Consider the following 144179-nt stretch of genomic DNA (forward strand, 5'->3'; position numbering starts at 1 on the left):
CATTGCTTAAAACGCCTCTCACTCTGGGCAAGGGTCCCTGTCTCCTCTCAAGCACCGTGTTGTGGCCCCACCTCTTTTAACAGTGGGTGGGACGTGTTAGCCCCTCCTTCCCTCAAGCAGGGAATGGGTCCCCACTCCTCACGCAGGACACGGCAGCCCCACCAAAGCTCATCTGTTGGCTGTCCAATGTTCTCTAAATCCCAGAGGTGAGAACTGGCCTACAGAACAGGGCTCATCTGTGGGCTGTGTCAGGTTCTCTAAGTCCCTGGAAGGGACCAGCTGAAGACCAGGGCTCATCTCTGGGCTATATCAGGTTCCGTAAATCCCTTGGGGTCTGGTGTACAGACCAGGGCTAAACTGTTGGGATGTCCCAGATTCCCTAAATCCCTGGGGGGACAGGCCTCCAGGCCAGGACTCATCTGTGGGATGTCCCAGGTTCCCTAAATCCCAGGGGGGCCTGGCCAATAGAACAGGGCTCATCTGTACACTGTTCCCTAAATCTTGAGGGGACTGGCCTACAGACCAGGGCTCATTCTTGGGATATCCTAGGTTCCCTAAATCCCTGGGGGGACTGGCCTACAGACCAGGACTCATCTGTTGGCTGTCCCACGTTTTGTAAATGCCAGGAGGGGGGACTGGCCTACAAAACAGGGCTCATCTCAGCAGTCTCAGGTTCCCTAAATCCCTGGGGGCCTGGCTTACCACCAGGGATCCTCTGTGGGCTGTCCCAGGTTCCCTAAATTACTGGGGGGACAGGGATATACAACAGGGTCATTTGTGGGCCATCCCAGGTTGCCTAAATTCAAGGGGGGACAGGTCTACAGGCCAGGGCTCCGGTGTGGCCTGTCCCAGCTTGCGCAAAACCCTTGAGGACTGATTTACACACCAAGGTTCATCTGTGGGCTCTCCCAGTTCCCTAAATCCCTGGGGCAGACTGGCCTAAAGACCAAGGCTCATATGTAGGATGTCCCAGGTTCCCTGAATCACTGGGGGGTGTGGTCCACAGACCAGAGCTGTCCCAGGTTCCCTAAATACGTGGGGGGACTGGCCAGAAGACAAGGTCTCATCTACAGGATATCCCATGTTCCCTAAATTCCTCAGGGTCTGGCCTACACAGCAGGGCTCATCTGTGGGATGTCCCATGTTCCCTAAATCCAAAGGCGCAACTGGCCTACATACCAGGGCTCATCTGTCGGATGTCCCAGGTCTTTAAATACCTGGGGGGACTGATCTACAGACCAGGGCTCATCTGTCGGCGGTCCCAGGGTCCCTACATCCCTGTTGGGGAGTGGCCTACAGCCCAGGGCTGCTCTGTGGGAGGTCCAAGATTCCCTAAATATCTGGATAGGACAGGCCTATAAACCAGGGCTCATTTGTGGGATGTCCCAGGTTCTGTAAATCACAGATGGGGAGGAGTGGCGTACACACAAAGGCTCAACTGTGGGATGTCCCAGGTTGCCCAAATCCCTTGGGGACTGATTTACAGATCAGGGCTCATCTGTGGGCTGTCCCAGTGCCCTAAAACCCTGGGGGCTTACCCACCAGGGCTCATCTGTGTGATTTCCCAGGTTCCCTAAATCCCTGGGGTGGATTGACTTGGAGAGCAGGGCTCTTCTGTGGGCTGTCCCAGGTTCCCTAAATCCCAGGGAGGGACTGCCCTACAGACAAGGGCTTATCTGTGGGCTGTCCTAGGTTCCCTAAATCTCTGGGGGGACTAGCCTACAAGACAGAACTGTCCCAGGTTGCTAAATTCCTGGCAGGACTTGGCTACAGAGCACAGCTCCTCTGTGGGTGGTCCCAGGTTCCCTGAATCCCTGGAGGAGACTGGCCTAAAGACCAGGGCATAATTCTTGGATGTCCCAGGTTCCCTAAATCCCTGGAGGTCTGGCCTACAGACCACTGCTCATCTGTGGGATATCCCATTACCCTAAATCCCTGGGGGGAACTGGCCTACAGAGTAGGGCTCATCTGTGGGCTCTACCAGGTTCCCTAAATCCAAGGGGGGTACTGGCCTGCAGCCCAGGGCTCATCTGTGGTATGTCCCAGGTTCCCTAAATCCCTTGCAGGACTGGCCTACAGACCAGGGCACATCTGTGGGTTGTCCCAGCTTCCCAAAATCCTGGAGGGACTGGCCTATAGACCAGGGCTCATCTGTGGGATGTCCCAGATTCCCCATATTCCAAAGGGGACTGGCCTAGAGACCAGGACTCATCTGTGGGATGTCCCATGTTCCCTAAATCCCTGGGTGGGAACTGCCCTACAGATCAGGGCTCATCTGTGGGATATCCCAGGTCCCTAAATCCCTCAGTGTACCAATCTAGAGATGAGGGCTCATCTATGGGCTGTCCCAGGTTCCCTAAATCCCTGTTGGAGAGTGGCTTACAAACTAGGGCTTATCTGAAGGCTGTGCTAGTTTCCTTAAATCACTGAGGGGACTAGCCTACAGCCCAGGGCTCATCTGTGGTATGTCCCAGGTTCCCTAAATCTCTTGCAGGACTGGCCTAGAGACCAGGGCTCATCTGTGGGATGTCCCAGATTCCCCATCTTCCAAAGAGGACTGGCCTAGAGACCAGGACTCATCTGTGGGATGTCCCATGTTCCCTAAATCCCTGGGTGGAAACTGCCCTACAGATCAGGGCTCATCTGTGGGATATCCGAGGTCCTTCAATCCCTCAGTGTACCGATCTAGAGATGAGGGCTCATCTATGGGCTGTCCCAGGTTCCCTAAATCCCTGTTAGAGAGTGGCTTACAAACTAGGGCTTATCTGAGGGCTGTGCTAGTTTCCTTAAATCACTGAGGGGACTAGCCTACAGACCAGGGCTCATCTGTGGGCTGTGCCAGGTTCTGTAAATCCCTGGGGGAAACTGGCCTACAGACCAGGTTCATCTGTTGGCTGTTCTAGGTTCCCTAAATCCCAAGGAGGGACTGGTCTATTAGCCAGGGCTCATCTGTGGGCTGTCCCAGGATCCCTAAATCCCTGGGGAGACTGTCTGCAGACCAGGGCTCATCTGTGTGATGTCCCAGGTTCCCTAAATACTTGGAGAGAATGGCCTTATGACCAGGGCTCATCTGTCGGCTGTTCCAGTTTCTGTAAATCCTTGGCAGTGAACAGACCTACACACCAGAGCTAATCTGTGGGCTGTCCCAGGTTCCTTAAATCCCTGGGGGGACTGTATAGACCAGGGCTCATTTGTGGCATGTCCCAGGTTCCTTATGTCACTGGGGGGACTGCCCTACAGACCAGGGCTCATCTGTTGGCTGTGCCAGGTTCCCTGAATCCCAGGGGGGAACTGGCATGCACAACAAGGCTCAACTGTGGTATGTCCCAGGTTGCCCAAATCCCTTGAGGACTCATTTACAGACCAGGGCACATCCGTAGGCTGTTCCAGTGCCAGAAATCCCTGGGACAGACTGGGCTACAGACCACGGCTCATCTCAGTGATGTAAAAAATCTCTAAATCTCTGGGGGTACTAGCCTACAGACCAGAACTGTCCCAGGTTCCTCAATTCCTGGCAAGACTGGGTTACAGAGCACAGCTCCCCTATGGGTGGCCCCAGGTTCCCTAAATCCCTGGGGGTGGGACTGGGCTACAGACCAGGGCTCATCTGTGGGCCATCCCAGGTTCCCGGAATCCCTCCCATACTGGTCTAAAGACTAGGGCATAATTCTTGGATGTCCCATGTTCCCTAAATCCCTGTGGGTCTGTCTTACACACCACGTCTCATCTTCAGGATGTCCCATGACCCTAAATCCCTCGGGGGAACTTGCCTACAGACCAGGGCTCATGTGTGGGTCTACCAGGTTCCCTAAATCCAACAGGGGACTGGCCGGTAGGCCAGTCTGTAGACCAGGGCTCATCTGTGGGATGTCTCATGTTCCCTACATCCCAAGGAGAACTGGCCTACAGACCAAGGCTCATCTATTGGCTGTCCCAGGTACCCTAAATACTTGTGGGGTCTGACTTACACACCAGCACTCATCTGTGGGCTGTCCCAGGTTGCTGAAATCATTGTGGGACTGTCTACAGACCAGGGCTCATCGGTGGGCTTTCCCAGGCTCCCTAAAACCCAGGGGGGTCTGGCCTACGCACCAGGGCCTATCTGTGGAATGTTTGAGGTTCCCTACATTCCAAAGGGGACTGGCCTAGAGACAGGGCTCATCTGTGGTCTGTCCCAGGTTCCCTAAATCCTTGGGGAGGGACAGCCGTACACACCAGAGCTCATCTGTGGACTGTCCCAGGTTTTCTAAATCCCTGGGTGGACTGTCTATAGACCACGGCTGATATGTGTGATATCCCACGTTCCCTAAATCGCAGAGGAGACTGGTCTACAGACCACGGCTCATCTATTGGAATGTCCTAGGTTTCCTGAATCTCTGGGATACCAGCCTACAGACCAGGCCTCAACTATGGGATGTCCCACGTCCCGTAAATCCCTTGGGGGGCTGGCCTACACACAAGGGCTCATCTGTGGGATTTCCCAGGTTCCCTAATAATTCCCTGGGGAGGACTAGCCTAAGAACAGGACTCATCTGTGGGAAGTCTCAGGTCCGTAAATCCCTTGGAGTACTGATCTACAGACCAGGGCTCATCTGTGGGCTGTCCCAGGTTCCCTAAATCCCTGGGGAGACTGTCTGTAGACCAGGACTCATCTGTGGCCTGTCACAAGTTCCCTAAGTCCCTGCGGTGACTGTTCTACAAAACGGGGCTCATCTGTGCAGTGTCCCAGGTTGCCAAAATCGCTGGTGGATTGTGTACAGGCCAAAGATCATCTGTGGGCTCTCCCAAGTTGCCTAAATCCCTGGAGGGAGGACTACAAACCATGGATCATGTGTGGTATGTCCCATGTTCCCTAAATCACATGGGGGCCTGGTCTGCAGACCAGGGCTCATCTGTGGACTGTCCCAGGTTCCCTAAATCCCTGAGGTGACTAGACTACAGACCAGAGTTGTCCCAGGTTTCCTAATGCCCAGGGGGCATGGGCCTACCCACCAGGGCTTATCTTTGGGATGTCCCAGGTTAACTAAATCCCTGGGGTGGACTGACTTGGAGAGCAGGGCTCCTCGGTGGGCTGTCCCAGGTTCCCTAAATCCCATTGAGGGACTGCCCTACAGACCAGGGCTTATTTGTGCGCTGTCCTACGTTCCCTAAATCTGTGAGGGGGTACCAACATACACAACAGAGCTCATTTATCGGCTGTCCCAGGTTCCCTAAATCCCTGGAGGGACTGGCCTTATGACCAGGGCTCATCTATTTGGATATCCCAGGTTCACTGAATCTCTGGGGTACTGGCCTATAAATCAGGCCTTAACTCTGAGATGTTTCATGTTCCCTAAATCCCTGGGAGTACTGGCCTACAGACCAGGGCTCATCTGTGGGATTTCCCATGTTCCCTAAATGCCTCGGGGAACTGGCCTACACACCAGGGCTCATCTTGAGATGTCCCAGGTTCCCTGAATCCCTGGTGTACTGGCCTACAAATCAGGGCTTACCACTGGGATGTTCCAAGTTGCCTAAATCCCTGGGAGGTCTGGCATACAGACTAGGGCTCATCTCTAGGATTTCCTATGTACCCTAAATTCCTTGGGGCAGTGACCTACTCACCAGGGCTCATGTTGTAATGTCCCAGGCTCCCTAAATCCCTGGAGGGACTGGCCTGCACACGAGGACTCATCTGTGAAATGTCCCAGGTCACTAAATTCCTGGTCAGAATGATCCAGAGACCAGGGCACACCTGTGGGATGTCCCAGGTTCCCTAAATCCTTGGGGGTACCTGTATACAGACCAGGGCTCATCTCTGGGCTGCTAAGTTTCCCTAAATCTCTTGGGGGCACTGGCCTAAGGACCAGGGCTCATCTGTGGGCTGGACCAGGTTCCCTAAATCCCTGGGGGTACCTCTATACAGATCAGGGCTCATCTCCAGGCTGTTGAAGTTCCCTAAATCTCCTGGGGGCACTGGCCTAAGGACCAGAGCTCATCTGTGGGCTGTCCCAGGTTCCCTAAATCCCTGGGGGGACTGGTCTACAGACCACGGCTCATCTATGCAAATTATCAGGTTTCCTAAATCACCTTGGTGGAACTGGGACACTGAAGGACAGTCTCAGAAACACTTCCAGAAAAAGAAAACTGGAACCGAAGGGAAAGACACATTTTTCTCCCAGTTGGGGATGGTGGTGAAGTGGGCCTGGTGGATCGGACTGTCAGGGAGAAAGGTGTATTTCCTGATTTGGGGTTAACGGTGATGACCTGGGAGCGTGTGGCTGCTGCAAAACACATGGTAAAACACACGGGAGTACTTACCGTGAAGTAGCAGACCTCACACAGCAATGACGCTGGAGACTCTGAAGGCGGGATACAGAGGACTTTGCGCTGCGAAGGCACGTTGCCTGGAAGGATGAAATTCCTGTAGGGAAACTACGTTTGTGAACAACCACCTGAACACCCTACCAGTAAAACAGAGATGACAACGAACTCCCTCACAGAGGCTGAGCCAGACCCACATCCAGCTCAGAGTATGATACCCTATTAGGGTGGAGAGGCCACCGCGTGGACGTCAGACCCGTGGCCACCACGTCCTGGGCGTGGGGGACCTCAGTGTCGTGACAACTGTGGGTTCCCCATTTCCAAATGTCCACACGGAGCCCCTCCCGGGTCTTTGAGGACTGGCCGCCCCTCAGCAGGCAGCTGCGGACAGGAAGGCGGTGCCCGTGGGGCTCGGACAGGAAGGTTGAACTCACCCTGGGGGCCTCACGTCTGAGTGAGGACAAGGAGGTCGCACTCGCTTCGGGTCTGAGGCCCGGCCAGCAAGCGGCAGATGGCTAGTACTGGGAAAGCTAACATGGCGGCACTGCGTCCTCTCGGGCCACCTGTAATGCCGCATGCAAAGCCGCGGGGCATGACGGGCGCTCCGCCCCCTGCCAGCCGGCACCGGCCCTGCAGCCCTCGGTGCTCATGAGGGGGGGGCGGTGGAGAGCACTCCCTCCTGGCCTTGCTGGAGAACCAGTTAAAATCCAAGTTCAGCATCTTCGGAGCCAGGATCTGGAAATTCAAACTCAGATGGGCTCACTGTCCTGTGTCTTTCAGGAAAATGGGGAGGCCCCTGGGAGGGGCTTGTGCTGAAAGGGCCCCACCTAAAAGGGGTCTCACCTGGGAGGGGGATCACCTTTAACAGTCTCATCAGAAAGGGGCCTTATGTAAAAGAGGCCTCTGCTGAAAGGACCCTCAGCTGGAAGGGCCTCACCTAAAGGGGACTCACCTGACAGAGACCTGCACTGAAAGTGTTCTCGGGTGAGTGGGTCTCACCTGAGAGGAGCCTCACCTGGGGGGGGGGGTCCTCAGCTTAAAGGGCCTCACCTGTAAGGCACTTCTTCTCTTCTCGGAGATCCCTCACCTGAGAGGCCCCTCAGCTGAAAGGGCTTCAGCTGAAAAGGGTCTCGGCTGAGAGCGTCCCTCAGCTGAAAAGGACATCACCTGACAGGGTCCCCAACTGAGAGGGGCCTCACCTGGGAAGGGCCTCAGCATAAAAGGGCCTCAACTGAGAGGTGTCACACCTGAAAGGGGCCCTCAGCTGTGAGTGCCTCAGCTGACGTAGCTACTGAGAGGACCTCACCTGAGCAGGCTTCACTGAGAGGCCTCACCTAAAGGAGCCTCATCGGAGAGGTGACTCACCTGAAAGCGGCCAAAGTTGAAGGGGCCTTACCTGAAAAGGACTGAAAGGGGCCTCACCTGACAGGGCCTCAGCTGGAGGGACCTAGCTAACAGGGCCTCACCTGAAAAGGACTTCACCTGAGGGGGCCCCAGCTGACAGCAGCCTCACCTGAGAGTGGCCTCAGCTGAAAGGGCCTCACCTGAAATGGCCTTTCCTGAGAGGGTCCGAAGGGACCTTGGCATTGCAGACAACCACGTGGCCATGGCAGATTCAGCGGCTGCCGATGCTGATGTCCTTGGTGCCGTAATAATACTGCACTGCAGGCCCCTGAGCGCCAGGGCCCAGGCTCACCCACCCACGTCCCAGGACCTCAGGTCCCGGCTGCCCCCCAGAGCCGGCTCCCCCCCCATCCGCCAGGGGCTGCCCCACATGCTAGACAGGGTGGGCTCACCCAGTGCATGACTGTGGGGTCCCGCAGCGCCTTGCCCATGAGGTGACCCAGCAGTGTGTTGGTGCGCAGGAAACGTAGGCGGACGTTGGTGGCTTTGGTGAAGTTGCGCAGCAGTGGCGAGTAGGAGTAGTTCATGGCCCCTGGGCACTCATTCACCAGGGACACCATGATCTGCAGAAGGTGTGGACGGTGAGGCCAGGTGTGGCCGCCAGGAGCAGACCGGCAGAACCCACCACTACGCTGTCCTCGGACTCACCTCGCCATTCTCCAGGGACACTATGCGTGAGTACTCAGTGGTGCAGATGGCGTCGTCATCCCACGTGACCGCGGCCCAAACCGCTCCAGGCAGCCCCTCTTGGAGGCTGCAGGAAAGGGCTGGAAAAGGAGTGCTGAGGCCACCAGAAAAGCCCGTGGGCCAAGAGGCGGGGCCCCTGGGCTCCCTGACTTCCCTGAGCCTGAGCACCTGGAAGGCTGCCTCTTGGACTGGTCACCTGAGCCTGAGCCCGGCCACCTCATCTTGAGGTGGGAATGCTGTGCCCTCGACAGGTCACCCAGCCAAGGCTCCACCAGCCAGTGGGACTTGGGGAAAAGGTCACTGAACCCTGCTGAAGGAGGAGCTCCTGCCCCGCCGGCCACGCTGGGTGTGCACAGCTGCACCGGCTCACCACCTACACCCCTGCACCCCTCTCCCTGGGACATGTCTAGACAGCAAGTATCTCCCGCTCCCCTTGGAGGACTGTCTTCATGTCCTTCCTTGGGGCAGTCCCCCACTGCCTGTGAGAGAACTGCCCCTCCTCCACTCTCGGGCCAGGGAGTTTTGGGGGACACGTGACCAGGCCGCCAAACTGGAGCATCCCCATCCTGCCAACCTGACCCATCAGGGTGGCAGGTGGCCAAAGGCAGCCGGTGAGTGAGTTCCAGGACCCGGCTCTCCTGACACAGGCAGCTCAGCTGGGAGGAAGCCAGCTGGGAGCCACCAGGGACCTGTGTCACCACCACAGGGAGCTGTCAAACATGAAGGCAGCGCAGAAGGAGCCAGGAGATGGCACCGAGATTCCTGCCACCACCAGCCCCTGGGCCTAGCTGTGCTGAAAGTCGGGGGTGACCTGATGAATTCCCCTTTGCTTCTCGGTCCTCACACAGATGGTCCTGACCCACACAGGGGTTGGGCATGAGGGCCGGGCTGGTGACCGAGACCTCAAGAAACCATGGTCACAGCGGCCCCGCTGCCCAAGTTTGCAAACTTGATGAGCACATAGGCCACGTGGAAAACTTGTGGGGACCGAGGGTATCAAGGTGCCCCTGCCAATCGGGAGGGCCACAGCAGGTGATGCAAGACACAGGTGCCCCACAGGGGCATATGTGGATTTGCCTGCCAGGGGCAGAAGGACCCAGGGGACAGGCCTGCACTGTGGACAGTGATGAAGATAGTTACCATCCCTCTGAGAAATCCCCTCCCGAGCCTGGGGTGTGTTGGCCGGAAGCTCGGGGTCACACTGATCCTTCAGGCTCTGTGGTTGCAGACAGAGCTCACTGGGGGAGGTCCCAGGCAGTGGGCCTGGCCAAGGTGGAGACACAAGCACATTCCAGTGTCCCCACAGCATGATGTCTGGCCAGGACAGGTGGCCAGACAGTGCCCCCACCACCAAGCAAGTCCAGCCCCCAGAACATCTGACAGTCAGTGCCGTCCCAGGACGGGCTCTGTCCTGTCACCCACTGACTGGCCCCCAGCCACTGAGTCCCAGGCCAGGTGGAATGAAGCAAGTTGGGACCCAGTGCTGCCATCAGAGCCCTGGGGGGAGACAGATTGGCAAATGGGCCCTTCTAGTGCTGAGCCAAGCTGGGAGGCCTCACTAGCCCAGGACTGGGGGCTGCAGCTTCCCTGTGGCCCTGGGCTCATGGGATAGCCCTGGCCCAGGGCAAAGGGAAACTGTTCCTCGAGATGCACCTGGAACCCCCAGGCCCTGCCCAAGGGGCCTGGGCCACCTCTCCTGCTTTCTCCCCATGTTGGCCCTGCCTGATCCCAGGGAGGTGCCCGTAGCCTTATTTCTCATTGTTCTAGCTGGAGGACCACATCTTGGGCCATCTCCTATGCCTGTGCCTGGGACTTAGTAGGGTCATTCCTCAGCACAGCCTTCGTAGGGCACTTTGGACACTGCCTCCGGGAAGCCCTCCCTGACTGCAGCCCATCCACCCCACCCTCGGCCCTGGGCATCCTCTCGCTGGTCATCACTGCCCCAAATGGGCATCTGCACACACCCATGATTGTCCCACTGGCCCCATGCCTACATCCAAGGCGCACACGCGCCCATCAGCCCAACAGTGTATGCTGGGCCCAGCTCGTCAGATCACCCAGGCCTGTTGGGACGAGCCCCTGAAGCAGCAGAGGCTCTTGGGGGCTGAGGGTCCTTCTGGGCTGGGGGCTGGGGGTGAGCTCATGCTGCCACAGGTGCCCCCCAAAGCCCCCAGGGACTTAGCACTGGGCAGGTCCACCCCCACCCACCACAGTAGTGGCTCCCTGCGGGTGAAGGCTATAGCCCCCCAGGAGAGGTCTCTGGCCCCTGAAAACCATCAAGGGCGACAGGCTGACCATGGAGTAGGGTAGGGGGGCACAGAGATCCTCCCAGGAGAGGACGAGTGCCTTGGTGGGACCCCACCGTCACAACCCCGGTGTGCATGTCCCATGTAGATGTCCCCACGTCCCATCCACCTGGGGGGCAGCCAGTGTCTAGGCTCAGCCCCCACATGACAATGAGGAGGGGGTGTAGTTTCCAGGGAGGGTGACAAGGCCCTACACACACACACTGCAGTGCAGGAAACAAAGGGGAAAAGGCCCCGGGGGCCTGCCGGGAGGTCCCTCCATCTGCCCCCCATCTGCATAAGAACCCAGCTCCCAACAGGAGTGGGGGGCTCCCGACACAGGGCAGAATCTCAGCTGGCGCGGACCCCTGCTCACAGGTGGGCTCTGAGCTGCCCGCCAGGCCTCTGAGGGTGACTTCAGACCCCAGGGTCCCCCGGCACCTTCTGTTCCAGGGGATTTCTCTGCATAGGTGCTGCCGGGGACCTGGAGGTGCTGTTGGCCTATGGGTCTGCAGGAGAGAGTGGGGGTCCCTCCAGGGCTGCTCAAGGCCCGCAGTCACCCTTCCCAGACTGAGTTGGCTTGCGGCTGCTGTGCTGTCCCCTATGGAAGGACCACAGGCCCCTTATGGCTCCAGCCCTTGAGGGGCACATGCTGCCCAGAGTCCAGGCAGGACAGGGTTCCAGGACCCCAAGACACACTAGGCCTGAGTCCTGCTGGGAAATCTTGGCATTGCAGGGACACCGAGTGGAACCCAGCGTGGCCCCCAGGGGGTGGGGGTGGGGGCACAGCTTATTCACCCGCTGCTAGGCTCTGAGGTCATCCTCCCCTCCCCCATGGGTGGGGACAGAGGGACCAGCACTGTCCGGCCAGGCAGGGCTTCCAGTGTCTTCGGGAACCAACCCTACACCCAGCCTCACACCTTCGGCTCAGCAGACCCCTGTGGGCCCAATGCAAAGGCACTCCAGGAAGCCTGCACGCTGGGGCATTGACACAGCCTGTTCCTGGGGAACTGGCAGCACAGCCCCCCACCAAAGTCTCCCTAGGAGAAGGAAGGACCCCGCGGGCCCTGGGACCTGCCCCTGTCTTTTCCTGAGCACTGGGAAGGCTGCACCCTCCGATGTCCCTCCCCTCGCCTTTCCTGCAGGCTGGTGGCATTTTTCCCAGCTGAGAGCACTTGCACAAAGATTGACTGGCAGACACCGATCAATTGGCAGGGAAGGGCAGCATGGAAACTTTGCCCCCACACTGCTGGGATCCCGGCATGGGAGTACAAATACTTGTTAGAATTCTTGCTTTCACTTCTTTTGGGTATATACTCAGAAGTAGAATTGTTGGATTATATATTAATGCCATGTTAATGTTTTGAGCTACTGCCATATTGTTTTCCACAGCAGTGGTGCTATCTCACATTACCACCAGCAATGCACAAAGCTTCCAGTTTCTCCATAACATTATTATCTTCTCTTTTTTGGGTAATAGCCATCCTAATGCCTAGGAAGTGGTATCTCAGTGTGTGTGTGTGTGTGTGTGTGTGTGTGTGTGTGTGTGTGTGTGTGTGTTTTGAGATGGGGTCTTGGTATGTTATCTACGCTGGTCTTGAATTCCTGAGCTCAAGCAATCCTCCTGAGTAGCTAGGACTACAGGAGCATGCCACAGCGCCTGGCTTCTCATTGTGGTTTTTTTTTTTTTTTTTTTTTTTGAGACAGAGTCTCATTTTATTGCCCAGGCTAGAGTGAGTGCTGTGGCATTAGCCTGGCTCACAGCAACCTCAAACTCCTGGGCTTAAGCGATCCTACTGCCTCAGCCTCCCGAGTAGCTGGGACTAAAGGCATGCGCCACCATGCCCGGCTAATTGTTTTTCTATATATACTTTTAGTTGTCCAGATAATTTATTTCTATTTTTAGTAGAGACGGGGTCTCGCTCAGGCTGGTCTTGAACTCCTGACCTCGAGCGATCCACCCACCTCGGCCTCCCAGAGGGCTAGGATTACAGGTGTGAGCCACCGCGCCCGGTCCTCATTGTGGTTTTGACTGCTTTTCCCTAATAAGTAGTAATATTGAACACCTTTTTGTGTGCTTATTGGCAACTTGTGTATCTTCTTTGGAGAAATATCTACTCAGATCCTTTGCCCATTTTTTATTTCGGTGATTTTCTTGTTGAGTTGTAGTTCTTTACATATTCTGAGTATCAATCCCTTATCAGATATATTTAAGTCATTAAATATGAAATGTCTGACTTTTTAATCAAAAGTATTGTTTATTATATCTTAAACAAGAAGTAGTACAATTAATCAAAGTATATGCCTAAACTACTGACACAGTTTTGCCATCTTAATGGTAGCTTCTTTATGCCAGCAACGAAGAAGCCTGGAGAGCAAATGGCAATGAAATCTCAAAAGGTGTTTTCCATAGCTTGTTGAGAATTGAGTATTTTTCCTCACAAGATGTGGTCCAAACCCTGAAAGTGGTAGTCAGTTGGTACAAGGTCTGGTGAATACGGTGGATGACAGAGTTTCCAAGTCCAGCCTCTGCAGTTATAGCAGTGTTGTTTGTGCAATGTGTGGTTGAGCATTGTCTTGCAAGAGGACTGGCCTGTCTCTATCAACCAATATCACTGCTTAATTTCAAGCATCCTCATCATTTCATCCAATTGGCTGCAGTAGACATCCACTGTAATCCACTGACCAGGCTTCATGAAGCTGTAGTGGATAATACCAGCGCTGGACACCAAACAGGCACCATTAGCTTTTTTTGATGAATATTCAGTTTTGGACTGTGTTTTGGCACTGCATCTTTATCCAACCATTGTGCCAAATGCTTGCAATTGTCAAAAATAATACATTTTCCATCACACATAACAATATGGTGTAAAAATGGCTCATCTTTATGTTGTGACAGCAAAGAAAAGCAAGCTTTGGGGTGATTTCTCTCCTGACACTCATTTAATTCATGCAGAACCCATTTATCCAGCTTCTTTACCTTGCCAATTTGTTTCAAATGATCCAATGCCACTGGAACAGTAACAGCAAACCTTGCTGCTGGCTCATTCACGCATCCATTGAGATGGATTCGTTTCCACTACAACTTTTAGCTCATCATTATCCACCTTGGTCTCAAGTTGCCCACGTGGCTCATTAGCAAGTCCTAAGAAATTTGAGTTGGTCTTTATTATACAAAGAAAGTAGGAGAAAGGGTATTACAAGAAACTTCTTATGGACATATTTTAGAGTAGGACTATACTTGTTTTTCACATATAGGATTTATAAAGTTTTACATACTCAAATTTATCAGTCTTTGTGTGCGTGTGATTTTTTTCCCCATTGCTTTAGGGCTTTGGATATTCTTCTCCATGCTCAATCTTACAAACAGGTGCCTATATTTTCTTATAGCTTTTGAAAAAAATCTTGTGTTTTTACAGTTGTATTACTTAAGTGATTTGGACTTTGTAAAAAGAGTGTAGTGTAATGTAAGGATATATTTAATTTTTACAGAGACAAATTTTCCACTCCAGTTTGTTGACTGATCCATGCTTTCTCTATTTATATAACATTTCTCAATGCAGAATCTGGAGAAGTGGTATACTGGTCAGGTGTTATGAAACACAGAGAGTGTTCGTTGGGGCAAGGAAGAATTTGGAGGGCCATGCCTAGGGGTCCTTCCCTAGGTGGTCCCGGCTCTGAAACTAGTTGATGAAAAACCATACCTCATGCCCCATTACTCTCCCTTTCCCTTCCTTCCCCTCACCACCTTAGTCTCTTGCCCTCTCTTCACAATCTAGTAGATAAATTCATAAATTCAACCTAATCCGAATTAGGTTGCATGGAAATAACTCTTTTGGTCTTCTGGACTTCCCCCCAACCTCCAGCCCCTGGCCACCAGACCCACACACACATTCACTCAGCTGAAGGACAAAAGAGATAAATAGAACCATTGTAAAGGGAAAACAGAGCCAAGGGTTAAATGCTAGGCAAAACCATTTAGAAATTCATAGATAAGTTACCTAATTTACATTACGTTGAATGAGAGATGGTATGTGGGTACAAAAATTGAAATGATGCCCACAAAGTATAAGAGGAGAAAAATGTGCAGTTATGCAGCCACTACTTTCCTACACATATATGATGCTGTCTTACTCGAGTGGTCTCTGTGAAATATTAATATATAGAACCATACAGTCCTCTATTTTATAAATTAAGTACCAGACTTAAAAAAAAAGAAAGGCGATTCACTTAAAGCTTTTCATTGTTGGAAGTCCAATGTTCAAACCAGTTATGGCTTGCTTTTCTTCTCACATTCTTTAACCTCTCTACTAAATTTTAATGGCATATATTTATCCTTAAAATCAAAATAAGTTAAAATTATTTTGTGATGGTCTTTGAGATAGACAAAAACTCTGGGATGTATGAGAACAAGGGCTGTGAATGGTTTGAAAGATCATGTTTGACTGATGTACATCATAGACCTATTCAAGTACCACCTGTTTCTAAGTTCTAACTTAATCTTAGAGACCAGCAATGAAAGCTAATTGATAAATTGGATTAGATTCCCAAAATTTCTAGAACAGTCTCTTTCTGATGATTCTCAGGTATAGTGGTCCCCCCTTAAGCTGTAGGGGTTCCAAGACCCCCTGTGGACGCCTGAAACCAGGATACTATCAAACCTTACTTATACTATGATTTTTTCCTACACATACATGTTTATGATAAAGTTTAATTCATAGATTAGGCACAATAAGAGATTTACAACAATAATAATAAAATGGAAGAGTTATAACAAAATACTATAACAAAAGTTATGTGACTGTGGTCTCTCTCAAAATATCTTACTGTACTGTACTCGCCTATTTTCAGACCTCACTTGACTGCTGGTAACTGGAACTAAGTATAGGTGCACGTGCCCACTGATGACGAGAGCAAGACGTCTTAGCCAAAATGTCTTCCTTCCAAACTCCTGGGAGAAAGGACAAGAGGGAAAATATGCGAGCATTATAAAAGTATGCCTATCGCTGATACTTTCTTAAACCACAGGTGTGCGGGGTCTCCTCCCGTTAGATGTCAGATGCAGACTGACTGACTGATAGACAACCTACTTGGAACGCAAATTTGCGGTGCTCTTGCCAAATTGGCAAGGGCTGGTCCTGTTCTTGTTGAGGTGCTGCTTGCCTGTGCACGGAACGGGAGTGCAGCACCTGTCTGCAATTCCTCCTGACGACGGATTAAAAAGATGCTAGAACCAGGTGGCCGGTTTTGTGGCTGCAGAACCAGCGGCGCTGGGACCGCGGAGCCGGCTGCCCCTCAGCGCGCGTGCGGACGGAGGGCGCGTGCGGCTGCGCGGGAACGCGCTGAAGCGGCTGCGGGCAGCGCGCCGGAGCCGGGACGGAGCGGAGGTAGGAGCGGCGCGCGGGGCTCTGGCGGGCACAGCCCGGCCGGGCGGCAGGGACGGGCGGCCCGCGGGGACGCCAACCTTTCCGGCGACGGCGCCGAACTTCCTGCCTGGCCGTGGCCACCGCTCGGAGGACACACAGACAGTGCGGACGCGCTGCCAACATGGCGCCCCCCGCGCCCGCCTGGCGCCGGCTCAGGCCCCAGAGGCGCCGGGCGGCGGGAACCGGCGGCTCCGGAGGGAGGGCCGGGCGTGGCGGCGGCGGAGCCGGAGTATAATGGTGGGGAAAGCTCGGCGGCGCGGGGCGGAGGCCCGGGAGGACGGCGCGGGGCCTGGTCGGGCCGGGAAGCTGCATAGTCGCGTGATCACGTCCGCCGGGCCCCAAGCCGCCCGCCCGGCCAGGCCTCCGGCCGTGCGCGGTGGGGCCGGCGGCAGCGCGGGCCCGGCGTGTGGACGGCGGAGAGGAGAGGACGCTTCGCAGTCTCCGGGCGCCGTGGGCGGTGGGAGCCGCGGCGCAGGGTTGGGCCGAGGCCAGGCGGGGGTCCGTGCCTGTCCCGGGGGCTGCGGGCGATCCCGGGGGTGAGGCCGCCGCTGCCTCAACGGGTCCTCGCAGGCCTCCGGGACTGTCCCGTGGGGTCCGCCGCCCTCCTCCCGCCGGAGCTCTGGGGAGAAGCTGCCGGGCCGCGCTGGGACGAGGGGGCTCCTTGGGGACGGCCGGGCCGCGAACTGTCCTTTGCTCTGTCCTCCCTCGCGGTTTTCTTCAGAGCCAGGCTGTGGAGGCGCTTTGCGGTGTGTGCACAGCACCTGGTGTTTTACACGGCGTCCTGTGCGGGGTTGTATGTGGTGTGTACTCAGAGTCATGCTGTGTGTGCACGGCATCCTTGTCCTTAAGCTGTGTATGCAGTACCGAGTGTCATATAGAGTATTACACAGTACCCAATGCCATGTACAGTGTGTTCATAGTACCTAGTGTTCTGTACTGTGTGTACACACTGTCCTTGTCACGCTGTGTATGCAAGCGCTACCGGTTGTCTCATACAGTGTATACGAAGTACTTGGTGTCATATACAACAGTGTATACATAGTTCCGCATGTCATACATGGTGTGTAGGGAGTATTCTCGTCACTTATGCTGTGCATACGGTACTCAGTGTCATAAATAGAGTATATACATAGTACTTGGTATCATGGGGTATGTACATAGTACCAAGTGTCATATAACGTGTAGATGGTATCCCTGTCATGCTGAGTACGCAGTATACAATGTATCGTATATAGCATATACATAGGACTGCTGTGTATGCAGTATCTTTGTCATGCTGGGTACACAGTACTCGGTGTCATATACATTATATACATAGCATCTGGCATCACATACAATGTGTACATAGTACTTGGTGTTATATACAGTGTGTACACAGTATCCTTGTCACTTTTGCTGTGTACCCAGTTCCCATTGTCATATACGGTGTGTATGCAGGACCCACTATCCTATACATTGTATATGTAATAAGTGTTGTCATATATGGTGTGTACAGTATCCTTGTCACTTCTGCTGTGTACCCTGTGTACATAACCAGTGTTATATACAGTGTATGTGCAGCATCTGGTGTTCTATGCTGTACACATACAGTACCAGTGTGCATGCAGTACCCAGTGTCATATACAGTGTGTATGCGGTACCTGATGCTCTATGCAGTGTGTACAAGGTACCCTGCTGTCATGTACAGTATGTATGCAATACTCAGTGTCATACAGTGTGTACCTAGTACAGTACCTGGTGTCACATATAGTGTGTCTGTAGTACCTGATGTCATATTTGGTGTGTATGTAGTATCCTTGTCACATAAGCTGTGTACCCAGCACCCACTGTCAGATGCAGTGTGTACACAGTCCCCAGTGTCCTATCCTGAGTATGTAGTACCCTATGTCATACAAAGTGTAAACATTGTCCCTGGTAATAAGGATGTTTGTGAGGTTGGAAGTGATGCCCAGGTGGCCCCCTCAAGGAGCGGGCATCCTACAGGCAGGCTGGGTTTTTAGGAAGGTCCTGGGTCCTTGCTCTGCCTCACTGTGGCATTCTGCACCCCACAGTCGCTGTGTCTCATGAGGCAAGACAATTCTTAAAAATAATCTAATTTGTTTGTCCACAGGCAGAAAATTAATGTTTACTTGTTTACTTTTAAACTGAGAAGCACGGTAGTATCAGCTTACTAATAATGGAACGTTTAAACTTTTCAGATTTTGGGGTCATTGGTTCTAATTAATGGTCTGAAGTTATCAGAGAGAGAATGTTGGTTGTACTTTAAAAGTTTAAAGGTTTGAGTGCTTTCTGGTAGGCAAGGTCATATTTGTAATTCTTCTGAATGTCTGATTTGTACATGCAGGAGATAAAATATGATTTTCTGTACAGGCATATTATTTTACTTGTCTTTGACTAATTGATGCAGATTACATTACAGTCATTATTTTTGGTTGACTCATCTTTATAAGATGAACAGGATACAGAATCAGATCAGAAGATATAGTTTGTAATTATGACAGAATCAAAATATTTTTCTTATTTAAGTATGAGATTAAGAGGATTTCTGTATTTTACAATGTCTTTGTTTTCTGTAGAAATTGCTGATGTGAAAACTGAATCTCCCTTTTACATTCTCTAAATTGGGCACCTTATTTTTGCAATTACCATTTGTGAGGTATTTAAATAAGCATACATGTCCTTCCAGCTTTACAAAGAAAAATCAATTAAAATGTTAAAATTTAGCTCTTTAGTTCATACTACACATTCCTAGGATGTGGTTATGTTGGTGCTTTGAATAGATATCATCTTGCATGCTTCAGTAAATGACATATGTTTGTTTGAACTCTTACTGTTTTGTAACCCCCCCTTTTTTCTTTTTAGGGTTGCTCAGATAATGTATAATATGGGCATTCATACCCTTTGGCATACCTTAATTGAGACACTAATTGGAGCGAACTAAGAATTTTAACATTTGTAATAGAAGTATGAAATGCTGCTCTAACTTGCTTACTTAAAGCCCTAATGCTCTGATGTCAGATTGTCTTTGTCTTCCTTGTCCTTCAATTGAATTCTACACAGAGACCATCATTACATTTAAGCAAAGAGGCTGTGTCTTAAAAAAAAAAAAATGGAGAAAATAGTCTTATCCTTGATAGTTAAAAACTTTTCACTGTTTGCAAACCTTAACTTGGATTTACTATTTAATTTTTTTTACAGGGTGATAGGGGTTTTTTTGTTCGTTTGGCTTTTTTTTTTTTTTTCCTTTGTCATTAGAGGTAGCATGGCAAAATGATGAAGAGCACAGACTTTGAGACACAACAGCTCAGGTTTGAATCTCTCCTCTGTCCTTTACTAGCACAGTGACCTTGGGCAAATCACTTTAACTTGCCATGCCTTGTCTCAGTTTCCTTATAGGAAAAACAAGGGGGATAGTAATTGCAGCAAACTCATAGGGTTATTGTGAAGATTAGATGAGGTACCATTTTTAAAGCACCTGAAACAGTGCCTGGCTCATAATGAGCACAGCAAAGATAGGTAAACACAAGTTGAGCTCCTTCTTACAATACATTAATTTCAAGTTGATTTAGGAAACACAGATCCTCAACCTGTAGTCTCAATAAAGGTATTTCCGTACTGTGTTCTGATATAGGCTGTCTTGTGTTCCCAGTGACAGTCTAACCTTAAGAATTCTTTCTAAATTTATTTGTTTTTTCTTCATTCTACTAGGAGAAGGAATATGTGTAATGCATGCCCGTCACTATTTTTTAAAAGCTGCCAGTATAAAAGTTGCCTATTAGAAATGGTAGTTTTAGTATTTGGAGCTCAAGTACCATGTACCTTAGGTTTTGAAACCTCATGTGCCCAAAGCATGGATTTAAATGAAATTCATAAATAACCTAAAACCTCATTCATCATTGATTTTGACTGTTATTTCCTATGATAGAAGTTAGACAGTTTCTGTGTTTAGTTTGCTTTGTTTCTGCTTTGCTTTTCCTAGTGTGCTCTTATTATTTTTTTATAAGTCATATTAAGAATAGAAGGAAGAAGAAAATGGACTGTCACATACATAGAAGGTACTCAAGGTGGTTTATGAGTCAAATCTAATTCAGGAAAATAGTAATTAAACTAGTGTGGAAAGGGATGAGATCTGAAATTATGGTATGATATATTCACATACGATATGCCTTGTCTTATTAATTTGTATTTAACTCTCATGACATACATCTGAATCTCTGCTTTTGCACAGTAGTTATCTCAGAATGTTGGAAAATAAGCATTCCTTACACTCCTGAGGGCTTGTTTACCTGAAGCAATTTTAATGTTTTTTATCATGACTCAATCTTTGACGAATAATACAAATATCTGAAATACGCATTGTGAGAGTTCTTATTTTAACCATTAGTTTTAAATTAATATTTCCCCCCACATCTGTCACCCTGTCTGTAATTGTTTCAGGTTGTATGTTTTATATTTGTTTGAAACAGACTTTTTGAATAAAGAAAATCTTTGTCACCTCTTCATTTGATCGTCCTTAATCCCTTACCAACATTTTTACTAGGAATTTTCACAAGAAGTAAAAAGTAACTGATTTGAGTTCAGTGTCTACCTGTATCTGTCATGTAATAACTTTGAGTTAGTTACTTGCAGTACCACTGTCACATTTCAAAACAAGTATGAATCTGCTTTGGTGCAGAGACTTTGTGCAGAGGTTGCACTGCAGGTTATCAGTGTTTTGCCCCCCAGTAGTCTTGGTTTTTGAAATGTTTTGGTGTCTACAATTTTATAACACAGATGAGTTATAATGATATATATTAATATCATGTATTGTCCATCTACTGTATGTCAGCCACTGTGCAATTATTTACATACATTATCTCACTTAAAACCCTTATGTATTATCATCTTAAAAGCATAGCAGTCCTCCTTTAAGTTATGGAAGGTTCACCTTGTAGCACACCCCTCATCCCCTCCCATTGCAGGACAAACAGAAAAACACACAAGCAGAAGAGAAGTGGGTGAATCAGATGTTTTGAGAGAGAATGTGATCCATGTCACATGAAAGTTTGAGAATCCCTGGAATAAGAGGTAAATGATAGAAATGAAGATAATGGGAGGGACATAAGACTCTAAATCTAAATACTCAATAAAATAGTCTTTTTGAGTAATCACGGCTTAACTTTAATTTTTAAAACATACAGAAATGAATTATTGCTTTAAAGAAAGAGCTTATGTGTGTGTAGGTACCTGCTGTTATGTTTTTTCTGTAGGAAATTCATAAAAAGTTATTTAGTTTGTATTGTGAAAATGCTATATAAGCTTTAATATCAAAATTAGTTACAAATGGAAAGAAATAGTCTATAAAATAAAAATTATTTGGAATTTTTTTTAGTACTTGTATAATCCATTACATATTTTAGGAGGGAAATTTAGCAAATTAGATATTTAACTCAATTCAACAAATTATTTAGATATTTAGTTAATCTTTGTTTTTTGTATATTTTCTATTTCAGAGTAGTATTCTGATTTTTAACACAGGTTTCTTTTAGGGGAAATTTAGCATCTTGGAATGTATTTTCACAATTAAGGTGCAGGGTAAGATCTTTTAAATGTGTTTGATCAGATAGCAGTAGAAATACCCTTATGTGCAAACACTGAAGTAATTTATTCACACTATTAAGTCATTGGAAAGTTACGTTTGCACTGGGTATGTGGCAGATTGCACTTAAAGTTGGTAACATCAGCAATTGTCCAGAGTGTTTGCTCCATAAATGGCTAAAAGTTTGTCTTTATGTAAAATTAAAAAGAGAAATGATGAGGGTAATAGAATACTGTTGCATCAGAGTTTTAAAGGAGTCATATAGACTCTTATCTATGTGTTCTTCAGAGATGAGAGTGATATATTTCCAGATCACATTATCTTATACATTAGTTGGAAAATGTGTTGCTGAAAACTTGTACACAAAGTTTTATTTTTTAAACTGAATAATAAGTATAGTAGCTAAGCTAGTTTTATTTTAAATAAATGCTTTTATAGTTCAAGTTGCTTCATAATTAAATCTTTCATAAAATCACATTAAAAATTGCATTTTTGTACAAGTAGAATATATGCAATTTTAATGTCTTAACTTCATTTATTAATACATTGTTATTTATTGGAACTCTGCTATGTGCCATACACTTGCTAGGTGCTGAGGTGAACAAGATAAGAGAGTTCTTGCCATTACAGAGTTTATAGTTCAGAGTAACACAATTACTGAAGGAAGCACAATAAAGTGTAACAAAAGAGAGTAAGTGCAGGGTACTGTGGAACAGAATCTGAAGTAAGATACATTGTATTTGAGTTAAGATTATTTGTGAGGTGTTACCACTGATGACTTAAAATTTATTCTAATTTGTAACTTTGAGATTTTACCGTATTAACCACCTGCGGGTTTTTTTTTTTTTTTTTTTTTTTTTTTTTTTTTTTGAGACAGAGTCTCACTCTGTTGCCCGGGCTAGAGTGAGTGCCCTGGCGTCAGCCTAGCTCACAGCAACCTCAAACTCCTGGGCTTAAGCGATCCTACTGCCTCAGCCTCCCGAGTAGCTGGGACTACAGGCATGCGCCACCATGCCCGGCTAAATTTTTATATATATATTTTTAGTTGGCCAGATAATTTCTTTCAATTTTTAGTAGAGACGGGGGTCTCACTCTTGCTCAGGCTGGTCTCGAACTCCTGACCTTGAGCGATCCACCCGCCTCGGCCTCCAAGAGGGCTAGGATTACAGGCGTGAGCCACTGTGCCCGGCCCACCTGCGGGTTTTTAAAAGCAACTTTCTTTCTTTCTTTCTTTCTTTTTTTTTTTTTTTGAGACAGAGTGTCACTCTGTTGCCCTGGCTACAGTGTTCTGGCATCAGCCTGGCTCACAGCAACCTCAAACTCCTGGGCTCAAGCAAACCTACTGCTTTAGCCTCCCAAGGAGGTGGGGCTACAGGCATGTGCCACCATGCCCAGCTAATTTTTTCTATATATTTTTAGTTATCCAGATCATTTCTTTCTATTTTTAGTAGATCCGGGGTCTCGCTCTTGCTCAGGGTGGTCTCGAACTCCTGACCTCTAGCAGTCCATCTATCTCAGCCTCCCAGAGTGCTAGGATTACAGGCATGAGCCACCACTCCAAGCCTAAAAGCAACTTTCTTATGTTAATTTTTTACAGTACTCTGTTAAAAAGTAGACCTGTATTAAATATCAAACATATGTTCTCCAGATATTATCTGAGCATTTAAGTGAAACATAGACCCATTTAAAAGTTTTAGTGCTTTTTTTTCCAGTTTGGTCAGCTTGTATGTTAAATAAATTTAAAATATAATTCAAAGAATGTAGGATCTTCTTTCTTAGTTTAAGCATTTATCATATGGACATAAAAGCAAGATATACAAATATTTTTCAATGGATTTCTGTTGAGAGTTTGTCACATTCTCATAAGTGGAATTAAAAATACTATTTAAAAAAATTCAGTTAGATACGATGGTTTATAGCAAGAGAATCTGACTTATATACATTTTAATTTGACCATGCACATTAGATCACTTTGCAAGTCCACTTTGCAAGCAGTTTCTAGCAAGCTAAGTTTTATCACAAACAGTGCCTGTGGCACTACGGTCTTTTTTTAAAGATGTCCATCATTGAGCATCTTCCATACTAGGCAATGTATATTTTCCATTTAGTCTTCACAACAGCATCATGAAGGGAATGTTGTTACAACGATTTTACAATAAGGGAAGAGACACAGTTAAATTGCTGGCACCCAAGTTCACACAGAGATAATCAAATTGGTTTCAATCCATGTGTATGATGACTACCAAACCTGTAGTATGTTATGCTACTCTGTCTCCCTAAAACCCATCAACCTCTTGGGTCTTTGTACTGATATGCCTTCATCTTCCCAATGTATCTTTATAAGTCTGCAAAAGTATGTAATATTAACAAAATGTAAAAACTATGCTCATTCTACCTACAGAAGCAGAAGGTGGAAAGGCAGGGATATTAGGAAACTCCTGATAATCAAAACATTCCTCACATAAAATTCTGGTTAATTCCAGTTTCACTGGTGATGATAGCTGGCAATCTAAGAACAAGTGTGGGTAATTGGCTCATTTTCTTGCTGTCACTATGGTAGCTCATGTTATAAAGATAACTTGAGGCAGGAGCAGTGGAGGTGGGGAGACCTATGATCTTTATTTTAATACTTATGTAATGGAGAAAAATGTTTGAAAACACTTGGAATTAACTCCAACATTAAAGCATTCTTGTCTTCAAAGGGGAAGTCATTGTCTTGAGGAATCTTTTAACATGCCTTCTACTGGATAAGTTCAATTTAGATTGAAATAGCTAATTTCTTGAAAGCTGTGGTAAATGCTAAGGCTTCAGAATTCCATTAGGTGTGCACTGTCATCTAAAATAAAATACCCTTTCATGAGAAGCATGTGGTGAAGAGAGTAACAGACCAAGTGAGTTATAGCATCCACAGATCCAGAGCATCCTGACAGCCATCAATAGCAATGTTCCAGTGGGTTATTAAATGATTTTCTCATATTTGATAGCTATGGAAAGATTTTTAAAAAGAAATTTTTTAACAAAGGCTAAGTATAGAGAAGCTCTCTGAACTTGAAAGCTATTATGAATTTTTTACTTTTCTCTTTTTGTAGATTCTTGATTTACTTGCTTATTGTTTGTTTTTCGTATCTCAAAAGTGCATCTGAAAAATGCTGTTTGAGAGAGCAAGTCCTTAATTTTCAAATGAATTTTGACATGGGGCACTTCCCCAATTAATATAAAATATGCCCGTTTTAACTTTCCAGTCAAAAAATAAGAATAATTTATTTGGGGTTTCCATTGATGGCAAATTTAATAGGTTTTGGGAGGAGGTGTATTTACCATTAGAGATGTTGTCTTTTTAAATTATAGACAATATAAAGTCTAAAGTAATTTTTTTCTACTGTACTTATAATTTATCATTTCTCTTATATGTTTGGAAATACCAAGTTTAATATCACTTAATATCAACATACCTGAAATGTTTCTTTTGAAATACCTACTTATTTACCACTCTTCACATATATGTTCTACACAATCTTAAGAAGCCTCTTACTTGTGATTAATATTCATGTTGGTTTGTTTCAGGCAAGAAACTGCCATTTCAATCATTTGAAACTTAAATTTTATTTTTTTTAAGGACTATTCAAATAAAATTAGTTTTAGTCCTAGTTACTTTGTTTTTTTTTTTTGTTTTTTTTTTTTTTTTTTTGAGACAGAGTCTCACTTTGTTGCCCAGGCTAGAGTGAGTGCCCTGGCGTCAGCCTAGCTCACAGCAACCTCAAACTCCTGGGCTTAAGCGATCCTACTGCCTCAGCCTCCTGAGTAGCTGGGGCTACAGGCATGTGCCACCATGCCAGGCTAATTTTTTTTCTATATATATTTTTAGTTGTCCAGATAATTTTTATTTCTATTTTTAGTAGAGACGAGGTCTCACTCAGGCTGGTCTCGAACTCCTGACCTTGAACAATCCACCCTCCTCGGCCTCCCAGAGGCCTAGGATTACAGGTGTGAGCCACCACGCCCGGCCAGTCCCAGTTACTTTCAAGTGACTTAAAAGCCAAATGACCAGCACTCTAACATAAAGTTAGACTTTCTCTTGGTTCATCTGCATTTTCAGACAAATGCTGATTAAAAATGTACTATTGTAAGCCTTAGTTACAGTAGTATTTGTACCGTATTGTTTTAAATGAATTCTTTGGGATTTTAGGTGACAGTGCTACACAAGTCACATTAGGAAGAAACAATATTTAGCATGCTGGTTCTCAATCATGACTGAGCATCTAAATTGCTTTTTAAATTTTGTTTTATAAAAACATTAAACCAGAATCTCTGGGGATGGATCTAAGCTCTAAGTTTTAAAAGTTACACTTTTTTAAATGTTTACATTTCAAATTTTTTATTTTTCTAAGTGGTATTCATGCTTTCTTTTTAAATATTTCTTTTTGGAATAGATTATAGAAAATGGTGTACCCTGGGACCTTTAGCTCTAAATCTCAGAAATTCTCTTTCAAGAATCAGATCAATTAAGTTTCCTAGGGAAAAAAAGACGATAATCAAAACAACCTGGGGGGAAAAAACACAACCTGAAAAATAAGTGCATCCTGGAAGAAAGCCTTAAGTCTTTTCAGGTTCCTCGGAAATGCTACTGTGTTGCTAGGTAAGATGGATAGCAAAAGTATCATTGACTGATGTTCCCTGATGGGCTCAGATATAGCTATAATCACAGGTAAATACGTACCATATCTTGAGGTAGGTAATATTCAGGAGATAGGCTGACATCCAGTTTGAATGTCTGGGCATTCCAGTAATTGGACTGAAAAGCAGCAGTGTGGTGTTCCTGCCCCTTCTGCCCTCAGTGCTCTGGATTCCTCATAATCCTGTACGAAAATCAGAAAAGCTTGAAAGCCTTTCCCTAGGGCAGTCAGACCAGCCGTCTTGGGGTCACATCTGCAGTCCATGATGAGACAACCTCAGAAAGTTTTCCAGGCTCTGCCCTGCTCTCTGGCTAGCCCCCTCTTTTCCCTGGCATTTGTCTGGGTTTCAGATGATTCTTCCTGTCCCTTCAGATTGGGGGTGGCATTTCCACCTACAGGTGGTTCAGTGGGTATGGCCATACAGAGGAGGAGACTCAAAGTCTTTCAGCTGAGCTCTAGAAGATTACTTACTTCCTTTGCCCTGGGAAGAAGTCCTTGAGCTGCAAGACTTACTGTGGCTTCAGCCACTACTGGACAATATCTGTGTTCACTCCTCACTAACTGTATTTCTCATACAAGCATTTTGAGGCTTCATAGTGATCCTAGGACCTAGACAGTTGTGATAATTTCCACAGGTTTCTTTAATTCCTCTTTAATATAGGTTCATAATTCTCCACCAGTTTCACAAAGTCAAGGTGCATGGCAGATGGGTTTTAAAGGAGGAGGGACATCTGGGAAGTGACAGGGAAGCCTCCCTGGGCTGGCACTGTTGACAGGGTGTTCAGCAGAGTCTGGTCCATGTTCTTTATTTGCTTCTCCCACTGCATGACATGGCCCTTCCCCAGGTGGCTGGATTCCCAGTGGTGTTAGTGTTCTGTCTTCTCAGTTTTTATAAAATTTGATCTTGAACAGAGTAGAAAATGTTAGGTGGCTATACTATTGTGAGTCAGTATTCTTAAGTAGGTACCATTTCATAGAATTATCCTAAATATTGTAAATAATAGGAAAGCAAAAGAATCTGAAGTATTAATCATAGAAAATAATTGGCTTTGAAAAATCTGAATTCTCTGAAAAAAGGCTAAACTGAAAATTGGCCACTTCAGTCTCTGGTCTCTGTCTCTGCAACTCAGTCCTCAGACTCCTTTTGGATTCTCTGTGCCTGCACTGTGGCCTGAGAACTGCTTCAAGGCAGTAAACTGGTTATTATTTTAAAAATATAGTTTACATTTGGAAGAGCAACACACTAGTAAAGTATAACTAAATATATTCAGTTACCTTACATTTTAAATATTTGTACTCTACATTCTGGGTATGTTTTAGTGTATATGGGGATGGATTTTATACTTTATCAAGCCTTACCCTTTAACTAGACATTATATCACTTAGGAGAATGGCACTTTATTGTGAGAAAGGACAAAAGCTGAAACAGTCTAATGACGTGCATTGTTTTCACTCTTTCACTTCCTTTTTTATGGAACCCTGCTCCTTAGGTGATGTAATGGTCACTAGTTACCTTGCCCATCCTATCTTCAAAGATAGTGAAGGGGAAATTTGAGAAATGTCATTGTGAGTGAAGGAAATAGTTTGCCAGAATTCACCCAAAGTTAGCCTGAAAGTGTTACATGACTGGCCCAGCACCATCCTGGCAGGTTTGAGTGATTAGCCATGCCTCAGGCTGTGGCCTGGGTCTTGGCAATTTCAGGAAAATAATTTAGATTTAAAATACATGGCACATGTTAATGAACTATTGTAGCACAAAAGGCTTATATAATTCTCTCTACTTTTGTGCTTGAAAAATGTCCATAACAGATACTTTTAAAAGTTAATGGTAACAGTAACAATGATGGAAACTTTCCTAGAGGGTGGGGGAAAGTCGCAAAGGAAGGGGAGACACATGGAAAAATCAGGAATCATTGAAAATTCTTTGTAAATTGATAATTTTAAATAGAAGCTACAAAAATAATCCTCTGCTCACTCCCCACTTGAACAAAGTGACATGTAAATTGGCTCCAGTGACTTTTTTCTTTAAATATACAGTTCAGTGGTTTCTAGTATATTTACAAGGTTTTGCAGCTGTTACTAGTATCTGATTTTAGAACATTTTCACTGCCCCCAAATGAAACCCCAGATGCAATATCAGTCGTCTCCCATTCTCTTCTCACCCCAGCCCCTGGCACTCACTATTCTACTATTTGTCTCTGGATTTGTCTATTCTGGACATTTTATATGTGTGAAATCATATAATATATGGCCTTTTGTGTCTGGTTTCTTTTACTTAGAACGTTTTCAAGGTTCATCCATGTTGTAGCATGTATCACTATTTCATTCCTTTTTATGGCCGAATAATGTTTCATTGTGTCAATAATATTCCATCTGATGTAACACATTTTGTTTATCCATTCATCAGTTGATGGACATTTGAGTTTTTCCCACTTTTTGGCTATTATGAATAATAATGCTATGAATATACATGTACCTGTTTCTGTGTGGACATATATTTTCAGTTCTTTTGGGCATATATATAGAAGTGGAATTGCTGTGGTCACGTGTCAACTCTGTTTTCTTTTTGAGGAACTGCTGAACTGCTTTTGAAAGCAGCTGTACCATTTTACATTCCTACCAGCAATGTATGAGAATACCAGTTTCTCCTCATCTTTGTCAGCACTTGTTATTGTCCGGATTTCCTGACTATAGCTACCCTGGTGGTTGGGAATGGCATCTCATTGTGATTTTCATTTGCATTTCTCTAATGACTAATGATGTTGAGCATCCTTGTGCTTATTGGCTGTTTGTTGATCTTCTTTGAATAAATGTCTGTTCACATCGTTTGTCCATGTTTTAGTTGGGTTGTCTTTATATTGAATTGTAAAAACCTTTTATGTGTTTTGAGTAGAAGTCTTTTATCAGATGTAGGATTTGCAGGTCTTTTTGACCATTCTTTGGCTGTCACTTTCTTGATGGTGTCCTTTGAAGCACAAAAGTTTTTAATATTGACGTAGCCCATTTTATCCATTAAATTTTTTCTTTGGTTGCCTTTTGACATGATATGATCTCTTTTTTCTAGTTTGTTTGCATTCCACTGTGTAGATGCCTTGCACTGTATTCCACCAGTTCCTTGTGGATTTACTATTACAAATACTGCCATAAGACATGAATGTGTATGTATATCATTTTGTGATTTTGCCAGTGGGATTGCTGGGTCAAAGAGAAAATGCATATGTAATTTTGGTGGTTATTGCCACATTCCCCTCCATAAACATTGGGACATTTTCTGTTCCCACCACTGCTATATGAGAATCCCTGTTTATAGTTTTGCTAGTCTGATAGGTATTAAATAGAAATGCTATATTAGATGTAGTTTAGAAATTGGTCTTCTCTAAGAGAAATTGTCTTTCCATAACTTGACCTTTTGTGTTGTGTTTTCTGTTTGTATCTTTTGCTCATTTTTTTCATTGGGTTTTTGGGGCTTTTTCTGAAATTTTAGAAGTTTCTTTCTTTCTTTTTTTTTTTTTTAACATACCAAGGATACTAACCCTTAATTCATAATTTAACTTGCAAAAATTTCTTTTACTTTTACCTATCCCATTTGTCATGCATATTTTTGCGTTGTTTATGGTGTATTTTGGACATGTAAAAGGTTTTAATTTTGCTTGTTTGTTTTTAGGTTTTGTGGGGTTTTTTTGTGTTTTTGTGTGTATGTGGTGGTAGTCCCATTTTTCAGCCTTTCGCTTGCTTTGTTTCTGGATTTTGAGTCATAGGAAAGGGTGAAGCAGGAGGATCTCTTGAGGTCAGGAGTTTAAGACCAGCCTCAGCCACATAGCAAGACCCTGTCTCTATAAAAAATAGAAAAATTATCTGGGTGGGGTGGCATGTGCCTGTAGTCTAAGCTACTTAACAGGCTAAGGCAGAAGGATGGCTTGAGCCCAGGAGTTTGAGGTTGCAGTGAGCTATGATGATGTCGCTACACTCTAGCTCAGGAAAGAGTGCAAGACCCTGTCTCCAAAAAAAAAAAAAAAACTGAGTCTGTCTTCTCAAGCCCTGCTACTGCTTTATCAATTAAATTTATTAAATCCTTTGTTGTCATTTAAATGATGTTCACTGTGTCTTCACCAGGAGTAGATTCTATTTCAAGAAACCACTTTCTTTGCTCATTCATAAGAAGCAACTTCTCATGTGTTAAAGTTTTATCCTATGATTGTGGCAATTGAGTCACATCTTCATCTTCCACTTCTGTTTTTTTTTTTAATTTAAAAGGCATTCTCCATGATTTTCTAGCTTCCAGGTTGCTACTGAGAAATCTGATACCAGTTTGTTTTATGACCTCTCCTGTCACCCACCCTGCGGAGCCTTTCACCTCCTCTTCGTACCACCAGTGTTTGACTTTCCAGGTGGATGTGCTTTGCGCTTCCTTCCATTCATATGCTGGGCATTTCATGGTCTTTGTCCATTTGCAGATGCCTATTTTTCATTGGCAGGTACTTTTCTTGAATAATTTTTCCCGTTTTCATTCTGTAACTCTTGTTATTCAGATATTGTATCGCAAAGTTTTTTTCTCTTATCTCCTATTTGTGTATTTCTTGTCTTTTGTTTCTACTTTGTGCAAGATTGCCTCAATTTTATTTTCTAACCCTTTTACTGAATTTGTTTATCATATTTAAAGTTTTTTGAATATTTCTATTTAGAGTATCGTATTTATGGTTTATACGTGCGATTCCATTTCTTACTTTTCCATGATATCAATTATATGTATTCTGTTTGCTCCATATGGCCTCTTTCTCTCTTTTGTGGAGAAGCTGGTCTCAAATGTCTGGTGATTCCTGGCTGTCTGTTTGTATTTATGAGTGAGACATTGGGAAGCTAGTTGGACATTCTTTGTGTGGGTTTTACTGTTGGGATGTCAGGTGGTCAGATAGATGGCTTTTTCTTTAGGTTCCTTCAAATGTCAGTGTCTGAAAATTCTTTCTCTGGGATCATTTAATTTCTCCAGAAAGGTACTGTTTGGTCTCTTGTCTGCGCCTGAGATCAGGCAACTGGAATTTGGTGGTAGAAAGGGACTTTACCTGTTCATGATTCATTAGGTAGCTTTTCCCTTAAAAGCCCCCCGATGCCCATCCCACCCACTCCAGCTTAAAATCCCCACCTTGCTCACCTATCGAAATGGTATGAAGCCCAAGCTGCCCACAGTCTGCCTTCAATCCTGCGTGGCCTGATCTGAGTACAGTTCTCCACCTCCTTCATACTGATTCTCCTTATTCGCCACACTCCCTCCGCTGTCCTTTCTCAGTTATGTCTTTGCATGTGTTTTCCCCTTGGTGTGTCTAGCTCTTTTTCATCATTTAAGTTTTACTTCATTTATGATCTCCCTAACTTTCTATGATAGGCAGGATTGGTTAGGTTGTGCTCTGAAACAAGCAACCTCAAACCTCAGTGGTTCAAAAAATGGGTCATGCTCATTCTACCCATCCATCATGGGTTAGTGGGAGCTCTGCCTTGAATGGTCCTCATTCTGGTAGGAGGCTGACAGCAGCCACCATTGGGGCATTGCCATTGCCCGTGGTATATAGAAAAAGCGTAGCAAATCAGAGTAAGATTCATGAATCTTCAAATGCCAAGTGTCATAAATCACTTTTTTAGGGTTGTGGGGAAGTGTGACAACCCAAATAGGTGGCCAGGCAAAGATCTCAATCAGTGGAGGGTTACGAAGCCAAAGTTCAAGGACAAACCACAGAAGCACCTGTGCTATCTGAAGAGGGATTTGGAAACTCAGTATTTAAAGAGTGAGGGCATATAGAAAGAAAAAAGGGGAGAGGGTGGGCCATGATGCAAATGGTGACATTCTTGTGTTAGTGCCAGGAAATCTTCATTTTACACAAGATTAGGTAAATGTTTGAAGAGAAAAGGGAGTAAAGGAAGAATCAGTTATGCAGATGTCCCTGGGTAGCTGGAAGAAAGAATGGTCTTGTCTCTGTTCTGCACTTGGGAAGATAAACTTGTAATCCACATTATTAGTGTGGAATCAAAGTGGACTTTAGTTTTAGGAGCTAGAGTTAGCCTGCAGACCTGGAAGTTACAATTTGCATGTCCTCATTGATGGGAGGCCAGCAAACAGTGTCCTTATGGATGATCTGTGGGAACTGTCCATGTAGATGCCTGAAGCCTTTTACCTTTCTGTGGCAATCTGGCTAGTAGTGTTAGTAACAGCTGTTCATTTGCAAGAGGGCGTTGCATGACTCAGCATCTGGGCTTGACCTTCCCTTTTGGCATAAGGAGTTGGAGGGTCCTGAGGTTTTGATTTTCCTTTACAAGTGCAATACTGCTGTTGCTTAGGACAACTAGAAGTATTTAGTGAACAACACTGATGACCACCACAGCAACCTTGACCACCCAATCTAAAGTGGCACTCCCCATTGCCTGCTGTTTTTTTCCTTTTCTTTTCTTTTTTTCACAGGACTTGTCACTATCTGAAATCATCTTTTTGTTTTCACATTTATTGTCTGTTCCCCCAATAGCCTCAAATATTAACACTAAGCCATATAAGTATAGGAACCTTTCTGAATCATTCACCACTATATCCTGAGTACCTAGAGCAGTGCTTAGCAAATAGTAGGTGCTCAAAAACATTGGATGAATGATTCTAGGTTAATTTTTGAAATAAGCAAAATTTTACACTTCCCACTAACGGGAATACGCACTTTAATAGAACTGGGCCCTTTTCCTATTTTCTTTAATGTCCATTAAACAAAATTAGGTGTGCTTTTGATATGAATTGCTATAGACAACTGAGAGTAATTTTCTTTGATAGTAATAGAGTTATTTTTTAAGTATTCAAAAACATTTTAGGAAAAGTCTTTAGAAATGACCATCATTAATCAATACAAACCAGAAAGTTATCGCAAAAATACAATGTATTATGCTTATAATTCCATAAACTTCCAATTGCAGTATTGATTTAGATCACTGGCAAAAAACTTCGCTGGCCCAACAACGTGGAGTGCAAAATGATGCAAAATTAGTAGTGTTGTCTAACAGCAAATATTTTCAGCTCTTAGCTATATTTTTATGAGAATACTTGTTTATCTTTGCTGAATAGGGAGATATTTATGTTATATTTAATCATAATTTTACGTGACAAGATGTAAAAAAAAAAACACCTTTTAACTTCCTTCTAGTTCTTTCTGTCCCTGCAGAAATGAATAGTCACTAATAATTATTACTCCCTTTTGCTTGTAAATGACATTCTTCCTTATGAAAGAGTTTTTCCTTCCTGTGAATAAAGAATTTTTTACATTTTGAAATTTTAACTTTATATACTTATAGGCTGCTTTCTATTAGAAGTGTAAAATATTAGAGTTTTTAATGGAGGAAGTTTGTAACTTAATATTTGTTAGGTTTGGACACATAACCCACTTTGGATAAAACCAAAATAATTTATAGCAAGTAGAGAAACTAACAGCCTAGGTTTCATAATGTAGTTCTAAAATTTTTAGATTAACGTGATATACTCATCTTTTTAATGTAGTAAATTGTTGATAAGCTATTACAACTCAAATCTCTTCCATAATTTATGATTTTTTGTAGACTTCCATTTTTATGGAGAAATGTGTAGACAGCAAAACTGCTTTAGGTCATTTTTGTATGTGATAGTGTTTTTGACATGTTCAGAATGCAAAAATTTGGCTCACACCTGTAATCTTTGCACTCTGGGAGGCTGAGGTGGGAGAATTGTTTGAGGCCAGGAGTTCAAGACCATCCTGAGAAAGAGCGAGATCCTGTCTCTACAAAAAATAGAAAAATTAGCCAGGTGTAGTGGTACACGCCTGTAGTCCCAGCGACTCAGGAGGCTGGGGCAGGAGAATCGCTGGAGGCCAGTAGTCTGAGGTTGCAGTGGGCTGTGATGACACCACAGTACACTGGCCCAGGCCACATAGTGAGACTCTGTTTCAAAAAAAAAGAAAGAAAGCAAAAATTTGAATTATGCAATCTGCAGCCAAAATTTCTGTTTATATGGATTTATTTGCTTCCCCAGGATACAGTGTTGTACAGTGTTTTGGAATTATTAAATTCAGACTTTTCCATGTTAAGCTTGGATCCCATGCTGAATGGTGTAGGGTCTCTGTCCCACAGAATGTAAAGAAAGTGTCAAAACAAACTAACTCTTATGGGAACTGTGCTGTGCTCTGGCAGGTACAGTGCAGGTTGTATAGGTACATAGGACATTTTTATGCATCAAATACTTGAGGCTAACAGAGAAGCCCTTTATAGTTCCCCACTCTTTATGATTAAGCAGGAGAAAATTGAATACTTTCTTTTCACTATTCTTTTATATTGATTTCAATAATTTTATGGCGTATTCCTGAATTTCTATTTAGGAGAAGATAATTATTTTCCTTAGGATTCTTTAGATTTATAAATATTAATAAATTTTTTCAAATATGGCCAAAGTTATTAATTTGCATGTGATATACTTTTTTTGTTCTTATTAAAAACTATGTTTTCTCTGGCTTGAATTTGATCTTCTGGCTTTAAAAAAAGTTTATGTATGTCTTTTCTCTCTTATATAGTCAACCTCATCCTCTCAACTGAATCTTTTTACAGGATCTCAAGCATTTTGAAGCCTTTAGTATTTGAAATGAATCCTTTGTTGAAACATGATTAACTGAATGTGCATTCTTTCCTGAAACCCTATTGAAATGAGTGTTGGTGTGTGTGTGTGTGTGTGTGTGTGTGTGTGTGTGTGTGTGTGTGTGTGAATCCATATATAGAGACAAAAAGAATGAGCTAGACTAGAGTGTAGAAAAGATGACATTTTGGAAACTGGAAAGAAGGTGGTGGAAGTGTCTTTTGATTTAGCAGGAAAGGTAAGTGCCTGAGAGGGAAGGTCAAGGAACATGCCAGTTTGAGCCTCAAAACCATGGAAATCTCAAGAATTAGAGGCACCAGGTCCCTCTGGGGGTGGGGAAGTGAAAGGGCTGAGAATGGGGTGATTTCTCCCAGTCTGTAGTAGTTACATGCGCAGAGTCCTTCCCTAGCACCTGCAGCCAGCTCGCTACCTTTTTCTATACTGCAAAAGCCTTGAGGTGTGTTTTCTGAAAAGGGCAAATGAGAACAGTTCTCATTTACACTGTCTTGAAAGTGGGTGATGCCCTTCTAGAAACAGGGGTACTAGGAAACAGTCTAGACTTCTACTTCTGGCCATGGCAGAGCAACTGCTAATGGACTTACATTCCCACCATCCATGATGAAACTGGGTAAAATACACGAGGCTATTGTTTACCGGCACTGGGCAATAGACAGTATAAGACTGCAGTCCCGAGAGGAAGTAAATAGAGGAGATGAGCCCACAGTTGCCCTGCTCTGTGTCTGGGGAAATGTCTTGACTGGGTCTTGGGGCACTGGAGATGCGATAAGAGTTCAGAGCAGTTGTGAGTGTCAGCACGTTGTCCTGGTAGTTAAAACAGTGAATGCTGGGCCGGGCGTGGTGGCTCACACCTGTAATCCCAGCCCTCTGGGAGGCCGAGGCAGGTGGATCACTCAAGGTCAGGAGTTCGAGACCGGCCTGAGCAAGAGCGAGACCCCCATCTCTACTAAAAATAGAAATAAATGATCTGGCCAACTAAAAATATATATATATAAATTAGCTGGGCATGGTGGTGCATGCCTGTAGTCCCAGCTGCTCGGGAGGCTGAGGCAGTAGGATCGCTTAAGCCCAGGAGTTTGAGGTTGCTGTGAGCTAGGCTGACGCCAGGGCACTCACTCTAGCCCGGGCAACAAAGCGAGACTCTGTCAATAAATAAATAAATAAATAAATAAATGATAAATAAAAACAGTGAATGCTGGTTTAATTAGAAAGTCGGGTATGACTTTATTGAGAAGATAAGAGGAAGGATAGTGTATGTGCATTTTTGTTGGGGGTGGGTGTATGTGGAAGAGATTAATTGACTTGAGGTAGGACGTCAGTAGGTAAGGGTAGGGCTTATAAATACAGAGGTAAGTACCAAAAAACAAAACTAAAATAGAGGGCAGGGATTGCTGTAGGGTAGCAGCAATAGAGGTACAGGGTTTGGGATTGTTTGATTTTTGAAAAATCATACGTACGTATTTGAATTAAAATGAGGATAAAATTTGCATAACCATAGACCTTCCTGTGCCTTCTCATCTCTTTCCAGGTCCTTTCCCATCTGCCTCCTCCCTTTGTTCAGCCTGTCTTCTGGGAAGAGCTCTATTTCTGTTTCAGTTTCGCCACCTGTCACTCACTCCTTCACCCACCCTGATCCGATTTGGAACAATATTATTTCAACAAAATAATATTACTCTTGCTAAAGTCACCAGTGACCAACAGTTTGCTAAATCTAGTGGACTTTTCAGTTCCTTTTGCTTTTTGACTTTTCAGTGATACTCTGCACTTTTTGAAACCCTATCTTCACTGGATTTCTATAGGATAGCTCTCCTGGATTTCCTCTTAGTTCTTGGGGCCTAGGTCTCTTTCTGCCATATTCTATCCTAGGGAAGTCAAATCTGCAGTTATGGTTTTGGTTACTATTCTTGGGTGTCTCACAGATCTTCAGCATGTGCTCTCCTGAACTCCCCAGGTGTATCTCCACATAGCTGCTTGGCATCTTCCCTTGGATTTCTAAAAGGCGTCTGAACTTGGTCTGCCCCAAACTGAACTCAGCACACACACGCACACACCACTGCCTTCTGCAAACTTAGTCTTCATCCCACAGTCCTTACTTCAGTACCCCGTGTAAGCCAGAAATGGAAGCTTTGTCCTTGAGACTTGCCTCTCCCTCGTTCCCCGTCCAAAATTAAGTCCTGGTGATGTTTTCTCTAGGCTTTTTTTTTTTTTTTGTAAGGCAAGCATGGAAATGAGGTTTATTGAGGAGAGAAAGATAGGATTATAGGGCAAGAGCAAGATACAGGTTTACAGAGTGTGATACGTATGCCACAGATGACGACCAGACCCATTGTCACAGCAGAAAAAGAGAGCTAGGCTTTTTTTTGCTTGACTTGTTTTATGACGAAATAAAATAAAAACCTTATATGAGTTAACTCCAGAAGAACTCTCTGATACATAATCCTCTTGGGATCATTGTACTTTATTCTTGATCCTAACATAAAAATATATGAAGAAAAGACCTCTTAGGACTTTTCTGGCCCCCCATGGCTCTTTAACAGTAAAATTTAGTATGTAATTAAAAAATAGCATCCAAGATTCATAGGTCTTAATATATTTAGTAACTCTTATCTATTTATCTTTATAAATTCTCTTCCTTTGTGCATGACTTATTTCTTATTAGCTTCATGCTCTTATTTTATACTGATCTTGAATTAAATTGCTGAAGGGGATGTTACAATAGGGTTATTAAAAATATTTCAGAACTGTTAAAGTGGAAATAATTAAACTCTTCAAAACAGTTTCAAGAACAGTACAAAGATATCCTGTGTTCCCTCAGCCTGATTTCCCAGTTGTTAGAAATTTACCATATCTGCCTTATCACTCTCTCTTTCTCTGTAGATACAAGTAATTTTTTTTGGAACCATTTGACAGTAAGTCACAGATATGATGTCACAGGACCCCTCAATACTTCAATGTCTGTTTCCTAAAAAATAGAGACACTTTTCTACATGAATCACATTATACCCATCAAAATCAGGAAATTAATATAATAGCACATTCTAATCCACAAACCTCATTCAAATTTTACTGATTTTCTCCAATAAAGTCTTTTATAGATCCAGGATCCAATATAGGATCACATGTTGCATTTAACTGTCATGTCTCATTAGTTTCCTTCTATCTTGAACAGTTCTGAGTCTCTCCTTCCTTTCATGACCTTGATATTTTGGAGAGGACAGGCCAATTACTTTGCAGAATGTCTATCAGTATGTGTTTGCCTGATGTTTCCTCATGACTGGATTTAGGACATGCATTTTGAAAGGCAGCTGTGCTCACCACTATACCACCAATGTACTCAGGACATACATTTTTGGCAGGAATACCACAGAAGTGATGCTGTGTTCTTCTCAATGCATCCTATCAGAAGGCACATGATGTTGATTTGTCCCATTGCTGATGACATTTACTTTTATCATTTGGTAAGATGATATCTGCCACACTTTGCAATGGAAAGTTAATGAATAAATATTGTCTGGAGATATTTTGAGACTATGTAAAAATCCTGTTCCTGATCACACTTTCACCCATTTATGTTAGTATCCAGTTTTACTCTTTGACCAAAACAATTATTATAAGGGTTACCAAATGGTAATCATCCCTTCCATCATCGTTCTACATTTATTAGTTGACCTTGTATTGTAAGGGAAAGCTTTCCTGCCTCTGTATCCACCCCCCATTTATTTATTAATTGATATCAGTATGGGCTCCTAGGTTCCTATTTTATTCAATGGGTTATAGACAATTGCTCTCATTATATCATTTCTTTGATGTTCAAATTGTCCCAGATTTAGCCAGTGGGAGCCCCTTGGTTAGCTCCAGTGTCATTTTGACATATCTCCATGATCTTTTGGGAATTTCCATACTTTATGGCACATGATGTTCTAGGCTTATTCAATACTTTCCCTGCCTGAGCCCTGAAATTAGCCATTTCTCTGGTTCCTTTTGAGGAGAATAGTATTTAGAAACCAAAGTCTGGATGTCTGGCATGCTCATTGCTGCTGGTATACTCATCTTTGTGTTTATGTGTATATGTATGTATGTGTGTGCATGTATACAAACATATACATTTGTCCCTTGTTCCTTAGTGGGGGATTCAGTCCAGGACCTCCTATAGGTACCAAAATCCATGGATGCTCAAGTCCCTGATATAAAATGGTGTAGTATTTGCATATAACCTATGCACATCCTCTTATCTACTTTAAATCATATCTAGATTACTTATAATACCTATAATACCTAATGCAATGTAAATGTTATGCAAATAGTTGTTACATGGTTTAGGGAATAATGACAAGAGAAGAAAGTCTGTACATGTCCAGTACAGATACAATTTTTTTCTCAAATATTTTTGATCTACAGTTGGTTGAACTGTGGGGTTTACTTGGGTTTGTCAAGGAAAGGGAAGACTGAGGGGGCTGTGAAAGGAAGTGTGGAGGTGGGGAAAGAGGAGATTCACAGGGCTCCGTTGCAATCATGGAATACAGTGAAGTGCTGAGAATGAGCTTCTCTCGCTCATTCTCTTCCCTTGTGGGACGGGAAAGGTCCGGGCAAGGAGATTTTAGGAATCCCAGAAGCTTTAATGTTTACTGTATTTTTAAGGCCTAGAATTTAAACAGTATTATGATCTGTAAGATTTAGAGATATGTTTCAGTTGTTCCCAAATGCTGGGGCTCATGATCTAACACAAGGTTCGTGGTGAAGGTTTCCTAGGCTCATGCTGTTCCTAACAGACGAGTCCCTCCAAGCTGAGTCAGAAGAGGCCTCTTCTGTGAAACCCTCAGTCATCAGACACCCGAGTGTAGCCCCAGGGTTTTCCCCAGTCTTGCCAGGCACAGGTGGAAAATCATCTGGAGGTCGGGTGACTGTTTTCTTCTGTTAATCCAGAATACTGAAATTTGAATAAAATAGCAATGTTGTTTCTTAATAATGTAATAAATACCCCTGAAACTAACATCTATTCAAGAATATGATTGTTCCTAATAATTTGTGGCCCTCTGGTATCCTGTTTGCCAGCTTTTCCCATCTTACCCCAGAAGTAACTATTAATACTTTTTGCATTTTCTGTTCATGGTTTTATTTTATTGAAATGCTTTCATTTATCAATATATGCATATACAATTGGGTTTTTTAAGCCATGATTATAATAAAACAAAGTACAAACAATTAGGGCATTTAAATTCCATTTTCTATTGATCAAATTACAAACAATGCATTATTGATAAATGTTGTCTTGTAATATTTCTGTGCATTAGAATAAAACTTAAATTTATTTAAAAAAACATGTTGGCATAAGGTAGCCATTTGTTCTCCTTGGGAAAACCTTAACCCTTTCATTTTTAGACTCTCACTTTTTATGAAGTAACGAAGCAAATGGTAACTTGTATGAAGAAAGTGATGAGGCGGATGGTAGGGAATGAGGCAGAAAGTTGGCAGAGCTACCTGCTACCTTGGTATGATCAGTAGTCAAGAGGCACTGATGATGTTACTCGCTTGTGTTAATAATAATTCAATTTGTAATCTTTTTTTCCCTTATGTTTTTTTGTATTACTACAGCTAAAGAAGTAAACAGCTCATGGCACGTTTAACAAAAAGATGACAGGCGGATACAAAAGCTATCCAGCATCTTTGGGCAGCCATTGAGATTATACGGAACCAGAAGCAAATTGCCAACATTGACCGTATTACCAAGTAAGTAAATTTAAACAGACAAAAAAATCCTTGTAAAATTTCATGTGAGACCTTGGGGGAAAAGTCCAAAAATACTTTATTATGCTAATCAACATATATTACAAAGGACTGAAGTCACTTTCTTTGCAGGAGTATATAGTTGTTAGAAAAACAAATATAGAAACATACACAAGCAACTTGTGTTTATAAAATAAATATTAGATAAGTAAAATATCAGTATGTACTATTTATAATAGTTTTGCAGTTATCAGAATTTTTAACTCTTGGTAACTTTATTTAGGTCTTTTATTAAAATGGATTTTAGTTAATCATTTGCTTTTATGTAGTGAAGCTGTCTAAAAATAGTATACTGTTCATTACTCATTGTAATACAGGACAAGCATGGTATGTGCAGTAAGTAAATAACATCTTGGCTGTGTGCTCATGCTTGTAATACTAGCACTTTGGGAGGCTGAGGCAGGAGGATATCACCTTAGCCCAGGAGTTGGAGGCTGCAGTGAGCTATGATGATGGCACTGTACTCTAACCAGGGCCACAGAGCCCCTCAAAGACCCTCAAAACAAAACAAAGCAAAATTGTATTAGGTCATAGCCCACTGACAGCATTTTTAACAATTTCATTCTATATTTTAGAAATTATTAAATAAACCACTCGGTTTTGGTTTTTTTGTTTTTTGAGACAGTCTCACTCTGCTGCCCAGGCTAGAGTGCCGTGGCATCAGCCTAGCTCACAGCAACCTCAAACTCCTGGGCTCAAAGCAATCCTTCTGCCTCAGCCTCCCAAGTAGCTGGGACTACAGGCATGCGCCACCATGCCCGGCTAATTTTCCTATATATATTTTTAGCTGTCCATATGATTTCTTTCTATTTTAGTAGAGACGGGTCTCGCTCTTGCTCAGGCTGGTCTCGAACTCCTGAGCTCAAACAATCTGCCCGCCTCGGCCTCCCAGAGTGCTGGGATTACAGGCATGAGCCACTGCGCCTGGCCAAACCACTCAGTTTTTAAAAAGAAATTTCCTCTCCACCCCAGTTTGTAATGCTATTTATATTGGTAGACAAAGATTCAGGATACAAAAAAAAAAAATCAAACTAATTCATGACTCTTCTATTTACTTGTTATATACTAATTATAAGGATGTCTTAAAATTAGAACTTGGTTTTATTTTGTTTCTCTGGGTATTTTTAAAGGAATAAAGCCAAATTTATCCTAGCACTCTGGGAGGCCGAGGTGGGCAGATTGTTTGAGCTCAGGAGTTTGAGACCAGCCTGAGCAAGAGCAAGACCTGTCTCTACTAAAAATAGAAAGAAATTATATGGACAGCTAAATATATATATAGAAAAAATTAGCCAGACACGGCGGCGCATGCCTGTAGTCCCAGCTACTCGGGAGGCTGAGGCAGGAGGATTGTTTGAGCCCAGGAGTTTGAGGTTGCTGTGAGCTAGGCTGATGCCATGGCACTCTAGCCTGGGCAGCAGAGTGAGACTCTGTCTCAAAAAAAAAAAAAGTCAAATTTATCTTTTTAAATGTTTGGAGGTTGGTTTTTTTGTTGTTGTTGTTAATTTAGATAAAATTTCTTTATACCTATTTCTCCATATTCTTTAAATGCTATTTGTAAAAATGGAAACAGATAATTTACAAAAGCTCACTTAAACACTTTTTGTTGGCTTTTGTTAATAAGTAACAAAATTGAATTCCATATATTTTTGTCCCTTCCCTGTATTCTGGTGAAGAAGATCATAAAATTACCTGCAAGGGAAGGAACAGAAGATGGAGAAAGGGTTCGGGCTCTGTGTGGCTCTGACTCTACACTCACCCTCAGAATACTTTGACGCTGACCATGTTCAACTCTTAGCTCCTGTAGGTTAGTGGAAGGAACAAAATAATACTGTATGAAAAGTAAGAATAAAATAAATAGTACATTGTTTTAATTATTATAGTTTTAATTAAAGCAAATAATTTGAGGTGTGGTAGCTAAATACAAATTACAGAGAGGTGATGTTGATAATAAAAACATTTAAAGAAATCTCAAAGAATAAAAAGTATTTTCTTATGGTTGAGACTTTTAAGAAAACAGTTTTTGTATATCAAATTGCTCATAGAAGACCGCTGAAATAAAATACTGTTCTTTGGATTTGTTTTTAAAAATTAAAATCACGTAAGCTTGACTGAAACATTTCAGTTTTTCAGACTATTCCTTTTTCTCACGTGTAGCATCTTTCTAGATCTCACGTGTAGCATCCTTCTAGAAGCTCTAGGGATGTTCCCTAGGAAGCTGTCAGACTCTCATAGTGAATGTTGCTGTTAGATTGTGACCACCTGCTGTGTGGGAGTCAGAGAATTAACCCCACAGTGCCGGGTGCAGACGTCTGTTGGATTATCGCAACACTTATGTGTGTACGTGTGTGCGCAAGTTAAACTGTGACAAAAGATGCGAAGGTTGTTAAACAGGATTGCACACACCTTCTCCTTTTGTATCTCGGCTTGTCGGTAAGTGTTCCTTTCTCTCCTTGCTTCATCGGTATAGCCTTAAATGATGCCAAGGCTTATTTTCCTTCATGTTGTGAGGTCCATAGTTCCTAATTAAATATCAATAAATTTATTTTACCTAGTAAATGGTCTTAGTTTTATTAGTGTCATCTAAAGATAGATGAAAAGAAAGGAAGAAAATCGGAGGTTAAGTGCTCAGGAGGGGTTCCCCGTGTGTCCTCTGCCTCGTCCCCTCTGAGAGCTGTGTCATATTTCCTCCCATCGCAGTGGCTCACGTCTCAGCGTTCTGTGCTTTTTTCCCAACATCAGTCACAGTTGTAACTATTTCCCTGCTGGACAGTTGGCTCCAGGGGGGACTGTGCAGAGAACTGCCTGACCCAGTGCCTTTGCTTCTTGGTTAACGTCAACTTTCTTGCCTGTTGCGCTTGCCTGAGGTCAGTTAGGAAGTGGCGTGGGATGAGGACAGGCACTCTGATCTTTTGCTGTAAAGCCTGATATGCCTATTCTGTACTCTCAAGCCTTGGATTCATTTTAAGTCAAGTTGTTCTGCTTATTTACAGGTAAGTCTCAACATAGAGGTGTCTTTTAAACTTTAGAAATGGCTGAAGTTACAGAAGGCTGCAGAAGAATTATTGTTAGGATTGCATATGTAGTCATTAAGTTTCACTCTTTATTTTGACTGCTGACTCCATTATAAAAAAAAATTGAAAGCTACATAGTTTTAGTCATGCATTCAAAGTTATGGGAGTTGGTGTGACTCCCTCTTAGGCTATCCTGCATCCTGCATCCTAAACATTATCATTTACTTTGGTATAATGGCTTCATTCTGCTTGTTTCTGTTTTGATCTGTGGATTTCTCATCCATCTTTTTTGTTGTGGCTTTCATTTGGGATTTATTGATTGGGGAAACTGGGTCATTTGGTTTCTCGTAGTCTGGCTTTTGAGGATCGCAGCTCTGTGGTCCAGTTTGACCTGCTGCTCAGTCCTCTGTATTTCCCGGAAATTGATGGTTGGTCCAGAGGCTGTGGGGTGGGTCGAGGCTGTTGCACAGGCTGCAGAAAGTTGTGTTTTCAGGAGGCACACGTGTCAGTTATCTCGTTTTGTGATATATGTAGCTATTGATGCTAGATCCAGTAATTCATTAAGAATTGCAAAATGGTGGTAATCTAATTTTCTTTCCTTTGCTAACTGGAATGCCTCCGTAAGGACATAGGCTTCCCATTATCTGCTATTTGGTTATGCTGTGGTATGGTTCACATGCGAAAAGTAGAAGTGTTTAATTCCTTCTCTTTATGTATTTACCAGTTTTCAAAATAGCATCCTTCAGTGGTAACCAGCTAGGTTTTTTCTTTTAGTTGTCATTCTTTGACAAAATCCTTTCTGATGCTGAGGTTTTCCCATCTTTGACCAGTGGGGGCCTCTGTGTTGGATCCCAAAGTTTGTTCCTGCTTTCTCGGGTGACAAGGTTTAAGGCCCATTTTGTACACATCCTAAACCACTGCTTTCTTCCAAGGGCTCCAGTTTCTTTTAGTTTGAAATTGTATTTCAAGAGTACTTTCTGGCCACTCCGTGTTGCTACTGTCTTCTCTCTCTAGGCCTTGGAATGGACAGAGTTAGGAAATCAATATACTTTTAAAAGATAAAAACACCTCATTAATTCATACTGATATTTTCCATTGAAATTTATGGCTACTGGGTTTTATGTATCTCTTCTATCTAAAATCTTACCTCCTCTCTGACATGGTGAGAATTGTGGATATCATGAACAATAAAATTTTAAAATATCATATAATTAGTCAATATTTTATGCAACATTATGTACACAGCTATTTGAGAATAAGAAACAAAATTATATATAGTTAAGATTATATTACTATTATATATATTTAGTTTATATTATTTGAGGCCTGTCTTAGTGTGTTCAGTCTTCTTTTCCTGTCTTCTGTTTGTAATTTTCAATTGAATTCTTTTCATCTTTTTTCTTTTTGATTTTTAATTTTTTCATTCTTTGCAACTTATGTTTATCTGATATTATCTGCTGTATAATCACTCTTGTGTAGCTTCTAGTTTAGACTTCACTTCTGAAGTGATTTCTTTTCCATTTACTTCAAATGTTTAACCCATTCCTGAGTTTCTCTAATTCTGATTTACAGCATTCCTATTATATCATTTTCTTAATGTCTTTTCTCATTTCTTGAAACAGTGGATCCTGGTTTTCTTCTGTTTTGCAGGCATATCTTTCTGACATGCCTTCATCTAAGGGTGTCACTCTGTCCTGTGAGCCGCAGTCCTTCCTGTTGTCATTCTGGTGTGAAAATCTGTTTTCCCAAACTTGTAGCAGGTAGAAGTGGGTCTGAATCCTTTTACTAGATTTATGGCTCTAATGCTCTTCTTATGACAGTTTTGTGAAGTGCTAAAAATATGGCCTCATATTTCTTGAGATTTCCTAGGTTTTTCTCTATCTTTCCCCCATTTTTCCTTGAACCACCCTTTCTTATACTAAAGGTCTTTTTAACTGACTCCAGTAGTATTTGATATTTTAATTCCTCACACTTATCTATAATGTGGGGCTTTGTCCTGGAAGGGAGCTTTGCCTAATTTTGGGTGTTCAGAGGACTGTCGTGCTCCAGCTCCTGAGGACTTTACCATGGATCCGTGCGTTACTGTGAATCGTCTCACGTGAGGGTGTCTCACCCTGTCCATTGCAGCTGCAAGGTTGGTCCTCCTGTGCTCAGCTCCCCTAGATTCCCCACTGTGTCCCTCCTTGTCCTCCGTAGCTGTCAGTACCGATTGCAACTGTAGCTTTGCAGATTTGTCCTGACTGCTCAAATTTTGGGATTCACAGGACTCCTTATCACTTAATTTTTTTGGTACTGTATATGTTGTCCCAGGGCCTTTTGCTTTGTTTTGTTTGCTTCTCTTCCAGTAACTCTGTCTAGGAGGTTCAGGGGCGAGTTTAAAACTGTTACCTCCACCATCTTCCCAGCTGACAACAATCTTGTGATTTATCTTTAAAAAACAAAAAATTTGTTGCTAAAGGCACTAAATATTTTCTGAAGTTCAAAAGCAGAGCTAAAAGCAATAAAAAAAATCCCTTTTAGCAGAAACAAACCCAAGGCATGTTCTTCATGTTTGTATATAACACTGGACACCTCAAAATCCACAGCAATCTCATCATCAAATACAGGATCCTGAATGTTGTAAGACTTACATTGCAATTTTAAAAGGAAATTCCATGAGTAGAATTTGTGGCCTTTTAAAGTAGTTAAGCCTCAGATCCTCATAATTGATTGAACTCTTAGGAACTAATAATAATCTTTTTGTTGTTTTTTTTTTTTGAGACAGAGTCTCGCTGTGTTGCCTGGGCTAGAGTGAGTGCCATGGTATCAGCCTAGCTCACAGCAACCTCAAACTCCTGGGCTTAAGCAATCCTACTGCCTCAGCTTCCCGAGTAGCTGGGACTACAGACATGCGCCACCATGCCCGGCTAATTGGAACTAATAATAATCTTCTTATCTCAATAACAAAATAGGAGAATGTATCTGTGTTCATTCTAGATGTTTATTCCACCTAAGTATGATGATATCCAACATTCAGAGTTCATAGCAGTACCGGTCCATGATACCTCCCCAGGAAAGAGTGTTCTGAGTCCTTTTTACCATTTTCTTTTAATTTTCCTTTTTTAAAAGAACTGCTAGTGCTGTATCCAAGAAACTAGGAAAGGTGCTGTAAGTTACAGAATCACTGCTGAGATTTATTCAATAATTCAAATCTTTAAAAATATATACCTAAGGGAAACTTCTTTCACAAGTTTTATTATTTTGCTATGGAAAGTATTTTTACTAAAAAGATCAATCTGAGCTCAAAATATATATCTGGGATTAAGTCTGATGTTTTGATTAATGGTGAAGCTGTCCCTCTGATTTACAGCTCATGTTTATAAATTAATGATAACATAAATTCTATAGATGACTTCATTTGGGAACTAAATAAGCACGAATTTTGGCCTCTCAGTAAAAATGTTTTACATTTCTAGAAATGGAAGGATGTCTTCTAATGTTTAATCATTGTAAAATTGAAACAATTGAGTCATTTTATTATTAAAAAAGGAAATACAGTAGTCAGTTGAGGGTTGTATGAAGATACGCATGATAATAGTAGTCCTCTTTTCAGTTTAAATGTCTGTAAACACTATAGTTGTCACATGAATTCATCACTTTTATGTAATTTGGATAGGTGTCATTAAAGCTTTGAAATACTCAGTTACTTAACATTTCTATTAAATATTTATAAAATATTTTTATGCTTCAGATGATGCCCTTGTTTTACAGATTTCCAATCAAGATGTAAAGGGTGAAGAATCAAAGAACAAAGAATCAGTAACAAGTGAAATTTAAGCCTTCAGTCATGCAGATTCCTAATATGATTCATAACTCATTGTCATGTTATTTCTCTAAATGCCATGTATAGTTTAATGTCCAATAAAATCAAGTTACATATATCACTTGCTTTTCTTTAAACCAAACAAATTATGTACATCTAATTTGGGTAATTATAACATGGCATTAGAAGTTTATAATTATTTTAAGTAATAGTTATAGTTTAAAGACATGCTTTTGAAACAGATATGGATTTTTTACTAGTCTCTGCTGGCATTATTAGCTAGGCAGTGTGTTTGGGGAGGTTAACTTATTTTTTATTGACTACTGGGAAAAAGCAATCAAAATAGTCAACCTATGTGTTTCCTTTCTGTCTTGAGTAACTTTGACTTTGTGTTTTTAGAGGTGATCACATTGTGACTAGCATGATTAGACTAACAGCGGATTGGTAGACTAGTCCCAATCAAGTTAATGTTTCAGAATAGGGCATCAATTAATTACATGTATTGCTTACTTTAGGGTCAAACCCAAGTTAGAAAAATGTGACCTCTGACCTCTTGTGACATGTTTGGCATTGAAATTTCTGAGTTCTCCTGGAGTTCTTCCTGTTGCTACAGATATACATAAGCCCAAACTGTAAGTCCTCTTCGTGTGTAGCTTGACTTTGAAGTTGCAACTAGGTACATATTATTTCTTTTTTTATGTATTATAATTTCACTTGTTGAAGCCCAATTTCCAGAAACTGTTTATTTAAGTTACAGTTTGCTATGTCTCTCTCTCTTAGAATTATTAGAGAGGAGGAGAATGGCCATTCCTAAGTTACTTCTTTGTAAATAAGTTAGTTTGAAAAACTACCTGTTATTATGCTGCTTATGTAATTCCAAGGATTCTGCATGGAATTACTCACTGTATTCTCCTTTCAATCTATATGGATTTATTCTTCTTATGTATCTTATTGTGAAAGTGGATTGGCAGGTATACTTTACCACTGTTATCATTACTATTTTTATTTTACCTGATAGCCTTACAGAAGAAGTAGCTAATTCTGAATAACCAAAGTCCATGGTGAGTTTTTTCCAGGAAGCCAAAATCTTCTGACATTCATCTTGCCTTGGATTGTCTAGCTGTGTTCATGTGCTTGACATTTCTTTGCAGTTCTATGAAGGAAACATACAGACAAGGCACATAGAAATGTAAACAGCTGTTAAAGAATCAGACAGTAGTACCTAGTAATAGGAGAGGGTCGTTACAACATGATGAGGGTTTATTAATTTACAACACTGGAGGCTTTGTTTGAGGGGAGAGGCACCAGGAGAGCTCGGAAGGCCTTGTGGGTGGCATGCAATTAGTCAGGCCTCAGTCGTCGGATGGGGTTTGACGTGGCAGAGAGGACAGTCCAAGTAGAGGGACCGTGGGGTGTAAGGAAAGTGGATAAAAAGGCAGAGAGGTCAGACTAGGAAGGCCTTGAACGCTAGCGTTGACATTTTAATCCATAGGTAGAGGGGAATAGTGAGTGCTTTTTGAAGAGAAAAATGGTAAAAATAGAACATACTCATTTTTTTTCCTCCCAGGCTAGACTGAATGGTCCCCTCAAATGTCTCTTGAGTCCATCTGCTCTTCCCTCTTCTGGGCTGAGTTTTCACTCGTGATTTCCTGCCTGTTCCTCCAGCCCCTGTTTTTCCACAACGTCATCTTCTCAGATCGCTCTACCATCGCAGGCCTTTCTCTCTTGCCCTCAAAGCCCACATTCCTGGGCAAAGGTGTCGCTGTCTTGGACCGTGTCTTCCACATCACCTCCGCCGCCCCCATTCTGCTACGCTCCAGAAGCCGGAGATGTGCTTGGCAGGTCCTCAGGTCTGTGTCTCCCACATGCCACATGGGATGACCTTCCCAGACTCTTCTTCCAAATGTCATCCCTGGGAAGTCTTTCCTGACACTGTTAAGCCAACCTAATTTTACCAGTTATTTTTCTAAATTTTAGGTCTGATTGTGTTCTTAAATCCTCTTTTGATTTCCCTATTGTGCATAAAGTCCAAATAATGGAGCAGGGCATTTTTATAAAGCTCTTCACAATTAGATCATAATATTTCTTCTTTTTACAACCAGCTTTTCCCCTCTCAGTGTTCCATCTGATGAGACAAGTCTCAATGGCCTGAGCACTCTATAGATTTTTTTTTTTAAGAGATGGGATCTTGCTAGGTTGCCCAGCCTGGACTCGAACTCTTGGATTCAAATGATCCTCCCACCTCACCCTCCTGAGTAGCTGGGATTACAAGCATGTGCCATCATGCCTGGCTTGGATTTTTAATTTTGTATTTTTCCTTCATTAATGGACAAAATCATACCCAGTCTTTCAAGATCCAACTAAAATATCATCTCCTTTGAGATTTTGATACATTCCTCATTGTTACCAATCCTGTTCCCCTTTGTCTTTATTCTCATAGTAATAGATATAAAATTTGATTTTATTAGTTATTGAAGTCTCCTATGATCTTTGAAATATATTTCCATTTCTTTTATTGACTGTGAGAACCTTAAGAGTAGGGAATATCTCTTTTCTATTTTTGTATCTTAATGTGAAACAGTGATTGAGACATTAATAATAATATTCAGTTTCATTAACTGCAGAAGTGGTTTTAAGGAGGATTATAATAATTGGTAACATTAAATGAGCCATTATTTTGTGACAAGCACTGTGCTATATATAAGTTACTTATCTCATTTAATTTTCACAGCAACGCAGGCATGTGGTCATTACCCCCACACTGCTGAGAAGGTGCTGTAGTGAGAAGGTGAAGTAGTTGCCCAAAGTCATCCAGGTTGTTGGTGGCAGAGCTAAAATTTGAAAATAGGTCCATCTAATGTTGGAGTTCAAGCTACTAAACATTTAAAATTTTTTCTTCTGGTATTTAATGGGTTTATATTTATATCTTTGCAAACTTTGAAGTTTTCAAAACATGATCATCTCCATGGTACTTACATATTATCTCATTTCATCCTCACAACTGTGAGTTAAAACTAGCCCCACTTTATAGGTGAAGAATGCAGCTCTCAGTAAATTATTTGTCCCAGGTTAAGTGTTAGAATTAAGAAGAACCTAGTGCTTCAGAATATATTCTAGAATTTTAAAATTAACTCCATTTGATACAGAATCTATAAAGATGCTGTTTAGGTTTTGAAGTTTAACACTTTTTGTTCAATGCAATTTTAAAGTAAAATATTTGTTTGCCATGAAATATTACATTTCTAAACGTAACATAACCATATAATAGGATAGTCGGAAAATAGAAAAACAGAAAAATAACCACCTGTAATTTCTCTACCCAAATTCAACTAAGGTACTCATTTTGATGTTGTTCTTTCTAGTCATTTTCTGTATATGTATGTGTTGTCTCAGCATGGCTGAGTCGTCCTCCATGTTGTCGCGTGGCCACCGCAACATGTGATGGTGGCACGGGGCTCCCCCTGGTAAGACGGCACCTCCCCATACCTGGGAGGGAGGAGAAGCGAGGTGAACAAGCACTTGTTATGAGGTTTGCATTATCTCATTTACCCGCAACACAGCCACATGGCACTGGCTTTAATGATTGTCTAGGTGCGCAGTTGGAGATGCGGGCGGAGTGAGGGCTTCTCCTGCTGTACAGTGGCCGCTGTGCACAGGGGACCCGCAGACTCCAGAGGCCTCGCCTCCCCCGGGCACTCACGTGGCCGCCGCATCTTCTATTAAGTTCTCGTAACAAAGCTCCGTGCTCCAGCTGCACAAATAAATAGTGGGGTGAAAGCTCAGAGGGGTAACCTATACCAAGGAGCAGGAATTCCTTTTGTAGGACTAAGGGCAAGGGACTGGGCACTTTACGTGCATTACCTCATCTGGCTCTGTCTACAACCCTGAGGTGAGTGTCCTCTGCCTTTTTCATCACGGTGCCATCACCGTCGCATGCTAGGATAACCTGGGTGTTTTCACCATGCTCCGTGTCCCCTCGCATCATACCCTTGCCTCGTGCTTTGAATTATTTCCCTACTGTGGACACGCAGGCGAGTGTCTCTGGCTTCCTTCCAGCACAGATAACTGTGCATTGCCCCAGCTCTTCACGGCCACTCACTGGGATGTAGGTCCAGAAAGAATTCCTCCGTGGTGATGCCATACGCATATGGGTACTTAATTTGACTAAGCTCTTAAGAAAGGATGCCTCAGTCTACAAGTTCGGTAGCACTGTGCACATTGGGTTTTGTTTTCCTGTACATCTGCATATACTGGACGTTCACTTGCCCCAATTTTGTCATTCAGAGGGATGTTTTAATTTGCATTTCTGTATTTGGTTTAGGCAGCTCATGGTGTTCTTATATGGTTCTGGGCCTCCTTTGCTGCGGGTGCCTGTTACTGCCTTCTGCCCATTTCCCACTGGGATTGCTGTCTTTTCCTGTTGACTTCCAGAAGCTCTTGTTACACTGGACGATAATTCCTTTATAGGTTTTATGGTTTGTAAATCTTTTCTCTGTCATCTGTTTATTAATTTTTTCCATAGTTTTCTTTACTGAACAGAAACTTCTAATATGGATGTGATCAAATTCAGTCTAGTTTGCCTACTGTTTTATGCTTTTGAAATTTTATTTAAGAAGTCCTTAAGGCAACAAGAATATTCCCTACATTTTCCTTTACTAACTTTATAGTTTTACCTTTCATAGGTCTTTAAACCATCTGTAGTTATCTTTTTATGTGTTAGGTAAGGATCTACCTTACTTTATTGTTTGTTGTGAGTCTACCTTCTTCTTTAGACTTTAAACTTAAAAGTCTTAAGAACTCTTGTGGGAGATACTTTAGGGGCCCCTGTAGCAGACCATGTGGTTGAATTGCTTGTTGGCAGTGCCATAGTGTTCTTTGCCCTCTGCCGTGAAACCTCTTCCCACCGGTGTGTGGTCTCTGTGAGGTAGGGGTCTCTGTCGCGTGTGGCTGGCATGTGGCCCTCACCCAGCTGTCTCCAGCAGTGTTTGTTACATGCTGGGTGCACGTGAGCTCTTTTCCTGCAGCCAGTTTGTCCTTCTGAGAGAAAGCTTGAAAATGTTAATAGACCGAGACTAATGCTAATATTGCTCTACTATTAACTGGCTGTGTTTTCTCGAGGAAGTCATTTTTCTTACTTTGTCTGTAAATCGGTACCTCTGTGTCACCACCGTCTCATTCAAGATACAGGAAGTTCCCTGTGCTCCTGTGTGGCCAGCCCACCCTGCCCTCCAGCCCCACTCCATCACCAATTGGCTGTCACAGTGATGAGCTTTGCCTGCTTTGGAATTTTATATAAGTGGAATTATACAGTGTATTACTTTTCATGATTGGCTTTTTTGATCAACATGTTTTGAGATTCATCTGCTTAAGGATGTTGGTGCTTCATTCTTTTTCATTGCTGAGTAGTAGTCCATTGTGTGCATATATATATATATACCATGATTTTTTAAATCCGTTTAGCTGCTGAAGGGACATTTGGGGGTTATTATGACATAAGATAGAGTGTGCTTTTATGTACAGGTATAGGTGTGTATTGGGATAAATATCTAAGAGTGGAATCACTAGGCCATATGATAAATGTATGTTTAACTTTATTAGAAACAGCACAACTGTTATCCAAAGTGAAGAGTTTACATTTCCACCAGCAGTATATGAGAATTCCAAGTTTTCTACACCTGGTATTGTCCATCTTATAAAATTTGTGTCATTCCAGTGGGTTTGTTAGTGGCATCTCACAAAGTTTAAGTTTGCATTTTCCTGATGTAAGCACCTTTTAATGTGCCTATTGACCAATGATATCTTCTTTCACAAAGTGTCTGTTCAGTTCCTTTGCCCATTTCTTAGTGAGTTCGTTTATTTCAGCATTCTTACTGAAGTGTTATAGAGTTCATATGTGCTGGATACGAGTTCACTGACAGATCTATATATCTGTGGTTCTAGAAGGAGATAATAGAGGAAATGAGGAAGAATCACTATTTATAGAGATATTGGGTAAAAGATACTAGTACTCAATCCAGGAAGCCCAGTGCAGAACAAATCAAAAGGATATCCACATTTAGCCATATTATAGTGAAAACTGCAGAATTTACTAGAGGGAAAGAGAAAACCTTAAATACAGACAATAGATTTTTGAAAAGACATCATTTATAAAGGTGTGGTAGTTAGACTCATGACTGACTTCTTAACTGCAGCACTGGAATTCAAATGACTGGAACAATAGCTTCAATATGTCTTGAGAGATATTAACTCTCAGCCTAGAATTACTTACCTTTCAAGTAAGAAATTGAAATAAAGGCTTTTTTAGACAAAGTCTGAGAGAAAAGAAATTCTTAATGGTTTACATTAGGTAGAAAAAAAATGATCCCAAATGAAAGTTCTGAAATGTAAGAATGAATAAGGAGCAAAGTTGATAAGTGTGGTTAAAATTAAAGCATGAACTATAAAATATAAAAATAACATTCAATTTGTGAAAAATAATTAGGCCAGAGCAACTGTAACACCAGCAGCAGAATATAGAAACAACAAAGGATCATCAGCAGCAGAACAGATAGTCATATGTTTATATAACAAGCTATTACACTACAATAAAAATAAACTGTTGCCTCACACATCAATATGGATTAATTGCAAAAATGTAATGTCAAAGAAAGGAATCAAATTACCAAAGAATACTTGGAGAATGACTCCATTTCTGTAAAGCTCAAAAACCGGCAGCACAGAGCAAAGTGTTTTTAAGGAATGCACATACACAGGACCCAATGGTATGAAGACAAAAACGGGGAGATGGTTACCACAGGATTAAGGACACTGGCAGTGGTGGCAGGAGCCAGCAGGAGGGGCCTATCCAAGAAGCTTCTGCTCTTTCTGAGGCGAGGTGGTGGTTTCTCTGGTGTTTCTTTTATTCTTCAAACTGCACATATTTTAAAATACTTCCTTGTATGAGTAATTTCTAAATGAAAAATTTTAAAGAAGGAGTAAGTGGATGATAAACAGGGGTCAGGAGGTGGGATATGTAATGAAAGGATTGATTATCCTGCCTGGTCGGATCACTGTTGTGTTGCCAGCAGAGCTTTCCTTCTGTTCCCAGATGTGCACATCTCAGTCACATTCAGGCATTGACAGCCTATTCCATTATGTTTTAGGGAACTGGTTCATTCAGTAGTAATCATCATCATTTAAGTCAACTGTTTCTTTTTAGGTATTTCTCTTTTCTTCCACTGAAGACTTTTCTATGCGAGATTATCAAACTGAAAATGATATCCTAATTACATGGAAACTACATTATTTGAATGCCGTGTGTTTTTGAACACTTGGCACTATAGAAAGAAGTGTATTTGGCTGAGTGTTGTGAGTAGAATTCTATCAAGTGTTATCAAGAGAAATTTCATACAGAATTGAAAAAGAAGGCCTAGTATTTACCATTAATTATTTTTCTCTGACAAATAGACAAAGCATATAATTTTATTGTGACCTTTTTTTTAGTTTTTATTTCAATAGATTTAGGGGGTACAAGTATTTTGGGTTACATGGATGAATTATATCATGCTGAGGTTAGGGCTTTTCAGGTACAATGTACATTATTATGATAATATTTTATAATTGAGTTTAAAATGAAAATAGAAGTTTTAAAAATGTATATGATTTAGAAAGATGTAATTACATAATTTATTTTGAAAGAAAATCCATTCAATAAAATTAGTAGGTTATACATCATAAAGTTTGCTAATCATTGAAAGTTTGTCTTAGAGTTCTGTTAAAATAGATTGTGTACTAAGTGTTGTACAAAATACAGTTAGATTTGGTTTAGGGCTAGTAAATGTATATAATAAGAAAAACATATAACAAATATTTTCAATGGTGGAATTGAGCTTTAATGTAACATTTTGAAACATCTCATTTCATTATGAGACATTGATTAATTCCTATTCTCAACTGCTGAGGAATGGAGAAACAAAAGAGATGGGAATGTTTGCCACTGGCCAAGAGTGAGACTGGCGCTGTCACCAGTGCTGTCGGTGCAAGACGCAAGCCACACAGCGCAGGAAGCAGGGTCCCCATCATCCTGAAGGAAGAATAAAATTCGGTTGGCTTCTAATCCATGTGTGTGCATGTGTGCACATTGTCCTCATGTGTATCAATCAGTATACATGGGATATTTTATTAGAGCTTTTGTTCCAAAAATATTTTGAGGACAATTAGAAAAGAAGATACAGAGTAAGGCTATATATATTAGAAGGGGATGAGAAGGATGAGGAAAAGAGAAATGAAGTTTAGGATCTAAAATAGAGCCAGGAGGAAACCTAATACGAGAAAGTCTTCCATGAATTCCTACAGCTTGTTAAGGATGTGTCACAAATTTGGGTTTTGGTATAAAAGGGCAAGCTCAACATTTTAGTGATGGCCATAAAGCAAATTTGTTGCCCAGGTGAACCGTAGCTATTATTCACAATGCTAAAACCAGAAAGAAATTTATCCTGAGGGTTTTCAGAAAGGTAACCATTTTCTAATTGATGGCAGAGCATAGCTAGTCAAGGTTGGGCTTTCGGGTGCGATTTTGACTAAACTGTCACTGGTTGTGTGATGAAGAGTGTCCCAGGACAGTCCTCTGCTGTTGCCTGTGCTCTTTTTCCCAACTACCAAGGAAATGGACTGTACAACTTACAGTATATTTTAGGCCTGGTGCAGTGGCTTGTGCCTATAATCCTAACACTTTGGGAAGCCAAGGAGGGAGGACTGGTTGAGGCCAGCAGTTCAAGACCAGTCTGAGCAAGAGCGAAACCCCATCTCTACTAAAATGGGAGGGGGGGAGAAAAGCCAGGTGTGGTGGCATGTGCCTGTAGTCCCAGCTACTGGAGAGCCTGAGGCAGAAGGATCACTTGAGCCTAGGAGTTTGAAGTTGCAGTGAGCTGTGGTAGTAACACTGTACTGTATCCCAGGTAACACAGTGAGCTGTGGTAGTAACACTGTACTGTATCCCAGGTAACAGAGCGAGACCTTGTCTCCGAAAAAAGAAAAAGACAGCCCCCTCAAATTTACAATATGTTTAATCTTCAGATATGAAACAAGTACATTATTCTTGAACCTATGGTGAGTTTTGCATCATTACACAGATATGTCATTTTCATCAGTTGTGTCATTGTTATAGACTGGTAAGTTTTTTAAAAGTTGGTAAAACTTGGGGCTAGGTCTAATTTAATTGTGTAAAAAGATTAGAGCAAGCTATAAAATGTACAATTCATCATTACTGAAATCACAACTTAGAATTAAAAATACTTTTTATAAAATGGAACCAATGTTAATAATGTAAGTAGTGTATGTGTCACAGTAAAAACGGTTTATTTCTCCCAAATGAAAACTCTGCCTGTTATGGAAGGGATAGTTAAGTCTCTACTAGCTTTAAGATAAATAAATGTTTTACTTTTCTACTTTTAATTAATGTCGCTGCATAAATAAGAGGTCAAAATCTAATGTAATTATTTGCAGTGTAACCTTTGGGACAATCATAATAGAGAAACTTTTTACAGAGAAAGTATTTGTAATGCCTTCACTATTCATGAAAGATATAATGGAAAGAAAAGGGATTTTATTGGTTAGTTAATCCCCATAAAATCTACATAATCTTTCACATATATTTTTATTTCTCTTGGGTATACACCTAAGCGTGGGAATGCTGGGTCCTACGGGAGGTAAACACTTAACTTTTTAAGACATTGCCCAACTGTTTTCCAAAGTGGTGGTTCCATTTTACATTCCTACCAGCGGTGTATGAGAGCCCCACTTTCCCCCATCCTTGCTAACACGTGGAGTCGAGAGTGGCTATATAATTTGCTGGGTCTGGGGCAAAATGAAAACGCCGGGCTCCCTGTTCTAAGATCATTAAGGATTTCAAGATGAAAACAGGAGAGGGCATGAAACAAGGCGCAGGGCCCTCTGTGCAGGGGCTCTGTGTCACTGCACAGGTCACAGGCCTGCACAGCCAGTCCTGCGTGGCCTGCCAGTCTCTTTCAGCCACTCGGACAGGTGCGCAGCAATTCTCACTGTGGTGTAAGTTGCAGTTCCCCCACAACTAATGACATTGAGCATACTTACTTGTCTTCTGAGCATCTTCTTTGGTGAAGTATCTAGCCAAATTTTTTGCTCATTTTGTTATTGGGTTATTTACTTTTTATTACTGAGTTTGAGACCTATTTACATATTCTGGATACAAGTCCTTTATCAGGTACAGGCTTTGCAAATATTTCCTGCCAGTCTATGGTTGGTATTTTCACTCTAACAGTGTCTTTGGAAGAATATAAGTTTAAAATCTTGATAAAATTCTATGTGCTCTTTCGGAAAACCATGCTTCAGGTGTTATATTTAAGACGTCTTTGCCTAGCCCAAGATCACAAACATGTTCTATTTTCTTCTGGAAGTTTATAGTTTTACATTTATATTGATGGCCCAGTTCGTATATGTATGAGATGTGGAATGAGTTAAATTTTTTTTTTGATACACGAGTAGCCACATTTTCCTGCACACTTTATTGAAAAGACAATCCTTTTTCCCCTGCATGGCCTTTGCTCATCTGTAACACATCTGTTTTCCATGCATGAGTGAGTCTATTTCTTTTCCTTTTTTTTTTTTTTTTTTTTTTGAGACAGAGGCTTGTTCAAGTCGCTGGGCTAGAGTGACATGGTGTCTGCCTAGCTCCCTGCAGCCTCTAGCTCCTGGGCTTGAGTGATCCTCCTGCCCCAGCCTCCTGAGTAGCTGGGACTGCGGGTGCCACCACCACACCTGCCTAATTTTTTTTCTATTTTTAGTAGAGACGGGGTCTCACTCTTGCTTAGGCTGGTCTCAAACTCCTGACCCCGAGTGATCCTCCCTCCTTGGCCTCCCAGAGTGCCGGGATTGCAGGAGTGAGCCACTGCGCCCGGCCGTGAGTCTGTTTCTGAACTCTCTATTTCGTTCTATTGATCTATTTGTCTTTATACCACTGTCTTGATTACCATAGCTTTATTAAAAATCCTGAAATTGAGTGGTATTAGTCCTCGAACTTTGTTCTTTTTTTTTTTTTTCTGGAGGACTTATTCTATGTCATTTGCATGTCCACATGAATATTAGAATCAGCTTGACAATTTCTATAACAGAGAACACTTAGATGTTGACTGGGCTTGTGCTGAATCTGCAGATCAATTTGGTCAGAACTGATGTCTGAGTGTTTTTCTGACCTGCGAAGAAAGAGTATCTCTCCCTTTGCTAAGGTCTCCTTTATTTTTACTCTGCAATGTTTACAGTTTTTATAGTACAGGTCTTTTGTAGTTTTGTCAGATTTACCTGTAAATATTTCTTTATAAATGCTATGACAATCTAATGCCACCAGTGGTATGACAAGAGGTGGAGCCCAGGTGGCAATGTGAGCGATGGTTTCCTCCAGAGCAAATGTTCCAAGAGACAGGCAGTGGAAGCTGCTGGTTTCATGAGTCCTGGGCCTGGAAGCTGATACCATGTCATTTCCACCATGTTCCATTCACCAAACACGTCCTGTACGTTTTCTCTTCATCTCATCAGCTCTTTGCTCTGTTTTCTTTTATGACTTCATTTGCATTGAGTATTTTTTCATTCTTATTTCCTTTGTGGCCCATTAGCTATAACTTTTTGTTTTACTATTTTAGTTATTTAGCTTTAGGGCATGGTTTCTCAACCTTACATTTTGGGTTGGATAGTTCTTTGTTTGGGCACCTGTCCTGTGCAGCATAGGATATGAAACAATACCGTTGGTTTCTACCTTCCAGTGATATGACACCACTTTCTGTGCCGTGTAAGAGCCATACAGAATGCTCCACACTTCCATCGCTTCCCCTCAGGTCTCTATGGTATTGTCATACATGTTACTTACACATGTGTTATACACCCCAATTTCATTATTGTTATTTTTGTTTAAAGAGTCAATTATCTTTTAAAGACGTTTTAAAAAGAAAAAAAGTCACATACTACCCATTTGGTTACCACGGGCAGATCTCTAAACATAATCTCATCTGGTATCATTTTTCTCCTGCCTAAAGTACGTCTAACATTTCTTGCATTTTAAGAGTGTGTTGCTGATTGATTCTTTCAGCTTTTATGTATCTTAAAAAGTATTTCACTTTAAACCTATTTTTCTTCTGATATACACAATTTGCCACTGTAACCATTTGTAAGTGTAGTTCACTGGCGTTAAGTAAATTCACAATGCTGTGCAACCATCATCAATATATATGATCATCATACCAAGCGGAAGCTCTGTAACCATTAGGCGATAACTCCCATTTCCCCTGCCCTCAGCCCCGGGTAACCTCTAACATACTTTGTCTGTATGAATCTGCCTATTCTAGATATTTCAAAGAAGTGGAATCATATGGTATTTGTCCTTTTATGCCTGGCTTATTTCATTTATCATGATGCTTCCAAGATTCACCCATGCTGTAGCAGGTGTCATATAACTCCATTCCTTTTCATGGCTGAGTAATATTCCTCTGTGTGTACTTGCCACATTTTCTTTATCCATTTATCATCTGTTGATGGACATTTAGGTTGTTTCTGCCTTTTGGTTAGCGTGAATACAGTTGCTATGAACATTAGTATGCAAATGTAAGTTTGAATCTCTGTTCTGAATTCTTTTGGTTACACACCTGTAATTGGACTTGCTGGGTCATACGGTAATTCTATGCTTAACCTTTTGAGGAACCACCAAAGTGTTTCAACAATAGCTGCACCATTTTCACTCTCATCAGCAATATATGCGGTTTCCAGTTTCTCACAGGCGAGGGGGGGGATGGAGGGATGGGATGGAAGATGCCTGGGCGGGGAGTCGGTACCCAGTGTTCCCTCCTGGTCTTAGATCAGGCTCCTCATCTTCTTGGCCATCGGAGCAGGGCTGCTCCCCATACCCACTGTGGCAGTCCCCTGGAGTCCCCCAGGCTTCACCAAGCAGCGCCCAGGTGACAGGTCCCCAACAACCCCCTTGGACATGCTCAGACACTCCGGGGCCTTCAACAATTAGAAGCCTGCCCTCTGCCGGCTGCTCAGTGACACAGACCCCAGGACCCAGCAACAGAAACAGGAACGCGCAGGCGCGGCTCTAGCGAGGTGGAGTCTGCGCTCCACTGCCGGCTGTGGTTGCAGCACTTCTGGCTTCTGAGGGAAAGAGGCCGACGCTGCGCCCGAGGATCAGGCCGGCTCAGCCACAGTGAGGGAGCAGGGCCCGCCCAAGCAGCAGCCGCCTCCGCCCCCACGTGCCTGTCGCTCCCTGGCTCAGGCATCCCCCTCAGGCTCCTGCCTTCGCCCAGAGCCCCTTGCTACCACCCGCTCGGTGTCCAGTTCCCCCTTCCCCGTGCAGCCCATTCACCTGCTGGGGTAAAGCCCTGTAGGTGGCACCGCCTTAACCTCCCTTCCCAGTAACAGCCTTTCCACGTTCTCTTTGCCACCGTCTCCCCGTCCTTTAACCCTGACCCTTTCTTCTTTTTCTCTTCCATTTTATTTTTCTCTCTCTTCTGTGATCCTCACTCCTTTCTCCCTGTTTTTTTGCTCTTCCTTCTCATCCCCCTCACTGTTTTATCTCCGTTGACCCCTCCTCTCCATGTCCCTTCTCGAGTCTGTCCCCTCATTGGACGTCCTTCCTCACCCGCTGCCACACTTGTCCTCCATCTCCTTCTCCAGGCTTCAGGGGTCTAAGCAGGAACAATTTGAGGACTGTCTCTTCCCAGGAACTGCAGGGTGGGCAGATGGGGATTTGTAGTTTTCATCTTCCTTTTGTGTTTGGAGAAAGGGGAGCTTGGAGGCATTGAAGAGAGCCTGGAAGCCTTGTTACCTACTGTCACGGCAAAACCCAAGAGATGGTGTGTTACAGCGTGATAAAGAGAGGTCCGACATGCATACTGAGACCTTACAAAATATTTAGCTTTTTGACAAAAGTAGCTAAAAAATATTTTGATTTATTTTTTTTTAATTTTGAGCATCTTTTAGTGGGGAGATACAGCTTCGGAAATTTAAAAATATTTATTTACAGGCTTGACTATTGTAACTTAGAAAAAAAATGATTTTTTTTTTTCTTGGAGGCAGAGACCAAGGGCATTTGAGAACTGACAATGACCTTGCTTTGCAGTCAGATTGTGACAGCCTCTTTAATACCTTCCAAAGGGTGCGTATGTTTTGCCTTCTCTGCTTTAGCTGGGAAAACCTTATATTTGCAAATTTTCTCCTTCCTGTTTCAAAATAGCTTGAGATTTCAGTTGGTTTTTTTTTCATTGAGTTGGATTACACGTGGTTTGCTGTACATTTATTAAAAACATTGCTCTATAATATGCAACACGCTAAATGTTGGTCTCCTAGAGGGACAGACATTCTAGTCAATAATCATATTCTCATAGAATGTTAGTCATTTCCTATTTTCCCTCCATCTGTTCTTTAGGAAAATAGATTACTATAAAATCGTTTAATCTATGAACTTTCCCTAACTCACTGGCTCCTGCATTTTTAGGTTGTCATTTTCCTGTGTCTGTCTCCTTGGCTTTCACAGCCCATCACCCTGTTATTGTGTGCTGACCTCTTTCTCTTTGTGGAATATGAGTTCCTATAGGCAGCAGCTGTGCCTTAGTCCTCCTATTCCTAGTGCTGAGGCCAACTAGGTGATTGAATGATTTACTTTATGGTCTCATTTTCCCTCCTGACAAGCATAATCTTAAACTGAAATTTGAGGCAACTGGACTACTCAGAGTGACTTTGAGAATCTTATTTTTGGTGCAAAAAGAAATTTTAGTGAGATATAATGATACTCTATTCAGAATAACAAGCCATCCTCCCTAAGACATGAACTGGCTAGGTTTTTGAAGTGTAAGCCCTTTGGTTTTTAATAAAAGTATAAGTAATGAGGGAGGAGTTATGTTACTCCTATTTGGGTATTTAGGGCCCCAAAGTGTCATTTGGGCTGGGCCTGAAAGACAAATAGGATTTATCTAGATCATTTTGGGAAGAGAAAGAATGCTGCATTGTGAATGTGAGTACAAAGTGCTAAGGAATTAGGATGCATTGTAGGAAGCAGGATTACCATTACATAGCATGGAAGGATGCAAGAAAGAAGATATATACTAGGAAATGAAGCTAGAAAGATACTATCTTAGTCCATTTAGGCTATGGTAGCAAATGCCATAAAATCCTTGTAAACAAAAGAAACTTAATTTTAGGATAAAAAGAGAAGGGAGAAGACCCTTAAGGATGCACCTCCAAATCTAAGTTAGGATCCCAAACAATTCCTAGGAAAAGAACCAGCTCAGAACCATCAAACAAAAACGGTGCTCGGGACGACCCACCAGTCCCACCAAAGAAGAAGCTCGGAGTCAGAAGGTCCAAAGGGGCCATGCCGGTACTCGGTGCCGACTTCGTTCCCTGAGCCCCGAGCCCCACGCCCGGGCGTCAATCTCGTCAACAGAAAACAAACCAAACTCTGTAACATAATATGAAAGAGATTTAATCTGAGCCAAATTTGAGGCTCATGACCCGGAACCATGCCCAAGAGGCCTTGAGCAAGTGGACTCGCTGTGGCCGGTATGTTCTACTTTGGTTTTATACATTTCAGGGAGACAGAGGTCATAGGTAATGTCATAAATCAATATGTGGGAGGCACACATCGGTTTGGCCCAAAGAGGTGGGCCATCTGGAAGCGGGCGGGAGCTCACAGGTTATACGCGGCAGCAGCGGTGTGTGTCAGGGGGGGTTGAGCCTCAAAACTTTACTTTAGTTCGCAAGTCCCCCCCTTTTGGCCAAGATACGTCAGAGAGATGGCATCTATGGCAAAACCTTTATGACCTTTAACTTTCACATCCACTTAATTTTTAATGACCATTGACATATTGAAGTTTACTTTCAAAGATCAGTGAATTAGACAAAATCATCTTTTCACAAAATACTTATATCTTATGATATTTTCATTAAAAAATTTTGTATGGAATTATTTTCCTTTCATCTACAAGTTTTAATTACATACATATACAGATGATCACGTCAACTCTTAGAAAAACCTAGAAAGTTAAAGTAACTTTGAAGTGTTAACGTCGCCCATTTTATTGGCATTCCTAAATACAAAGATAACAAGGTATAAGCTTTAAACTTATGTTTAAGAACTAATGTTGTAGTATTTTACCTTATAAACGATCCAAACATTTTATGATTATCTCTTTCAAATTAACATAATGACTTTAAGATTCTCAATTATAGGAAAATTTTATTCATTTGTATTTACCTACTTTATCTTATCTATTCATTTACCTTAGCAGTTTACTTAGATTCCACCTATTCATTTAAGTTACTTTTCTGTTTGCCATTTTTGTACCCTGTAAATTAGATCTGTAACACAGAACAGGGATTAAAATATAGTTTAAGTTATTGGCTTTTCAATCTTAAACTCGCAAATCTTACCAAAAAAAGCAAGTAAGTCCTTCAGTAAGACTTAGTAAACAAATATGACATCACTTTAAAATGCTATAAATGTAGTAGATGTTTTAGAACATCCCATTAGTTCATTAGATCCTTCCAAAATGTCACGTCCTGAAACAGAATTTATTGACATCAAAGTGTCGCTGGTCCCCAAAGTCTGAGAGCAAATGCCCCCAAAATGTCCCCGTGAAGACCTGTTGAGAATTTACTGCCGAGAAGGTTACTAGGAGAAAGGAATGAAACTTATGCATGCACACCTTCAGAACGAACACTCAAAGGTGCAGGGGAAACTGTCCATTATTTATGTTGAAAGCATGGACAGTGCAGTAGAAATGACTGGCCCAAAAGTGGGTGCGCTCATTCTAACAGGCCGAGTGGCAGAACCAGCAAGGTTTTTACATTTAGAATCTGCTTGGCCCCTGCCCTTTCTGGCACGGGGTTTTATGGTAAAACAAAGAAAGAACAAAGCAGGTCAGATAATTACTTCAGGGCCATTTTACATAGACTAAGTTTGGGTTTTAAGTCTAGCTTTTGAAGAACAGGAGTTGTTTAAAAAAAAAAAAAGTGTGCTCTCCTTGATTCTAACGGATGCTAATTGCTTCTGTAAATATGGCTTGCTGACCTAGCTTAAGTGAAGCCGAGATGGACTCGACAGGCCGGGGGGGAGATAACTGTAAGTTACTTCCTGATAAAGGGATGGAGAGTCCCTGGGCCTTCCAACCAATTAACCAGATAAGAAGGGCAAGGCGTAATCAGAAGCCGGTCCTGCAACTTAAAAACCAACCAATCAAAAGCCAGTCCCACGGCTTGAAAACCAACCAATCAGGAGCCAAGACAATCAGCCACGTTTGAAGGAGCAAATGAATTAAGGGAGGGAGGGGGGATGGTATACCCCGTGCATGTAATCTGCTGAAAAGTACAAAAGACATTCACCCCCCCTGAGCAGGGTCCCTGCCCAGGGAAAGAGACCACTGCGTTGGTGCTCAGGGCTTGGACCCCAGCTCAAGCTAGTCAATAAAACTCCTTTGCCTTTTTGCAGCCTCAGTGACTCTGTCTTTCTGTTCCTGGGGATGAGGGGAACCAGCTTTAACACTTTCAAAAAAAAGGGGTTCTGGTTTTTATGGCCAGCTTCAGGGAGGGATTGGTATAAGAAGCAAGTACACGAGGCAAGGTCACAACATTTTTGCTGCTGAAGCATTCGTTTTAAGTTTTCTGAATCCCATATCAACATAAGATCACCTGAGTGTAGACTGAGAGAGAGAAAAAAAAAAAAAACAATTCTCAGTGCCAGTCCCCAGCACCTCAAACAATGCTACAAAGAAGTAGCATGCTTTTTGCATGAGGATCAAGATTAAGTTGTCTGGAAAAGAATCCAAATGGTCTCAGAACAATTCTTTTTTTTGGGGGGGGTGTACTTGAGTACCCGCAATATTTATAAAGAGTAAGACTGTTTTCAGATCCTCTAGACTGTAATCATCATTCACTTTTCATCTTAAAATAAATGACTACACAAAAATTAATAATTTACAAACGTTTTCCCCAGGCACAAACTTTGTTACAGCCACATAATGTACACATAACTGGCTCGCTTGTAAAGAGTGGGACAAAAATGGACGAGACCAAGGGAAAACAGAAGCTTTCACCTTAAGCTCTTCTAACCACAACTTGTAGGACAACTCTGAGTCCCTGAGGCTCGGGTTAACATTACATGACAGTGCATTTACAAACACCTTCTGTGTACCTCTCTATAGACGCTGAATCAGTGGAGGTAAACTCTATCTGCCGTTAGGGTTAAAAGACGAAAACGGAAATATTTTCATAAACCTTTGACCAATAACTGGCATCAGGATCTCCACGTAGCCTTTCCATTGTAAATGCCGTAAAGAATGAGTTATCTGGACATCAACAGAAAAAGTTAGCAGGGTTTAGAGTAGCCAGAAAAGAAGAGAGAGAAATAGCTCGAGACACTTCAACTCTATAGGTGGTAGGTCGACCGTTTCAGCTCTGAATTTTCCTGGATGTCATTTGCCCTTTCGTAAAAACTTGTGCACAAGCATTAGCTGTAACCAGCTGGAGCCCTAGCAACACCTGGCATGCCTTCGACTCTTCTCATTTCCAGAACTACTTGCAAGTAGAGGTACCACACACCAACTGCGGTGCCCCATGGGGGTCATTCTCCCTTGTCTTTCCTCGATTTTAAAGGATGTCCCATTTTTTCTTTAAAAGAAGCAACCGAACTGTAACACGGGGTTTGGTGTCGTGGATCAGAGTGTGCTGCTTGTGGGTGGGGCTCCTCAAGGTCTCACCACTGAGTCGCTCCCACCCTCTTAGGTGTCTCAGGTTTCTCTCTCGGAGGTCTAGCACCTCCGAGAGGGCTCCAAACGCCGAGTGATCAGCTCTTATATGCGTTTCCTGGAAGAGCCTTCTTTTAATTAACGTGTGTGGGGGATCCCTATGGGGCCACTCGCGCCTCGGGGAATCGCCCCAGGCAATTCCCACCTGGGACCCCGGTTGCCGGGTCTCCCAAACTGGGAGGAGTAAGGTTGCCCCTTCTCTTCGGAGCTGAGGAACTCAGTCTCTCATTTATCTACCAACAAGACAGTTCAGTTTCCTCTTTCAAAAATGCACAGCAAAGCCAATTGAGATTAATTTTAGGATAAAAAGACAAGGGAGAAGACCCTTCAGGATGCACCTCCAAATCTAAGTTAGGATCCCAAACAACAATTCCTAGGAAAAGAACCGGCTCAGAGTAAACCAAGAACATCAACCAAGAACGGCGCTCGGGACGAACCACCAGTCCCACCAAAGGAGAAGCTTGGTGTCGGAGGGCCCAAAGGGGCCGTACTGGTACCCGGGGCCACGTTCGGGCTGCTCCTTCGGTGGTCCTGAGTCTTCCCCGAGCGCCACACCCAGGCGTCAATCTTGTCAATGGAAAAGAAACCAAACTCCGTAACATAATTTGAAAGAGATTTAATCTGAGCCAAATTTGAGACTCATGACCTCGAACCACGCCCAAGAGGCCTCTAGGTAAAGTCATAAATCAATACGTGGCAGGTACACATCCCTTTGGCCTGAAGAGGTGGGCCATCTGGAAGCAGCAGCTTGCAGGTTATAGGCAGCTGCGGCACTGTTGGGGGAGGGTGAGCCTCAAAATTTTACTTTAGTTCGCAAGTCCCCCCTTTTGGCCAAGATATGTCAGAGAGACGGCATCTATGACCAAACTTTTATGACCTTTAACTTTCACATCCACTTAATTTTTAATGACCATTGACATACTGAAGTTTACTTTCAAAGATCAGTGAATTAGACAAATTCATCTTTTCACAAAATACTTATATCTTATGATATTTTCATTAAAAAATTTTGTATGGAATTATTTTCCTTTCATCTACAAGTTTTAATTACACACATATACAGATGATCACGTCAACTCTTACAAAAACCTAAGAAGTTAAAGTAACTTTGAAGTGTTAGTCGCCCATTTTATTGGCATTCCTAAATACAAAGATAACAAGTTACAAGCTTTAAGCTTATGTTTAAGAACCAATGTGGTAGTCTTTTACCTTATAAACGATCCAAACATTTTATGATTATTTCTTTTAAATTAACATAATGACTTTAAGATTTTAAAATATAGGAAAATTTTATTCATTTGTATTTACCTACTTTATCCTATCTATTCATTTACCTTAGCAGTTTACGTAGATTCCAGCTATTCGTTTAAGTTACTTTTCTGTTTGCCATTTTTGTACCCTGTAAATTAGATCTGTAACATGGAACAGGGATTAAAATATCGTTTAAGTTACTGGCTTTTCAATGTTAAACTCGTAAATTTTACCGAGAAAAGCAAGTAAGTCCTTCAGTAAGACTTAGTCAGCAAATATGACATCACTTTTAAATGTTATAAATGTAGTAGACATTTTATAACATCCCATCAGTTCGTTAGATCCTTCCAAAACGTCACGTCCCAAAATAGAATTTATTGACATCACTGGGATCAAAGTCTCTCTGGTCCCCAAAGTTGGGGAGCAAAGGCCCAAAAAAGTCCCCGTGAAGACCTGTTGAGAATTTACTGCTGAGAAGGTTACTAGGAAAAAGGAATAAAACTTATGCATGGACACCTTCAGAACGTACACTCAAAGGTGCAGGGGAAACTGCCCATTATTTATGTTGAAAGCATGGACAGTGCAGTAGAAATGACTGGCCCAAAAGGGGGTGCACTCATTCTAACAGGCCAAGTGGCAGAACCAGCAAGGCTTTTACATTTAGATTCTGCTCGGCCTCTCTCCAGTGTGCCTTCCTCCCTTCTGGGCCGCAGGGCGGCAAGGCCCTTTCTGGCACGGGGTTTTATGGTAAAACAAAGTAAGAACAAAGCAGGTCAGATAATTACTTCATGGCCATTTTACATAGACTAAGTTTGGGTTTTGAGGCTAGCTTTCAGAAAAACAGGGGTTCTGGGCTGTACGACCTGCCTTGGGTAGAGGGATTCTGGTTTTTATGGCTGGCTTCAGGGAGGGGTTGGTACAAGATGCAGGCAGACGAGGCAAGGTCAGAACATTTTTGCTCCTGAAGCCTTCATTTTAAGTTTTCTGAATCTGATATCAACATAAGATCACCTGAGTATAGGCTCAGAGAGAGAGAGACAGAGAAAGGAAAAAAAAAAAAAACAAACAAATCTAAGCACCAGTCCTCAGCAACTCAAACAATGACATGAAGAAGTAGCATGCTTTCTCCGTGAGGATCAAGATTAAGCTGTCTGGAAACAATCTAAATGTTCTCAGAACAATTTTTTTTGGGGGGGGCTGTACACTTGAGTACACGCAATATTCATAAAGAGTAAGACTGTTTTCAGATTCTCTGGATTGTAATCATCATTCACTTTTCAGCTTAAAATAAATTACTACACAAAAATTAATAATTTACAAACGTTTTCCCCAGGCACAAACTTTGTCACAGCCACATAATGTACACATAACCTGCTCGCTTGTAAAGAGTGGGACAAAAATGGACGAGACGAAGGGAAAACCGAAGCTTTCACCTTAAGCTCTTCTAACCACAACTTCTAGGACAACTCTGAGTCCCTGACACTCCGGTTAACATTACAGGACAGTGCGTTTAGAAACACCTCCTGTGTACCTCTCTATACACACTGAATCACTGGAGGTAAACTCTATCTGCCTTTAGGGTTAAAAGACCAAAATGGAAATATTTTCATACCCCTTTGACCAATAACTGGCATCAGGATCTCCACGTAGCCTTTCCATTGTAAATGCCGTAAAGAATGAGTTATCTGGACATCAACAGAAAAAGTTAGCAGGGTTTAGAGTAGCCAGAAAAGAAGAGAGAGAAATAGCTCGAGACACTTCAACTCTATAGGTGGTAGGTCGACCGTTTCAGCTCTGAATTTTCCTGGATGTCATTTGCCCTTTCGTAAAAACTTGTGCACAAGCATTAGCTGTAACCAGCTGGAGCCCTAGCAACACCTGGCATGCCTTCGACTCTTCTCATTTCCAGAACTACTTGCAAGTAGAGGTACCACACACCAACTGCGGTGCCCCATGGGGGTCATTCTCCCTTGTCTTTCCTCGATTTTAAAGGATGTCCCATTTTTTCTTTAAAAGAAGCAACCGAACTGTAACACGGGGTTTGGTGTCGTGGATCAGAGTGTGCTGCTTGTGGGTGGGGCTCCTCAAGGTCTCACCACTGAGTCGCTCCCACCCTCTTAGGTGTCTCAGGTTTCTCTCTCGGAGGTCTAGCACCTCCGAGAGGGCTCCAAACGCCGAGTGATCAGCTCTTATATGCGTTTCCTGGAAGAGCCTTCTTTTAATTAATGTGTGTGTGGGGGGGGTTCCCTATGGGGCCACTCGTGCCTCAGGGAATCGCCCCAGGCAACTCCCACCCGGGACCCCGGTCACCCGGGTCTCCCAAGGCTGGGAGGAGTAAGGTTGCCCCTTCTCTTCGGAGCTGAGGAGCTCACTCTCTCATTTATCTACCAACAAGACAGTTCAGTTTCCTCTTTCAAAAATGCACAGCAAAGCCAATTGAGATTAATTTTAGGATAAAAAGACAAGGGAGAAGACACTTTAGGATGCACCTCCAAATCTAAGTTAGGATCCCAAACAACAATTCCTAGGAAAAGAACCGGCTCAGAGTAAACCAAGAACATCAACCAAAAACGGCACGCGGGACGACCCACCAGTCCCACCAAAGGAGAAGCTCCGAGTTGGAAGGCCCAAAGGGGCTGTGCCAGTACCTGGCGCCGAGTTCGGGCTGCTCCTTTGGTGGTCCTGAGTCTTCTCGGAGCCCAGCGCCCGGGCGTCAATCTTGTCAATGGAAAAGAAACCAAACTCTGTAACATAATTTGAAGGAGATTTAATCCGAGCCAAATTTGAGGCTTATGACCCCAAGCCACACCCAAGTGGCCTTGAGCAAGTGGACTCGCTGTGGCTGGTATGTTGTACGTTGGTTTTATACATTTCAGGGAGACAGCGGTCATAGGTAAAGTCATAAATCAATACGTGGGAGGCACATATCGGTTTGGCCCAAAGAGGTGGGCCATCTCGAAGCGGGCAGGGGCTCGTAGCTTATAGGTGGCAGCAGTGGTGTATGTGTGGGGGGGGAGGCCTCTAAATTTTATTTTAGTTCACAAGTCCCCCCCTTTTGGCCAAGATATGTCAGAGGGACAGCATATATGGCCAAACTTTTATGACCTTTAACTTTTATATCCACTTAATTTCCTATGACCACTGACATATTGAAGTTTAGTTTCAAAGATCAGTGAATTAGACAAAATCATCTTTTCACAAAATACTTGTATCTTATGGTATTTTCATTAAAAAGTTTTGTATGGAATTATTTTCCTTTCGTCTACAAGTTTTAATTACACACATATACAGATGATCACATCAACTCTTAGAAAAACCTAGGAAGTTAAAGTAACTTTGAAGCATTAGTCACCCATTTCATTGGCATTCCTAAATACAAAGATAACAGGGTATAAGCTTTAAACTTATGTTTAAGAACCAATGTTGTAGTCTTTTACCTTACAAACGAGCCAAACATTTTCTGATTATCTCTTTTATATTAACATAATGACTTTAAGATTTTCAATTATAGGAAAATTTTATTCATTTGTATTTACCTACTTTATCTTATCTATTCATTTACCTTAGCAGTTTACTTAGATTCCAGCTATTCGTTTAAATTACTTTTCTGTTTGCCATTTTTGTACCCTGTAAATTAGATCTGTAACATGGAACAGGGATTAAAATATAGTTTAAGTTACTGGCCTTTCAATCTTTTTTTTTTTTTTTGAGACAGAGTCTCACTTTGTTGCCCGGGCTAGAGTGAGTGCCGTGGCATCAGCCTAGCTAACAGCAACCTCAAACTCCTGGGCTTAAGCGATCCTACTGCCTCAGCCTCCCGAGTAGCTGGGACTACAGGCATGTGCCACTATGCCTGGCTAATTTTTTCTATATATATTTTTATTTGTTCAGATAATTTATTTCTATTTTTAGTAGAGACGGGGTCTCACTCAGGCTGGTCTGCAACTCCTGACCTCAAGCAATCCACCCACCTCGGCCTCCCAGAGGGCTAGGATTACAGGCATGAGCCACCGTGCCTGGCCTTGGCTTTTCAATCTTAAACTCGTAAATCTTACTGAGAAAAGCAAGTAAGTACTTCAATAAGACTTAGTAAACAAATAAGACATCACTTTTAAATGTTATGAACGTAGTAGACATTTTAGAACATCCCATTAGTTCGTTAGATCCTTCCAAAACGTCACGTCCCCAAACAGAATTTATTGATATCACAGGGATCAAAGAGTCTCTGGTTCCCAAAGTCTGGGAGCAAAGGCCCCCAAAAGGTCCCCATGAAGACCTGTTGAGAATTTACTGCCATGAAGATTAACTAGGACAAAGGATTAAAACTTATGCAAGGACACCTTCAGAACGAACACTCAAAGGTGCAGGGGAAACCGTCCATTATTTATGTTTAAAGCATAGACAATGCAGTAGAAATGACTGGCCCAAAGTGGGTGCACTCATTCTAACAGGCCAAGTGGCAGAACCAGCAAGGCTTTTACATTTAGATTCTGCTGGGCCTCTCTCCAGTGTGCCTTCCTCTCTTCTGAGCTGCAGGGTGGCAAGGCCCTTTCTGGCACAGGGTTTTACGGTAAAACAAAGTAAGAACAAAGCAGGTCAGATAATTACTTCATGGCCATTTTACGTAGACTAAGTTTGGGTTTTAAGGCTAGCTTTCAGAAAAAAAGGGGTTCTGGGCTGTATGACCTCCCTTGGGTAGAGGGATTCTGGTTTTTATGGCCGGCTTCAGGGAGGCATTGGTACAAGAGGCAGGCAGAAAAAGCAAGGTCAGAACATTTTTGCTGCTGAAGCATTCGTTTTAAGTTTTCTGAATCCCATATCAACAAAAGATCACCTGAGTGTAGACTGACAGAGAGAGAGAGACAGAGAGGGAGGGGGGAAAAAAAAACCTCTTAGCGCCAGTCCTCAGCAAATCAAACAATGATGCAAAGAAGTAGCATGCTTTTTCCATGAGGATCAAGATTAAGCTGTCTGGAAAAGAATCCAAATGGTCTCAGAACAATTTTTTTTGGGGGGGGTGTACATGAGTACAGGAAATATTTATAAAGAGTAAGACTGTTTTCAGATCCTCTGGATTGCAATCATCATTCACTTTTCATCTTAAAATAAATGACTACACAAAAATTAATAATTTAGAAACTTTTTCCCCAGGCACAGACTTTGTTACAGCCACATAATGTACACATAACCAGCTCGCTTGTAAAGAGTGGGACAAAAATGGAAGAGACCAAGGGAAAACGGAAGCTTTCACCTTAAGCTCTTCTAACCACAACTTGTAGGACAACTCTGAGTCCCTGAGGCTCGGGTTAACATTACATGACAGTGCGTTTACAAACACCTTCTGTGTACCTCTCTATAGATGCTGAATCAGTGGAGGTAAACTCTATCTGCCTTTGGGGTTAAAAGACCAAAACGGAAATATTTTCATACCCCTTTGACCAATAACTGGCATCAGGATCTCCACGTAGCCTTTCCATTGTAAATGCCGTAAAGAATGAGTTATCTGGACATCAACAGAAAAACTTAGCAGGGTTTAGAGTAGCCAGAAAAGAAGAGAGAGAAATAGCTCGAGACACTTCAACTTTATAGGCGGTAGGTCGACCGTTTCAGCTCTGAATTTTCCTGGATGTCATTTGCCCTTTCGTAAAAACTTGTGCACAAGCATTAGCTATAACCAGCTGGAGCCCTAGCAGCACCTGGCATGCCTTCCATTCTTTTCATTTCCAGAACTACTTGCAAGTAGAGGCACCACACACCAACTGCGGTGCCCCATGGGGGTCATTCTCCCTTGTCTTTCCTCGATTTTAAAGGATGTCCCATTTTTTCTTTAAAAGAAGCAACCGAACTGTAACACGGGGTTTGGTGTCGTGGATCAGAGTGTGCTGCTTGTGGGTGGGGCTCCTCAAGGTCTCACCACTGAGTCGCTCCCACCCTCTTAGGTGTCTCAGGTTTCTCTCTCGGAGGTCTAGCACCTCCGAGAGGGCTCCAAACGCCGAGTGATCAGCTCTTATATGCGTTTCCTGGAAGAGCCTTCTTTTAATTAACGTGTGTGGGGGATCCCTATGGGGCCACTCGCGCCTCGGGGAATCGCCCCAGGCAACTCCCACCTGGGACCCCGGTTGCCGGGTCTCCCAAACTGGGAGGAGTAAGGTTGCCCCTTCTCTTCGGAGCTGAGGAACTCAGTCTCTCATTTATCTACCAACAAGACAGTTCAGTTTTCTCTTTCAAAAATGCACAGCAAAGCCAATTGAGATTAATTTTAGGATAAAAAGACAAGGGAGAAGACCCCTTAGGATGCACCTCCAAATCTAAGTTAGAATCCCAAACAACAATTCCTAGGAAAAGAACCGGCTCAGAGTAAACCAAGAACATCAACCAAAAACGGCGCTCGGGACGAACCACCAGTCCCACCAAAGGAGAAGCTCGGTGTGGGAGGGCCCAAAGGGGCCGTGCCGGTACCCGGGGCCACGTTCGGGCTGCTCCTTCGGTGGTCCTGAGTCTTCCCCGAGCGCCACACCCAGGCGTCAATCTTGTCAATGGAAAAGAAACCAAACTCCATAACATAATTTGAAAGAGATTTAATCTGAGCCAAATTTGAGACTCATGACCTCGAACCACGCCCAAGAGGCCTCTAGGTAAAGTCATAAATCAATACGTGGCAGGTACACATCCCTTTGGCCTGAAGAGGTGGGCCATCTGGAAGCAGCGGCTTGCAGGTTATAGGCAGCTGCGGCACTGTTGGGGGAGGGTGAGCCTCAAAATTTTACTTTAGTTCACAAGTCCCCCCTTTTGGCCAAGATATGTCAGAGAGACGGCTTCTATGGCCAAACTTTCATGACCTTTAACTTTCACATCCACTTAATTTTTAATGACCATTGACATACTGAAGTTTACTTTCAAAGATCAGTGAATTAGACAAATTCATCTTTTCACAAAATACTTATATCTTATGGTATTTTCATTAAAAAATTTTGTATGGAATTATTTTCCTTTCATCCACAAGTTTTAATTACATACATATACAGATGATCACGTCAACTCTTACAAAAACCTAAGAAGTTAAAGTAACTTTGAAGTGTTAGTCGCCCATTTTATTGGCATTCCTAAATACAAAGATAACAAGGTACAAGCTTTAAGCTTATGTTTAAGAACCAATGTTGTAGTCTTTTACCTTATAAACGATCCAAACATTTTATGATTATCTCTTTTAAATTAACATAATGACTTTAAGATTTTAAAATATAGGAAAATTTTATTCATTTGTATTTACCTACTTTATCTTATCTATTCATTTACCTTAGCAGTTTACGTAGATTCCAGCTATTCGTTTAAGTTACTTTTCTGTTTGCCATTTTTGTACCCTGTAAATTAGATCTGTAACATGGAACAGGGATTAAAATATCGTTTAAGTTACTGGCTTTTCAATGTTAAACTCGTAAATTTTACCGAGAAAAGCAAGTAAGTCCTTCAGTAAGACTTAGTCAGCAAATATGACATCACTTTTAAATGTTATAAATGTAGTAGACATTTTATAACATCCCATCAGTTCGTTAGATCCTTCCAAAACATCACGTCCCAAAATAGAATTTATTGACATCACAGGGATCAAAGTCTCTCTGGTCCCCAAAGTCGGGGAGCAAAGGCCCAAAAAGGTCCCCGTGAAGACCTGTTGAGAATTTACTGCTGAGAAGGTTACTAGGAAAAAGAAATAAAACTTATGCATGGACACCTTCAGAACGTACACTCAAAGGTGCAGGGGAAACTGCCCATTATTTATGTTGAAAGCATGGCCAGTGCAGTAGAAATGACTGGCCCAAAAGGGGGTGCACTCATTCTAACAGGCCAAGTGGCAGAACCAGCAAGGCTTTTACATTTAGATTCTGCTCGGCCTCTCTCCAGTGTGCCTTCCTCCCTTCTGGGCCGCAGGGCGGCAAGGCCCTTTCTGGCACAGGGTTTTATGGTTAAACAAAGTAAGAACAAAGCAGGTCAGATAATTACTTCATGGCCATTTTACATAGACTAAGTTTGGGTTTTGAGGCTAGCTTTCAGAAAAACAGGGGTTCTGGGCTGTACGACCTGCCTTGGGTAGAGGGATTCTGGTTTTTATGGGTGGCTTCAGGGAGGGGTTGGTACAAGATGCAGGCAGACGAGGCAAGGTCAGAACATTTTTGCTCCTGAAGCCTTCGTTTTAAGTTAAGTTTTCTGAATCTGATATCAACATAAGATCACCTGAGTGTAGGCTCAGAGAGAGAGAGACAGAGAAAGGAAAAAAAATAAAAAACAACTCTAAGCGCCAGTCCTCAGCAACTCAAACAATGACACGAAGAAGTAGCATGCTTTCTCCGTGAGGATCAAGATTAAGCTGTCTGGAAACAATCTAAATGTTCTCAGAACAATTTTTTTTTGGGGGGGGGCTGTACACTTGAGTACACGCAATATTCATAAAGAGTAAGACTGTTTTCAGATTCTCTGGATTGTAATCATCATTCACTTTTCAGCTTAAAATAAATTACTACACAAAAATTAATAATTTACAAACATTTTCCCCAGGCACAAACTTTGTCACAGCCACATAATGTACACATAACCTGCTCGCTTATAAAGAGTGGGACAAAAATGGACGAGACGAAGGGAAAACCGAAGCTTTCACCTTAAGCTCTTCTAACCACAACTTCTAGGACAACTCTGAGTCCCTGACACTCCGGTTAACATTACATGACAGTGCGTTTAGAAACACCTTCTGTGTACCTCTCTATACACACTGAATCACTGGAGGTAAACTCTGTCTGCCTTTAGGGTTAAAAGACCAAAATGGAAATATTTTCATACCCCTTTGACCAATAACTGGCATCAGGATCTCCACGTAGCCTTTCCATTGTAAATGCCGTAAAGAATGAGTTATCTGGACATCAACAGAAAAAGTTAGCAGGGTTTAGAGTAGCCAGAAAAGAAGAGAGAGAAATAGCTCAAGACACTTCAACTCTATAGGCGGTAGGTAGACCGTTTCAACTCTGAATTTTCCTGGATGTCATTTGCCCTTTCGTAAAAACTTGTGCACAAGCATTAGCTGTAACCAGCTGGAGCCCTAGCTACACCTGGCATGCCTTCGACTCTTCTCATTTCCGGAACTACTTGCAAGTAGAGGTACCACACACCAACTGCGGTGCCCCATGGGGGTCATTCTCCCTTGTCTTTCCTCGATTTTAAAGGATGTCCCATTTTTTCTTTAAAAGAAGCAACCGAACTGTAACACGGGGTTTGGTGTCGTGGATCAGAGTGTGCTGCTTGTGGGTGGGGCTCCTCAAGGTCTCACCACTGAGTCGCTCCCACCCTCTTAGGTGTCTCAGGTTTCTCTCTCGGAGGTCTAGCACCTCCGAGAGGGCTCCAAACGCCGAGTGATCAGCTCTTATATGCGTTTCCTGGAAGAGCCTTCTTTTAATTAATGTGTGTGTCGGGGGTTCCCTATGGGGCCACTCGCGCCTCAGGGAATTGCCCCAGGCAACTCCCACCCGGGACCCCGGTTGCCCAGGGCTGCCAAGGCTGGGAGGAGTAAGGTTGCCCCTTCTCTTCGGAGCTGAGGAGCTCAGTCTCTCATTTACCTACCAACAAGACAGTTCAGTTTCCTCTTTCAAAAATGCACAGCAAAGCCAACTGAGATTAATTTTACGATAAAAAGACAAGGGAGAAGACCCTTTAGGATGCACCTCCAAATCTAAGTTAGGATCCCAAACAATTCCTAGGAAAAGAACCGGCTCAGAGTAAACCAAGACCATCAACCAAAAACGGCGCTCGGGACGATCCACCAGTCCAACCAAAGAAGCTCCGAGTCGGAGGGCCCAAAGGGGCCGTGCCGGTACCCGGCGCCGCGTTCGGGGTGCTCCTTTGGTGTTCCTCAAGCAAATTAATCTGTCAAACTGAAAATACTGTAGAGTCAGAATTAAGTAACACAAAGCCAAATGCGGGCAGAAAACTGTCATGTGCAGAGAGGAGGAGGAGAACGAACACACAGAGATGCAGAGGCAAGAAACCATAGTAATTGGTACATGAGAAGGGAGAGGAAAAGCCACAGTTCCCAAACCTTCTGTTTAGGTCCCCATGTAACCTAATTGTACTTTGTTTCCTTCCTTCCTACTGTGGAAGGAAACAAAAAATTCACCCTCCATGTGAAGTGTCACTGAGATGAGAGGAAAGGAGTTTCCAGAAAGAAATGACTAAGGAGGCCAAGGAGTCACGAAGGCAGATGGGGAAAGACTAACGAAAAGGTCACCAGTGACAATGGAAAGAGGAGTTCAAGTGAAATTGTAAAGACGGAGGACAGATTATTAGGACAAATGAGAGAAGCAACCAAAGAAATTGAGACATTGGATATAAATCACTTCCTTGAGAAGTCTGGCAATAAGAACACAAGACAGATAAGGACAGTAACGTCAAAGGAATGCAAAGTCAAGTGAAAATCCTGTCGGGATAAAGAAGGGCTATGCCTGACTGAGAGTAGAGACAAAGGTCTGTGAATGGAAACGGTAATGCTATAGAAAAGGAATGTGATAACTCCAGGAATTAGGAAAGGATTGGAAAACAGACAGAGTTGAAAGAGATCCCTATATCTTATTAAGGGAAAAATTTAGATTCATTTATTTAACGAATATTTTTCTTTCATCCATTTATTAAAAAGGGATTTGTGCTGATCTGTAAATTCAAAGTAACTCCAGTAAAAATCCAAGTAAGATTTTTGTTGTAGATAGACAAGTTGAATTATAAAATTTATATAGCAAGACAAAACAGACTAGAACAGCCACAATTTTAAAAAATAATAAAGTTAGAGGACTCATTCCACCTGATTTCAAGAGTTAATATAAAGCTACAGTAATCAAGGCCATGTAGTATGGGTGGAAAAATGGAACTGTCACAGTCTAGAAATAGATCCACACAAACGGGGCAACTGATATTTGGCCAAGGTGCAAAGGTAATTCAATGGACATTAGACAGTCTTCTCAACAAATGACACTGGCACAATTCCATATGCAAAATAGAAACAAATACAAAGAATCAAAACCACCACAATTCAACCTCAAACAATTTATAAAAATTAACTCAAAACTTTTGTGACCTTGAATTATGCTAAGAGCTCTTAGCTACAACACTAAAAAGTTACAAAAGCAAAATTGATAGTTTATACTTTATGAAAATTAAAAACCCCTGCTAAGAAAGACACTGTTAAGATGAAAAGACAAGGCACAAGCTGAGAAGAATTATTTGCAAATCACATATCTATCTGATAAAGAATTCAAAAGTCAGTAAGAAAATAACTGAATAAAAATGAGGAATACTTGAACAGGAATGAAATACTTACACACACAACAGCATGGATCAACGTCAAGTGCATTAAGCTAAGTAAAAGAAGCCAGACTACTGGGGATACATAGTATGGTTTCATTTACATGACATTCTGAAATAGGTAAAATTTTAAGAACAGGAAATATATCACAGCATGAGAGAATTTTCTGGAATGAGGAAACTGTTCTGTATCTTGATTATGGTGGAGGTTACTTGCCCGTATGCCTTCATCTAAAGTCATGGACACCAAAATGTGCATTTTACTACATGTACATTGAAAAGAAAGGTCTGTGGATGCCTACGGGATCCCAGGCATTTTGCTGAGAAGTGGAAAGAGTGAACAAAGCAAACTTCCATCATTTTCCACATCGTGTTTAAAACTTCAGTGAGGTAAAGATGAGGGCATAAAAAAATAAAATGACTGCATTTTATGGTTTCAACAATTATGAGATAACGTTAGCTACAAAAAGTGATGAAAGTGTAATAATTAGTCACTTATAGAGTAGCACTATTCAAGAATAAAGAATTAAAAAAAGACTGTAAAGCAGCAGTCCCCCACCTTTTTGGCATCATTTCTTTCACAGCCATCTTTACATCACTGTTTTTTTTTGTTGTTGTTGGAAAGCAAGAGATGCATATCTAAAATACAAAAGCAGAAAACCAAAAGATTTTTCATTAATGACTTTAAATTACCTCAAACTTAATTTTGTAACCACTGGCTCAAATATAGTTTTCAAAATAATAAATGCTCTTATAAAGGATGATATACTAAGCCGGGCAGGGTGGCTCACGCCTGTAATCCTAGCACTCTGGGAGGCCAAGGCGGGTGGATCGTTCAAGGTCAGGAGTTCGAGACCAGCCTGAGCAAGAGCGAGACCTGTTTCTACTAAAAATAGAAAGAAATTATCTGCCCAACTAAAAATATATGTAGAAAAAATTAGCCAGGCATGGTGGCACACGCCTGTAATCCCAGCTACTCAGAAGGCTGAGGCAGTAGGATTGCTTAAGCCCAGGAGTTTGAGGTTGCTGTGAGCTAGACTGATTCCAGGGCACTCTAGCCCGGGCAACAGAGTGAGACTCTGTCTCCCAAAAAAAAAAATGGTTGATATACTTAGCTTGAAATCAGGAAGAATGTTTATTTAGGATAACTAAATAAAAACCAAATTAAAGATGAGAAATAAAAGATAGTAAGCATTTCTCATGAATTATCTCCTATTAATTTTATATTAAAATTTAACATAAAACATTTGCAAAGTTGATGTATGATAAAGTTGCAGAGACTAGCAATCTGGGGACTATTTATACTAAAAAAATTAAAATTAATTCCTATGTTCAAACATAACCTCCAGATGACCCAAAGGCCTGCAATGTGAAAGTCAAAATTTAAAACATTTACCAGAATATTTAAGAGAATATCTTTATGGCCTTGTTGTGGGGAAATATGTAGACCAAAAAAAGAGCTGGAACATCTAATCAGAATTTTAGCCATATAATTGAGGCAGTCGAGCAAGAGCTATTCCTATAAAAGCACAGACCTAGACAGTGGCAGGATACGTATCAAATCTAAAAAGTGGTTGTTTTCAAATGATGCGACTATGGATAATTTTTTATAACCTCCTTGTATTTTTGCATTTAATTGTATTTCCTAAATTTCCACACAGTATGTATAATAATTAAGAAAAAAAACCCCACAGTTTGTTTTAAGGATTCAACAAGATATTGAAAGAATCTTTCACATCAGGTAATACTACTAGAATTATAATACTACTTTACTATAATGAAATGTATTAATACCACATTAATGAGTAAAATTTAAAAAGCACATACTCTTAGGTGACTCCATTAAATAAAATTAAACACCTATTTTTTAACAAATTTCAACCCCAACTACAAACAGGATTCTCTTAATTGATAAAAGATTTTCATATTTGAAATGAACAGCCAGCACTTTTTATCAGAAGATAGTAAAGGTATTTCCATCACCACTGTGATTTGAATGATCTGAGAATGTCACAAAATAGAAAGTACCAATGTATATACTGGAAGAGATTATATATAGATGATGTAGCTATCTACCTAAAAAGTATAAAAGTGTCATCTAAAAAGCAATTAAAATTAGAAATAATAGAATACAATTTTCTGCGCATCTACTATGTGCTAGGCTTTACTCCTAGTGCTTTACATACTTAACTCATAGTTTCACAACAACGCTATGACAGTACTATTAACCTCACTTTATAGACAAAGAGGAGGCTGAGGTACAAAAAGATTAAGTAAATTGCCCAAATTTATTCATAAAGTTGCTAACAGACCTGGGAATTGAGCCAAAGTTATCTATTTCTGGAGCCCATTCTCCTTAACTAAGGCACTCTAATGACAAGCTACAAAGTATAATCAAAGAAAGATCTGATTAAGAACAGCACAAACTAATGACTGCAGCTATTTGTCTATAATGACTGCAACTATTTGTCTACGTGTCCCCCTATACTAGCCTGGGACACTCCTGTGGGAATGGCCTTTGACTTTATCACCACTGTGGCCGATGTCTGCTACAGAACCTCTAGTGAACAGCAGGCACACAGTAATGCACATTTGACTGAATTTGGGAAACACACCTGTAATTAGTAGAAGAATCATAAATTGAAATTTCAGAAACTTGGTATTTCTGGAATTGAGACCTTCAATCAGCATAAAAAAAGAGAAATAACTTTGTGAAAAGTAGAAACACAACAAATGATCATAATATGAACAATTAACAAACTTAAAAATGAAGTTCAAAAAAGAAATCTTGGCATACCTCAGATACTGAAGGACAGAGACCACCAATATGTACCAAATAACCTTTATCTCTTCGTAAGGGTTCGGCATTCATTTCTGCTTGTAGAAAAACACAATATACCACAGAAATGATCATTATTGTATTGAGAAGTTTAAGAGAAAATGAAAAATTGCTAAATATTTCATGGTTTCTTTTTACTATCACAAAGCTTATTACAAAGTTATCAGCAAATATCAGCAAGACCAGACTAAAGACCAAAAGCCTGGAGTACAGTGCTAAGATTTCTGGGCCTTAATCATATCTTAAAAAATAAATGGGTTGGATTAGTTAATATTAAGTCTCTCATAGCTCAAATGAATAAATTACATCTAAAAGGAGTAATCAGTTACAGCTGATTACTGTCCCTTGGTATCCCTGGGGGACTGGTTCTAGGACTCCCTGCAGATACCAAGATCTGAGGATGCTCAAATCCCTTATATAAAATTGCATAGTATTTGCATATAATCCACACACATCTTCCTGTATACTTTAAATCATCTCTAGATTACTTATACTAGCTAATACAATGTAAATTCTATGTAAATAATTGTTATGCTGCATTGTTTAGCAAATAATGACAAGAAAGTTGGTTGAATCCATGACTACAGAACCCATGGGCTGACTGTACATCACGACTAAAAAAGTCTGTCATTTGTCCTTGGTTCAGAGAAGTGCTGTGAGAACACCGGATGTACACAGGATCTTAACTCCTTAGTGTCAGCACTGGCTAGAGCTAGTGTTTCAGAGACCTCTTTACACACATTCCTTTGCTGGTGAAATAGCACACCAAGAAAACCTTTCAATCAGACAAATATCAACAGCAGGTATTATATAGCTTGTGATAATGTTAAGAGCACATACGAAAAAGAGACAAATTACTTGAGTTAAACAGTATGATTTTGGAAACCACAAATACGAGGATTATAGATAATTTTTTTCTTGCTTGACAAAAAAAATGGAAAATTCTTAGACTGCAATCTCATAGTCAATATTGTGAAGGGAACCTGATCTGAAATCAAAAAAGATTCAGTAAATTGAGATTTGATGGCCGGGCGCGGTGGCTCACGCCTGTAATCCTAGCACTCTGGGAGGCCGAGGAGGGCAGATTGTTTGAGCTCAGGAGTTCGAGAGCAGCCTGAGGAAGAGCAAGACCCCGTCTCTACTAAAAACAGAAAGAAATGACTTGGACAGCTAAAAATCTATATAGAAAAAATTAGCCGGGCATGGTGGCGCATGCCTGTAGTCCCAGCTATTCGGGAGGCTGAGGCAGAAGGATTGCTTGAGCCCAGGAGTTTGAGGTTGCTGTGAGGTAGGCTGACACCACGGCACTCACTCTAGGCCGGGCAACAGAGTGAGACACTGTCTGAAAAAAAAAAAAAAAAAAACATATCCACACAAAAAAACCCATACATGAATTTTCATAGCAGCGTTGTTCATCATAGTTGTTTGGGTTCACTCACTCACTACCTATTCATTAGTGCATACATAAGTCAAATGTTGTATATCCTACAATGGAATAATATTTAGCCATAAAAGAGAATGATGTACTATTGATATACACTGTCCAGATCACACTTGAAACATTATGCAAAATGAAAAAAAGCCAGTTGGCCACACAGCATATAATTCCATTTATATCACATGTCCAAAGAGGCGAATCTAGAAAGATGAAATATGTTAGTGGTTGCTAGGGGCTGAGGAGAGGGAAGAACGGGGAACGACTACTAATTTCTTTTTTTTGGGGGGGGGGTGATGAAAACATTGTAAAATTAGATAGTGGCAAGGGCTATATAACTCTGACTTATGTACTTTAAAAAGGTGTTTATGTTATGTGAATAATCTCAATAAGGCTGTTACAGTAAAAAAATTATTTCTCCCCTCACTCCCGCAAAACAGAAAAATCGGTTACTTAGGATGTACTCTCAGAAGTACTAAGTTCTGCTCTGTGACATTGCCAAAGTGCTTCTGCAACAGGTTCCACAGATCTGTACTCCCTCCAGCACTGCATTTAGCACCTGTGTCACTGTGCGCACGTCTGAATCAGCACCATCTCTTAAATCTGATAAAAAAAATTTTATTATTGGTTTAACACTTTCTTCTCCTATTTTCATCATATATTTCTTTTCAAAGGGTCAGTTCTTAGCCTTTAAAATTTACCATCTTTATGCATACAGCACAAATGCTTCAATTTCTCAGGAAATGTAGAAATAGTTACTTTCTTGCCATTTTGGTCAGCAATAATTAACTCATCCCAATGGGTTCCATTTCAGCTTTTAACAATAAAACCTGCCTTGAAGTCAAATATTTTGAACAGTTATAAGAACCACTCTGCTTCTCAGACAGGGAAATTAAGAGGGTCACTACAATATGAGTCCACCTGGGTTATGTCTATTTCCAGTTTCCTGACTGCAATTCACTTTCAAGTGAAATGTCCAAGTGGCTTCCAAGATATTTTAAAACCATAAGGTGTAGCAGAAAGGAAATGAAACATTTATCGGCACCTTCTACAAGCCAAGCGCTTTATGTGTATTACTTCATTTAATCTTAATAAGCCTATTACCCTCACTTAAATGAAAAGAAAAATAAAAATCACCAAGGGTAAGAACTTGCCATGCAGCAAATATGTGCCAGATTTAGGAATCAAACTGAGGTGTGTCTAACTCCAAAGTCCATATTCTTTCTGCCACTGTACAGCGCTTCCCAAGCTTACTGACTCTGAAAAATCAGAAAAGACTTCAAATGTGAGTTCTGCCACTTACTGTGTGACTAGTTTCTAAGCTTCTTTAGAACAGTTTACAAAAACAAAATAAATGTAAAAAGAGGAGGCTAAAAACTCACTGTGGAATGAAACTTTTTAAAAAATAACACTTTTTTAAAACAGCAAAATGTATGGAATAATTCTAAACACTTTTCTCGAATTTATCTCAAGATTCACTTTACCTTCCAACAAACAGAGACACCTGCATATCCATTCACAAACATATAATGTGGATGAAAAACATTTTTTAGTGACTACACTGCCAGTCTCTAAACAAGAAATACATCATTTCTCAGTAAAAAAAATCCACATTGACTACACTGCTTTTTATTTTTCTTTACCATGTGAGAAGTGCTTTCCACAACACATGCACCGTCCAGGATATAGCATTGTGGGGTAAGAGAAATGGCTACTGAACAGAAAATGACTACAAGAGCTTGCGAGCAAGCAGTAATACAACACAGAAAATGACATAGCTAAAAACAAGGCAAAACATCAACAGCCTACTTCTACCCTAGGTAACAGGTACCTTTCCTGTGGCAAAGAAAAAAACATTTAAATTATAAAACCCTTAAAGCATATTTGATTGGCTTTAAAAATTGCTACTTCAGGCCCAGCACAGTGGCTGGTGCCTGTAAGCCTAGCACTCTGGGAGGCCGAAGGGGGAGGATCCCTTCAGCTCAGGAGTTCAAGACCAGCTTGAGCATGAGTGAGACCCCATCTCTACCACAAACAGAAAAAAGTAGCCGGGCATGGTGGCGCATGCCTGTAGTCCCAACTACTTGGGAGGCTGCGGCACGAGGATCACTTGAGCCGAGAAGTAGGAGGTTGCAGAGAGATATAACGACTCCACCAGCACTCTAGCCCCAGCAACTGAGTAAGAGCTGTCTCAAAAAAAAATTGCTGGCCGGGCACGGTGGCTCATGCCTGTAATCCTAGCACTCTGGGAGGCTGAGGCGCATGGATCATTTTAACTCAGGAGTTTGAGACCAGTCTGAGCAAGAGCAAGACCCCGTCTCTACTAAACATAGAAAGAACTGATACGGACAGCTAAAAATATATATAGAAAAATTAGCCGAGCATGGTGGTGCATGCCTGTAGTCCCAGCTACTCAGGAGGCTGAGGCAGGAGGATTGCCTGAGCCCAGGAGTCTGAGGTTGCTGTGAGCAAGGTTGACGCCAGGGCACTCTAGCCCAGGCAACAGACTAAGACTCTGTCTCAAAAAAAAAAAAAAAAAATTGCTACCTTAAGACCTAAACAATTACTTGACAAGATTGGGACCGGTAATTTCCAAGAATGCAATACACCAATACATATCAGCAATTCTTCCACAAGAATTTTCAGTCATAAAACAAAAGTCAAATCAGACATTAACATAAGAATTCTTACATGCTAAATTTTCTTTTTCTAAAAACTCCCTCACTCTGACACACAAAAAGGGTAGCAATATCTAATAAAACTGTCGTACTACACATAGATGAAGGATGTCAAAAAAACACATTTTTCTTCTAGAAGTTTTTAATATTAAGACATCAGTAGGACTTGGGCAGTCTAAAAAATATGAACATATTTACAGGCCCATATTTCACCATATGGCTATTTAAAATAATTCTACTTTACATAGAGTCAGGAACGGTTTTTGTTAGCTAGTATAAAACAATCAGGCTATTGTACAATGGTGAGAGAGCTCCTAAGAAAACAATTACTGCTTAAGTAATTCTCATCTCCAGTTGACTCTGCCACATTCTGCTCTCCATAAACACCATTGTTTTTAATCACAACTTTACTGACAGCTTTACCCTTGTCAAACAAAATTTTCACTTTCCAATAAGACCCTTTCAAACTGAAGTAATAAAAAGCAATGCTTATATGATCATAACATTTGCTAAGGCAAAATGTTATAGAATAGTATGTATAATAAGATCCTACTTTTGTGAAAAAACATATATTCACTGATTTATCTGGAAGGACACTCAGCAAAATATTACCAGCGGTTGGTTATCTTGCGGTGGTAGGCGTAAAGGTTTCTTCTTTACCTTATATGTACTTTCTGATGCTCTATATTAAACACTTTTTTTTCATACGCACATAAGAGAACAATTTGAGTTAAAGGATAGGAAATGTGGGTGTCATATTTTATAACAATTCAATACCACCAGTTCAAATCCACTTATTCAGAATTAACATAAAGCAAATGTTGCTCAAGAAATACCAATAAATTCCCCTGAGCCAACAAAGTTCAATTTTCAAACAATAAACTTCCTCAGATAAGAAAATGATGCCTGTAATTTCATGTCTCTTTACTGGAGAGCTGGGGGGAGGGTTGGAAATGGGCTGGAATGTCCAGGTAACCACAGGAAAGATAACAGGAAAAAACTCCAGAAACAAGACAAAATCATTTCATTGATTTAGTGACATTTATTTGTAGAAGAAATCATGGAGTAGCAAAAGTAAATGATCAGAAAATGTAAGCAAGCGCTTCAGGAGTAATAATGGGCAAAAGAAGAAAAAAGCCAGAAAAAAAAAAAAAACCAAAGAATTGAACTCGGACATATTTATGTAAATCATTCTGGGGGGGAAAAAAAGGGTAGATAATGCCGTATCACTAACTGAATCGGATCTGCTTTCTTGACTAGAAAAGGAACACCTTTCAAAAGGCTTATTTACTGCTCAGTAGCAAAACCAAGAACATTCTCAGAGGAATCTGAAGATCTTTCGTGCCTGCTTTGGAATAAGCTAAACTATTAGATATACAGCTAAATAACATACAAACATATAAATAGCTAATTTTATGCATTAAATGAATTTCAAGTAATCATCAGATGTGAAGGGAACATAATTTTGAAAAAGAAAGAAAGTAAAGCACTGAGGTAATTTCACTAACTCCTATGAAGAAATTATCTTTAAACCAAACCAACTAACTACTAGGTTAAAACATAAGAAATTGCCAATATTCAAGCAAAAACCAGCAATTTCACATGGGCCCACCCAGTGGTCTCCTGATAAATACTGAACCACCACCTCTTTTGAAAGACAGAGCCCTGATCTGCAGCTTTTGCCCACTCCCGTGTTGTAACTGTCCCCCCACGGCCAGTCCAAGCTGCAGACGAGGCACCGGGCGCGGACTCGGAGCGAGAGGCACAGGCACCCACCGACGCCAGCACCACTGGCTCCACAGGACACGCTGAGGACCAGAGCAGGTCCCAGACTGTCTCACCCTTTTCTAAAACCAGGCTTTTGTCTGACCGATCCAGTTTCTGTCTTCCCCAGGTCAGAAGAAATGTGCTGTTGACAGTTTAAAATACTAGTACACTAAAATCATTCATAACAGAACAGCTGAGACTGGTCTGGCCCTGCCCAGACCCTGGTCTGCCCTTGACCCGGTTTCATCCATTCAACACTTCACTGCACACCTGTTTGGTGCCAGGTAGCATTCTAGGCATTGTGGACAGCAGGGAACAAGACAAAGGAGGTCCCTGCTCTCATAAGAAATATACATAAAAATACATAATTTCAAGGACTGAGAAATGCCATGAAGAAATTAAAACAGTAATGGGGAAGCTATTTTAAACGGAGTGGTGACTTAGGTGATATTTAAGCTGAGACCTTAAAGTTAAGGGGCCAGGCTCCAGATCTGGGAAAGACCATTCAGACAAAGGAAACAACTAGTGTAAAAGTCCTAAGGCAAGACCAAGCATGGCATGTTTGAGAAATTGAACAGACTAACTTGGATAGAGTGTAATGAGCAAAGGTGAGATTGTCTGAGAGGTTGTCAGAGGCAGGAAGATCTCCTGAGCCCAAGAATTCAAGACCAGCCTGGGCAACACAGCAAGACCCCATCTCTAAAAAAAAAAAAAAATTCTGCTCAGCTGGGCACGGTGGTACACGCCTGTAGTCCCAGCTACTCAAGAGGCAATGGCAGGAGATTGCCAATGTAAAAACCTCCAACAGAAGTCTCATAGTTTTAGGGAGGGATTTTCAGTGTACAAAAATGTATTGGTATACCTGTCCTCTTGGTACTGTACTGCCTATTTAGTCCCCCTTAAAAAAGGAGAGGAATATAAGTACATCTATTGTTCTGCATGGCAAATTAGTAGCTAGCTACAACAATCCCAGGAGTTATGATCACACCACTACACTCCAGCCTGGGCAACAGAGCAAAACTATGTCTCTTTAAAAAAAAAAAAAAAACCTGTGACTACAGCTGAAATAAACTTAGTGGTAGGACTACACACCAGCTCAGAAATAAGGATCTTACTAACCCAAGATGGTTACTTCATATGTGAAATGCTAACATATGAATTCAAGTACATCAATGTTGAATTCTAATGAAGATGACCTAATTAGTCTATAAAATAAATTCACTATGTTGTTCAGGCTAGGATTATTTCAAAACCATAGGCAAACACTTCTAGTGTATCATCCAAAATCATTTTATTTGGTATGTAAATAGACTTTTTAAGAATTATAAAGGTCATGTTTATTTTAAAGTGAAAGAAAAATATAACACCAAATCCGATTTTTGTTCAAATTAGTGCTCAGGAGTTAAAGTAAAATATCAGCGTATCAGTCTAAATTACATGTTCATATTACAAAAACTGTAAAGAAATACACACATATACACCCACACTCCCTATAGCCATGAAAACCAAGTCCACATTATGGCCGCATAAAAGTCCCCCAAGTCAATAAACACAAATTTTTGCATATTACACAAAAATAGGAAACTGTGGAGACTGGTTTAAGGAGAATTTATACTTGCACATAAAATTATTTATTCATTCAGGAACTACTGAGCTACTCATTTCAACAATTTATCTAAAAGATTTTTTTTTTAATCAACCAACAGGAAATGAGACCTACAGCTCAGGGAAAAAGGGTAAAAGAAAAAAATCTTGTCTTAGCAGAAGGAAATACTAAAAATCTGCATATCATTAATTCCCCTTGCACTCTCATTTCCCAACTAAATATCAGTTAAACTGCATTTTTAGACTATGCATTTAAGTCTGTACAAGCATTTTTCTTTTTTTTCATTTAAGAGCACAAATAAGTATATGCATTTAATGCTACTCAATAAACTTGTGATTATTGTAGCTAGCTGCTAGTTTACCATGCAAAATAAATGTACTTATATTTCTCTCCTTTTTTAAGGGGGGACTAAATAGGCGGTACAGTACCAAGAGGACAGGCATACCAATACATTTTTGTACACTGAAAATTTCTCCCTAAAACTATGAGACTTCTATTGGAGGTTTCTACAAAAAAAATAAAAACTGCTAAGAATACCATTAGGCTTTCTCAGTAATTTCTCCTTTTCTTTAACAAAAAGAATTGAGCAAAACACAGAAGAACAATGAAGTTTTGGCTTCTGATCTCACCTGAGCCTACATCCCTGATAAAAAGAAGGGTATCATATAGTCCAACTTGAAGTGTCTAGTCCATGAAAATCACTAACACTCAGAACTCAAGAAATGGAACTTAAAAGAAATACGGGGCAAGCAAAAAATACATTTTTTACACGTTGTCACCCTATTTCCAAATCAGGTTTTCCTCTTCTTTATTTCATTTGCCTTAGCTCTCTTCATTCCTTTCCCATCTCCTCTGTTCCTTACCATTTCACTGTGTATTTTCACTTCCCATACACAAAAATTGAGTTAAAACTTACTTTATATTCTTGTATCTAAATTTGTTTCTACTTAATTCTTACAGGACTATACAGTTTTAGGTGAAGTTCAAATACTTTTGTTACAGAAACATGCATATAGGCTGTAACCAGAATCAGGAGTAACAAGACAAGCAGCCATTCATTCAGGAACTGTGAGTGCCCATCAAGAGGCCACGGTCCTGGGGACTCTGCAGTGAATAAAACAATGCTCTATCCCTGAGGGCATGAAAGCAAGCCTGCGCTTGGCAGGTTCAAGAAACCTGGAGGATGCCTGGGGGCCAGAGTATAGGAAGCCAAGTAGAAACCTGATTGTGTAGGACACAAAACCAGAAAGGCAGGAGGTATAGATCAACAGAGGCTCTTATAGGCACAGTAAATATTCTGGCTTTTACTCTCAAGGATATAGAAAGCCACTGAACGGTTTGAACACAAGAGTAAAATAATCAGACTTTCATGTTAAAAGGATCACCCTGGTTGCTGGGTTGAGAATAGAAAAGTACAGAAGCAGCGGGGAGACTAGTGACTACGAAAATAACACAAACAAGAGATTATGGTTGCTTACAGGGGTGGCAGCAAATTGTGGTTCCATTTATAGTTATGGCAGCATTTACAGTACACAAAGAATGTACTTTCATGACAATTATTTGAATTAGACATGGGAGTATCAGAAGGAAAGCAGTCAAGATGTCTATGAGGTTTGGGGCCAGAGATACTGCAAGAGCGAGTGGACATTTAAAAGATGAGGAAGAATGGAATGGAAACTATTATTGGAGGGGGTGGGAGAGAAGAAGGAGGCGATGAGTTGTTCAGTTGTGACATGTTAAATTTGGGATCTAGATGTCTAGTTAAATTAGACATCTAGCTGAAAATGTTGAGTACACAGACGAACATACAAGTCTGGAGATTAGGAAAGAAATTCAGACTAAAGATAAAATTTTTAGTTAGAAATATATAATTCTAGCTAGATGAGATCAAAAGGGACTAAATATAAATACAGAAGAGGTCTAAATATATATACCTGGAACACTGCCTCATTTTTTAGAAGTTGGAGTGATGAAAAGGAACCAGCAAAAGAAACTGAAAATAAGCAGTAATATCACAGAAGCAAAGGGAAGAAGGTTTCAAACAAGAGAACATTATCAACCACATCAAATGCTGTTATTGCTGCTATATTCACTGACATTAGAATTCACCAAAGAGGTCACTAGTAACCTCAAAAAAGAGCTGCTATGGTAGAATGGAAGAGAAAAAAAACCTCACTGTAGTGGATCCAAGAGAGAGAGGGAGTACTGAAGACCACAAATGTCAACTTTTCTGGAGAGTAGTAACTAAAGAAAGATGTGAACAAGGTTTTTTAAAGATGGGAGATAGCAGTATCTATATGCTGCATATATTATCTATACGCTGACAGAAATGATCCAGCAACTATTATAAGCATTGACAAGTCAAAAGGGTCCACCAAAATTCAAAAGCTAACTGCAAAAAAAATAGTAATCTACATTATTTTGTAAAGATCAAGATTGGCTTTGGAGTGCATTAACTCAGACTTCTGAAGAGGCCAAATATTGTTTTTAAACATATATAAATAAAATAATAATAGGCAATGCAACCTTAGAATAAATGCAATACTAAAAATTTCATCGTCTTTTTAATAAGCAGTTCTATCAGTTGTAAAACTATAGATGAAGTCCATATATGGAACCACAAATTATTACTAATAATCCTTCTAATTTCAGCATTATCAAGTTAATCCTGTGTTTGTAAATAGTAAAGAAAAGGACAAAATAAAATTCCTGAAATGGTGCTTTAATTAAAAATGTTCCTTATGGAAAAGGAAGCCAATGTTTATCATCACTGATTTTTAAACACAGAAAATATTGTTGTTGCAAAGATTATTTACAGAACACAGAACCAGAAGTACAAGACCTTTCAATAAATATGCTATCCTAAAATCTTCTTGTAAGACAGAGATAATAAAAACACCAATTTGTTAAATCTCTTCCTCCCTTCTTTTTAAAATGTAGATAGATTTTACTAAACAGACAATAGGAAAGTGTAACCCAATGATCTTAGCCCTTTTAAGTTACTTATTAACTTTTAAATAGACTGTTAGGAATTTACAGTTCCTGCAGTTCACCTGCCATCTTTCCCAACCTAAAGCAGGCACTAGGCGTTTAAGACAGCCTCCACTTGCAACATCGATTATAAGAACTTTATGCTCGTTTTAAAAAAGGATTATTGTGAGTTTTGTTCATCCCCAGAAACAGCACTCAACACAGATTCTCAGCACATAATAGATGTTTAATGAATATCTGTTGAGTAAATGGTAATGTTTAATTGTATCAGTGCAACATTAGGTTTTTTTTTTTTCTCTCCTTCAATTTACAGTTCTCCCTTGTAGAAAAAGAAACTCAAGACCATAGCAGTCCCTCAAAAACATATAAACAACTTTACTCACAATGAAAAATAAAGCCGGGTCTCAAAATACAATCCCAGCGCCTCTTTATGTTCTCCATTATTTTTAAAGAAAATGAGATATAAAGCCTGTTTTTAAGAAATAGATAATGTATACCAACTTTTCTCAAAATAAAAAATTCACATTTCAAACTTATTTTCTATGTTAGTAGCACTGAGAGTAACAACTGATTTTCCAAAGTATGCATATATTGGGTAAAAATCAAAAACAAGCATATAAACAAAACTACATGTTTTTTGCCAACGTTTTTTCCTTAATCTTAGGCAAAAGGGTATGTGCCTAAATTTTACTACACGTGAGACCCGCTTTGTCTGATGTTTCCAGATTCATTCGTTCAACAAATATTTTAAGGAGCATCTACTGTATTCCAAGCCCTTTAACGTTTAAATTTTTTAAGCTGCACACCACCACCAAATTCCTCTACGAAGCCTCATCATTTAAAATAATTGCAAGGTAATAAGGAATCTCAACACTGTTTATTGCACATATTTAAGTCAGTGGATTGGGGCGCTTTTTCAGCTGTTAAAGCGGCAGAGCGAGCCGCTACCCACCACACCCGGGACCAAAGTCACAACCCGCAGCCACAGCCGGTGACCCACCTGCGGGAGTCACCCGCGCTCCTCCGAGGAGGCGGCGGGACTTTCGCTCCGAGCCCAGCGAGCTCCGCGGCGGGACCCGCGGGCGGGACGCGCCGGGCGCCTCGGGCGACAGTCAGGGCTCCGGAGCCCGGGTCCCCGCCCCGCCAACCCGCACCTGGAGACCCCGGGTGTCCCCGCCAGCCCCTCGCGCCACCCTCGCGACCGCCAGACCCGCCAAGTGGGGGAGGGGTCCGCATTTCCGTGTCCCCGCGGCGGGCGCTCGGCCACCTCAGTGCCCGCCTGCCTGAATTCTGAGCTGCGCTCGCGTCCGTTCCTCAGAGAGAACGGACGAAACCCAAAGGGCGGTCCTCGGGGAAGAGACCTCGCCCAAACCTGGAAGCGGAGCCGCAGGCGCAGCCCGCAGCCCGCGGCTGGCAGGGCCGGGCCGCGCTCACCGCGGAGCCCTCGGGGACCGGGGTTCGGGGCTTCAGGCCGCCGCGCAAGGGCCCGAGAGGGCGAGGCGCGGGGCCGGCGCTGCACTCACCGTCGCCTTTGTCTCGGCCGCCCGCTCCGGCAGCCCCGCTCCCCGGCCGGCTCCGCGGCTCCTGCCGCACCCACGCCCGCAGCTGCGCTCCAGGCGCGCTCGCCGCTTCCGCTTCCCGGCTCCCTTCGCCCCGCCCAGACTCGTGCGCGGGCGCAGCCAGAGGCGAGGCACGTTCCGAGACTGCCGGGAGGGCGGGGCTTCGTGACGCAACCGCCGCGGCCGCCATGACGGCCCCGCCCCGGCCAGGACCCGCCCCGGCCGGGCCCCGCCTCGCGTTGGGCTGCGGCGGCTCCCCCACCTCCGCAACGCCGCCCGCCGGCAGCAGGGGGTGGAGCCTGGGCGGGAGCGCGCGGGAGCCTCTTCCCCGCCCGGCCTGCAGGCGACTGCGGATGGCGTCTGCGCACGGTGTGGGCCGCAGCCGTGCCCTGACGAGGAAGCGGGGTGCCGGGCTGGCGGGGGGCGAGGTGTCTGTCGGTGGCAGGTGAGACCTCAAGGTCCTGAAACCCTCCGACCACTGTTTTTTTCAATGTATCAGTCAGAATCGTTTTGTCATTCACTGGCTTCAGGCCAAACATCCAGCTGCGTTTTTTTTTTTTTTTTGAAACAGTGTGTCGCTTTGTTGCCCAGGCTACAGTGAGTGCCCTGGCGTCAGCCTAGCTCACAGCAACCTCACACTCCTGGGCTTAAGCGATCCTCCTGCCTCAGCCTCCTGAGTAGCTGGGACTACAGGCATGCGCCACCAGGCCCGGCTAATTTTTTCTATATATATTTTTTAGTTGGCCAGATAATCTCTTTCTATTTTTAGTAGAGACCGGGTCTCGCTCTTGCTCAGGCTGGTCTCGAACTCCTGACCTCGAGGGATCTACCCAAAGTTTTTTTCTATTATCTCCTATGTACTACACCATATTAGCATAATGAAGGAAAAATATCACATCATCATATCCATTCTTACAGAAGGAGCTTTAAACAAAATACAACGCCATTTTTTTATCTAAAAACCAAACAAGCTAGGTATAGAATGCAATTTTATTAGTATGATAAAAAGCATTTATGGAAAACACACCGTGAACATTATCTCAATACTGGGGACTGAGAGCTTTTACCGCTAAGATCAGGGACAAAGCAAAGATGCTCTCTTTCACCTCTGCATGCAACATTATACTGAACAACAAATCTGGAGGTATGACATTACGTGACATCAAATTATACTACAAGGCTACAGGAACCCAAACACCATGGTACTGGTGTAAAAAACTGAGACTAATCCAAGGGAACAAAATAGAGAACCCAGACATAAAACCATCTACCTAGCACCAACTGATTTTTGACAAAGCAGAAAACATACACTGAGGAAAGGAAGCTGTATTTAATGAATAGTGCTGGGAAAATTGGATATCCATACGCAGAAGAAGGAAACAGGATCCCTCTCTCACTACATACAAAACTCAATTCAAGATGGATTAAAGACTTAAATGAGAAGCATGAAACCATAAAAATTCTAGAAAAAAAGTAGGAAAAACTTTTGAGACTTCAGCCAAGTCAAAGAATTTATGACCAAGACCCCAAAGACAAAGAGCAAAAACAAAAATAAATAAATGGGACTTAATTAAATTAGAAAATTTGTACACAGCAAAGGAAATAACCAACACCCTGAACAGACAACCTACACGATGGGAGAAAGACTCATAAACTATACATCTGACAAAAGACTCATATCCAGAATCTACAAAGAACTCAAACAAATAAGCAAGAACAAAATGAACGCCCTCATCCGAGAATGGGCAAAAGACTGAAACAGACATTCTTGGAAAGAAGATAGACAAATGGCCAAGAAACATATGAAAAACTGCTCAACATCACTAATCATCAGAGAAATGCAAATTAAAATTACAATAACGTACCACATTACCCCAATCAGAATAGCCATTATTAAAAAGTCAAAAAACAGGGCCGGGCGCGGTGGCTCACGCCTGTAATCCTAGCACTCTGGGAGGCTGAGGCGGGTGGATTGCTTGAGCTCAGGAGTTCAAGACCACCCTGAGCAAGAGCGAGACCCCGTCTCTACTAAAAATAGAAAGAAATTATCTGACCAACTAAAATATATATATAGAAAAAATGAGCCGGGCATGGTAGCGCATGCCTGTACTCCCAGCTACTCAGGAGGCTGAGGCAGGAGGATCGCTTAAGCCCAGGAGTTTGAGGTTGCTGTGAGCTAGGCTGACGCCACGGCACTCACTCTAGCCTGGGCAACAAAGCGAGACTCTGTCTCAAAAAAAAAAAAAAAAAAAAGTCAAAAAACAATAGATGCTGCCACAAATGCAGAGAGAAAGGAACGCTGATACACTGGTGGGACTGAAATTAGTAGAAACTCTATGGAAAACATAATGGAGAGTCCTCAAAGAAACAAATGTAGAACTACCATTGGATCCAGCAATGCCACTCCTAGGTATCTACTCAAGGGAAATGAAGTCATTTTATCCTGCACTCGAATATTTATAGCAGAACAATTCACAATTGCAAAGATGTGGAATCAACGTAAGTGCCCTTCAATTCATGAGGGGACAAAAATGTGTGTATATATGTGTGTGTGTATGTGTGTGTGTGTGTGTGTGTGTGTGTATACATGTATGTATATAAATCATGAAGTACTATTCAGCCATAAAAAGGAGGGAAACACCAGCCAGAGCAAGAGTGAGACCCAGTCTCTAAAAAAAAAAAAGAAAGAAAGAAAAAAGAAAAATAAGGCAGGCATGGTGTCATGTCCCCGTAGTCCCAGCTACTCAGGAGGCTGAGACAGGAGGATCACTTCAGCCCCAGAGTGTGAGGTTGCAGTGAGCTATGATCATGCCATTGCCTTCTATCCCAGGAAACAGAGCAAGACCCTATCTCTAAAAAAAAAAAAAAAAAAAAGGACTGAAGTAATGTCATTTGCAGCAATGTGGAGGGAACTAGAAACCATTATCCTAAGTGAACTATCTCAGGAATGAAAAACCAAAAACCATATGTTCTCACTAACAAGTGGGATCTACTAGATGGGTATACATGGGCACAAAGCGATATAAAGGACATGAAAAACCTATAAGGGAGGAGAGAGGGAGAGTTGTTGTAAGATAAAAGCTTGCCCACAATGAACACTATTCTGGCGATGAACACACTGAAACCCCTGACTTCAGCATCATACAAGACATCCATGTAACAAAATCACTTGTACCATCTTAATTAGCATTTTGAAATAAAAAATAACATTGTACTGAAAGTTCTGTCCAGAACATTTACATAAGAACAGGAAATAAAAGGCATCCATATGTGAAAGGAAAGTAAAACTATTCACAGATTCCAAATCACATGATCTTAAGTATAGAAAATCCTAAGGAATTAAAAAAAATTATTTGAGCTAGCAAACAAATACAGCTTAGTCACAGAACAACATATCAATGCACAGAAATCTATTTTATTTCTTTACACTAGTAATCAACAACGGGGAACTAAAATTAAGAAATAAATTCCATTTGAATAACATCAACAACAATAATCCAGTTAGGAAAAAACTTAACCAAGGTGCAAACCTGTATGTCAAAAATTACAAAATCCTACTGAGAAAATTAAAGAATTTCTAAATAACTGTAAAGACAGTCCATGCTCATGGACTGGAGACTGAATGTGTTTGAAGATGGCCATACTACACAAAGTGATCTCAAATTCAATGCAATTCCTACAAAAACCCAAAACGGCCTTTTGGCAGAAATGGGCAAACTGATCTTAACATTCAGATGGAATTTTAAGGGAACACAAATAACCAAAATCTTCTTGAAACAGAAAGACACACTTGGAGGCTCACACTTCTCAATTTTAAATCTTAAACCTTACTGCAAAGCAACAGCAATCAAAACAGGATGATACTTGCATGAGGGTACACATATAAATCAATGGAACTGAACTGACAGTCCAGAAATAATTCCATACCTTTACGGTCAATTGATTGTAAACAAGGTCCGAGGTCACTAAATTCAACAAGTGACGTTAGAGAACTATCCACATGCACAGGAAGGAAACTATACCCTTACATTACATCACACAGAAAAATTTAACTAAAAATGCTCCAAAGCTCTAAGTGTAAGAGATAAAAATATAAACTCTAGAAGAAAACACGGAGATAAACCTTCATACCATTGGGTTTAACAATGGCTTCTTAGATCTGACACCATAAGCACAGCAAGTAAAGAAAAAATTTCCTCAAAATTAAAAACTTTTGGGAATCTAAACACACCACTAAGAAGTAAGATGACAACCCGCATGTTATATATGTGATGACGGTCACACTTAAAGTGTTTTTTTTTTAGGTTAAAATAAACTTTTATTAAATGTTAGAAGAGAGTTATATATAATTCAGAAATTCTTTACAAAGAATTGCCAATCCTTGTCCACTTTTGTAATAATTCCTGTACAGATTTAGAAATTTTGCTGTGAAATACGGTCTACAAAACATTTCTTTAGAAAGCATCATAATGCTAATTTTAGGCAAAATAATGTTTAAAAGTGAAATCTTTGCATGAAACTGAGCCGAAACACCCTTATTCTTTATCCCAGTGACAAAATAATGGTAAAATAAACATTAAACTGAGGAAACCATAAGTATCATGTAAACTCCTTAAATTCACCCAAAACATTTGATTACTTTCAGAACCAGTGCCATTACAAGGTATCAAAAATCATAGTATGTACTCAAATAAAATGAATGTTAATCAAATTAACATTCAAAGAATAAAGATATTGTCACAAAGAAGTACCCCTTATTGTAAGATATATTATAGAGGTCTTTGTACATTGAAGACTTATGGCAAGAGCCATAAACCCTACAGAAGATAGTCTCCTCACACAGAATAATGATAATTCATCCATTTTAGAAGTGAATAACATCTTCTTAGTAGTGCTGCTGGTATAAAAAAAGATACAAATTCAAAATAAGCTGGCAACATACAAAAGTAGACAATGGTTTTGGTCTTTGTCTAAGAGTACACTCTCTAGTTTAACAAAGACTGGCTTTGAATCTCCCATTCAGAAGCACACGGTCACCACTTAAACATGGTGAAAATGGTGAAAATGGTGAATGCTATATGTATTTAATCATACAGAAAAAAGGAATGAAGTACTGATGAATATCGCAACATGGATGAACCTCGAAAATGTACTAAGTGAAGGAAATCAGACACAAAAGGCCACATATTATATGAGTCCATTTGTATGAAATGTCCAGAGCAGGCAAATCCACGGCGATGAAAAATAGATTAGTGCTTGCCAGGGACTTGGGGGACAGGGAAAGGAAAGTGACTTTGTAATGGGCTCTGAGTTTCCTTCAGAGGAAGAAAAAAAACATCTGGAACTATTAATAAATACATGGTTGCACAACACGGCCAATGTATGACACTCCATTACATTATATATTCACAAGTGGTAAAAATGGTGAAATTTTAAAAGGTGCTTTCCAATATTTATATACATTGTCATAGGATGGACTAGGACTTTGTCATATTGATTGGTGATGTAAACATAAGTGTGCAAACCTGAGATACCTCGCAACTGGTGGACACACGTGGGCACACACATGGCTAGAGAACACAGCAAGGTAACATGGGGTTCAGTAAATTCTTATGAAATTTCCATGATCAATTAGGCCATTTGCCTTTCATTTGGCAGTGAGATTTAATTTTTCTTTACTAGTTATCTAAAATATAAACTGTTTTTGGCTACTATTTCCTTGGTCTATATATAAATCGAAGCTGAGTCTCACAAACGATACACTAAATAGTGAATTTTTTTATCTTTTGAAAAATCACATTATCAACTTTTCTACTGTTAGATACCACAGACTGCTGTGACTTTAAGGCTCTAGCTAGGCAAACCCTTGGAAAATTTGCTAAGGGTGTCCACTGGGTGGATGCGTTGAGGGAACCTGAATAAAAACCCTGAGACACCAAAAACCGGCTGTGTCCCTGAAAGTGAGAGCAGAGTAGACTGCAGGCAGCTGGGGTTGACTGTGTGGGAGAGGGGAGCAGGCAGGACCGCTCAGGGTCTGGAGGCCGTGGCCAGTCCTGCGTTGTTTCTCCAAGGCCAGTGGGAAACCACTGGCAAAGTTATAAATCAGGAGAGCGACATGACGAGACTTGAGTCTGTAAAGCGCTGTTTGCCTTTGTCAGGTTGAGACCACCAGTGGGGGGGAATCTGCGCTCCCCCTGGGGGGCTGCACTGAGAGAGCACGGCATAAACACAGGGTGTTCCTGCCCGGAATGTGCAGTCTGCATCTGCTCAGGAGGAAGCGCTGCCCAGACCAGCCTTGGAGTCATCTCTGCTCTTTAGATCTGCCAAGGCTGGGAAACTGAGGGCCAGTCTCAGAAACAGTTGCAGAAAAAGAAACTGGAACTGAAGGGAAAGACACATTTTTCTCCCAGTTGAGGAAGGCAGTGAAGTGGGCCTGGTGGATTGGACTGTCAGGGAGAAAGGTGTGTTTCCTGATTTGGGGTTAACGGTGATGACCAGGGAGCGTGTGGCTATTGTGAAACACACAGTGAAACACACGGGAGTACCTACCGTGCAGTCGCAGACTTCACACAGCAATGACGCTGGAGACTCTGAAGGCAGGACACAGAGGACTTTGCACTGCGACGGCACGTTCCCTGGAAGGAGGAAATTACTGTAAGGAAACTACGTTTATGAACAACCACCTGCACACCCTGCCAGTGAAACAGAGATGACAATGAACTTCCTCCCAGAGGCTGAGCCAGAGCCACGTCCAGCTCAGAGTCTGATACCCCGTTAGGGTAGAGAGGCCACCGGGTGGAAGTCACACCAGTGGCCACCACGTCCTGGGCGTAAGGGACCCCAGTGTGGTGGAAACTGTGGTTCTCCATTTCCAAATGTCCACATGGAGCCCCTCCCAGGTCTCTGAGGACTGGCCGCCCCTTAACAGGCGGCTGGGGACAGCAAGGCAGTGTCCCCAGGGCTGGGACTGGAAGGTCGCACTCACCCTCGGGACCTCAGGTCTGGGCATGGGAAGGCCTCACTCACTGGCAGCCGCATCCTCTCACACAGGGCGTGATGCCAGAGGACAGGAGCAAACAGATGGTATATCTGACATACCATCAAAACAGAAAATAAAATAACTTTTTCAGACCAAAAAATGAAAGAAATTATCACCACCAGATTCTCATTACCAAAAAAAAACTAAAAGAAATTCTTCAAGCAAAAAAACATTAACCAGCTGGAAAGGTGAATCTGCACAAAACAACGAGGATGACAAGAACGATGCCCTGTCCCCATCCAACGATCCTGCGTTTTCAAACCAACTCGCAGAGTCCCAGAGGGTGGGACCGTCTCACCCACGCGCGCAAACGCTAACCTCGGTGACGGCTCCGCCGGGTCCCCCACGACGGGGCCGACACAGACTCGGCAGTGGCGGGTCAAGGCAGGGGCGGCAGCTCTGCCTGGGCACCTCAGCCCTTCCCATGGGTCAAGAGAACAGGACCTCCCCAGAGCCCAGGGGGACTCAGGGCTTCACGGTGAGTCCCCACCCCCGCGGGGCTGGAGGGCAACGCCGGCTGAGCTGTGGCCGCCTCCTCCAGGGACGCTGTCGCTGTGGCCCTCTGGGAAGGGAACGCCGGCACCTGCCGTGTGCAGAGCGCGAGAGCGGAGCATCGTCCGGCCACTGCTCCCCCCCACCCCATGCAGAGAGAGAGACTGAGTCAGAAGCCAAGGAGGGCCCTGCTCGCCCCTGGTCACTCGGCCACAGGGGACAGCTCCAGGGCAGGGACCCGGTGGTCCAGCAGCTGAGGCCCCAGCGGCAACGCCCTCTGCCCCCCACCCTGGCGCCATCTGCCACCTCATGGCCAGGCTGGGGCATCCGCCCCCCCCACTGGCCGCCATCGGGCAGACGTTACCCGCACTGCAAGGAGCACAGAGGAGACCACCGCCTCTCAGCAGCCCCTGCCGGCCCGTCACACTCGGCTTTCCCACGAGCCCCCGGTGCTGCCTGTGCCTGACGCCTCCAGACCAGAAAGTGGCCTCTCAGCTGAGCTGTGGGTTTGCTGTACTGTTACTTTCAAAGGCCAGGGAGAGGTTCACCTGCTCAGGCGCCAGAGGAGTTTGCGCACACCTGGCGAGAAGCTCACCAAGTGACCCAGGAGTTCCCCCACAGGCTGCTCAGACGTGGGTGCGGGTCTCTGCTGCGTCCTCCCCGTCCGCGGCCCAGGCGGGAGCCAACAGGCACCAGAAGCTGCTGTGTGGTCAGCACACGGCTGGGAGAAGCCCCTGGCACTGGAGCTGTCCAAGCCCCGGGGACAGGCAGGGCCAGACCAGGCCCGCATCGGGACAATTCAGCACCGGCCATGCAGGAGCCCAGGGCAGGGCAGAGCCCCAGCCGGGAACCTGACCCGGAGCCCCAGCCGTGCCCCCCCACAGTGCCCTCCCCACAGTGCAGACGCTGCCTGCTTCGTGGTTCTGTGAAAGAGGAAGTAAATCCAAGCGTTGTCCTTGTAAGGACACAGCAAGGGCAAACCCCAACCTGGGAGAGCTGGAGGCTGTGCAGCGGCCAGGCCATCCCTCCTGCTTCCCAAGTATTTTTCAGCTCAGACAAGGTAGTTTTCATTTATGTAAGTTTCATTTGGGTCTTCTTTATTTACATCTTCTATACCTTTGCTTTGAACACGTTGATACAGTTATGACAGCTGTTTTAATGCCCTTGTTCTCTGCTGACATCTGTATCAGTTCTGGTTTGCTTTCAATTTATTGACTGCTCCTTAGTATGGGGGTCATATTTTTCTGCTTGCTCGGACATTTCGTTGGATGCCAGACCTTGTGGATTTTACTTTGTTGGGTGCCAAGTGTTCTTATGAGGCTACAAATACACTTGAGTTTCGCTCTGGGATGCAGCTGGGCTTCTTGGAAAACATTGACCAATTCCCATTGACCAATCAGGACTCAGCCTCACTGACCAATCAGACTCGGCCTCACTGGCCAATCAGGACTCAGCTGCACCACCCATTCAGATTCAGCCGCATTGACCAATCAGGACTCAGCCACACTCCAATCAGACTCAGCCGCATTGACCAATCAGGAATCAGTCCCACAGACCAATCAGACTCAGCCACACTAACCAATCAGGACTCAGCTGCACTGACCAATCAGACTCAGCTTTAGCACGTCTGGAGCTCACATGCATTAAGCAATTAGAACTGAGATGCACTGATCAATCAGTCTCAGCCACACCGAACAATCACACTCAACGGCATTAACCAATCAGACTCAGCTCCATTGACCAAACAGGACTCAGCCGGACTGACCAATCAGATGCAGCTGCATTGACCAATAAGGACTCAGCTGCACGGACAAATCAAGTCTCAGCTGCATTGACCAATCAAACTCAGCTGTATTGATGAATCAGGACTCAGCCGCACTCCAATCACACTCGGCGGAATTGACCAATCAGACTCAGTCTCACTGACCAACCAGACTCAGCCACACTGAACAATCAGGACTCAGCCTCACTGACCAATCAGACTCAGCCTCACTGACCAATCAGGACTCAGCTGCACTCCAATCAGACTCACCCGCACTGATCAATCAGGACTCAGCTTCCCTGACCAATCAGGACTCAGCCGCACTCCAAACAGACTCAGCAGAATTGAGCAATCAGACTCAGCCTCACTGACCAAGCAGACTCAGCCTCATTGACCAATCAGGACTAAGCCTCACTGACCAATAAGGACTAAGCCTCACTGACCAATCAGACTCAACCACATTGACCAATTAGGACTCAGCCTCACTGACCAATCAGTACTCACCCTCACTGACATATCAGAGTCAGATGCACTGACCACTCAGGACTCAGCTGCACTGATCAAACAAGACTCAGCCGCACCGACCAATGAGATTGAGCCGCATTGACCAATCAGGGCTCAGTCTAACTGACCAATCAGACTCAGCCGCATTGACAATTCACACTGAGCCGCATTGACCAATCAGGACTCAGCCTCACTGACCAATCAGGACACAGCCACACTGACCAATCAGGACGCAGCTGCACTGACCAGTCAGGACTAAGTTGCACTGACCAATCAGGATTCAGCCACATTGACCAATCAGGACTCAGTCTCACTGACCAATCAGACTCAGCCACATTGACCAATCAGGACTCAACTTCCCTGACCAATCGGGACTCAGCCTCATTGACCAAGCAGACTCAGCCGCATTGACCAATAAGGAGACAGCCTCATTGACCAATCAGGACTCAGCCTCCCTGACCAACCACAGTCAGCTGCACTGACCAATCAGGAATCAGCTGCACTGACCAATCAGAAGTCAGATGCGCTGACGAATCAGGACTCTGCCGCACCGACCAATCAGGACCCAAGTACACTGACCAGTCAGGACTCAGTCGCACTGACAAATCAGATACAGGCGCATTGACCAATCAGGACTCAGTCTCACTGAGCAATCGGAATCAGCTGCACTGACCAGTCAGGACTCAGCCTCACTGACCAATCAGGACAGAGCTGCATTAACCAATCAGGACTCAGCCTCACTGACCAATAAGGACTCAGCTGCACTGACCAATCAGGACTCCGCTACATTGACCAATCAGGACTCCGCATCACTGACCAATCAGGACACAGCTGCATTGACCAATCAGGACTCAGCCTCACTGACCAATCAGACTCAGCCACATTGACCAATCAGACTCAACCCTATTAACCAATCAGGAGTCAGCCTGACTGACCAATCAGGACTCAGCCCCACTGACCAATCAGGACTCAGTCTCAGTGACCAATCAGGACTCATCTGCACTGACCAATCAGGACTCGGCTGCACTGACCAACCAGGACTCAGCATCACGGACCAGTCACGACTCAGCCTCACTGACCAATCAGGACTCAGCCTCACTGACCAATCACTATTCAGCCTCACTGACCAATCTGGACTCAGCCTCACTGACCAATCAGGACTCAGCCTCACTGACCAATCAGACTCAGCTGCACTGACCAATCAGACTCAGCCGCATTGACCAATCAGGACTCAGCCTCACTGACCAATAGGACCAAGCCAGTGAATCCCTCATTTGTATAATGAACCTGACCGGAGCCTGGGCGGGAACTTCCACTGTGTGACCTGAGCCTTCCCTGTGCTCTCTGGAACGGCCACCGTATCACACGGAAGGCGGGGTCTCTGGAATGAGTCTCTTTCCTTCAGTCTCCTTTTTAGAGAACTTCTGTTCCCGGCATGGCGCGCGTCCAGCAGACCTTCCCCCAGCTGTCCATACCCGCGGCCGGCCCGGCCCCGCCATGCACCCTCCCCAGACCTCCCGCTCAGGCTGCAGCTCATCCCTGCCGGGGCTGCACGGGAGCTACTGGAGCCCCGAGGGCACGGACCTCGCTCGCTCGGCAGTGGGCTACATGGTCGCGGTGCCCGGCAGAGGCTGCCTGGCTCCCGCACATCACCTGGTTCTGGCAAGCAGTGGGGTCGCAGGGTGTGCTCCCTGGCGAGGGCTGTCATTGGGAGCGTGCAGATGTCCTGGGGACACCTGCTCCGGACACCAGCTCCGCCCTTTTCCTCTCACTTCCTCGGGAACAGTGAAGGAGACCTGCCAGGCTTCGTCCTTTCCAGCCTCCAGGTTGCCCGAAGGAAGGGCAGGCACTCCCAGCACCCTCGCGGGGCTGGGGCGGCACTGGAGTCAGAGACCTCATCCCAGCGACCTTCTGGGCCAGTGAGTAGCCTGAGGCCGGGCACCTGGGCTGGGCTAGAGCTCAGCAGCCCAGCCGTGCCTGGCCCCTGGGTGGCCTCTGCCCGCAGGGTGCGGGGACAGCGCTGTGGCTCACAGCGGCTTGAGCTTCCGTGGCTCCTGCTGGGTGTGCGGGGGAGGCACAGACAGCCAGTGCCGCTCTGTGCCGCCCTGGGAAGCTCTCCCTGACTGGGGCAGCGGCCGCAGCCACGACAAGTGGCCACTCACTTGGAGTGTCCTGAGGAGAGGCGGAGGGTTGCCCTGCTGTGACTGGAAACACGGACAACCGCCCCAGGGCCCCTGCGCTCGACTGGACTGTGACAGAAGAGCTGAGAACACCCAGTGTGGGACCTTGGTGCCGTCTGGGGCATCCACAGCCTCTGAACGGCCTTTGTTCCCCTGGGCCTGTTCACTCGGGCCCTAGGGACCCGGGAAGTGCTGGGCTCAGGAACGCAGCACAGGGAGGTGAGTTCTTCAGGGGTGCCGGCCACTTGCTCCCACCAAGGGCAGTAGGGAGCCTCCCTCCCCCAACTCCAGACTGCCGTGGTCTTTCCATTTCACTGTCCCCAGGCCTCACTGTGACCACCAGGGATCTCGAGAGCCCCGAGCAGCCGTGGCCCAAGCGTGGCAGGCAGGTGCCTCCCCTTGCCCCAGGGCCCGGCCTCCCTCTCGGGTGCTGCAGCTGGCTTTGGACATAGCTGGGGGCTGTTCCCCTCCTGTCCCCGTCTCCTCTCCCCTGTCCCCTGTCAGCTTCCAGGGACCAGGCCATCATGGAGCCCAGGGCATGTTCTGGAGAGGCTGTCTGGGGCCCTGGCAGGACTTGCCTCCCTGGAGACCCGGAGGAGCTGGAGCTCCTTCCCTTTCCTCCTTTTCCTTCTGCCCACTCTGGGCTGGGCAGGCTGCCTCTGAAGGTCCAGTCGCGTCCTGCCAGGTGCAGGGCCTCCACAGGCATGTCCTTCACTCGGCTCTGAGTCCGAGGGCGATGGCTGGAGGGGCCCTGTCCCCAGGGCCTGGGCGAACCCACGGTCTATGCAGAGCCAGGCCTCGTCCGATCCTTGGGACGCCTCCGTCTCCAGGACGCACGGGCCGTCCCTGCCTGCAGCGGTGGCAAGATGCCCGGTGTTGCCTGCCCAGGAGTGGGGTCTGTCTCAGCAGGTCCTCCCTCGGTCTGCGGCCACACCTGGTCATGGTGAGCAGCACGGGCTCAAGGTGTGCTCCGAGGTGAGGACACGATGTGGGGTGGCCCAGGAAGGCTCCAGGGACTCCGGGAGGGCTGCAGGCCGCTGCCCCTCTGGGTGGAGGGCAGTACCCTGGACAGGGCTTGGGATAGAGATTGGAAGGGTCCCGGCGGCACCACAGCCCCCAAGCCAGCCCTGCGGAGGCTGGAGCATTGAGGGGAGAACCACGGATGGGCGTAGGAGCTGGCAGCCCCCAGAGGGGGGGGCACCCAGCAGTGGCTCAGGAAGACCCGCTTTAGGAAGCCCTGCCCACCTGCAGGGCCTGGGGCTGTCACCAGCCGGGAGACACAAGCTCCTGCCAAGCACAGCAGCTGCCCAGCCGTTTCTCAATGGTCTGGCAACACAGCTTGGCCCGCACAGCTCCCTGGGCTACGGCACCCTCGAGGTGCTTGACGCTTTGCCCGCAGATGGAAGAGGTCGGTGAGAGGGGCCCAGGCCAGGGCACCCACACACAGGGTGCTGGTTGCTGCCAGGCAGAGACACGCAGGGCGAGCTGAGAACCTGAATTATGAAGATTTAGGGGTAAAGGTCATGATGCCAAGGTCACAGAGTGTCTTCATCCGCAGGGATGGGTTATCCCCATGGGACAACCTGGTCCTAGTGACAGGCCCCTGGTCCTAGTGACAAGACTTTGTCCTAGTGACAGGAACCTGGTCCTGGTGACAGGCCTCTGGTCCTAGGGACAGGAACATGGCCCTAGGGACAGGAACGTGGTCCTACTGACAGAAACCTTGTCCTAGTGACAAGGACTTGGTCCTAGTGACAGGGACATGATCCTAGTAACAGAGACCTGGTCCTAGTGACAGAGACCTGGTCCTAGCGACAGGTCCCTGGTTCTAGTGACAAGACTTTGTCCTAGTGACAGGTCCCTCATCCTAGTGAAAGGCCCCTGGTCATAGTGACATACCCTGGTGCTGGTGACAGGAACCTGGCCCTGGTGACAGGCCCCTGGTCCTAGGGACAGGGATGTGGTCCTAGTGACAGACCTGGTCCTAGTGACAAGACTTTGTCCTAGTGACAGGAACTCAGATCTAATGACAGGAACCTGGTCCTAGTGATAGGCCCTTGGTCATGGTGACAGGTCCCTGGTCCTAGTGAAAGGCCCCTGGTCATAGTGACAGGCCCTTGGTGCTGGTGACAGGAACGTGGTCCTAGGGACAGGACCTGACCCTGCTCACAGGCTCCTTGCCCAGGTTGCTGTCACCTCACTGGCACCCCAATTTCCAGTCCTTCTGTTGGTGTCTCTGCTCTGATGCTGCCATGGCAGCTGTCCCTCTGCCTGTGATGTGTTGGATCACATTTCTACAGGTTTTGTTTCAGGCAGGCGAGTGGCCAGGAAGGTCCAGGGAGATTCATTTTGGGCTGTGGGTTCCATGGGGCCTATTCTGAGCAGGGAAGGCCCGTGAGCTGGTGGGCAAGGCCAGTTCAGGTGTCTGAGCCCAGTGGGGACGAGGGCAGCAGTGTCCAGGCCTGTGGCACTGCGGGAGGGCACTTGCTCCCCCACAGCGTGACATCGCTTACCTGTGCGTTTGCACCTGTGCTCCCGCCAGAAGGCAATCCTCACGAGGGCAGGACTTGCACCTGCGCTCGGTCCTCACTCCTCACTTTGCCCTGAAGGCCGATCTCTGAGCGGGCTCAGGCATCCTGCGTGATTGCCCAGGGCCGGCTCGAGAGCCAGACTCAGCCACATTGACCAATGAGGACTCAGCTGCACTCCAATCAGACTCAACTGCTTTGGCCAATCAGGCCTCAGCTGCACTGACTAATCAGACCTCAGCCGCACTGACCAATCAAGACACAGGCACACTGACGAATCAGGACTCCGCCGCACTGACCAATCACGATACAGCTGCACCGACCAATCAGGACCCAGCTGCACTGACCAGTCAGGACTTAGTCGCAACGGCCAGATACAGCCGCATTTACCAATCAGGATGCAGTCTCACTGACCAATCGTAGTCAGCTGCACTGACCAATCAGGACTCAGCCTCACTGATGAATCAGACTCAGACGCACTAACCAATCAGACTCAGCCGCATTGACAAATCAGGACTAGGCTGCACTGACCAATCAGGACTCCACTACACTGACGAATCAGGACACAGGCGCATGGACCAATCGTGCTTCAGCCTCACTGACCAATCATGACTCAGCCTCACTGAACAATCAGCACTCAGACCAACTGACCAATCAGACTCAGCGACACTGATGAATCAGACTAAGCCGCACTGACAAATGAGGACTCAGCCTCAATGACCAATCAGGACTAAGCCTCAGTGACCAACCAAGACACCACCTCACTGACCCATCAGGACTCAGCTGCACTGACCAATCCGGACTCAGCTGCACTGACCAAACAGAATTCAGTCACACAGACCAATCAGGACTCAACAGCACCGACGAATCAGAACTCAGCTGTATAGACCAATCAGGACACAGCTGTACTGACCAATCAGAACTCAGCCTTACTGACCAATCAGGACTCACCTGCAATGAACAATCAGAACTCAGCCTCACTGACCAATCAGGACACAACTGCACTGACAAATAAGGACTCAGCTGCACTGACCAATCAGAATTCAGCCACATTGACCAATCAGGACTCAGCTGCATTGACCAATCAGAACGCAGCTGCACTGACCAATAAGACTCAACCGTATTGACCAATCAGGAGGCAGCAGCACTGACCAATCAGAACTCAGCCTTAATGACCAATCAGGACTCACCTGCACTGACCAATCAGAACTCAGCCTCACTGACCAATCAGGACACAACTGCACTGACCAATCAGGACTCAGCTGCACTGACCAATCAGAATTCAGTTGTACTGAACAATCAGGACACACCTGCACTGACCAATCAGAACTCAGCTGCACTGACCAATCAGACTCAACCGTGTTGACCAATCAGGACGCAGCAGCACTGATCAATCAGATCTCAGCCACATTGACCAATCAGGACTCAGCTGCACTGACCAATCAGAACTCAGCCACACTGACCAATCAGGACACAACTGCACTGACCAATCAGGACTCAGCTGCACTGACCAATCAGAACTCAGCAGCACTGACAAATCAGACTCAACCATATTGACCAGTCAGGACGCAGCAGAACTGACCAATCAGAACTCAGCCTTACTGACCAATCAGGACTCACCTGCACTGACCAATCAGAACTCAGCCGCACTGACCAATCAGGACACAACTGCACTGACAAATCAGGACTCAGCTGCACTGACCAGTGCCCCGTAAGCAGGGTGGGCCCCGTCGGGCTGGCACAGCGTCTCCATCTGAGCCAACCCCGCAACGGCAGGAGCAGCCCCCTCCCCGCTATGACTCAGCACACACACCTGTGCGGTTCAGGCCAGCCCAACAGGTAGAATCTTCTCTTCTCTCGACAAAGGATGAAGGTTTCCCTCTGCAGACCGAGGCTTCCCAAGTCCCTCAGCAGACCTCAGGATCGCCCACATCTCGGACCCGCGGTCTGAACTTTGGGGCAGGCCCTGCCCCGGGAGAGAAGGGACAGGGTCGCAGGACACGGCTGTGGCTCTGGTCAGGTCCCTGCCTGGCTGGGACAGCATGTTTCCCCAGCTGCACTGACCAATCAGAACTAAGCCGCACTGACCAATCGGGACACAACTGCACTGTCCAATCAGACTCAGCTGCACCGACCAATCAAGACTCAGCTGCACTGAAAAATAAGACTCAGCTGTATTGACCAATCAGGCCTCAGCTACACTGACCAATCAGGACACAACTCCACTGACCAATGAGGACTCAGCTGCACTGACCAATCAGACTCAACCGTATTGACCAATCACGATGCAGGAGCACTGACCAATCAGAACTCAGCCACACTGAACAATCAGGACTCACCTGCACTGGCCAATCAGAACTCAGCCTCACTGACCAATCAGGACACAACTGCACCGACCAATCAGGACTCAGCTGCACTGACCAATCAGAATTCGGCCACACTGACCAATCAGGACACAATTGCACTGACCAATCAGGACTCAGCTGCACTGACCAATAAGAACTCAGCTGCACTGACCAATCAGGACACATCTGCACCGATCAATCAGGACTCAGCTTGACTGACCAATCTGAATTCAGCTGCACTGACCAATCAGGACACAACTGCCCTGACCAATGAGGACGCAGGTGTATGGACCAATCAGGACTCAGCCACACTGACCAGTCAGAACTCGGCTGTATTGACCAATCAGGACTCAGCTGCACTAACCAATCAGAACTCAGCCACACTGACCAATCAGGACACAGCTTCACTGACCAATCATGACACGGCTGCACTGACCAGTCAGAAATCAGCCTCACTGACCAATCAGGGCACAACTGCACTGACCTATCAGGACTCAGCTGCACTGACCAATCAGAACTCAGCCGCACTGACTAATCAGGACACAACTGCCCTCACCAATCAGGACTCAGCTGCACTGTCCAGGGGCTCTGTCCAGCCCTCGCTCCCGTCTGCCGGGACCCCCATCATGGTGTGGAGGGCGCCCCCCTGCTCCCTGGGAGGGGAAGGGACCCGCAGTCCCGCCGGCCAGGGTGGCCTCTGCGCACCTGGCTGAGGCATCAGCATCCAGGCGGGCTCTGGGGAGGCCTCGGGAGGGTCCTGCCATACCCTGACCTTCGTCCCTATGTCATCGAGGCTGCGCGGGAAAGGAGCAGACACATGACGCCAGAGGTGAACAGGCGAGTCATCCTTCCAATGTCACCGAGCACATGATGGGGACTCCTGGGACTGCAGGACACGGTCTGCCATAAGTGTCCAGGATGACAGGGTCAGACAATCGGGGGAAGGCATCTCATTTCCAAACTCCTTTTACTTGGGGGACCAGACAACAGGCTGTCAACACCCCGATACATTATTTTTTTTTCTCTCTCTTTTTTTTTTATTTCAGCTCATCATGGGGGTACATAAGTTTAGGTCATATACATTGTCCATGTCCCGCCCATCCCCCCGAGTCAGAGTCCCAAGCGCGTCTGTTCTCATTCTCCAGACAGTGCGCCTGGTACTCATCATGTAGTCATACCTCCATCCCCTCCCCCCCCCAACACCCCGATACATTATTAAGAACGTGTCACCCCCACCAGGAGGCTGCCAGGGCCTTGAGAAGGGGTGGCAGGTCCTTCAGGCGTGGGGAGGCGGCGTGGGTGCCCGTGCTCATGGCCCATTTGCTGTTTTAAAAACTACCCGTTAGAGGAGCCCCCACAGCAAAGCTGCACCCCTCCCACCGCTCTCCTGCAGAGAGACGCGCCCAGGGCCCACGGGGGTCCGCAGGTGAGCCAGGGGCGGGGTCTGCCAGTCACCCCGCGCTCTCCTTGCAGAAACTGCTGCGGGACCCTAGTCCCCCTTCCCTGGGTGGGCTCCGGGTCTGAAAACCAGCTTGGGTTAGAACTGGGCGTGAAAAAGTCATTTTCCGCTTGCCCCCACCAAGGCCACCTCGGGCAGAAGAGCGGTGACGTCCTTTTGCTCTCAGATGTGGGCCCCAGGGTGCCCTCACTCTCCCCAGCTCTGCACCACCTTTTCTTCCTTGTCTACCGCGGTACCACCCTGAACGCGCCTGGTCTTGGCTGATCTCGGACGCTAAGCAGGGTCAGGCCTGGTTAGTACTTGGTGACCCCAGCAACCCCAGCCTTCTGTAAAGGCTGCAGTTGCCCCACCCTGTGGGCGGAACTCCTGTGCCAACCCCACATCCACAGCCCTCACTGCGCTCCCTGACTGCACCTGGACAGATCCAGGGCTGCTCCTGGGGCAGGACCCCAGGCACAGGCTCTCTGAATCATCTCTGGGTGTCCGGAATAGGTTCTCTGCTCCGACCTTCAGGGCATTCACACCCTGCTTCCCGAGGTCCTGGGTGCTCATTGCCCACAGGACTGGCAAATAGAGGCAAAATACTAAAATTGTCACCTACAGTTACACCTGTAGTCAAGTGTCGGAGGCGAGTAAGTAGCTGCTTCTAAGCGTGTTGCAGAACTTGGGGGAAGAGGGGAAAGCCCCCAGTTTAGCAGCAAAGGTCCCGGGCAAACTGGGACAGTTGCCATAACAGATGGAGATGCTGCTCCAAGACCAGGGAAGCAGGCTGCGGGCGCCCGAGTCCCAGCCCCTGTTGGTCTCCTGCACAGAGGTGCAAAGTCTCCGGGCCCCAAGCAGCCCGGGGAAGGAAATCCCTGCACCTCCTCTGCAGCCAGGCCTCTGGCCCAGGGGGTGTGACCCTCAGTTCTCTTAGGCAAGGGACCTCCAGCCAGCCTGTGGCAGGGATCAGGCCAAAGCTCTGCCCACCCCGCTCCCCGCAACGACTTATTTGGCCTCTGCCCCCTCACCGAACGGCTGCAAATGGAGCAGCCTCGGCCAACCAGGGAGGGCTGCATGTTCCCGGGAGGGGAGGGCACTGTCCCAGGCCAGTGCCTGCCTCCCCACCTGAAGGACCGCAGGGCCAGCACGGATCCCATCCCCAGGGTACAGGGGCACCAACCTGGCCCTGACTCCAGCCCTGCAACGGGCACACACGTGGGCATTTAGGGCTGCACTGGCTCTTGTCCCCAGCAGCGACAGAAGCTGTGATCGAAGCTCTCGCCAGACCCGTCCAAGGCACCCAAAGCCCGGGCTCAGTCTCAAGCTCTGGGTGGACTTGGCTGACCCTGAGCAGGCCGAGCCCCCGTCACTAGGAGATTTACCGAAAATCAGGAACTTGCTCACCACTTTGAGTCCCCTCGACCTTGGCAAAACTAACAGTAATTGCATTTAAAAACGTGTCTGCCTTTACTCTTCTCTGAGACTTTGACATTCAAAGCGTCTGTCAGCTCAGTTGTCAAGAGTAGTTACTGCTGTGTCACATTTAGGTGGGTCTAAGCTGACATTCGGGCCAGACAAGGGTCTGGCGAGGGCTGGGTGAGGGCTCAGGCCCAGCTCTGGTTTGTGCTGTCCAGGGTTTGAGTCCGAGGCCCGCTTTGGCCTCTTCACTGGTTTGTGTGTCTCAGTTTCCCCACGAGGACGACCAGAACAGCTAGTGCATGTTAGCGCTGTCCCCGCGGACCACGAGCACGCGCTGCACGATCTGTTTCCGCCAGCCACGTTCAGCGACTCATTACAACGACCGTCACGATGCTGCTCGCGGGGAGTGTCAGGCTTGGCCCGCCCGGGACCGCGGGGTGCCCCGGCCCCGACCTCACTCCTCTCCCCTGTCCGCCCCGGCCCCGCCCCTCCCGTCCGCGCCCACCCCCCAGCCCCGCGCCGCGGCTCCGCTCGTCCCCCCGCGGCCACACGGGGGCGCAGCCGGACAGCGGGCGAGGGCGGGGTGGGGCGGGGCGGGAGGACCGGGATGGGGAGAGGACGGAGAGGCGCGGGGAAGGGGGCGCCGGGGAGGCGGGGGTCTGGCGTGCCGCAGCGCAGGTGGGGGATGGGAGGGGTGGGGGGTGGACGGGCAGGTGGAGGATGGGGCGGGAGGCGGGCCTCCGGCGAAACATGGGGAGAAGGGCTGAGGGGTCACCGGGAGCGGAGCCTTCAGCCCCGCGGCATTTCCTTGCCAGGGCTGGGGGTGCGCTGGGCCCCACGGCCCCCTGGAAGGGGTGCGGGCTCTCGGGAGCTCCTGCCAAGGCTGCCCCGCCCCGGGCCGCGGGCATAGGGTCCCAGAGCCGGCCGTGCAGCTGGCGGCGTCACGCCAACCTGGGAAAGCCCAGGCAGTGCCGGAAAGTGGGAGGCGGGGCCTTTCCCTCCTCCGCGTTTAAGGCTTCGGGTGGCCCTGTGGCCTGGCGGGCCGTGGAAGGCGGAGGAGGTGGGTGTGGTGGCCCCTGCCGGGCACCAGCCGCTCCTCCCAGGCCCAGCGCGCGCCAGGCCCCACCCCAGCGCCTGGCCGGGTGCAGACGGGTGCGCTGCTGTCTGCCCAGCCCCCACCCCGCTAGGTCCGTGGCTCAGGGCAGATTCCCACACCTACCCCAGGATGAGGGCAGCTGCTGCCACACTGCACTGGCTGGTGAGAGGGCGGGGACGTAGGCTCCTTCCTGGGGACCGTCTCCAGCCTGTCTGCCCAGTGCACGCCCGGTGAGGGATGCAACCCGGTGTCTCCCCCAGTGCCCCGTAAGCAGGGTGGGCCCCGTCGGGCTGGCACGGCGTCTCCATCTGAGCCAACCCCGCAACGGCAGCAGCAGCCCCCTGCCCGCTGTGACTCAGCACACACACCTGTGCGGTTCAGGCCAGCCCAACAGGTAGAATCTTCTCTTCTCTCGACAAAGGATGAAGGTTTCCCTCTGCAGAGCGAGGCTTCCCAAGTCCCTCAGCAGACCTCAGGGTCACCCACATCTCGGACCCGCGGTCTGAGCCTTGGGGCCGGCCCTGCCCCGGGAGAGAAGGGACAGGATGGCAGGACACGGCTGTGGCTCTGGTCAGGTCCCTGCCTGGCTGGGACACTATGTTTCCCCAGCTGCACTGACCAATCAGAACTCAGCCGCACTGACCAATCAGGAAACAACCCCATGGACCAATCAGGACTCAGCTGCACTGACCAATCAGGACTCAGCTGTATCGACCAATCAGGACTCAGCTGCACTGACCAATCAGAACTCAGCCGCACTGACCAATCAGACTCAACCGTATTGACCAATCAGGACGCAACAGCACTGACCAATCAGAGCTCAGCCTTACTGACCAATCAGGACTCACCTGCACTGACCAATCAGAACTCAGCCTCACTGACCAATCAGCACACAATTGCACTGACCAATCAGGACTCAGCTGCACTGACCAATCAGAATTCAGTCACACAGACCAATCAGGACACAACTGCACTGACCAATCAGAACTCAGCTGCACTGACCAATCAGAACTCAGCTGTATAGACCAATCAGGACTCAGCTGTACTGACCAATCAGAACTCACCCTTACTGACCAATCAGGACTCACCTGCACTGACCAATCAGAACTCAGCCCCACTGACCAATCAGGACACAACTGCACTGACCAATCAGGACTCAGCTGCACTGACCAATCAGAATTCAGCCACATTGACCAATCAGGACTCAGCTGCACTGACCAATAGGAACTCAGCTGTATTGACCAATCAGGACTCAGCCGCACTGACCAATCCAGACACAACTGCACGGACCAATCAGCACTCAGCTGCACTGACCAATCAGCATTCAGATGCACTGACCAATCAGGACAAACTGCTCTGAGCAATCAGGACGCAGCTGTAGTCACCAATCAGGACTCGGCTGCACTGACCAATCAGAACTCGGCTCTCTTGACCAATGAGGACTCAGCTGCACTGAACAATCAGAACTCAGCCGCACTGACCACTCAGGACACGGCAGCACTGACCAATCAGAATTCAGCCGCACTGACCAGTCAGGGCACAACTGCACTGACCTATCAGGACTCAGCTGCACTGACCAATCAGAACTCAGCCGCACTGGCTAATCAGGACACAACTGCACTGACCAATCAGGACTCAGCTGCACTGTCCAGGGGCTCTGTCCAGCCCTCGCTCCCGTCTACCCGGACCCCCATCATGGTGTGGAGGGCGCCCCCCCTGCCCCCCGGGAGGGGAAGGGACCCGCAGTGCCGCCGGCCAGGGTGGCCTCTGCGCACCTGGCTGAGGCATCAGCACCCAGGCGGGCTCTGGGGAGGCCTCGGGAGGGGCCTGCCATACCCTGACCTTCGTTCCTATGTCACCGAGGCCGCACAGGAAAGGAGCAGACACATGACGCCAGAGGTGAACAGGCGAGTCATCCTTCCAATGTCACAGAGCACATGATGGGGACTCCTGGGACTGCAGGACACGGTCTGCCATAAGTGTCCAGGGTGACAGGGTCAGACGATCGGGGGAAGGCATCTTATTTCCAAACTCCTTTTACTTGGGGGACCAGAGAGCAGGCTGTCAACACCCCGATACATTATTAAGACTGTGTCACCCCCACCAGGAGGCTGCCAGGGCCTTCAGAAGGGGTGGCAGGTCCTTCAGGCGTGGGGAGGCGGCGTGGGTGCCCGTGCTCATGGCCCATTTGCTATTTTAAAAACTACCCGCGAGAGGAGCCCCCACAGCAGAGCTGCACCCCTCCCACCGCTCTCCTGCAGAGAGACTCGCCCAGGGCCCACGGGGGTCCGCAGGTGATCCAGGGGCCGGGTCTGCCAGTCACCCCGCGCTCTCCTTGCAGAAACTGCTGCGGGACCCTGGTCCCCCTTCCCTGGGTGGGCTCTGGGTCTGGAAACCAGCTTGGGTTAGAACTGGGCGTGAAAAAGTCATTTTCCGCTTGCCCCCACCAAGGCCACCTCGGGCAGAAGAGCGGTGACGTCCTTTTGTTCTCAGATGTGGGCCCCAGGGTGCCCTCACTCTCCCCAGCTCTGCACCACCTTTTCTTCCTTGTCTACGGCGGTACCACCCTGATTGCGCCCGGTCTTGGCTCATCTCGGACGCTAAGCAGGGTCAGGCCTGGTTAGTACACGGTGACCCCACCAACCCCAGCCTTCTGTAAAGGCTGCAGTTGCCCCGCCCTGTGGGCGGAAGTCCTGTGCCAACCCCACATCCACAGCCCTCGCCGCGCTCCCTGACTGCACCTGGACAGACCCGGGGCCGGTCCTGGGGCAGGACCCCAGGCACAGGCTCTCTGAATCATCTCTGGGTGTCTGGAATAGGTTCTCTGCTCCGACCTGCAGGGCATTCACACCCTGCTTCCCGAGGTCCTGGGTGCTCCTTGCCCACAGCACTGGCAAATAGTGGCAAAATACTGAAGTTGTCACCTACAGGTACATCTGTAGTCAAGTGTGGGAGGCGAGTAAGTAGCTGCTTCTAAGCGTGTTGCAGAACTTGGGGGGAAAGGGGAAAGCCCCCAGTTTAGCACCAAAGGGCCCGGGCAAACTGGGACAGTTGCCATACCAGATGGAGACACTGCTCCAAGACCAGGGAAGCAGGCTGGGAGCGCCCGAGTCCCAGCCCCTGTTGGTCTCCTGCACAGAGGTGCAAAGTCTCCGGGCCCCAAGCAGCCCGGGGAAGGAAATCCCTGCACCTCCTCTGCAGCCAGGCCTCTGGCCCAGGGGGTGTGACCCTCAGTTCTCTTAGGCAAGGGACCTCCAGCCAGCCTGTGGCAGGGATCAGGCCAAAGCTCTGCCCACGCCGCTCCCCGCAAGGACTTATTTGGCCTCTGTCGCCTCACCGAATGCTGCAGATGGAGCAGCCTCGGCCAACCAGGGAGGGCTGCATGTTCCCGGGAGGGGAGGGCACTGTCCCAGGCCAGTGCCTGCCTCCCCACCTGAAGGACCGCAGGGCCAGCACGGATCCCATCCCCAGGGTACAGGGGTACCAACCTGGCCCTGACTCCAGCCCTGCAACGGGCACACACGTGGGCATTTAGGGCTGCACTGGCTCTTGTCCCCAGCAGCGACAGAAGCTGTGATCGAAGCTCTCGCCAGACCCGTCCAAGGCACCCAAAGCCCGGGCTCAGTCTCAAGCTCTGGGTGGACTTGGCTGACCCTGAGCAGGCCGAGCCCCCGTCACTAGGAGATTTACCGAAAATCAGGAACTTGCTCACCACTTTGAGTCCCCTCGACGTTGGCTAAACTAACAGTAATTGCATTTAAAATCGTGTCTGCCTTTACTCTTCTCTGAGACTTTGACATTCAAAGCGTCTGTCAGCTCAGTCGTCAAGAGTAGTTACTGCTGTGTCACATTTAGGTGGGTCTAAGCTGACATTCGGGCCAGACGAGGGTCTGGCGAGGGCTGGGTGAGGGCTCAGGCCCAGCTCTGGTTTGTGCTGTCCAGGGTTTGAGTCCCAGGCCCGCTTTGGCCTCTTCACTGGTTTGTGTGTCTCAGTTTCCCCACGAGGACGACCAGAACAGCTAGTGCGTGTTAGCGCTGTCCCCGCGGACCACGAGCACGCGCTGCACGATCTGTTTCCGCCAGCCACGTTCAGCGACTCATTACAACGACCGTCACGATGCTGCTCGCGGGGAGTGTCAGGCTTGGCCCGCCCGGGACCGCGGGGTGCCCCGGCCCCGACCCCACTCCTCTCCGCTATCCGCCCCGGCCCCGCCCCTCCGGTCCGCGCCCACCCCCGAGCCCCGCGTCGCGGCTCCGCTCGTCCCCCCGCGGCCACACGGGGGCGCAGCCGGACAGCGGGCGAGGGCGGGGCGGGGCGGGGCGGGAGGACCGGGAGGGGGAGAGGACGGAGAGGGGCGGGGAAGGGGGCGCCGGGGAGGCGGGGGTCTGGCCTGTGGCGGCGCAGGTGGGGGATGGGAGGGGTGGGGGGTGGACGGGCAGGTGGAGGATGGGGCGGGAGGCGGGCCTCCGGCGAAACATGGGGAGAAGGGCTGAGGGGTCACCGGGAGCGGAGCCTTCAGCCCCGCGGCATTTCCTTGCCAGGGCTGGGGGTGCGCTGGGCCCCACGGCCCCCTGGAAGGGGTGCGGGCTCTCGGGAGCTCCTGCCAAGGCTGCCCCGCCCCGGGCCGCGGGCATAGGGTCCCAGAGCCGGCCGTGCAGCTGGCGGCGTCACGCCAACCTGGGAAAGCCCAGGCAGTGCCGGAAAGTGGGAGGCGGGGCCTTTCCCTCCTCCGCGTTTAAGGCTTCGGGTGGCCCTGTGGCCTGGCGGGCCGTGGAAGGCGGAGGAGGTGGGTGTGGTGGCCCCTGCCGGGCACCAGCCGCTCCTCCCAGGCCCAGCGCGCGCCAGGCCCCACCCCAGCGCCTGGCCGGGTGCAGACGGGTGCGCTGCTGTCTGCCCAGCCCCCACCCCGCTAGGTCCGTGGCTCAGGGCAGATTCCCACACCTACCCCAGGATGAGGGCAGCTGCTGCCACACTGCACTGGCTGGTGAGAGGGCGGGGACGTAGGCTCCTTCCTGGGGACCGTCTCCAGCCTGTCTGCCCAGTGCACGCCCGGTGAGGGATGCAACCCGGTGTCTCCCCCAGTGCCCCGTAAGCAGGGTGGGCCCCGTCGGGCTGGCACGGCGTCTCCATCTGAGCCAACCCCGCAACGGCAGCAGCAGCCCCCTGCCCGCTGTGACTCAGCACACACACCTGTGCGGTTCAGGCCAGCCCAACAGGTAGAATCTTCTCTTCTCTCGACAAAGGATGAAGGTTTCCCTCTGCAGAGCGAGGCTTCCCAAGTCCCTCAGCAGACCTCAGGGTCACCCACATCTCGGACCCGCGGTCTGAGCCTTGGGGCCGGCCCTGCCCCGGGAGAGAAGGGACAGGATGGCAGGACACGGCTGTGGCTCTGGTCAGGTCCCTGCCTGGCTGGGACACTATGTTTCCCCAGCTGCACTGACCAATCAGAACTCAGCCGCACTGACCAATCAGGAAACAACCCCATGGACCAATCAGGACTCAGCTGCACTGACCAATCAGGACTCAGCTGTATCGACCAATCAGGACTCAGCTGCACTGACCAATCAGAACTCAGCCGCACTGACCAATCAGACTCAACCGTATTGACCAATCAGGACGCAACAGCACTGACCAATCAGAGCTCAGCCTTACTGACCAATCAGGACTCACCTGCACTGACCAATCAGAACTCAGCCTCACTGACCAATCAGCACACAATTGCACTGACCAATCAGGACTCAGCTGCACTGACCAATCAGAATTCAGTCACACAGACCAATCAGGACACAACTGCACTGACCAATCAGAACTCAGCTGCACTGACCAATCAGAACTCAGCTGTATAGACCAATCAGGACTCAGCTGTACTGACCAATCAGAACTCACCCTTACTGACCAATCAGGACTCACCTGCACTGACCAATCAGAACTCAGCCCCACTGACCAATCAGGACACAACTGCACTGACCAATCAGGACTCAGCTGCACTGACCAATCAGAATTCAGCCACATTGACCAATCAGGACTCAGCTGCACTGACCAATAGGAACTCAGCTGTATTGACCAATCAGGACTCAGCCGCACTGACCAATCCAGACACAACTGCACGGACCAATCAGCACTCAGCTGCACTGACCAATCAGCATTCAGATGCACTGACCAATCAGGACAAACTGCTCTGAGCAATCAGGACGCAGCTGTAGTCACCAATCAGGACTCGGCTGCACTGACCAATCAGAACTCGGCTCTCTTGACCAATGAGGACTCAGCTGCACTGAACAATCAGAACTCAGCCGCACTGACCACTCAGGACACGGCAGCACTGACCAATCAGAATTCAGCCGCACTGACCAGTCAGGGCACAACTGCACTGACCTATCAGGACTCAGCTGCACTGACCAATCAGAACTCAGCCGCACTGGCTAATCAGGACACAACTGCACTGACCAATCAGGACTCAGCTGCACTGTCCAGGGGCTCTGTCCAGCCCTCGCTCCCGTCTACCCGGACCCCCATCATGGTGTGGAGGGCGCCCCCCCTGCCCCCCGGGAGGGGAAGGGACCCGCAGTGCCGCCGGCCAGGGTGGCCTCTGCGCACCTGGCTGAGGCATCAGCACCCAGGCGGGCTCTGGGGAGGCCTCGGGAGGGGCCTGCCATACCCTGACCTTCGTTCCTATGTCACCGAGGCCGCACAGGAAAGGAGCAGACACATGACGCCAGAGGTGAACAGGCGAGTCATCCTTCCAATGTCACAGAGCACATGATGGGGACTCCTGGGACTGCAGGACACGGTCTGCCATAAGTGTCCAGGGTGACAGGGTCAGACGATCGGGGGAAGGCATCTTATTTCCAAACTCCTTTTACTTGGGGGACCAGAGAGCAGGCTGTCAACACCCCGATACATTATTAAGACTGTGTCACCCCCACCAGGAGGCTGCCAGGGCCTTCAGAAGGGGTGGCAGGTCCTTCAGGCGTGGGGAGGCGGCGTGGGTGCCCGTGCTCATGGCCCATTTGCTATTTTAAAAACTACCCGCGAGAGGAGCCCCCACAGCAGAGCTGCACCCCTCCCACCGCTCTCCTGCAGAGAGACTCGCCCAGGGCCCACGGGGGTCCGCAGGTGATCCAGGGGCCGGGTCTGCCAGTCACCCCGCGCTCTCCTTGCAGAAACTGCTGCGGGACCCTGGTCCCCCTTCCCTGGGTGGGCTCTGGGTCTGGAAACCAGCTTGGGTTAGAACTGGGCGTGAAAAAGTCATTTTCCGCTTGCCCCCACCAAGGCCACCTCGGGCAGAAGAGCGGTGACGTCCTTTTGTTCTCAGATGTGGGCCCCAGGGTGCCCTCACTCTCCCCAGCTCTGCACCACCTTTTCTTCCTTGTCTACGGCGGTACCACCCTGATTGCGCCCGGTCTTGGCTCATCTCGGACGCTAAGCAGGGTCAGGCCTGGTTAGTACACGGTGACCCCACCAACCCCAGCCTTCTGTAAAGGCTGCAGTTGCCCCGCCCTGTGGGCGGAAGTCCTGTGCCAACCCCACATCCACAGCCCTCGCCGCGCTCCCTGACTGCACCTGGACAGACCCGGGGCCGGTCCTGGGGCAGGACCCCAGGCACAGGCTCTCTGAATCATCTCTGGGTGTCTGGAATAGGTTCTCTGCTCCGACCTGCAGGGCATTCACACCCTGCTTCCCGAGGTCCTGGGTGCTCCTTGCCCACAGCACTGGCAAATAGTGGCAAAATACTGAAGTTGTCACCTACAGGTACATCTGTAGTCAAGTGTGGGAGGCGAGTAAGTAGCTGCTTCTAAGCGTGTTGCAGAACTTGGGGGGAAAGGGGAAAGCCCCCAGTTTAGCACCAAAGGGCCCGGGCAAACTGGGACAGTTGCCATACCAGATGGAGACACTGCTCCAAGACCAGGGAAGCAGGCTGGGAGCGCCCGAGTCCCAGCCCCTGTTGGTCTCCTGCACAGAGGTGCAAAGTCTCCGGGCCCCAAGCAGCCCGGGGAAGGAAATCCCTGCACCTCCTCTGCAGCCAGGCCTCTGGCCCAGGGGGTGTGACCCTCAGTTCTCTTAGGCAAGGGACCTCCAGCCAGCCTGTGGCAGGGATCAGGCCAAAGCTCTGCCCACGCCGCTCCCCGCAAGGACTTATTTGGCCTCTGTCGCCTCACCGAATGCTGCAGATGGAGCAGCCTCGGCCAACCAGGGAGGGCTGCATGTTCCCGGGAGGGGAGGGCACTGTCCCAGGCCAGTGCCTGCCTCCCCACCTGAAGGACCGCAGGGCCAGCACGGATCCCATCCCCAGGGTACAGGGGTACCAACCTGGCCCTGACTCCAGCCCTGCAACGGGCACACACGTGGGCATTTAGGGCTGCACTGGCTCTTGTCCCCAGCAGCGACAGAAGCTGTGATCGAAGCTCTCGCCAGACCCGTCCAAGGCACCCAAAGCCCGGGCTCAGTCTCAAGCTCTGGGTGGACTTGGCTGACCCTGAGCAGGCCGAGCCCCCGTCACTAGGAGATTTACCGAAAATCAGGAACTTGCTCACCACTTTGAGTCCCCTCGACGTTGGCTAAACTAACAGTAATTGCATTTAAAATCGTGTCTGCCTTTACTCTTCTCTGAGACTTTGACATTCAAAGCGTCTGTCAGCTCAGTCGTCAAGAGTAGTTACTGCTGTGTCACATTTAGGTGGGTCTAAGCTGACATTCGGGCCAGACGAGGGTCTGGCGAGGGCTGGGTGAGGGCTCAGGCCCAGCTCTGGTTTGTGCTGTCCAGGGTTTGAGTCCCAGGCCCGCTTTGGCCTCTTCACTGGTTTGTGTGTCTCAGTTTCCCCACGAGGACGACCAGAACAGCTAGTGCGTGTTAGCGCTGTCCCCGCGGACCACGAGCACGCGCTGCACGATCTGTTTCCGCCAGCCACGTTCAGCGACTCATTACAACGACCGTCACGATGCTGCTCGCGGGGAGTGTCAGGCTTGGCCCGCCCGGGACCGCGGGGTGCCCCGGCCCCGACCCCACTCCTCTCCGCTATCCGCCCCGGCCCCGCCCCTCCGGTCCGCGCCCACCCCCGAGCCCCGCGTCGCGGCTCCGCTCGTCCCCCCGCGGCCACACGGGGGCGCAGCCGGACAGCGGGCGAGGGCGGGGCGGGGCGGGGCGGGAGGACCGGGAGGGGGAGAGGACGGAGAGGGGCGGGGAAGGGGGCGCCGGGGAGGCGGGGGTCTGGCCTGTGGCGGCGCAGGTGGGGGATGGGAGGGGTGGGGGGTGGACGGGCAGGTGGAGGATGGGGCGGGAGGCGGGCCTCCGGCGAAACATGGGGAGAAGGCCTGAGGGGTCACCGGGAGCGGAGCCTTCAGCCCCGCGGCATTTCCCTGCCAGGGCTGGGGGTGCGCTGGGCCCCACGGCCCCCTGGAAGGGGTGCGGGCTCTCGGGAGCTCCTGCCAAGGCTGCCCCGCCCCGGGCCGCGGGCAGAGGGTCCCAGAGCCGGCCGTGCAGCTGGGGGCGCCGGGCCCACCTGGGAAAGCCCAGGCAGCGCCGGAAAGTGGGAGGCGGGGCCTTTCCCTCCTCCGCGTTTAAGGCTTCGGGTGGCCCTGTGGCCTGGCGGGCCGTGGAAGGCGGAGGAGGTGGGTGTGGTGGCCCCTGCCGGGCACCAGCCGCTCCTCCCAGGCCCAGCGCGCGCCAGGCCCCACCCCAGCGCCTGGCCGGGTGCAGACGGGTGCGCTGCTGTCTGCCCAGCCCCCACCCCGCTAGGTCCGTGGCTCAGGGCAGATTCCCACACCTACCCCAGGATGAGGGCAGCTGCTGCCACACTGCACTGGCTGGTGAGAGGGCGGGGACGTAGGCTCCTTCCTGGGGACCGTCTCCAGCCTGTCTGCCCAGTGCACGCCCGGTGAGGGATGCAACCCGGTGTCTCCCCCAGTGCCCCGTAAGCAGGGTGGGCCCCGTCGGGCTGGCACGGCGTCTCCATCTGAGCCAACCCCGCAACGGCAGCAGCAGCCCCCTGCCCGCTGTGACTCAGCACACACACCTGTGCGGTTCAGGCCAGCCCAACAGGTAGAATCTTCTCTTCTCTCGACAAAGGATGAAGGTTTCCCTCTGCAGAGCGAGGCTTCCCAAGTCCCTCAGCAGACCTCAGGGTCACCCACATCTCGGACCCGCGGTCTGAGCCTTGGGGCCGGCCCTGCCCCGGGAGAGAAGGGACAGGATGGCAGGACACGGCTGTGGCTCTGGTCAGGTCCCTGCCTGGCTGGGACACTATGTTTCCCCAGCTGCACTGACCAATCAGAACTCAGCCGCACTGACCAATCAGGAAACAACCCCATGGACCAATCAGGACTCAGCTGCACTGACCAATCAGGACTCAGCTGTATCGACCAATCAGGACTCAGCTGCACTGACCAATCAGAACTCAGCCGCACTGACCAATCAGACTCAACCGTATTGACCAATCAGGACGCAACAGCACTGACCAATCAGAGCTCAGCCTTACTGACCAATCAGGACTCGCCTGCACTGACCAATCAGAACTCAGCCTCACTGACCAATCAGCACACAATTGCACTGACCAATCAGGACTCAGCTGCACTGACCAATCAGAATTCAGTCACACAGACCAATCAGGACACAACTGCACTGACCAATCAGAACTCAGCTGCACTGACCAATCAGAACTCAGCTGTATAGACCAATCAGGACTCAGCTGTACTGACCAATCAGAACTCAGCCTTACTGACCAATCAGGACTCACCTGCAGTGACCAATCAGAACTCAGCCCCACTGACCAATCAGGACACAACTGCACTGACCAATCAGGACTCAGCTGCACTGACCAATCAGAATTCAGCCACATTGACCAATCAGGACTCAGCTGCACTGACCAATAGGAACTCAGCTGTATTGACCAATCAGGACTCAGCCGCACTGACCAATCCAGACACAACTGGACGGACCAATCAGCACTCAGCTGCACGGACCAATCAGCATTCAGATGCACTGACCAATCAGGACAAACTGCTCTGCGCAATCAGGACGCAGCTGTAGTCACCAATCAGGACTCGGCTGCACTGACCAATCAGAACTCGGCTCTCTTGACCAATGAGGACTCAGCTGCACTGAACAATCAGAACTCAGCCGCACTGACCACTCAGGACACGGCAGCACTGACCAATCAGAATTCAGCCGCACTGACCAGTCAGGGCACAACTGCACTGACCTATCAGGACTCAGCTGCACTGACCAATCAGAACTCAGCCGCACTGGCTAATCAGGACACAACTGCACTGACCAATCAGGACTCAGCTGCACTGTCCAGGGGCTCTGTCCAGCCCTCGCTCCCGTCTGCCCGGACCCCCATCATGGTGTGGAGGGCGCCCCCCCTGCCCCCCGGGAGGGGAAGGGACCCGCAGTGCCGCCGGCCAGGGTGGCCTCTGCGCACCTGGCTGAGGCATCAGCACCCAGGCGGGCTCTGGGGAGGCCTCGGGAGGGGCCTGCCATACCCTGACCTTCGTTCCTATGTCACCGAGGCCGCACAGGAAAGGAGCAGACACATGACGCCAGAGGTGAACAGGCGAGTCATCCTTCCAATGTCACAGAGCACATGATGGGGACTCCTGGGACTGCAGGACACGGTCTGCCATAAGTGTCCAGGGTGACAGGGTCAGACGATCGGGGGAAGGCATCTTATTTCCAAACTCCTTTTACTTGGGGGACCAGAGAGCAGGCTGTCAACACCCCGATACATTATTAAGACTGTGTCACCCCCACCAGGAGGCTGCCAGGGCCTTCAGAAGGGGTGGCAGGTCCTTCAGGCGTGGGGAGGCGGCGTGGGTGCCCGTGCTCATGGCCCATTTGCTATTTTAAAAACTACCCGCGAGAGGAGCCCCCACAGCAGAGCTGCACCCCTCCCACCGCTCTCCTGCAGAGAGACTCGCCCAGGGCCCACGGGGGTCCGCAGGTGATCCAGGGGCCGGGTCTGCCAGTCACCCCGCGCTCTCCTTGCAGAAACTGCTGCGGGACCCTGGTCCCCCTTCCCTGGGTGGGCTCTGGGTCTGGAAACCAGCTTGGGTTAGAACTGGGCGTGAAAAAGTCATTTTCCGCTTGCCCCCACCAAGGCCACCTCGGGCAGAAGAGCGGTGACGTCCTTTTGTTCTCAGATGTGGGCCCCAGGGTGCCCTCACTCTCCCCAGCTCTGCACCACCTTTTCTTCCTTGTCTACGGCGGTACCACCCTGATTGCGCCCGGTCTTGGCTCATCTCGGACGCTAAGCAGGGTCAGGCCTGGTTAGTACACGGTGACCCCACCAACCCCAGCCTTCTGTAAAGGCTGCAGTTGCCCCGCCCTGTGGGCGGAAGTCCTGTGCCAACCCCACATCCACAGCCCTCGCCGCGCTCCCTGACTGCACCTGGACAGACCCGGGGCCGGTCCTGGGGCAGGACCCCAGGCACAGGCTCTCTGAATCATCTCTGGGTGTCTGGAATAGGTTCTCTGCTCCGACCTGCAGGGCATTCACACCCTGCTTCCCGAGGTCCTGGGTGCTCCTTGCCCACAGCACTGGCAAATAGTGGCAAAATACTGAAGTTGTCACCTACAGGTACATCTGTAGTCAAGTGTGGGAGGCGAGTAAGTAGCTGCTTCTAAGCGTGTTGCAGAACTTGGGGGAAAAGGGGAAAGCCCCCAGTTTAGCACCAAAGGGCCCGGGCAAACTGGGACAGTTGCCATACCAGATGGAGACACTGCTCCAAGACCAGGGAAGCAGGCTGGGAGCGCCCGAGTCCCAGCCCCTGTTGGTCTCCTGCACAGAGGTGCAAAGTCTCCGGGCCCCAAGCAGCCCGGGGAAGGAAATCCCTGCACCTCCTCTGCAGCCAGGCCTCTGGCCCAGGGGGTGTGACCCTCAGTTCTCTTAGGCAAGGGACCTCCAGCCAGCCTGTGGCAGGGATCAGGCCAAAGCTCTGCCCACGCCGCTCCCCGCAAGGACTTATTTGGCCTCTGTCGCCTCACCGAACGCTGCAGATGGAGCAGCCTCGGCCAACCAGGGAGGGCTGCATGTTCCCGGGAGGGGAGGGCACTGTCCCAGGCCAGTGCCTGCCTCCCCACCTGAAGGACCGCAGGGCCAGCACGGATCCCATCCCCAGGGTACAGGGGTACCAACCTGGCCCTGACTCCAGCCCTGCAACGGGCACACACGTGGGCATTTAGGGCTGCACTGGCTCTTGTCCCCAGCAGCGACAGAAGCTGTGATCGAAGCTCTCGCCAGACCCGTCCAAGGCACCCAAAGCCCGGGCTCAGTCTCAAGCTCTGGGTGGACTTGGCTGACCCTGAGCAGGCCGAGCCCCCGTCACTAGGAGATTTACCGAAAATCAGGAACTTGCTCACCACTTTGAGTCCCCTCGACGTTGGCTAAACTAACAGTAATTGCATTTAAAATCGTGTCTGCCTTTACTCTTCTCTGAGACTTTGACATTCAAAGCGTCTGTCAGCTCAGTCGTCAAGAGTAGTTACTGCTGTGTCACATTTAGGTGGGTCTAAGCTGACATTCGGGCCAGACGAGGGTCTGGCGAGGGCTGGGTGAGGGCTCAGGCCCAGCTCTGGTTTGTGCTGTCCAGGGTTTGAGTCCCAGGCCCGCTTTGGCCTCTTCACTGGTTTGTGTGTCTCAGTTTCCCCACGAGGACGACCAGAACAGCTAGTGCGTGTTAGCGCTGTCCCCGCGGACCACGAGCACGCGCTGCACGATCTGTTTCCGCCAGCCACGTTCAGCGACTCATGACAACGACCGTCACGATGCTGCTCGCGGGGAGTGTCAGGCTTGGCCCGCCCGGGACCGCGGGGTGCCCCGGCCCCGACCCCACTCCTCTCCGCTATCCGCCCCGGCCCCGCCCCTCCGGTCCGCGCCCACCCCCGAGCCCCGCGTCGCGGCTCCGCTCGTCCCCCCGCGGCCACACGGGGCCGCAGCCGGACAGCGGGCGAGGGCGGGGCGGGGCGGGGCGGGAGGACCGGGAGGGGGAGAGGACGGAGAGGGGCGGGGAAGGGGGCGCCGGGGAGGCGGGGGTCTGGCCTGTGGCGGCGCAGGTGGGGGATGGGAGGGGTGGGGGGTGGACGGGCAGGTGGAGGATGGGGCGGGAGGCGGGCCTCCGGCGAAACATGGGGAGAAGGCCTGAGGGGTCACCGGGAGCGGAGCCTTCAGCCCCGCGGCATTTCCCTGCCAGGGCTGGGGGTGCGCTGGGCCCCACGGCCCCCTGGAAGGGGTGCGGGCTCTCGGGAGCTCCTGCCAAGGCTGCCCCGCCCCGGGCCGCGGGCAGAGGGTCCCAGAGCCGGCCGTGCAGCTGGGGGCGCCGGGCCCACCTGGGAAAGCCCAGGCAGCGCCGGAAAGTGGGAGGCGGGGCCTTTCCCTCCTCCGCGTTTAAGGCTTCGGGTGGCCCTGTGGCCTGGCGGGCCGTGGAAGGCGGAGGAGGTGGGTGTGGTGGCCCCTGCCGGGCACCAGCCGCTCCTCCCAGGCCCAGCGCGCGCCAGGCCCCACCCCAGCGCCTGGCCGGGTGCAGACGGGTGCGCTGCTGTCTGCCCAGCCCCCACCCCGCTAGGTCCGTGGCTCAGGGCAGATTCCCACACCTACCCCAGGATGAGGGCAGCTGCTGCCACACTGCACTGGCTGGTGAGAGGGCGGGGACGTAGGCTCCTTCCTGGGGACCGTCTCCAGCCTGTCTGCCCAGTGCACGCCCGGTGAGGGATGCAACCCGGTGTCTCCCCCAGTGCCCCGTAAGCAGGGTGGGCCCCGTCGGGCTGGCACGGCGTCTCCATCTGAGCCAACCCCGCAACGGCAGCAGCAGCCCCCTGCCCGCTGTGACTCAGCACACACACCTGTGCGGTTCAGGCCAGCCCAACAGGTAGAATCTTCTCTTCTCTCGACAAAGGATGAAGGTTTCCCTCTGCAGAGCGAGGCTTCCCAAGTCCCTCAGCAGACCTCAGGGTCACCCACATCTCGGACCCGCGGTCTGAGCCTTGGGGCCGGCCCTGCCCCGGGAGAGAAGGGAAGGGATGGCAGGACACGGCTGTGGCTCTGGTCAGGTCCCTGCCTGGCTGGGACACTATGTTTCCCCAGCTGCACTGACCAATCAGAACTCAGCCGCACTGACCAATCAGGAAACAACCCCATGGACCAATCAGGACTCAGCTGCACTGACCAATCAGAACTCAGCCGCACTGACAAAACAGACTCAACCGTATTGACCAATCAGGACGCAACAGCACTGACCAATCAGAGCTCAGCCTTACTGACCAATCAGGACTCGCCTGCACTGACCAATCAGAACTCAGCCTCACTGACCAATCAGCACACAATTGCACTGACCAATCAGGACTCAGCTGCACTGACCAATCAGAATTCAGTCACACAGACCAATCAGGACACAACTGCACTGACCAATCAGAACTCAGCTGCACTGACCAATCAGAACTCAGCTGTATAGACCAATCAGGACTCAGCTGTACTGACCAATCAGAACTCAGCCTTACTGACCAATCAGGACTCACCTGCAGTGACCAATCAGAACTCAGCCCCACTGACCAATCAGGACACAACTGCACTGACCAATCAGGACTCAGCTGCACTGACCAATCAGAATTCAGCCACATTGACCAATCAGGACTCAGCTGCACTGACCAATAGGAACTCAGCTGTATTGACCAATCAGGACTCAGCCGCACTGACCAATCCAGACACAACTGGACGGACCAATCAGCACTCAGCTGCACGGACCAATCAGCATTCAGATGCACTGACCAATCAGGACAAACTGCTCTGCGCAATCAGGACGCAGCTGTAGTCACCAATCAGGACTCGGCTGCACTGACCAATCAGAACTCGGCTCTCTTGACCAATGAGGACTCAGCTGCACTGAACAATCAGAACTCAGCCGCACTGACCACTCAGGACACGGCAGCACTGACCAATCAGAATTCAGCCGCACTGACCAGTCAGGGCACAACTGCACTGACCTATCAGGACTCAGCTGCACTGACCAATCAGAACTCAGCCGCACTGGCTAATCAGGACACAACTGCACTGACCAATCAGGACTCAGCTGCACTGTCCAGGGGCTCTGTCCAGCCCTCGCTCCCGTCTGCCCGGACCCCCATCATGGTGTGGAGGGCGCCCCCCCTGCCCCCCGGGAGGGGAAGGGACCCGCAGTGCCGCCGGCCAGGGTGGCCTCTGCGCACCTGGCTGAGGCATCAGCACCCAGGCGGGCTCTGGGGAGGCCTCGGGAGGGGCCTGCCATACCCTGACCTTCGTTCCTATGTCACCGAGGCCGCACAGGAAAGGAGCAGACACATGACGCCAGAGGTGAACAGGCGAGTCATCCTTCCAATGTCACAGAGCACATGATGGGGACTCCTGGGACTGCAGGACACGGTCTGCCATAAGTGTCCAGGGTGACAGGGTCAGACGATCGGGGGAAGGCATCTTATTTCCAAACTCCTTTTACTTGGGGGACCAGAGAGCAGGCTGTCAACACCCCGATACATTATTAAGACTGTGTCACCCCCACCAGGAGGCTGCCAGGGCCTTCAGAAGGGGTGGCAGGTCCTTCAGGCGTGGGGAGGCGGCGTGGGTGCCCGTGCTCATGGCCCATTTGCTATTTTAAAAACTACCCGCGAGAGGAGCCCCCACAGCAGAGCTGCACCCCTCCCACCGCTCTCCTGCAGAGAGACTCGCCCAGGGCCCACGGGGGTCCGCAGGTGATCCAGGGGCCGGGTCTGCCAGTCACCCCGCGCTCTCCTTGCAGAAACTGCTGCGGGACCCTGGTCCCCCTTCCCTGGGTGGGCTCTGGGTCTGGAAACCAGCTTGGGTTAGAACTGGGCGTGAAAAAGTCATTTTCCGCTTGCCCCCACCAAGGCCACCTCGGGCAGAAGAGCGGTGACGTCCTTTTGTTCTCAGATGTGGGCCCCAGGGTGCCCTCACTCTCCCCAGCTCTGCACCACCTTTTCTTCCTTGTCTACGGCGGTACCACCCTGATTGCGCCCGGTCTTGGCTCATCTCGGACGCTAAGCAGGGTCAGGCCTGGTTAGTACACGGTGACCCCACCAACCCCAGCCTTCTGTAAAGGCTGCAGTTGCCCCGCCCTGTGGGCGGAAGTCCTGTGCCAACCCCACATCCACAGCCCTCGCCGCGCTCCCTGACTGCACCTGGACAGACCCGGGGCCGGTCCTGGGGCAGGACCCCAGGCACAGGCTCTCTGAATCATCTCTGGGTGTCTGGAATAGGTTCTCTGCTCCGACCTGCAGGGCATTCACACCCTGCTTCCCGAGGTCCTGGGTGCTCCTTGCCCACAGCACTGGCAAATAGTGGCAAAATACTGAAATTGTCACCTACAGGTACATCTGTAGTCAAGTGTGGGAGGCGAGTAAGTAGCTGCTTCTAAGCGTGTTGCAGAACTTGGGGGGAAAGGGGAAAGCCCCCAGTTTAGCACCAAAGGGCCCGGGCAAACTGGGACAGTTGCCATACCAGATGGAGACACTGCTCCAAGACCAGGGAAGCAGGCTGGGAGCGCCCGAGTCCCAGCCCCTGTTGGTCTCCTGCACAGAGGTGCAAAGTCTCCGGGCCCCAAGCAGCCCGGGGAAGGAAATCCCTGCACCTCCTCTGCAGCCAGGCCTCTGGCCCAGGGGGTGTGACCCTCAGTTCTCTTAGGCAAGGGACCTCCAGCCAGCCTGTGGCAGGGATCAGGCCAAAGCTCTGCCCACGCCGCTCCCCGCAAGGACTTATTTGGCCTCTGTCGCCTCACCGAACGCTGCAGATGGAGCAGCCTCGGCCAACCAGGGAGGGCTGCATGTTCCCGGGAGGGGAGGGCACTGTCCCAGGCCAGTGCCTGCCTCCCCACCTGAAGGACCGCAGGGCCAGCACGGATCCCATCCCCAGGGTACAGGGGTACCAACCTGGCCCTGACTCCAGCCCTGCAACGGGCACACACGTGGGCATTTAGGGCTGCACTGGCTCTTGTCCCCAGCAGCGACAGAAGCTGTGATCGAAGCTCTCGCCAGACCCGTCCAAGGCACCCAAAGCCCGGGCTCAGTCTCAAGCTCTGGGTGGACTTGGCTGACCCTGAGCAGGCCGAGCCCCCGTCACTAGGAGATTTACCGAAAATCAGGAACTTGCTCACCACTTTGAGTCCCCTCGACGTTGGCTAAACTAACAGTAATTGCATTTAAAATCGTGTCTGCCTTTACTCTTCTCTGAGACTTTGACATTCAAAGCGTCTGTCAGCTCAGTCGTCAAGAGTAGTTACTGCTGTGTCACATTTAGGTGGGTCTAAGCTGACATTCGGGCCAGACGAGGGTCTGGCGAGGGCTGGGTGAGGGCTCAGGCCCAGCTCTGGTTTGTGCTGTCCAGGGTTTGAGTCCCAGGCCCGCTTTGGCCTCTTCACTGGTTTGTGTGTCTCAGTTTCCCCACGAGGACGACCAGAACAGCTAGTGCGTGTTAGCGCTGTCCCCGCGGACCACGAGCACGCGCTGCACGATCTGTTTCCGCCAGCCACGTTCAGCGACTCATGACAACGACCGTCACGATGCTGCTCGCGGGGAGTGTCAGGCTTGGCCCGCCCGGGACCGCGGGGTGCCCCGGCCCCGACCCCACTCCTCTCCGCTATCCGCCCCGGCCCCGCCCCTCCGGTCCGCGCCCACCCCCGAGCCCCGCGTCGCGGCTCCGCTCGTCCCCCCGCGGCCACACGGGGGCGCAGCCGGACAGCGGGCGAGGGCGGGGCGGGGCGGGGCGGGAGGACCGGGAGGGGGAGAGGACGGAGAGGGGCGGGGAAGGGGGCGCCGGGGAGGCGGGGGTCTGGCCTGTGGCGGCGCAGGTGGGGGATGGGAGGGGTGGGGGGTGGACGGGCAGGTGGAGGATGGGGCGGGAGGCGGGCCTCCGGCGAAACATGGGGAGAAGGCCTGAGGGGTCACCGGGAGCGGAGCCTTCAGCCCCGCGGCATTTCCCTGCCAGGGCTGGGGGTGCGCTGGGCCCCACGGCCCCCTGGAAGGGGTGCGGGCTCTCGGGAGCTCCTGCCAAGGCTGCCCCGCCCCGGGCCGCGGGCAGAGGGTCCCAGAGCCGGCCGTGCAGCTGGGGGCGCCGGGCCCACCTGGGAAAGCCCAGGCAGCGCCGGAAAGTGGGAGGCGGGGCCTTTCCCTCCTCCGCGTTTAAGGCTTCGGGTGGCCCTGTGGCCTGGCGGGCCGTGGAAGGCGGAGGAGGTGGGTGTGGTGGCCCCTGCCGGGCACCAGCCGCTCCTCCCAGGCCCAGCGCGCGCCAGGCCCCACCCCAGCGCCTGGCCGGGTGCAGACGGGTGCGCTGCTGTCTGCCCAGCCCCCACCCCGCTAGGTCCGTGGCTCAGGGCAGATTCCCACACCTACCCCAGGATGAGGGCAGCTGCTGCCACACTGCACTGGCTGGTGAGAGGGCGGGGACGTAGGCTCCTTCCTGGGGACCGTCTCCAGCCTGTCTGCCCAGTGCACGCCCGGTGAGGGATGCAACCCGGTGTCTCCCCCAGTGCCCCGTAAGCAGGGTGGGCCCCGTCGGGCTGGCACGGCGTCTCCATCTGAGCCAACCCCGCAACGGCAGCAGCAGCCCCCTGCCCGCTGTGACTCAGCACACACACCTGTGCGGTTCAGGCCAGCCCAACAGGTAGAATCTTCTCTTCTCTCGACAAAGGATGAAGGTTTCCCTCTGCAGAGCGAGGCTTCCCAAGTCCCTCAGCAGACCTCAGGGTCACCCACATCTCGGACCCGCGGTCTGAGCCTTGGGGCCGGCCCTGCCCCGGGAGAGAAGGGACAGGATGGCAGGACACGGCTGTGGCTCTGGTCAGGTCCCTGCCTGGCTGGGACACTATGTTTCCCCAGCTGCACTGACCAATCAGGAAACAACCCCATGGACCAATCAGGACTCAGCTGCACTGACCAATCAGGACTCAGCTGTATCGACCAATCAGGACTCAGCTGCACTGACCAATCAGAACTCAGCCGCACTGACCAATCAGACTCAACCGTATTGACCAATCAGGACGCAACAGCACTGACCAATCAGAGCTCAGCCTTACTGACCAATCAGGACTCGCCTGCACTGACCAATCAGAACTCAGCCTCACTGACCAATCAGCACACAATTGCACTGACCAATCAGGACTCAGCTGCACTGACCAATCAGAATTCAGTCACACAGACCAATCAGGACACAACTGCACTGACCAATCAGAACTCAGCTGCACTGACCAATCAGAACTCAGCTGTATAGACCAATCAGGACTCAGCTGTACTGACCAATCAGAACTCAGCCTTACTGACCAATCAGGACTCACCTGCAGTGACCAATCAGAACTCAGCCCCACTGACCAATCAGGACACAACTGCACTGACCAATCAGGACTCAGCTGCACTGACCAATCAGAATTCAGCCACATTGACCAATCAGGACTCAGCTGCACTGACCAATAGGAACTCAGCTGTATTGACCAATCAGGACTCAGCCGCACTGACCAATCCAGACACAACTGGACGGACCAATCAGCACTCAGCTGCACGGACCAATCAGCATTCAGATGCACTGACCAATCAGGACAAACTGCTCTGCGCAATCAGGACGCAGCTGTAGTCACCAATCAGGACTCGGCTGCACTGACCAATCAGAACTCGGCTCTCTTGACCAATGAGGACTCAGCTGCACTGAACAATCAGAACTCAGCCGCACTGACCACTCAGGACACGGCAGCACTGACCAATCAGAATTCAGCCGCACTGACCAGTCAGGGCACAACTGCACTGACCTATCAGGACTCAGCTGCACTGACCAATCAGAACTCAGCCGCACTGGCTAATCAGGACACAACTGCACTGACCAATCAGGACTCAGCTGCACTGTCCAGGGGCTCTGTCCAGCCCTCGCTCCCGTCTGCCCGGACCCCCATCATGGTGTGGAGGGCGCCCCCCCTGCCCCCCGGGAGGGGAAGGGACCCGCAGTGCCGCCGGCCAGGGTGGCCTCTGCGCACCTGGCTGAGGCATCAGCACCCAGGCGGGCTCTGGGGAGGCCTCGGGAGGGGCCTGCCATACCCTGACCTTCGTTCCTATGTCACCGAGGCCGCACAGGAAAGGAGCAGACACATGACGCCAGAGGTGAACAGGCGAGTCATCCTTCCAATGTCACAGAGCACATGATGGGGACTCCTGGGACTGCAGGACACGGTCTGCCATAAGTGTCCAGGGTGACAGGGTCAGACGATCGGGGGAAGGCATCTTATTTCCAAACTCCTTTTACTTGGGGGACCAGAGAGCAGGCTGTCAACACCCCGATACATTATTAAGACTGTGTCACCCCCACCAGGAGGCTGCCAGGGCCTTCAGAAGGGGTGGCAGGTCCTTCAGGCGTGGGGAGGCGGCGTGGGTGCCCGTGCTCATGGCCCATTTGCTATTTTAAAAACTACCCGCGAGAGGAGCCCCCACAGCAGAGCTGCACCCCTCCCACCGCTCTCCTGCAGAGAGACTCGCCCAGGGCCCACGGGGGTCCGCAGGTGATCCAGGGGCCGGGTCTGCCAGTCACCCCGCGCTCTCCTTGCAGAAACTGCTGCGGGACCCTGGTCCCCCTTCCCTGGGTGGGCTCTGGGTCTGGAAACCAGCTTGGGTTAGAACTGGGCGTGAAAAAGTCATTTTCCGCTTGCCCCCACCAAGGCCACCTCGGGCAGAAGAGCGGTGACGTCCTTTTGTTCTCAGATGTGGGCCCCAGGGTGCCCTCACTCTCCCCAGCTCTGCACCACCTTTTCTTCCTTGTCTACGGCGGTACCACCCTGATTGCGCCCGGTCTTGGCTCATCTCGGACGCTAAGCAGGGTCAGGCCTGGTTAGTACACGGTGACCCCACCAACCCCAGCCTTCTGTAAAGGCTGCAGTTGCCCCGCCCTGTGGGCGGAAGTCCTGTGCCAACCCCACATCCACAGCCCTCGCCGCGCTCCCTGACTGCACCTGGACAGACCCGGGGCCGGTCCTGGGGCAGGACCCCAGGCACAGGCTCTCTGAATCATCTCTGGGTGTCTGGAATAGGTTCTCTGCTCCGACCTGCAGGGCATTCACACCCTGCTTCCCGAGGTCCTGGGTGCTCCTTGCCCACAGCACTGGCAAATAGTGGCAAAATACTGAAATTGTCACCTACAGGTACATCTGTAGTCAAGTGTGGGAGGCGAGTAAGTAGCTGCTTCTAAGCGTGTTGCAGAACTTGGGGGGAAAGGGGAAAGCCCCCAGTTTAGCACCAAAGGGCCCGGGCAAACTGGGACAGTTGCCATACCAGATGGAGACACTGCTCCAAGACCAGGGAAGCAGGCTGGGAGCGCCCGAGTCCCAGCCCCTGTTGGTCTCCTGCACAGAGGTGCAAAGTCTCCGGGCCCCAAGCAGCCCGGGGAAGGAAATCCCTGCACCTCCTCTGCAGCCAGGCCTCTGGCCCAGGGGGTGTGACCCTCAGTTCTCTTAGGCAAGGGACCTCCAGCCAGCCTGTGGCAGGGATCAGGCCAAAGCTCTGCCCACGCCGCTCCCCGCAAGGACTTATTTGGCCTCTGTCGCCTCACCGAACGCTGCAGATGGAGCAGCCTCGGCCAACCAGGGAGGGCTGCATGTTCCCGGGAGGGGAGGGCACTGTCCCAGGCCAGTGCCTGCCTCCCCACCTGAAGGACCGCAGGGCCAGCACGGATCCCATCCCCAGGGTACAGGGGTACCAACCTGGCCCTGACTCCAGCCCTGCAACGGGCACACACGTGGGCATTTAGGGCTGCACTGGCTCTTGTCCCCAGCAGCGACAGAAGCTGTGATCGAAGCTCTCGCCAGACCCGTCCAAGGCACCCAAAGCCCGGGCTCAGTCTCAAGCTCTGGGTGGACTTGGCTGACCCTGAGCAGGCCGAGCCCCCGTCACTAGGAGATTTACCGAAAATCAGGAACTTGCTCACCACTTTGAGTCCCCTCGACGTTGGCTAAACTAACAGTAATTGCATTTAAAATCGTGTCTGCCTTTACTCTTCTCTGAGACTTTGACATTCAAAGCGTCTGTCAGCTCAGTCGTCAAGAGTAGTTACTGCTGTGTCACATTTAGGTGGGTCTAAGCTGACATTCGGGCCAGACGAGGGTCTGGCGAGGGCTGGGTGAGGGCTCAGGCCCAGCTCTGGTTTGTGCTGTCCAGGGTTTGAGTCCCAGGCCCGCTTTGGCCTCTTCACTGGTTTGTGTGTCTCAGTTTCCCCACGAGGACGACCAGAACAGCTAGTGCGTGTTAGCGCTGTCCCCGCGGACCACGAGCACGCGCTGCACGATCTGTTTCCGCCAGCCACGTTCAGCGACTCATTACAACGACCGTCACGATGCTGCTCGCGGGGAGTGTCAGGCTTGGCCCGCCCGGGACCGCGGGGTGCCCCGGCCCCGACCCCACTCCTCTCCGCTATCCGCCCCGGCCCCGCCCCTCCGGTCCGCGCCCACCCCCGAGCCCCGCGTCGCGGCTCCGCTCGTCCCCCCGCGGCCACACGGGGGCGCAGCCGGACAGCGGGCGAGGGCGGGGCGGGGCGGGGCGGGAGGACCGGGAGGGGGAGAGGACGGAGAGGGGCGGGGAAGGGGGCGCCGGGGAGGCGGGGGTCTGGCCTGTGGCGGCGCAGGTGGGGGATGGGAGGGGTGGGGGGTGGACGGGCAGGTGGAGGATGGGGCGGGAGGCGGGCCTCCGGCGAAACATGGGGAGAAGGCCTGAGGGGTCACCGGGAGCGGAGCCTTCAGCCCCGCGGCATTTCCCTGCCAGGGCTGGGGGTGCGCTGGGCCCCACGGCCCCCTGGAAGGGGTGCGGGCTCTCGGGAGCTCCTGCCAAGGCTGCCCCGCCCCGGGCCGCGGGCAGAGGGTCCCAGAGCCGGCCGTGCAGCTGGGGGCGCCGGGCCCACCTGGGAAAGCCCAGGCAGCGCCGGAAAGTGGGAGGCGGGGCCTTTCCCTCCTCCGCGTTTAAGGCTTCGGGTGGCCCTGTGGCCTGGCGGGCCGTGGAAGGCGGAGGAGGTGGGTGTGGTGGCCCCTGCCGGGCACCAGCCGCTCCTCCCAGGCCCAGCGCGCGCCAGGCCCCACCCCAGCGCCTGGCCGGGTGCAGACGGGTGCGCTGCTGTCTGCCCAGCCCCCACCCCGCTAGGTCCGTGGCTCAGGGCAGATTCCCACACCTACCCCAGGATGAGGGCAGCTGCTGCCACACTGCACTGGCTGGTGAGAGGGCGGGGACGTAGGCTCCTTCCTGGGGACCGTCTCCAGCCTGTCTGCCCAGTGCACGCCCGGTGAGGGATGCAACCCGGTGTCTCCCCCAGTGCCCCGTAAGCAGGGTGGGCCCCGTCGGGCTGGCACGGCGTCTCCATCTGAGCCAACCCCGCAACGGCAGCAGCAGCCCCCTGCCCGCTGTGACTCAGCACACACACCTGTGCGGTTCAGGCCAGCCCAACAGGTAGAATCTTCTCTTCTCTCGACAAAGGATGAAGGTTTCCCTCTGCAGAGCGAGGCTTCCCAAGTCCCTCAGCAGACCTCAGGGTCACCCACATCTCGGACCCGCGGTCTGAGCCTTGGGGCCGGCCCTGCCCCGGGAGAGAAGGGAAGGGATGGCAGGACACGGCTGTGGCTCTGCTCAGGTCCCTGCCTGGCTGGGACACTACGTTTCCCCAGCTGCACTGACCAATCAGAACTCAGCCGCACTGACCAATCAGGAAACAACCCCATGGACCAATCAGGACTCAGCTGCACTGACCAATCAGAACTCAGCCGCACTGACAAAACAGACTCAACCGTATTGACCAATCAGGACGCAACAGCACTGACCAATCAGAGCTCAGCCTTACTGACCAATCAGGACTCGCCTGCACTGACCAATCAGAACTCAGCCTCACTGACCAATCAGCACACAATTGCACTGACCAATCAGGACTCAGCTGCACTGACCAATCAGAATTCAGTCACACAGACCAATCAGGACACAACTGCACTGACCAATCAGAACTCAGCTGCACTGACCAATCAGAACTCAGCTGTATAGACCAATCAGGACTCAGCTGTACTGACCAATCAGAACTCAGCCTTACTGACCAATCAGGACTCACCTGCAGTGACCAATCAGAACTCAGCCCCACTGACCAATCAGGACACAACTGCACTGACCAATCAGGACTCAGCTGCACTGACCAATCAGAATTCAGCCACATTGACCAATCAGGACTCAGCTGCACTGACCAATAGGAACTCAGCTGTATTGACCAATCAGGACTCAGCCGCACTGACCAATCCAGACACAACTGGACGGACCAATCAGCACTCAGCTGCACGGACCAATCAGCATTCAGATGCACTGACCAATCAGGACAAACTGCTCTGCGCAATCAGGACGCAGCTGTAGTCACCAATCAGGACTCGGCTGCACTGACCAATCAGAACTCGGCTCTCTTGACCAATGAGGACTCAGCTGCACTGAACAATCAGAACTCAGCCGCACTGACCACTCAGGACACGGCAGCACTGACCAATCAGAATTCAGCCGCACTGACCAGTCAGGGCACAACTGCACTGACCTATCAGGACTCAGCTGCACTGACCAATCAGAACTCAGCCGCACTGGCTAATCAGGACACAACTGCACTGACCAATCAGGACTCAGCTGCACTGTCCAGGGGCTCTGTCCAGCCCTCGCTCCCGTCTGCCCGGACCCCCATCATGGTGTGGAGGGCGCCCCCCCTGCCCCCCGGGAGGGGAAGGGACCCGCAGTGCCGCCGGCCAGGGTGGCCTCTGCGCACCTGGCTGAGGCATCAGCACCCAGGCGGGCTCTGGGGAGGCCTCGGGAGGGGCCTGCCATACCCTGACCTTCGTTCCTATGTCACCGAGGCCGCACAGGAAAGGAGCAGACACATGACGCCAGAGGTGAACAGGCGAGTCATCCTTCCAATGTCACAGAGCACATGATGGGGACTCCTGGGACTGCAGGACACGGTCTGCCATAAGTGTCCAGGGTGACAGGGTCAGACGATCGGGGGAAGGCATCTTATTTCCAAACTCCTTTTACTTGGGGGACCAGAGAGCAGGCTGTCAACACCCCGATACATTATTAAGACTGTGTCACCCCCACCAGGAGGCTGCCAGGGCCTTCAGAAGGGGTGGCAGGTCCTTCAGGCGTGGGGAGGCGGCGTGGGTGCCCGTGCTCATGGCCCATTTGCTATTTTAAAAACTACCCGCGAGAGGAGCCCCCACAGCAGAGCTGCACCCCTCCCACCGCTCTCCTGCAGAGAGACTCGCCCAGGGCCCACGGGGGTCCGCAGGTGATCCAGGGGCCGGGTCTGCCAGTCACCCCGCGCTCTCCTTGCAGAAACTGCTGCGGGACCCTGGTCCCCCTTCCCTGGGTGGGCTCTGGGTCTGGAAACCAGCTTGGGTTAGAACTGGGCGTGAAAAAGTCATTTTCCGCTTGCCCCCACCAAGGCCACCTCGGGCAGAAGAGCGGTGACGTCCTTTTGTTCTCAGATGTGGGCCCCAGGGTGCCCTCACTCTCCCCAGCTCTGCACCACCTTTTCTTCCTTGTCTACGGCGGTACCACCCTGATTGCGCCCGGTCTTGGCTCATCTCGGACGCTAAGCAGGGTCAGGCCTGGTTAGTACACGGTGACCCCACCAACCCCAGCCTTCTGTAAAGGCTGCAGTTGCCCCGCCCTGTGGGCGGAAGTCCTGTGCCAACCCCACATCCACAGCCCTCGCCGCGCTCCCTGACTGCACCTGGACAGACCCGGGGCCGGTCCTGGGGCAGGACCCCAGGCACAGGCTCTCTGAATCATCTCTGGGTGTCTGGAATAGGTTCTCTGCTCCGACCTGCAGGGCATTCACACCCTGCTTCCCGAGGTCCTGGGTGCTCCTTGCCCACAGCACTGGCAAATAGTGGCAAAATACTGAAGTTGTCACCTACAGGTACATCTGTAGTCAAGTGTGGGAGGCGAGTAAGTAGCTGCTTCTAAGCGTGTTGCAGAACTTGGGGGGAAAGGGGAAAGCCCCCAGTTTAGCACCAAAGGGCCCGGGCAAACTGGGACAGTTGCCATACCAGATGGAGACACTGCTCCAAGACCAGGGAAGCAGGCTGGGAGCGCCCGAGTCCCAGCCCCTGTTGGTCTCCTGCACAGAGGTGCAAAGTCTCCGGGCCCCAAGCAGCCCGGGGAAGGAAATCCCTGCACCTCCTCTGCAGCCAGGCCTCTGGCCCAGGGGGTGTGACCCTCAGTTCTCTTAGGCAAGGGACCTCCAGCCAGCCTGTGGCAGGGATCAGGCCAAAGCTCTGCCCACGCCGCTCCCCGCAAGGACTTATTTGGCCTCTGTCGCCTCACCGAACGCTGCAGATGGAGCAGCCTCGGCCAACCAGGGAGGGCTGCATGTTCCCGGGAGGGGAGGGCACTGTCCCAGGCCAGTGCCTGCCTCCCCACCTGAAGGACCGCAGGGCCAGCACGGATCCCATCCCCAGGGTACAGGGGTACCAACCTGGCCCTGACTCCAGCCCTGCAACGGGCACACACGTGGGCATTTAGGGCTGCACTGGCTCTTGTCCCCAGCAGCGACAGAAGCTGTGATCGAAGCTCTCGCCAGACCCGTCCAAGGCACCCAAAGCCCGGGCTCAGTCTCAAGCTCTGGGTGGACTTGGCTGACCCTGAGCAGGCCGAGCCCCCGTCACTAGGAGATTTACCGAAAATCAGGAACTTGCTCACCACTTTGAGTCCCCTCGACGTTGGCTAAACTAACAGTAATTGCATTTAAAATCGTGTCTGCCTTTACTCTTCTCTGAGACTTTGACATTCAAAGCGTCTGTCAGCTCAGTCGTCAAGAGTAGTTACTGCTGTGTCACATTTAGGTGGGTCTAAGCTGACATTCGGGCCAGACGAGGGTCTGGCGAGGGCTGGGTGAGGGCTCAGGCCCAGCTCTGGTTTGTGCTGTCCAGGGTTTGAGTCCCAGGCCCGCTTTGGCCTCTTCACTGGTTTGTGTGTCTCAGTTTCCCCACGAGGACGACCAGAACAGCTAGTGCGTGTTAGCGCTGTCCCCGCGGACCACGAGCACGCGCTGCACGATCTGTTTCCGCCAGCCACGTTCAGCGACTCATGACAACGACCGTCACGATGCTGCTCGCGGGGAGTGTCAGGCTTGGCCCGCCCGGGACCGCGGGGTGCCCCGGCCCCGACCCCACTCCTCTCCGCTATCCGCCCCGGCCCCGCCCCTCCGGTCCGCGCCCACCCCCGAGCCCCGCGTCGCGGCTCCGCTCGTCCCCCCGCGGCCACACGGGGGCGCAGCCGGACAGCGGGCGAGGGCGGGGCGGGGCGGGGCGGGAGGACCGGGAGGGGGAGAGGACGGAGAGGGGCGGGGAAGGGGGCGCCGGGGAGGCGGGGGTCTGGCCTGTGGCGGCGCAGGTGGGGGATGGGAGGGGTGGGGGGTGGACGGGCAGGTGGAGGATGGGGCGGGAGGCGGGCCTCCGGCGAAACATGGGGAGAAGGCCTGAGGGGTCACCGGGAGCGGAGCCTTCAGCCCCGCGGCATTTCCCTGCCAGGGCTGGGGGTGCGCTGGGCCCCACGGCCCCCTGGAAGGGGTGCGGGCTCTCGGGAGCTCCTGCCAAGGCTGCCCCGCCCCGGGCCGCGGGCAGAGGGTCCCAGAGCCGGCCGTGCAGCTGGGGGCGCCGGGCCCACCTGGGAAAGCCCAGGCAGCGCCGGAAAGTGGGAGGCGGGGCCTTTCCCTCCTCCGCGTTTAAGGCTTCGGGTGGCCCTGTGGCCTGGCGGGCCGTGGAAGGCGGAGGAGGTGGGTGTGGTGGCCCCTGCCGGGCACCAGCCGCTCCTCCCAGGCCCAGCGCGCGCCAGGCCCCACCCCAGCGCCTGGCCGGGTGCAGACGGGTGCGCTGCTGTCTGCCCAGCCCCCACCCCGCTAGGTCCGTGGCTCAGGGCAGATTCCCACACCTACCCCAGGATGAGGGCAGCTGCTGCCACACTGCACTGGCTGGTGAGAGGGCGGGGACGTAGGCTCCTTCCTGGGGACCGTCTCCAGCCTGTCTGCCCAGTGCACGCCCGGTGAGGGATGCAACCCGGTGTCTCCCCCAGTGCCCCGTAAGCAGGGTGGGCCCCGTCGGGCTGGCACGGCGTCTCCATCTGAGCCAACCCCGCAACGGCAGCAGCAGCCCCCTGCCCGCTGTGACTCAGCACACACACCTGTGCGGTTCAGGCCAGCCCAACAGGTAGAATCTTCTCTTCTCTCGACAAAGGATGAAGGTTTCCCTCTGCAGAGCGAGGCTTCCCAAGTCCCTCAGCAGACCTCAGGGTCACCCACATCTCGGACCCGCGGTCTGAGCCTTGGGGCCGGCCCTGCCCCGGGAGAGAAGGGAAGGGATGGCAGGACACGGCTGTGGCTCTGGTCAGGTCCCTGCCTGGCTGGGACACTATGTTTCCCCAGCTGCACTGACCAATCAGAACTCAGCCGCACTGACCAATCAGGAAACAACCCCATGGACCAATCAGGACTCAGCTGCACTGACCAATCAGAACTCA

At 47.8% G+C, this 144179-nt stretch overlaps 2 long non-coding RNA genes across 7 annotated transcripts; one reads left to right on the plus strand and one right to left on the minus strand.

Annotated features, from left to right (window-relative positions):
* Positions 1-19325: 19325 nt before the first annotated feature.
* Positions 19326-47712, plus strand: LOC123646483. 3 transcript variants are annotated; one of them, XR_006737915.1, is made up of 3 exons: positions 19326-19413; positions 40587-40721; positions 47540-47712. It is a non-coding gene; the product is annotated as an uncharacterized LOC123646483 (long non-coding RNA). The 3 variants fall into 3 exon arrangements; XR_006737916.1 differs by lacking the exon at positions 19326-19413 and adding an exon at positions 29411-29514; XR_006737917.1 differs by lacking the exon at positions 19326-19413 and adding an exon at positions 39166-39188.
* On the minus strand, positions 34275-93947 carry LOC123646484. Of its 4 annotated transcripts, none has more exons than XR_006737921.1 (7): positions 93816-93947; positions 81774-81850; positions 79536-79615; positions 48603-48744; positions 44511-46217; positions 42468-43297; positions 34275-34291 (listed from the first exon to the last, which is right to left on the minus strand). It is a non-coding gene; the product is annotated as an uncharacterized LOC123646484 (long non-coding RNA). The 4 variants fall into 4 exon arrangements; XR_006737919.1 differs by lacking the exon at positions 34275-34291 and adding an exon at positions 39599-39921; XR_006737920.1 differs by lacking the exons at positions 34275-34291; positions 44511-46217 and having other exon boundaries at positions 42279-42576; positions 93816-93940.
* Positions 93948-144179: the final 50232 nt, after the last annotated feature.

This window comes from Lemur catta, chromosome 10, assembly GCF_020740605.2.
Source record: "Lemur catta isolate mLemCat1 chromosome 10, mLemCat1.pri, whole genome shotgun sequence".
In the NCBI taxonomy this organism is placed as follows: Eukaryota; Metazoa; Chordata; class Mammalia; order Primates; family Lemuridae; genus Lemur; species Lemur catta.